This window comes from Perognathus longimembris, chromosome 12 (assembly GCF_023159225.1).
Source record: "Perognathus longimembris pacificus isolate PPM17 chromosome 12, ASM2315922v1, whole genome shotgun sequence".
Lineage (NCBI taxonomy): Eukaryota > Metazoa > Chordata > Mammalia > Rodentia > Heteromyidae > Perognathus > Perognathus longimembris.
Genome location: NC_063172.1, coordinates 39,958,902 through 40,103,080, shown reverse-complemented (window position 1 = coordinate 40,103,080; position 144,179 = coordinate 39,958,902). Strand labels below are relative to the sequence as shown.

The following is a 144,179-nucleotide window of genomic DNA, read 5'->3' as shown; positions in this document are numbered from 1 at the left end:
TCTTTCTTGCTGTGTATTTCAACATGAACACAAGGTGTAAGACAGGAATTTCCCAGGTTCTATCTGAAAGTTACCACAGTGGACAACTTTGGGACATCTTCTTTAAAGTATTTAACCACCATTTGAGAAATTAGAAAGCTAAAAAGGACTGTGGAGGAAGAGAACAAAAAATTTTCAAACCCAGACAAACTAAACACTTGAATTTTTTGTTCAAGTAGATGAGATATGTGTTAAGGATATGTGATGATATGAGATATGTGAGATATGTGTTAAGGATAACTCATCACTTTTGTAAAGTCCTTCTCCCGTGGTTTGCTCTTTCTGGTAGAATAGTACCTTGTAAGGTGTGACATCACAACACATCTGTCTTGGAGGCACCAGATATCACTCGTCTTCAATTTCCTAACAGATTTTTTTCTCCCAGTAATTTTTGTGACAAAAGATTGCTCTTTCATAGTGAAATGTGGATAGTGGGCCTAAGTGACCCCCATCTTGTCCTCATGGCCACATTATAATAAAGAATATTTTTAACAGAATCTTAGCAGAGAACTCTCCAAACATCCAAAAAGATAGGACCATTCAGATACAAGAAGCCTTTAGAACCCCGGACAGACCAAACCAAAACTGAACATCCCACTGACTCATTGTAATCCTCACAAGATCAACAGAGACCAAGGAAAGGATCCTTAAAGCTGTCAGGAAAAAAAGAAAATTACCTAGAAAGGAAAAACAATCAGGATTACTACAGACTTCCCAGAAGAGACCATGAAAGTCTGGAATGAGGGATGCCATGCCTTAAAGACAAATAACTGCAAACCAAAAACCAGCTAAGCTCTCCTTCATAACCAAGGGACAACTAAAACCTTCCACAAAAAGGGAAAGGGGAAACAATATATTTCCACCAAACTAGCATTACAGAAAATATTCAAAGACATTCTACACATAGAAAACCAACAAGAACACAATATTGGAAGACAAACAGCCCTAAACAGAGAACCAGATAACCATAGTAAGAACTGATAAGGCAGCCCCTAAGAAGGTAGATGATATAGAAAGAACTACCAAATGCCTTTCAATCCTGATGCTCAATATAGCAGGATATAAAATAAATCTTCAAAAACCAGTAGTTTTGGACTGGGATGTAGCTCAGTGGCAACACACTTGCCTAGCAAGTCAATGTCCTGGGATTGATCCCCAGTTCCAAAAAAAAAAAAAAAAAGAAAAAAGAAAAAAAAAACACAGTTAAAAAAATCAGTAGATTTGCTGTTACCAGCAATGAGAAGAGTGAGGCTGAAATCAGAGAAGCAACTCTTTTTGTAATAGCCTTAAATTAAATAAAATACCTAAGAATTAACTTAACCAAAGAAGAACCTCTATAATGAGAACTTTAAAAACCTGAAAAATGAAATTAAAGCAGATTTAAGGAAGCAAAAAAACCTCCCATGCTCCTGGATTGAAAGGACTAAAATCATGAAAATGGCAATACTGCCAAAAGCTATCTACAAATTTAATGCAATATTCTTCAATATCCCAACAACATTCTTTAACAAAAAAAGCAATCCAAGACTTCATAGGGAATAATAGAAGACCCCAAATAGCAAAATCAAGGAAGAACAGTGCTGGAGGAATATCAATACCAAACTTCACAAACTCTATTATGAAGCCATAATTACAAAAACACCTTGGTACTGGCACAAGAACGTCTAAAGGACCAATGGAATAGAATTGAAGATTCAGAAATGAACACATAGACCTATGGCCACCTAATCTTTGATAAGGGAGAAAAAAAACGGGATGGAAGAAAGACAACCTCTTCAACAAATGGTGCTATTGACTATATGTGTGTAGAGGGTTGGATCCTTACTTATCACCCTGCAACAGAATCAACTCTAAATGGACCAAAAACCTCTATATAAAGTCAGATACCCTGAAAATATTCCAGAAAAGAATAGGGGAAACACTGGGGCTTCTTGGCACAGGTTGAAACTTTCTCAATAAAGACCCAGAAACACAATAAATCAAAGCGAGATTGGACAAATGGGATTGCATTAAACTGCAGAGCCTCTACATGGCAAAGGACATAGATAGCAAGGTAAATAGAAAGCCCTCAGATTGGGGAAAATTTTAACTGGCCATAGAACAGACAAGGGCCTCGTATCTAAAATATACTTAGGGCTCAAATAATTAAACCCCTCCAAAAAAACAACAAATTCTCAAAGAAACAACCACCCTATTAATAAGTGGGCTAAAGACTTAAAGAGAGAATTCTCAGAAGATGAAATAAGAATGGCCAATAGACACATGAAGAAGTGCTCAACATCCCTGGCCATAAAAGATATGCAAATCAATCAAACTGCAGAGCTTCTGCAGGGCAAAGGACATAGCTTCCAAGATAAACAGAAAGCCCACAGATTGGGAGAAGATCTTTACTGGCCATACAAAGGACAAATGCCTCATATCTAAAATATATGCGGAACTAAAAAAATTAAATTCCTCCAAAACAAAACCTCAAAGAACCAACAGCCCCCTCAACAAGTGGGCTAAAGACCTAAAAAGAGACTTCTCTGAAGAGGAAATGAGAATGGCCAAGAGACACATGAAGAAGTGCTCTACATCACTGGCCATAAAAGAAATGCAAATCAAAACAACACTGAGATTCCACCTCACCCCAGTAAGAATGTCCATTATCAGGAAAACTAACAATAACAAATTCTGGAAGGGGATGTGGCCAAAAGGGAACCCTACTACATTGTTGGTGAGAATGTAAACTTGTTCAGCCACTCTGGAAAGCAGCATGGAAATTCCTTAGAAGGCTAGACCCAGCAGCCCCATTTTTAGGCATCTGCCCAAAAGATTACAAACAAAAACACACTAAAGCCACCAGCACAACAATGTTCATCACAGCACAATTTGTCATTGCTAGAATATGGAACCAACCCAGATGCCCCTCAGTAGATGAATGGATCAGGAAAATGTGGTACATATACACAATGGAATTTATTCCTCTGTCAGAAAGAATGGCATTGCCCCATTCATAAGGAAATGGAAGAACTTGGAAAAAGTTATACTAAGTGAAATGAGCCAGACCCAAAGAAACATGGACTCTATGGTTTCCCTCATAGGGAATAATTAGTACAGGTTTAGGCTAGCCACAGCAGAGGATCACAAGAGCCCAATAGCTATTCCCTTATGAACACATAAGATGATGCTAAATGAAATGAACTCTAGGTTATGGAAACAACTGTTTTATCACTGTTGTAATTATTTTCAACATGCCATGTGAAACCATAGCTTTTCTTGTTGATGATCCTCTTGTATCTCCTTCTTGTGGTTATCCCCGTGCTATCACTATATCTCATCTGAGTACCCTGGATACTGTATATACTGATATTAGAACTAGGGAAGGGAAAGGGAATATCAAAATCAAGAGACAAAGGATAAAAAGACAAACGACTCCAAAAGCAATACTTTCAAAACCATTTGGTGTACACCAACTGAACAACTCATGGGGGGAGAGGGGAAAGGGGAGGCAGAAGGGGGGAAATGAGGGAGGAGGTAACAAATTGTACAAGAAATGTACCCACTGCCTTACTATGAAACTGTAACCCCTCTGTACATCCCTTTGACAATAAATAAGTAATTTTTCAAAAAAAGATATGCAAATCAGAACATTGAAATTCCACCTCACCTCAGTAAAAATGGCTATTATCAAGTAAACTAATAACAGATGCTGATGGTGATGTCACCAAAAGGGAACACTACTACACTGTTAGTGGGAGTAATAAATGTGTTCAACCACTCTGGAAAGCAGTATGGAGATTCCTCAAAAGGCTAAACATAGATCTCCCCTCTGACCCAGCAGTCCCACTCCTGAGAATTTACCCAAATGACCACAAACAAGGCCATACTAAAGCTACCAGCACAACTATGTTCATTGAAGCATTATTTATGATAGACAAGACATAGAATCAACCCAGATGTACCTTAGTAGATCAAGAAAATTTGGTATAAATACGCAATGGAATTCAGTGCTTCCATCAGAAAGAATGACATCACCCCGTTGGTAAGGAAATAGAAAGACTTGGAAAACTCATAAGCCAGACCCAAAGAAACATAGATTGTCTGGGTTCCCTCATTTGGAATAATTAGTGTATGTATAGGATAGTCCTAGCAGAGGATCACATAGTTCAATAGCTATGTACATATGACCATATAAAATGATGCTAACCAAAATGAATTCCAAGATATGGAAACCAGAAGTCTTTTTTGTTTTTGCTTTTTTCTTAGTGTAATGCATGCAGTGTGTAATGCATACCTCACTTCACATCCACTGAAGCTAACACTTTTGCATCATCTCCACCCTTTGCCTTTGTAAGACTATTATTTGTTCCATGTTCTCTTCCTCTGGTCTGTAGCACTAATTCCTACAAACTGAGACCTGAATGGATATATAAGCTAAGAAATGGAATTTCAGGAAAAATTTATGCTAACCTCATTATTACCAGCCTAGGGCAGGCTGAGTCCCAACTTGACTCATGTAACCTTTTTGGAGAAATAATTCCTCTCAAGCAAAATCTTTAACATTCCCGTGAGAGAAGGGCTCGAGTTCAAGTGGCGTCTGGCCTCTGGCTCCGAGTCAGCTGAAAAGAGCCTTCAAATGACTAGTTATTACATGTGCCCAGAATCAGGAAGTCTTAATGTTAACTGTAAATTCAGGGGCATTTTTTTGTTCCCTGTGGGGTTGTGAAACTATCTCCACCATAGATGGGTACTAAGTGGACCTCTACCTCCAAGTCTGGCATTCTACCTACCCTTCATCATGCCAGACAGGAAAGTGCAACCCTTTAATAGTAAGGTTCAGAAACACCAGGATTTTTCTTGGCTGACAGGTTGAACCGGGGGATTAGAATATATGTAATGGGAAAGGGACCATGGTACCTTGCTCAAGCCCTGGTATAGGCACGGGTGCGTGCGCATACACACACACACACCAAAGTAAAATATATAAACTTTCTATACATTGCAAAGAAATATATCAAAATTCTTACTAGGTTCTGGTGTAAGGGTTAGTAAGAAAAAAAGAAGCCTTCATAGTATCAGTAGCATTGATTAGTATAGCTAAAAAATATATATATATATATTTATATATATACCTAGAAGGCTTGCCGCCAATGGCTCACACCAGTAATCTTAGTTACTCCAGAGGCTGGGATCATGGTTTGAAGCCAGCCCGGTCAAGAAAAAAAAAAAAGCCCCTGAGACTCAATCTCCAATTAACAACCAAAAAGACAGAAGTAGAGCTGTGATTCAAGTGGTAGAGTAGCCTTCAGCAAAACAGCGCACAGACCAGGTGCCATGGCCTTGAGCTCAAGCCCCAATAATGCGTGGGGGGGAGGGGGGGAAGGGGAGAGGAAGAGTTACACTCTTATCATATCCTAGATAATTTATTGAGTGATATTTAGTATTAAACTGATTTTGGGGTCATATTCAAGTACCTTAAATTTTTATTAAGAAATAGGCTGTGTCAAATTAAAGAGGCCATCATATCTTTTAAAATGAGCTTACTCCCCCTCTGGCTGCTCTGAAAAGTCATCTTTGCGCTGTTCCTGCCTCCAGCTCGCAGCAGCCTCCTCCAGAGTGGTCTCCACAGCCACCGCAGACCCCAGCAACTTTCTCACCTGAGCCCCGAACCCTAGCTTTCTTTTTATCCTGGCTGCACCGGATCACCGGCGTGCCCCACCATGTTGCACGAGGCTGTGGATACCAACTCCAAGATCACCACCAAGGACTTGAAGAAGAAGGAAGTGGTGGCGGAGGCAGAGAATGGAAGAGACGCCCCTGCCAATGTGAGTGCCAATGAGGAAAATGGGGAACAGGAGGCTGAGAATGAGGTAGATGATGTTGATGAAGAAGAAGGTGGGGAGGAAGAGGAGGAGAAGGAAGAAGATGATGGTGAGGAGGAGGATGGAGATGAAGATGAGAAGGCAGAGGCAGCTACAGGCAAAAGGGCAGCTGGAGATGGTTAGGATGAGGATGTCAATACCAAGAAGCAGACTACTGATAAGGATAGCTAGACAGCAGGAAGGAAGGAAGGAAGGAAGGAAGGAAGGAAGGAAGGAAGGGAGGGAGGGAGGGAGGGAGGGAGGGAGGGAGGGAGGGAGGGAGGGAGGGAGGGAGGGAGGGAGGGAGGGAGGGAGGGAGGGAGGGAGGGAGGGAGGGAGGGAGGGAGGGAGGGAGGGAGGGAGGGAGGGAGGGAGGGAGGAAGGAAGGGAAGGAAGGAGAAAAGAAAAGTTAACTGGCAAAAGGCCGAGGTGACCTGTTCACCCTCCACTTCCCGTCTCGTAATCTGAATGTTGTCACCCTCTAGTAGAGAGGCCCGCCGCCCTCTGTGGGCAGCATCACCAAGCCCTCCAGCACCGCACCAAAACCACAGGGAGAATTTGCAACAGGGAAGGAAAATATCAAACCTTCCAAGGTCTTGCTTTTTATTCTTAAAAATACTTTAAGAAGGAATTTGTTTTTATTTTTTATTTTTGTGCATATTGTTGGGGTCAGCCATTTTTAATAATCTCGGCTGACCAGACCAGCCTTCAGAGCATTCTATCTTACTTCTGACTACTTGTGGGGTGACCGTGTTCATTATCCTCCCAAAGGAGAAAAAAAACAAACCTTGTATTGGAAAAAAAAAAAAAGCAAATACAACAACAAAAAACAATCTTATTCAAGCATTCCAGTAACTCTTTTTGTGTATGTACTTAGCTGTACTATAAAGTAGTTGGTTTGTATGAGATAGTTAAAAAGTCCAGAGATAAAAACGTTTCTTTTTTTGTCTATGAAGTTGCTGTTCATTTTTTTTGCCCTTTTTGATGTATGTGTGAAACAATGTTGTCCAATAATAAACCAGAATTTTATTTTGCTGAGTTGTCCAAAAAAAGAAAGAGAGAGAGAGAAGAAAATGAGATTACTATTCAAAGAATCTTCAAACTACTTTTATATGTTAGCAATCTTAGGCCACATACAGCAAAAATTAATTACCTGACATTCTGAAAGAATTTCCTTATTCTTTTATGGTAATCAGAGACCTTAGCAACTAAAATCCTTTCTAAGTACTGCTATGAAAATGTATGTTAATCTTTTTTTTTTTTTTGGCCAGTCCTGGGGCTTGGACTCTGGACCTGAGCACTGTCCCCGGCTTCTTTTTGCTCAAGGCTAGCACTCTGCCACTTGAGCCACAGCGCCACTTCTAGCCATTTTCTGTATATGTGCTACTGGGGAATCGAACCCAGGGCCTCATGTATATGAGGCAGGCACTCTTGCCACTAGGCCATATCCCCAGCCCAATATTTTTAAACTACATTAACATTTCTTCTTATCTTCGTTTATTAGAGTGGTAAATTTAATAATTCCTATCCATGCTGATCATTCTGAGCATTCATTTTCATTACACAACTATACTTCTGTTAATAAAAAGAATGTACAAATTTGAATTGATTGAGGGCTATCTCAAGTTCACCTTAAAGTTGTTGGCTGCTAAAGCACATTCTCTATATGAGTTCCTTGTTGCACTACTTTCTCTGTAGGTAAAAATACAGAATAAAAAATGATCTTATGTATTCTTGCCAGTTAAAATTTAAAGTTGATCATTATTTGCTTTTTTAAAACATCTGCACCAAAAAAATGACATAAAGTAGATTTTATTATATGAAATAGATAAGTTTGTCATATAAAGTATCATCAATGCTCTCTGTGTTATTTTTTAATGAATAGAATAACCAATGTGCCCTCCCAGTTATGCTTCAGAGTCATGAAGCTGACTTACAGCTCAGTTAACTATTTAGGGATTGCAGAGGCAAGCAGCCAAAATATTAACAGGTGTAAAAAGACATATGAGGGACTGGGAATGTGCTTAGTGGTAGAGTGCTTGCCTATCATGGCATGAAGCCCTGGGTTCAATTCCTCAGCACCACATAAACAGAAAAAGCCTGAAGTGGCACTGTATCTAAAGTGGTAGAGCAAAAGGAAGTCAGGGACAATGCTCAGGCCCTGAGTTCAAGCCCTATGACTGGCAAAAAAAAAAAAAAAAAGACATATGAAATGTAGATCAATCGAGTTGATTTGGAAGTACTAAAGTCATTTGGTATGACCTAAGCAGGGCAAGGGAACCTACCACATAGTGAAGTAAAGAAGTCATCATTATTGTGAAAGGCCCAAAGATCCACACACAACATAAATATGTTCATCACATTTTGTATACAACTTTGGCAAACAATGTGCTGCAACCATCTGTTCTCCTGTCCCTGCTTACCCCTCCCCCCTAGACCCTTCCATTAGTCTAGAAATGTCTTTGCTTCTTTGCAAAGAGAAAGCCAGTCTGCAAGCAAGGGAGGCTTGAAGGGAAGAGACAGGTGCATGCAGTGTTTCCCTGCCATCAATGCCACATTGATCTCAGTGACTCCCCTTTCATGGTGTCAGGATACGTGTGCTTCTGTGTTCACAGTATAGTATGATTTCTCTGTAAAAGAAAAATTGCTGCAACCACTCTAGAAAATGGTTTGGAGTCCTCGGAAAACTAACCATAGGACCCTGTGACCCAGCAATACCACCCTTGGGCACCTACCTACCCAGAATATTCCAACTCAGGTACAATAAAGATACTTGTAAATGCGTGTTCATTGCTGCACTATTTACCATAGCCACATTATGGAAACACTCCACAAGCCCTAAAATAAGTGAGTGGATCAAGAAAATGTAGTACATATGTACAATGGAATTTTACTCATCTATCGGAAGGAATAGTATTATGTCATTTGAGGGAAATGGATGGACCTAAGAAAAAATATGTCAAGTGAAATAAGGCTCAGAGAGACAATGTATGTTTTCTCTCATATGTGTAAGTTAGATCTAAAGTACAAACAAACATGGTAATATATACATACAGGGTAATAGAATGATAGACACATTCATACATACATACATACATACATACATACATACATTGAGATAATAGATAGGGAGAGAGACAGTGAAAGAGATTGAGAAAGAGAGAGCTTTATACAAACAGGGTATACTTAGAGAAGGAATTCCAATTGTGTAACCCCTCTGAACAACTATATAGAATAACTATGAATGCCAGGAAAGGGAAACATTTTAGGAAGGGGAGAGCAATGAGGGGAGGCATACAAATAGAGGGAGGAAGGGTTACACACGCGCGCGCACACACACACACACCATACAAGGGTTTTTATGTAACAATATGAGGAGAGGCTAATTCAGTAGTGGAGAGACATGTAATTTGAAGCACAAAATACGATTATAAAATTGTATTAGGGAAATGACAGTGAAGACAAAGAAATTGTACTAACACAAGATCTAGTTTAACAACAATGAAATAAAACCAAGCTCTTATTTGGTCTAACTAAAAATGATTAATGAAGTCTCTTTTTAAAAAACAATGGATGGCTCCCTATGATTATAACCCTTTGATCACTAGTTTAAAGACATCACCAGCCCAACTTGTTAGTCACTTCAGGCTAGGGAAGTCGCTGTTATTGTGGGGAGAGTGTAAGACAGGGTACAGAGGAACACTTAGGGTGAAGTCATCAAGGTGGGCACTCTGGTTTATTGTAATGATTATTGAAAGGATCATTCTATATTTTATTTTAAAAAGATCTAATGGAAAAGTTCCAAGACTAATTCCTGAATTTGTGAATTCAAAATAAGAATTGACATTAATCTACCTATTATAAACATGAGAATATGGTAGTATTCAGGGGAGGGGAGGACTTAGAATCCTTACGCTTAAAATTATTACATAATTATGTAATGTGGTACACAATTGGTTTGCTGAATTAGGACCTCCTTTTATCCAGAAACCAACTTTATGCAACTTACTATTTGTAACTCCTACTTTGTTACCTAGAGCATGCTATCCAAAATATAGTTTGGGCTCGGAATCAAAATTTTCAAGTTTATTTCAAGTCAGTTTGCCTACTTAGTAATACAACTCTTAAACTATTTCTTGTTCATTCTAACCAAGTAAAATAATGATTAAACCTTGAACAGATGTTACTTAGTTTAAAATGACTGTTATTAAGAACAAATTGAATTTTTTTGTGTAAGGAAAGTTTAAGCTGACTTAGATGGGGCATCATGTAAAGTATACATGAGCCAGATCTTACTCCTCTTCACTGAATTCATGTGCCTAACTCAAAGATTTTCTGCTTCACTTTTGTGTTACTGGAATATCTTGCTCAGTTTTTCATTGTTTTGAACCCTCCCAATCTAGGTGTCTTTACTTGCCTCCTTCATCTTCCCATACCACCTACCTCACAGTCTCTCCACAGAAAACTTTTGCCAGCTCAGTCCTGAGACACATTCTGAGACTCTCCAAGATAGTCCTGCCTACTAAAGCTTTGAGCTCCTCTTGATGACACTAACCTCCTAAGAGAATCTTTTCTTATTAACATCTGTAATTTCTGGTATTCTTTTGTGGAAATATTTTCTTGCTGAGTGTCACAATAGGGGTAGGAGTTTTTGTGTCTCCTAAGTGGGTGTTGGAATACTGCTAACTCAACATACTCACCTCCCTATGTATTTGGGTGGCTTGTGCTGTGTTGCACATACTCTATGCTCTCTGTTGTGCAGAGCTGGGGACCACATTCCCTGTAACTTGTTTCATCTTACTATGTCCTCAAGAGGTCTCTAAATCTTTCCTTAATCTTTGGATCAACACGTTAACTTTTTCTGTAGGATTGGCTGCTCAAAGCTTGCTATCATTGGGCTGGGAATATGGCCTAGTGGCAAGAGTGCTTGCCTCCTACACATGAAGCTCTCCGTTCGGTTCCCCAGCACCACATATATGGAAAACGGCCAGAAGGGGCGCTGTGGCTCAGGTGGCAGAGTGCTAGCCTTGAGCAGGAAGAAGCCAGGGAGGGTGGCTCAGGCCCTGAGTCCAAGGCCCAAGACTGGCAAAAAAAAAAAAAAAAAAAAAAAAAAAAGCTTGCTATCAATCAGCTATATTGTTCAGCCTTTCTATGCTGGGTACCCAGCCCTAGCGCTACCAAAGCAATGTCTAGCTTTGGCTATTTTGCGGCCCATTGGAATTCTCAGTGCTCATAGGTTGACAACAGTGTCTTGATTTAAGACTGTCAGTAGTTTGATGAATATGGCTGTTCTTTGTTTTGTTTCCCTAATTGGGGTTGTGCTATTAGTGGTTGGGGGAAATGGAGAATGTAGCCATGTTTGAGAATGCCTTGGAGGTGGAACTTCCTGGTTGCCCACAACTTGCAGAAGATGTTCTACAAGGATTTTATGCATATATGAGAGCATCACTCCTTATCTCTGCAGCAAGCAAATAAATCCATTTCCACGAACCTTATTAGCATATATAAAGATATATCCATGATTTATGGGGAAAGATAAACCACATTGATTTGGATTTAAAATAGATTGTTAGTTTTGTAATCATGACTTATACTCCTCTTGAAATCACTCACAAGCACTATGGAGAATTTGGTTTTACTGTAGGTCATATGACTTATTTATATAAACTTTGGGAATTTTAGAAGTTTTCAAAAAAGAATTAAAATTTCTATATTTTCAATTTTCTTTCAGCTCATTTTCACATACTTACAATGCCAGTTACCCCAGAAATAGATTAATATGCTAATCTTAAAACTATCATAAATTTAAGACTCGCTCCATTCTACAACTACCTCTAAAACTCAGTCCCCTACCCAGAAGTAACCATCATCTGTTGGGCATATGTCTCATCTTTATCTATACATTTATGTTGAGAGAATGAATTGAATTTTTCTGTGTATTTACTATCAGTATTAATAAAATCTTCCCAAGTTAAAATTACATCATGTGTCTTAGAGATGTTTCTATATGTATAGTTATCTAGAATTTTCTTTTAACTGATGCATTTCTCTGCAAGGAGTGTTTAGAGTTTCTCTGATTTTTTTTTCACCAACAAAGAACATGCTCTGTTGTTTCCCCTGGAGCCATGTTTCGCTTCTGATGTAAATCTACAGTAAATAAAAGGCTAAATAGAGAAGTTCATTGTATTTCATTGACATTATGAAGTTATGAAAAATAATATAAAATATTAAGGAAGATATTAAATATTGAAAGTTTAAAATGGCACCTTTTGTTGTTGTTTGTTTTCTGTGTGTTGCTCCTGGGACTTGAACTCAGGCACAGGCATTATTCTCAAGGACAGTACTCTCCCATTTGAGCCACAGCTCCCCTTCCAACCTTTGGGTGATTAATTGGAGATAACAGTCTCACAGGCTTACCTGCCAAGGCTGGCTTTGAACCATGATCCCAGGACCTCAGCCTTTTGAGTAGCTAAGATTACAGTCATGAGCCATCAATGCCAAGCTCTTGTTAAACTGTTAAAAATAGATTGGGCATGCTCCATGAGAGGTAACACACTATACAGTATAGTCCTGAAATGTCTGTAAAAAGTTCTCAAATTTTTAGTTATGATTTCTTGAAATTCCTGCTTGGAAATTCCTAAAGTTTTTCTTGGCCCCAGGCTATGAAACACTTTGGTCACTCATACAGGTTATTAAGAATTTATAGGGCTGGGGATATAGCCTAGTGGCAAGAGTGCCTGCCTCGGATACACGAGGCCCTAGGTTCGATTCCCCAGCACCACATATACAGAAAAAGGCCAGAAGCGGCGCTGTGGCTCAAGTGGCAGAGTGCTAGCCTTGAGCGGGAAGAAGCCAGGGACAGTGCTCAGGCCCTGAGTCCAAGGCCCAGGACTGGCCAAAAAAAAAAAAAAAAAAGAATTTATAGGTGGGGCTGGAAATATGGCCTAGTGGCAAGAGTGCTTGCCTCTTACAAATGAAGCCCTGGGTTTGATTCCTCAGCACCACATACATAGAAAACGGCTAGAAGTGGCACTGTGGCTCAAGTGGCCGAGTGCTAGCCTTGAGCAAAAAGAAGCCGGGGACAGTGCACAGGCCCTGAGTTCAAGGCCCAGGACTGACAAAAAAAAAAAAAAAGAAATTTGTATGTGATTATTTTTATACTTCTTAACACATCTTAATTATACAAATTAGTGGGCTCTACTGTAATATATGCTGCAATATACTGTAATAGCATGTATATATGATGAATTGAGGCATATCCATCTACCATCTATTTTCTACTGCCCTCTGCTGGCTCATCCATATCCATACCCTTATAATACTATTCATATAATATCTCTCCCACTTGATCAGCTTCCTAGCTGAGCTGTCTGTCACTTGAAACATGCCTCCACTTTCCTGATTATTTGGGGGAGGGAGTTAGTGAACTTTTCTGCTTGAGCTGTCTTTGAACCTTAATCTTTCAGGTCTCAGGCTCCTGAGTAGTTGGGATTATAGGCATGAACCAACAGCATCCTGCTGATGATTGGTAGATTTTATCAAAGGCATTTTCTCTATAGCAATTGAGATGATCATAGGATTCTTGTCTTTTTTTTTTTTTTTTTTTTGGCCAGTCCTGGGCCTTGGACTCAGGGCCTGAGCACTGTCCCTGGCTTCTTCCCGCTCAAGGCTAGCACTCTGCCACTTGAGCCACAGCGCCGCTTCTGGCCGTTTTCTGTATATGTGGTGCTGGGGAATCGAACCTAGGGCCTCGTGTATCCGAGGCAGGCACTCTTGCCACTAGGTTATATCCCCATCCCGGATTCTTGTCTTTGATAGTTTATGTGATTTATTACCTGTGTCTCTAGAATAAAATCAACATAATCATGATGCATGGTGAGGGTCAGGTCTCTTGTTATTTCATGTGAATTTTTGCATTGCTTTCTCTGTTTCATTGAAGAATATTGTTGGGATTTTGATGAGAATTGCATTGAATTTGTAAGTTGCTTTGAGTAGTACTGCTATTTTCAAAATGCTAATTCTTCCAATCCAGGAGTATGGAAGGTTTTACCATTCACTTAGATATGCCTCAAGTTCCTTTAAAAAATTTCTAAGTTTTCACAATAGAGATCTTTCTTATCTTTGGTTCATTCCTAGGTATTTTTAGGCTATTATAAAAGAGTTGCCTTCCTGATTTCAGTCTCACTCTTCTCACTGTTGGCATATAGAAAAGCTACTAATATTTTTTTTGGCCAGTCCTGGCACTTGAACTCAGGACCTAGGCACTGTACCTGAGCCTCTTTATATTCAAGGCAAGTTCTCTACCACTTGAGGCACAGTGCCACTTCCAGGTTTTTTCATAGTTAACTGGAGTTAAGAGTCTCATGGACTCATCTGCCCTGGCTGGCTTCGAACCTTGATTCTCAGATCTCAGCCTGCTGAATTCTAAGATTACAGGCATGAGCCACCAGTGTCTGGCTAAATTATTGACTTTTGTGGATTGATTTTACTCTCTGCTACTTTTCCAAAGTTATTACATTCACTGAGTCATACCTTATCATAATGTAACAAAAGCCATGATGTTCCCTAGTCTATTTTGTTGTTTAGCTAAAAAATGTAATGGAGGTAGCATGCTAAAGATACTTTGTGGCATAGAGATGATATGGAAAGTGAAATGAAAATCCTATGTTTCATATCAGTGACTAGTAGCAAGGACTTGTATATGTTCCTTAAAAATCAACTTCCCATGGTTATTCCTGGAGATACCATTACAATTGGTCTCCATTAATTACTTTAGCAATTCTTAGGCAGAAAGCCACTTTTCATATTTTAAGATACACTATCTTATACCATTCTCTTCCTCTGAAAGTTTCCTCTTTAACTGTGACTCCTGATTAAAATGGCAAATAATGATAAACTCAGTTTGAGAAATCCATTTATTTAAAAAATGTTCACTGAATATCACTGTTTCAGGCACTTATCTAAATATTTCAGAAATATAAGGATCAGTCTTTCCATCTAAGATCTCATTAGATTTACAATGAAGTAAAAAATGTACCCCAAACCATTACAAGGTCAATTAAGAAATGTCATTTTATGGAACAAGCTTTTGGAAAGTAACAAATGTAATTATCACAAAGACTCTAAAGTATAAGCTTTATATCTGACATTTCACAAAAGAAAAAAATCTAAGAATCAGATCAATTACATAGCCCAATATCACCTATGTGAACAGTATATAAAGTAGTAGGCTTCCTAAAAAGGAACCTCTTTGGTATGTCCTAAATATTTAATGTAGTGCTGCTTAAGAGCAATTCAGTGAATATTCTTATAGGAATAAATGATTGATATGGTTATTCTCTTATTTGAAGCCATATCTTTCTGATTCTGATATGTCTGGTCTTTTTCATTTTATGATAATCCTGTTATAGGAGTAACTGAGAAACACTGCTTTAAGAAAGGAATTTTAAACATGTGTAATATTTATAAAAACTGAGTTTTGAAGCAAACATGTTTCATTAGCCAATACATATTTCTGCAAATGATGTCTAGTAATGTATCTATTTCTCCCATACTTCAAAATAAAGCATTGATTTCAGTAAATGAATGACACGAGCTGATGAATAAAGAACACATGAAAACCATAGATGGAATGAAAAGAATCAGTTTTACTCTTTACACTTGTCTAGACTGTAATGAATTTTCTATAATGTAATGCAGATGCTAGACCTAAATATATCTGCAAATATATTTGCAGTCTTTGCTCCTTAGCCTATAACATCTATAATCTTATTATATAATATAAAGATATTTGCCTATCTGAGGGCTTACCTTACTTTCTTAACACTTTCTTGCAGGTCAAAAATATAAATAAGTACATATGCATACATACACACATATACACACACACACAACCCATACTGTTTAAAAAGCATATAGTGCAATCACTTAATCATTTCCTACAACTATGTGTAATGGGAATCTGGGATGTATTTAAAGAATAAATTAATGAGTACAAATAAATTTATAATAGTTTAAAAGTTGCTTTCTCGGGCTGGGGATATAGCCTAGTGGCAAGAGTGCCTGCCTCGGATACACGAGGCCCTAGGTTCGATTCCCCCAGCACCACATATACAGAAAACGGCCAGAAGCGGCGCTGTGGCTCAAGTGGCAGAGTGCTAGCCTTGAGCGGGAAGAAGCCAGGGACAGTGCTCAGGCCCTGAGTCCAAGGCCCAAGACTGGCCAAAAAAAAAAAAAAAAAAAAAAGTTGCTTTCTCACAGGCACTGGTGACTCATGCTTGTAATCCTAGGTACTCAAGAAACTGAAATGAGGATCACAATTCGAAGCCAGCCCAAGCAGAAAAGTCTCTGACACTTTTATATTCAAATAATCACAGAAAAAGACCAAGGTGGACCTGTGGCTCAAGTGGTAGACCACTCACCTTTGGGGGGTAAGTGGGGAAGGGGTACTTGTATCATAAGAGTAGAGTATGTATGGGTAAAATTAGGGCCCTGATTGTTATGAACTGAATCACTAACACTCCCCTAAAGACATGTATTCATGGCTCAGCACACATCTGTAGCACTATAACACAGTTAGGGAGTGGTAGAACTTTAAGAGGTCAGGTCATATCTACTCAAAGGGAACCATTATTAAGTGTGGGCCCATGAGGACCTTCTTTGGATCCCAGCCCATCTGCTCTGACATTTTGCTCCCTAACTACTATGACATTTGCAGTTTTTCTCTAAAACATGTTGCCATCATGATGTTCTGCCTTACCCAAGTCACCAAAGCAAAAGAACCAGCTATTATACACTGAGATCAATGAAGCATGAGCCACAAAACCCAATATGTGTCTTTTCAAGTGTTTTTTCACAGCAATAGAATACACACTAACAAACACAGAGATATGGCACCATTCACGTCACTAAACCTAACAATTAGCTCAGAAATATTTAGAATGCAGGTTGGAGAAAACCTAGAATATTGGAAGTAGAGCTTAATGGAAAATTCTTCTGGACATTCCAAGGACTTGAAGTATAATAAGAACATACACAGTACTGACTGAGTTAATGAGGCTTCAAGTGGAAATATCCTCTATTGGGCATTAGATAAGAGGTGACTTATGTTTCACTGGGGAAAAAAATTGGCTACATCTCTCTCATCCTTGAGACTGTGTGGCAGTGGTTTAAATTAGACCAACTAAGGAATCTGATGGAGAAAATGTCACAGCAACCCAGGATTCATTTAGTGATGTGTATATTGCTGGCTGTTTTTTTTTTTTTTTGTTTCTGTTTTTCAATTTTGTAAAGGTGAGTACAGCGTAGTTACAGTTATAAGTCAGATATTGAGTATATTTATTTTTGAATAGTGTCATCCCTCATTTTCTCCCAGAGTTTTCTTTTTCAACCCCTCTCCCTCCCAAGTTGTATAGTTCATTTCCAATATATTGTCTAGTAAGTGTCACTGCTGAATTACTTCACCCTTTGTCCTGGGTACAGTGAATCATAGTGGCAAGACTGGGAGATCATGCAGTATCTCTAGACGAAGAGTATGTTAAAAGTAGCCAAACAGAGAGTCACTGCTAAAGAGACTAATTTCTATTAAAAAGAAGCCATGTTCTTTCCACAGGAGAAAAAATAAGAAAAATTATTTGAGCAGAACGATTCCATCAAAGACATGCTCACTACTTGTGTTTGAGAAAAGAGCCCCCAGAGAACAAGGGGGCCCCAGAGAACATCGCAGAGAGACACCTGGGGAATGGTTTACACTACAGTTGTTCTCCAGTTCAGCAACCAGTCCCTCAAAGCTGCTCCACCAATGGCTGAAAGAGAATGGGCTCTTGTTAAATAACATATAGAAAAAATATATATAGAACACTCAACCCAAAATATATTAAGATTTAAACATAAGAAATAAAGAAGTAAAACTCCCAGAGAAAAACTCCAAGATATTGATATTGGGAGTAACTTTTTTCCTAAATATGATTCCAGAAAGTCAAGCAACAAACAAGATCATATCAAACTAAATACCCAAGACCAAGAATCCCTTCACTTTCAGCCATGGTTGAAACAGCTTTGAGGGTCTGGCTGCTAAGCATTGGAAAACAACTAGAGTGTAAATAATCCCTTAGGTGTCTCTGAATGAGCTAGGTTCCCTGGAACACTCTTCTCAAACAAAAAGGAAATGATCAACAAAATGAAACATAACACACAAAATAAGAGAAAGTACTTTTAAACCATGTGTTTAATAAGAGAACAACATAAAAATGTATCAGGAACTCATAAATTCAACAAAGCAAAATATAATTTAAAGGCTTAAAAAAGTAGCTAATGGCACTGTCTCTAAGCCTCCTGTGCTCAAGGCTAGCACTTTACCACTTGAGCTACAGGTCAATTTCCAGCTTTTTTGAGTAGTTTATTGGAGATAAGAGTCTCACAGGGACTTTTCTGCTCAGGTTAGCTTCTAACCATGATCCTCACCCCTAAGCCTCCTGAGTAGCAAGGAATACAGGCGTGAGCCACCAGTGCCTGGCTGCTTCTGATTTCTTAACTGACATAGTGTGAAGTTTGCAAGTTTGTTTAACTTGATGATAAGTACAAGCCCACGAAAGAGCAAGCAATTAATCAAAATTGTATGGAACAAAAGCAGAATCTGCTAAAGAAGCAGAATGAAAATAACAAGAATAGTATTTCCTGCTCCCTTTTACTAAAAGAATTTTTTCAAAAGTCCACAATAATACCATTTCTGATGCATTTGTGTTTTCTCAAAGTAAAATCTCTGCTAAGACCATTCCCAGATCTGTTTTTTTGTCCTATCCATTGCATCTGTGACATATTTATTGACTAATATATCCTTCCTAGAAGCTTTGACACCCCAAGAAATCATCTCTTCAGGTATGCCTGTATAGTAACTATGGGGAAATTCTTATATATCACCCTGCACCAAAATCATTTTCAAATGGATCAAAGACCTCGAAATTAAAACAGATACCCTGAAAACATTACAAAAAGGAGTAGGAGAAACACTCAGGCTTTTGGGCACAGGATGGAACTTCCTTAACAAAGACCCAGAAATGCTACAAATCAAAGAAAGGATGGACAAATGGGACTGCATCAAACTGCAGAGCTTCTGCAGGGCAAAAGACATAGCTCGCAAGATAAACAGAAAGCCCAAAGATTGGGAATAGATCTTTACCGGCCATACAACGGACAAAGGCCTCATATCTAAAATATATGCAGAACTAAAAAAATTACATTCCTCCAAAACAAAACGGCAAAGAACCAACAGCCCCCTCATCAAGTGGACTAAAGACTTAAAAAGAGACTTCTCTGATGAGGAAATGGGAATGGCCAAGAGACATATGAAAAAGTACTCTACATCACTGGCTATAAAAGAAATGCAAATCAAAACAACATTGAGATTCCATCTCACTCCAGTAAGAATGTCCTATATCAAGAAAACTAACAATAACAAATGTTGGAGGGGATGTGGCCAAAAGGGAACCCTACTTCATTGTTGGTGGGAATGTAAACTGGTTCAGCCACTCTGGAAAGTGATATGGAGATTCCTCAGAAGGCTAAACATAGAGTTCCCGTATGACCCAGCAGCCCCACTTTTGGGCATCTACCCAAAAGGCCACAAACAAGAACACACTAAAGCCACCAGCACAACAGTGTTCATCGCAGCACAATTTGTCATAGCTAGAATATGGAACCAACCCAGATGCCCCTCAGTAGACAAATGGATCAGCAAAATGTGGTACATATACACAATGGAATTTTATGCCTCTATCAGAAAGAATGACATTGCCCCATTCATAAGGAAATGAAAGGACTTGGAAAAAATTATACTAAGTGAAGTGAGCCAGACCCAAAGAAACATGGACTCTATAGTCTCCCTCATCGGGAATAATTAGCACAGGTTTAGGCAAGTCACAGTAGCTATGCCCAATAGCTATGCCCTTATGAACACATAAGATGATGCTAAGTGAAATGAACTCCATGTTATGGAAACGATTGTTTTATCACTGTTGTAACTACTTTCAACATGCTATGTGTAACCGTAGCTTCTATTATTATCTTCTTGTATCCCCTTCCTGTGGTGTACCTGCACTATCTCTGTATCTTATCTGAGTGTGTTGGAAACCGTGTATACTGGTATTAGAACTAGGAAACTGAAAGGGAATACAAAAATTGAGAGACACAGGGTAAAAAAAAAAAAAGACAAATAACTGTTTGGTGTAAATGAACTGAACAACTCATGGGGGGGAATCGGAAAGGGGAGGGGGGAGGGGGGAATGAGGGAGGAGGTAACAAACAGTACAAGAAATGTAACCAATGCCTAATGTATGAAACTGTAACCTCCCTGTACATCAGTTTGACAATAAAAATTTTAAAAATAAATAAAGCTTCAGCGTATATATAAAAATATATACATATATGCATACATATGTCTACATATATTCATATGTGTGTATATATGTGTCTGTCTGTCAACACAGTAAGTATTTATGTCAATATAAGAAACTAACCCTGTTGTCAAATGTACAATAAATTGCTCCAAGTCCAGTTAGCAAACAATTTCTCCACTGATTATTTATGTCCAAGAAGCAATGAGTCCGTTCATGTCTTTCAACTAATCATTCATATCTTCAGTATTTATTCAGTGTTTCCCAAATGCAAGGTATTATTTTGGAAAATGGAAATACAGCAATTCAAAATTTATACTGTATGAACTATACATTCTAGTGAGAGAAGAGACTGAAAACACATAAGTAAACAAAATGCAACGAAATAAGAGAACTGCATTGTAGATGCCTAATAAATATTTATAAACTAACGGTGATAAGCATATGAGAAGAAACAAAAGGAAGGAACAGATTTAATTGAACAGGAAGTGGTAGGGGTCTGTAGTTTTATAAAGGATGAAAATCTTCCCTGTGATCTAGGGAAAAGACTCAGGCATAAGGGAGAGACTGGGGTATGTACTGGGGGAAGATTATTAGGATAGAGAGAGATGAAGTAAAACAATCAGATTTTGAGTAACATTAATATCTATTACAAAGAAAATATGCTGAGAAGAAAAGTTTTTTAATATACAATACCAACCACAAAATTTGACTATAGCTAAATAATTTTAAGATTCTGGAAGGCATAGTAAACCCAATTCTTCCACTTTGTATGTAAAAAACATAAATAAGATAGGTGACCTAATGTAGTACATAATACTATCTATGTACATAGCAGGTATTAATGAATACTCAAACAAAAATCTTACTTGGTTCCTATTGAGATATTACTGAAGGTTTTAATTCAGGATAGCGTCAGGATCAGATACCATTTTGCTATTAGTGTTAATATTACTATGGCTCACAAAACAATTTGGCCAGTGAGATCCGTGTGAAAGTATTTTGTTACCCACTTGGGATCATTCCCAGAATTCTGCTTAACCTAGTTAGGTCCAAATGGTGAGATGTCCTGTAAGGACCTGGGAACAAAAACCCAGAGGTGCAGTTAAAGGTGACACAGGAGTTTTATGAGTCGGTTTGCAACTGCCTCGTCCAGGGCTACCCTGGAACTAGGAGCAGTTGCAGTCTCCAAGGGGGACAGTGGTTTTCTTCCTTTCTTCCTCTCCACAGGCCTCTGTACTCCGCAGGCCCAGACTTGGGTCTCTCCACTCCTCCACAAGCAGGGCTTGGGCCTGTCCTGTGTACAGGCCCAGGATTCTCAGGACCCAGGAGACACCCTCACTGCCATCCTTTCTCGGCTTCCCTCCCATTCTTCCGGAACTTGGCCCTCTTATATCCCATCGCCCGCCCCCTAACCTGAGGGCGTGGTGGTGACCTCAGCTTGGGTGGACCCTTTGACGCCCCGCCCCACTGAGACGTGGCAGCATGGGCAGGAGTTCTGCCCTTCAGGTTCTCATATCCCTAACACTGCCTCCATTCATTAACACGCCTACCTTACCCTCTTTCCCAGACCTGATACACTGGTGCCTCAGCAACCAGATCAAAATATATTCCCTTAGCACCTTGAGCAAATATCCTGTGTCTGCTCCCTCTCTCCCTCCCTCGCTCCAGCTGTGCCTTGTTCCCCACTTTAGTTTTTATACCACCTCCATTGGCCTAGTTTAGCATTCTCTCTGACCCACTATAAATACTCAGATAGTAGGCAAGGTGTGAGTCTCTACCTTTGGCTCCTGGAGGTTCCACCCTTGCAGGATTTTCCTAGCAAACCTGTATTGAGCCATCTCTCTGTCTACTGTTTCTCTCACCTTTTCCCCTCTTTTTGAACCTAACAAATCAAACTAGACTACTCGATGACTTGGTAGGAAACTTCCCTACTACTCATATCACTCTAAATGATTGGTTTAGACGTCCTGAACTTTGTTCTTTCCGCTCGTTATGACGTAGAACCATTTTTTAAAAATCTGTTTTTCTTTTCTTTCCATTGAACTGTGATAGCTTCCAGGAACATGACTGAGCTTTCTCTTATTCCCTGTTGCATAATGGTTAATACAGACAACAAGGTATCTCATAAATACTTAGTGAATCAACGGGAGGGTACAGTGAGGAAACAATTTATGCATATGTAAGACAATGTAAAGGTATATAAAGCCAAACTGCTGTGAAGCCGCCTTCAGAGAGCAGTAGGCTACAACGGGAAGCTCACATAAAAGCACGTAGCAAAGTTCCATTCAATTTTTGCCTCAAACATGTCCAGAGAATGTCTTCGCTGGGTCGTAAGGCCCAAGTGTCGCATTCCAGATGTCGTAAAAGGCAAAGAAGGCATTCTTGGGAGACCAGGCTTCTTGCCTTACGGCACCCGCAGGGCGGGAAAGTGCTGGACTGTCGGTTGGAGGGACCTGGCCACGCCCCCGCCGCCGGTGGCCACGCCCCCGCCGCCGGTGGCCACGCCTCCTCCGTCGGTCCCACCGAGCTCCGTGGAGGCGGATTCCATTCAGACCCAGCGCTGGACGCCAGTTAAGACCTCCCTGCTCCCCGTCACCGGTACCATGCAGTCGGCGGTGGAGGCAGAAGTCGAAAATGAGGACGGCGACAGCAGCTGCGGGGATGTGTGCTTCATGGACAAAGGCTTGCAGAGGTACAGGCCGAGGGCCACGGCCATGGCGGACGGAGCGCGGTTAGCGGAGCTGCGGCTCTTCAACCAACGCCCGTGCTGCTTCCGGCCGCTCTACGCGGAGCTAAAGGCGGGAATTGCACCCCGCTCTCCTTTCTGCCCTTGACCGTTCTCACGACCCTGCTTAGCCTAGGAACCTGCCCCACCGCCTGGTCACACTGACCTCTGACCTCCCTTCGTGGCTCTGGGACAATTGCTTTTCTTACTCTTCTTGTGCTCTTGGCCTCTCTTTTATCCTAGGGAGAAAACAGTGGGAACTTAGTACCCCGCTGAACCAGACAGACCTCGTCGCTTCTTTATTGATTTTTGCCTCGATTTTCTGTATCACGTTTTAATTTCTTTGCCAACAGTAACTGCAAAACACGCATAAAATTTTCAGGGAAACTACATGTATCTTAATGGAATGCATTTTTATCCTCATGCTGCCCAAACTTACGCAGATCACTCTGGGCTCCGATTCTACACTACTTGCTCCTGCCTACCTTCTGAACTACTCTTACTATTTCCTCAGTGACATTCTCTGGGTTAGTCACACTGTCCTACTGGCAGTTCCACTATAGCCCTCGGCATTTGCAGTTCCTTTGTGCAGTGCTCATCCCAATGCAGATGCTGATAATTGAGCATCTTTTTCTCAGCCCTAATGTAAAATGCAGCAGGGGAACTGTTTTTCAGAGGGATATTTGCATTTGTTGCGGACATAAAATAATAGTTTCCCAAATGCCACGTATATGTGTGTGTATGTTGAAATACAATCACTAGTCCTCCCAGCAATTCTCTAAGGTAGTCATTTTCCCTATAAATGATAAAAGTGTGAAGTAGAGAATCTAAACAAATTGAAAAATAATTCATCTGACTTTATGTAGCTGGTAGGCAATTAAATTCAGATTCAAACCCATTTCTGATTTCACCGTGTGTGTTTTTTCCTACAGTCCTACACTATCTGCACAATGTCAGTTTCTAGTTACTTCAGTGTGTCAGAAAATAAATGGCTGTCTTAATAGCATAAGGTCTGGCACGAAATAAGAGTTCTGTAAATGACAATTGCTAGAAAATTACCAGATTCTTCCAACATACCTTTAGATGTTACTAGCTTGGTTTTCTTACTCTGAGACATCAAGGTTCTTGGACTAAACAGTTGCTAGGTTCCTCAGATCTCCAGCCTGTAGTCATTGTAGAACTATCCATCCACGGATGGTAGTCCAGTCTAATAAATCACTCATAATTTTTTTAAAGAAGTTGCCAGCTTAAGACTTTCAAATGCTTTCCTACTGCTAGTGAGGTGTTAGGATAATTGCAATATCCGAATACAGATGATTATAATATTACGAGTCCCTATTCCTGACTGATTTCTTATTCAGCACCTCTGAACTGTAGTTTATGTGATAGGAAGTGTTATTTTGGGTGCAGTTCAAGGCACAAATAGAAAAGTGTTCATTCTAGAGTGAATGAGGCACATTTAATATTTTCATACTGTTTACTCAATTTTGATTATTTCATAATGTTTTTAAGATCTAGTTTTTTACTTATTATACACTGTTTAGCATCAACTATTTACACTTTTAAGTTTCTGGAGCTACTACTATCTATAGGAGGAGTTCTAGTTTTATAGTAATTGAGGGACTAAAGAGTTGTGCTCTGTTTAAAGGAGGGGAGGTACATTCTAACTTGCACTAAGGGAAGACAAGGACTTTTTTTAAGTCAACCATATTCTTATCATAGACAGTGAAAGCAATATTAGAAAATTCTGGGTTTATATCTGGTCGCTGCTAACGTAAGTATACGAACATAGACTTCAGGGTTCTAGTGATACCTACTGCCTAAGAATTGTGAAGATTTAATCAAGAAAGGAAATAGGCTTAATTGCTGGGAGACACACACACACACACACACATACACATACGGAAAAATGGAGGTACAGATTTTGACTAAGATATTAGGATGCTACAGCCTTTATAATTCCTAACTGTTCCATACTGCCTTCCTTCGCTATATGATGATGAAACAGTATTCTATTTAGTGTCATTTTATGGCACTAAATTTAATATCCAGGACCACTCACCTTCCTCTAGTAGTTTCTTATTTGTGTAAATGGTCTAAAATCTTGATCTATGTGTTTGGAAGCATTTTGGTTTAAGAAACATTTCAAGGCACAATTAGAAAGATTTACATTCTAGAATAAATGGAGTACATACCTGTTTTCATGCTGTGTCCTTAATTTTAATTATTTGATTATGCCTTTGAAATCTTATTTTTACAGGTGTTGATTTTTTTTTTTTGTAGCATATCAGAGTTATCTTTAGTGTCAACCCTTCATGCCATCAATCTGCACTGCAATAACATCTCTAAGATAACAGCCATTGATCATATCTGGAATTTGCGACATTTGGATCTGTCATCTAATCAAATAAGTCAAATTGAAGGGCTAAACACACTGACAAAACTGTGTACTTTAAACTTGTCCTGCAATTTGATCACAAGAATAGAAGGTATGTAAGTGATTTTCATATAACACTTTGCATAAAGGATATGATTTCTTTTGTTCCCCAAATAATGGACTGGATATTATTACAGACTTAAAAACTAACCATAAAAATCACTATACAAGGAGATTTTTTACAGAACCAGGTGCTGGTGGTTCATGCTTGTAATCCTAGCTACTCAGAAAGCTAAGATCTTAGGATAGTGGTTCAAAGCCAGCCCAAGCAGAAAAATCCAACAGACACTTACCTCCAGGTAACTAGCAAAAAGCCTGAAGTGGAGATGTGGCTCAAGTGGTAGAGTACTAGTTTTGAGGAAAAAAAAAAAAAATCTAAGCAAGGATTCAAGACCCTGAGTTCATGTCCCAGTACCAGCACACAAAAAATAAGTTTTCTTTACAGAAAATGCCAATTAAAAAAATTAAGTATTGGGGCTAGGGATATGGCCTAGTGGAAAGAGTGCTTGCCTCGTATACATGAGGCCCTAGGTTCGATTCCCCAGCACCACATATACAGAAAATGGCCAGAAGTGGCGCTGTGGCTCAAGTGGCAGAGTGCTAGCCTTGAGCAAGAAGAAGCCAGGGACAGTGCTCAGGCCCTGAGTCCAAGCCACAGGACTGGCCAAAAAAAAAAAAAAAAAATTAAGTATTCAAAATTAATTTCATTGTTGCCAGACTAGAGTTACTCCCAAACAATCTGAAATAATATCATTATGCTCTATTATTTAAATCCTATAAAGGCTATATTTTACCTCATTTTGCCATGTTTTATTTTTAGGACTTGAAGCACTAATTAATCTCACTAGACTGAATTTGTCTTATAACCACATAAATGATCTTACTGGTAAGTATTTTCACCTAACATTTTCTATAATGCTGAATGTTTGCAACATGTGAATTAGCTCATCATGTTGCTACAGAGTTTACAGTTTACATGATGATAGGGAAGAAAAAAAAAGTCATGATAAGCACCACCCCCGTTCCCCAAGTAAGCAACAGATTTGAATGGACATTTTACCAAGAAGATATACCAAGTACACATGAAGAAAAAAGAGTACTTTTAATGTTTGGGAAATGCAGTTAAAAATCATAATGAGGGGCTGGGGATATGGCCTAGTGGCAAGAGTGCCTGCCTCGGATACACGAGGCCCTAGGTTCGATTCCCCAGCACCACATATACAGAAAACGGCCAGAAGCGGCGCTGTGGCTCAAGTGGCAGAGTGCTAGCCTTGAGCGGGAAGAAGCCAGGGACGGTGCTCAGGCCCTGAGTCCAAGGCCCAGGACTGGCAAAAAAAAAAAAAAAAAAAAAAATCATAATGAGATACCACTTCACAACTAGAATAGCTAATGTTTTAAAAAATGACAAAGTACTGATGAGATTATAGAACAGCTAAAACTTACTAGTATTAAGATTGTACAAACACTTTGGAAAACACTGGCAGTTTCTTATGATCTTATGTATACATTTACATATTTTATACAATCCCCCTTGAGTTGTTTATCCCAGAAAAATTAAAGTATGTGCTCATACAAAGACCTATATGTACTTATTCATATGAGTATATATATTTATTTGAGGGTTTGCAGAAGTAGGGAGAGGTTGTTTATTTGTTTGTGCCAGTCATGACCGTTGAACTCAGGGCTGGGGTGCTGTTCCCTGTGATTCTGAGATTATTTTGAGGCTCAGATTTTCTGACCTTTAGGTGGTTAATTATAAGTGTCTCGTGGACTTTCCTGCTTAGTCTAGCTTCGAACCTTGATCCTCAGACCACAGCCTTCTAAGTATCTAAAATTAACGTATGAACAACCAGCACCTGGCTTGTGGTTATTTATTTTCCTTGTGCTGTTCCTGAGGCTTGAACTCAGGGCCTGGGTGAGAGCACTGTACCATTTGAGCCACAACACTACTTCCAGCTTTTCATTGTTAATTGGAGATGAGAGTCTCACAGACTTTCCTTTTCAGGCAGGCTTCAAACCACAGTCTTCAGATCTCAGTCTCTGAATAGCTATGATTATAGGCATGAGTTACCAGTGCCCAGCTTTTCTGTGATTATTCGTAATAATCTGTAATTTGGAATCAGTATGTCTTGCAACCAGAGTTATAGTTTGGTTATTAAATGTCCCTTCAAGGGCTCATAAGCCAAAGACTTAATTTCAGCCTTTGTTGCCATTGGGAGGTCGTAGAACCTTTAGAAGTTGTGGCCTACTTGAAGCTAATCTAGTGAGAGCATGCCTTCAAAGATATAAGACCCTACCCCTTACCTCTCTGCTTTCTAGTAGCCTTGAAAACATAACCTCTCTACTGTGTACTGTGCAAAGGCCTATGATGGGACCAAGTGACTATGGCTGAATGTTCTAAATCCATGAGCCAGAATAAATCTTTCCTTCTTATAAGTTGATTATAGTAGATATTTTTGTGACAGTAACAGAAAGCCAACTGAAACAACTGGTAAATGAATAAAGAAATAGTGAAACATCCATATATTATCCTTACTTCTTGGAACTAAGAAGGAATGAGCATTCAGCAGCACAGTCTCAAAAGAATTAAGTTGAGTGAAAGTCAGTAACAAAAGATTGCATTATGTAATTCCATGTATATGGGTATTATGACAGAGGAAAAGCTATAGCTGAAATTATTGGTTGCTAGGGGCTTTACATGGGAAAAGCAAATTAGTTATACAGGAACACTGGGGAATCTTTGCAGTGATAGAAATGTTCTATATATCAGTTGTAGTGGTAGTTATACAACTATATATTTGTTTAAACACAACTGACTATACCTAAAAAAAGGTGAGTTTTAGTGACTAAATTTCAGATAGTGCACAGATTATAAAGCATTGTATGTTGAAACATTTAAATACAACTCAGAATATAAATCTGCTAAGGCAAGATCAAGCTTGCCATGTGAGAAACAAGGCAAATGTTAAAACATAGCAAATAAGTTACCACATTAAGAAAAGGAAGAGGGGGGCTGGGAATATGGCCTAGTGGCAAGAGTGCTTGCCTCGTATACATGAAGTCCTAGGTTCGATTCCTCAGCACCACATATAGAGAAAAGACCAGAAGTGGCGCTGTGGCTCAAGTTGGCAGAGTGCTAGCCTTGAGTTAAAAAAAAAAAAAGCCAGGGACAGTGCTCAGACCCTGAGTCCAAGCCCCAGGACTGGCAAAAAAAAAAAAAAAAAAAAAAAAAGGAAGAGGAACAGCAGAGACCAGTTCAGTACAGATTTGTAAGGTAAGGAGTTTGTATTTATTTTATTCTACCTACAATAGGAAGTCATTGACAGTATTACACCAGGGATAATATATTTATATTTTGTAAATAACAGTGACTACTTAGTGAAGAGTAGATTGTAGATGGACAGGAGAAGAAATGAAAAGAATGTAGATACAAAAGTAAGTACAAGTTTTCTCTAGGTTAACAGGTAAATGATAGTACTATTTATTGACAAAGAAAAGATTGAGAGCAGCATGTTTAGAGGTATCTGGTAAGAAATAAAGATCCTGTCTTAAATTTGAGAGCACTGTTGGCATGTATGCATATAGCCTGCAGATAGTGGTGGGAGGTCCAGGTAAAAATTAAATATTTTGCAGTAAAAAGCACTGGATGGTATTTGTAGCCATGAAACTATTAGATTGTGGAGAGTATTAAGACAGAGAATGGTGATCTAGGAAAACACTGTGAGGTACTCTAAAATTAAAGCAGGATTAAAAAGCAAAAAGGATTGCTAGTAATATGAAACAAGGACTCACAGTGGATGAGGAATGAATGCTGTGCAAATGTGTGAAAGAGAAATTAGACTTCAGGGAGGTGGTCAGAGACTTCTGCAGATAAAACAAAAGGATGAGTAGAAATGAGCCAAATCAATGCATTGAGGAAAAAGGATATTCTAGTCAAGTTGAAGAATGTAAAGTTGAATACAGAGAGTGCTAAACTAAAGAAAGTTAGGAAATAATACCTTCTAAAGAATAATAGAATTACATCTCAGAATAGTCCTTCCAAAAGAAAGGAAAATAGAGCATTCATCCACTAACACATTCCTTTTGATAGAGGGGAACCCCTGGGGCTGTTAACTTCCTCACACTTCTATGCTTTACTTTGCTCAACAGCCTTCCTCTATTTTAAAGAAAGTTTTGAGGTAGGAAAAGAGAGAAGCTGTTGGTGTTTACAGCGCACACTGGCAGTGTACCTAGCACTTTCCATGATAGCTACTGCTGAAATCATCAGCATCTGCTGCCACATGCTATAGACAAGCCCATGCAACAAATATCACCAGGGAACTAAGGTGAGGGTTGTTTGCCTTCTTTACTCAAACCAACAAAATTAAGTGTTCAATAGTATTTACTTGTAACTTCTACTCAAAATTGATGTGCCAAAGAGAGCCTAAAGCCATGACTTTATGTTGTTCTCATATAAGGTTATGCATTCACCTAGAGAAGTTGTGTTTTTATTTTGAACCAGAGCCCAAGAACCTAGGTTTTAAGCCTCAAAAAGATATTAAACCTGTATTTCTTTAAAATACCTAATTTTGCTGATGACCTATTCATTAGATTTGTGTCCGTTTATAGCATTATATTTGTGCTCCTTTGCCTCAAACACCTTTTCTCTATTGCAGGATTGATGCCCCTTCATGGACTAAAGTATAAACTTAGGTATATTGATCTGCACAGTAACTGCATAGATAGCATCCATCACTTACTTCAGTGTATGGTAGGATTGCACTTCTTGACTAATCTTATTTTAGAGAAGGATGGAGAAGGTAATCCTGTCTGTGACACACCAGGTATGAACAATTAATATAATACTTCTATAGCAGTTAAGAGTCAAAGTTCCTTAATTTACTGAAATTGGTGTTTATGACCTTTTATTTCTACTATTAAGCTTTGTGATATTTTACATTTGGAAAAACAATTATAAAGTTTAAGCAAAATTAAATTTCTTTTATAAAAGAACACAGAATGAACAGGTCAGTAATTCTACTTAGTTAGGTATTTCATAAGTGAATAACTCAAAATTATATTTTATCATTACAATGTATTCTCAGTAGTATAACATTGTATACACAAAAAGTGAGTAGAGAATTTTTTTATCCTATGGCCACATGATAATTAAAATAAAGAAAAGTACATTGAGAAATACTGATGATGATAACAAGTTACCACTTGTGTGAAAAGAACAGTTGGGCCCATTTATATACATGCATATATATATATATATATATATATTACATTGATGTCATTGTACATAGTATAGATAATAAAACACCTAAAAGAGTAAATGACTTTATTTAAAGAGCTTAGCTTTTTTTTTCTTAATTGTCAAAGTGAAGTACAGAGGTGTTACTAACAGTTTCATATGTAAGGATAGTAAGTACATTTCTTTTTTTTCTTTTATTTTTTGCCAGTCCTGCGCCTTAGACTTTGGGCCTGAGCACTGTCCCTGGCTTCTTTTTGCTCAAAGATAGCACTCTGGCACTTGAGCCACAGCACCACTTCTGGCTGTTTTCTATATATGTGGTGCTGGGGAATCAAACCCAGGGCTTCATGTATAGGAAGGAGACAAGTACTCTTGCCACTAGGCCATAGTCCCAGCCAGTTAATACATTTCTTATCCAACTTGTTACCTCCTCCCTCATTTTACCCCCCACCTTTCCCCTCCCCCTAGACTTAGCTTTTATATAGATTTATGAATGTACCTTCTAAAGATCTGCTTGAGTGTATGTTTGCTACACAGTTTACGTTTTGTATTGTTATGTGACTGTGAAAAGGCTTATGCAATGTGACAAACACTTGATAACTACCTTCCTTAGCCTGGTCGCTCATGCCTATGATTCTAGCTACTCAGGAAACTGAAATCTGAAGATCAGTGTTTAAAGCCAGCAGGAAAGGACAGCCCATGAGACTCTTACCTCCAGTTGACTAGCAAAGACAGGAAGTGGAGCTGTGGCTCAAGTGGTAGAGCACTATCCTGACCAGAAAAGCATAGAAACAGTTCAGATGTCCAGTTCAAACCCAGAACCAGCACCAAAAGAAAGAAGACTTTCTTGAGACCATGTAAGAATGATAAAGTGTCTAAAAATCAGGACAGATTTGAGAACAATTTTGGGGAAAACTTTTTTTTAAGAAATCCTAAAATTTTTCTGTTTTTCCTTCATCTTACTTAAGATCCTCAAATTCCAATTGTTTGAATCTTTATTTTTTGACTTCCTGTTTTAAGTTAGGTACTTACCTTCAAACTGAAGGGAAGCAATGAAAAAATTACTTTTCTCCCCTTGAAAGTACTAATATTGATTTGCTAGATTTCATTTTCCTTTTGAAGTTTCCCAGTCATTTGGCCACTTAATTAGTTTTGAAATCACTGTTTGATTTTAAAATACTTGAGCAAAATTGAAATGCTTCTAACTTAATTATGAATGCTAGTGTGTTGCCTTTTTCCATCTTTAGGGAAAATAAACTGAACATGTTATTATTGAATATAGATGCATATATCTTAATGCTTTTATGTATAAGGCCAAGGGGGTTGTTATATTAGGGAAATGCTGACACTTTGGTTTGTTACTATTCATATAAAAATAAATATATGTCTTGTTTAGCTTCCTTCACAGGATAAATTGTATCTGGGCCTCATGAATTCATAGCATTAAAGTAATTTTTCAGAAATGATGATTATGGCCTATAGCAGGAGGCTATGTGAAAGGTGAAGGACATATTTCTTTCATATGTAACAGCATGCTAGAAAAGCTTGAATAAATAGTGTTTCTTTGCAACCTTATTGCTTTCTGGAACTAATTTTACATTCAGCTGATATAGCAGCTCTATTTTAAAATAATTAACATATTTTAAAATGTTCAAATTTTTATTTTGAATTTGTTTCCAAGGGTACAGAGAAATTATTCTTCAAACATTGCCGCAGCTCAGAATATTAGATTGCAAAAATATATTCGGTGAACCAGTAAATTTGTCAGAAATGAATACATCACACCTACAGTGCTTAGAAGGTCTTTTGGATAACTTAGTTTCTTCTGACTCACCCCAAAATATAAGTGAAGATGAGGTATAGTATTGTTTTTTTTCCTAATACACCTTCAGACTTTAATGTATAAGTGAGTTTAAATTTATAAGCATTCTGATTTATGTCTGTATTATACATAGATCATTGATAGTATACCAGTTGTATCATCACCCCCTGCTGTGTTGCCTCCCATGGAGCAGTTTGGAAGTACACCAACAGAAACAGTTATGACATCATTTTTATCTGTGTGTCCATCTGAGCCAGAGAAAATTAACCAGGAAAATGATTTTCAGAATGAGATGAAACTTCAGAAATTAGATGACCAAATTTTACAGCTTCTCAATGAGGTAACTTTCCTGAAGCCCCATTATATACTTACTGAAGGAAAAGTAGTTAAGCAAATATAAAATAAAAACATACAAGCTAACCAACGAGAAACAATCTTTATTGAATTTTTCAGTGCATACATTTGTATTTTCCTTTACAGAAATAGGTTTGCTTATAGTAATCTTGGTAGAAAATTGTAATATGCATTCTCTTCATACTCTTCATTTTCTTCATACTTTCATATATAATCCCTTTGCCCTGTTCTGTAGTACTTCACATTGCTTCTGTTCACTCTGTATTTCAACTTTAAGTAAATTGAGGACTCTTTGATAATGCAAAATAAACCTAATCTCCTTTTGGTCTATCTTTTCCATTGCTTATTAGTAGAAACTACTTCTCCTTGGGTCCTGGTGGCTCTAAGGAGGCTGAGATCCGAGAACCAAGGTTCAGAGCCAGGCAGACAAATCCAAATGACTGTAATGTCCAATTAACTAGCAAAAAGCCAGAATTAGAGGCAGTGGCTCAAATGGTAGAAAGCCAGCCATGAGCAAAAAGCACAGGCCCTAAATTCAATCCCAAGTACTGGAATGGAGGGAGAGAGAGAGAGAGAGAGACCTTCTAGAATTCACTACTGAAAGGCAAATTCACTTACATAGTTCCTGCTTCAGTTTCAGTTTTCAGCAAAACTATAATCTCTTACTTTCCTGAATTGTTAATCATTCTATATCATTGCTACTGATTTAGGGTATTTTTGTTTTGGGGTTGGTTTGGTTTGGCTTTTTTGCTGGTCCTGGGCCTTGAACTCTGTGCCTAGACACTGTCCCTGAGTTTCTTTGTGCTGAAGGCCAGAGCTCTACCACTTGAGCCAGTGCCACTTCCAGCTTTTTCTGAGTAGTTTATTGGAGATAAGAGTCTCATGGACTTTCCTGCCTGGGCTGGCTTTGAACCATAATCAGATCTCAGCCTCCTGAGTAGCTACAATTACAGGCATGAGCCACCCGCATGAGCCACCCATGCCATGCTCAAGGGTTGTTTTTTTTGTTGTTGTTTTTCAAATCTATACACTAACAGAATGAATTTTAATTCATAGAATATCTGGATCTTTAGTCCTTGTTATTAATATTTTTATTCTAATGCATAATGATTGTCTACCAGCCTTGAGCACTACATTTCATTGAATGCAGTGGATTATTTCTTTGCCTTCTAGAAAGAAGGGTATAGTATGGATTACAGATCAGATCATTAATTCAGTATCAGTGTAGCCTAGGAATTTGTTAGTGAGTTTTGGGTTTGCTTTTCTGTTTGAGGCTGGTTATTTTTTTATTTTTTTTTTTTTTGAGACAGTCTCAACTTGTAGCTTAGACTGGCATTAAAACTCATGAACCGGGCTGGGGATATAGCCTAGTGGCAAGAGTGCCTGCCTCGGATACACGAGGCCCTAGGTTCGATTCCCCAGCACCACATATACAGAAAACGGCCAGAAGCGGCGCTGTGGCTCAAGTGGCAGAGTGCTAGCCTTGAGCTGGAAGAAGCCAGGGACAGTGCTCAGGCCCTGAGTCCAAGGCCCAGGACTGGCCAAAAAAAAAAAAACAACTCATGAACCTCCTCCTGCCTCAACCTACCAAATGCTATAACTGAATTTCAATTTTTTTATAAAAGATTAGGAAGAGGAGGGTTTAGAAAATGCTTTTGGTTATGTTTTACGCAGAACTTCAACCACTATATTCTCATCCACAGAACTTCATGTTCATTTTATCTCTACTGAACTTCATGTTCACTTTTTCTTTTCATATTGCTTCATTCTAATGTCAGTTTTTTTCTTCATATATATGTTTTAATTATAGAAAACTATAAAAATTGTTTCTGAACTTTGTTTTCATTAAGACAAATTTCATTTAATTGAATATGTCATTACTGTTTTAAAGTTTGAGTTATCTTAGGAATGTTCTCCAGTGATTCCGTTTTCTTTTGACAATCGGTTATTTTTATGCATATTTACACTGAATAATTTTGGAATACATCCTATTCATTTGCGAATGTTTAGTTATGAAGATTCTATTAACATCTTCCAAAGAGTGTTGATATTTGTTTTTAGCATTAAGTTGATTTGACTTAAACTAATTTTTCCTGGTAGGCAGCAGTTCATACTTCATTTCTTTTATACTTCACAGGGCTACTTGTAGTCTGCCCCTATGTCCCTCTCCTTTTCCAGGTCCAAAAATCTGTTTTGAGCTGGACACCAGTGGCTAACACCTGTAATCCAAACTACTCAGGCGGCTGAGATCTGAGGATCATGGTTTGATGCCAGCCCAGGCAGGAAACTCTGAGGCTTTTATCGCCACTAAACCACCAAAACAGCCATAAATGGCTCCAGTGGTAGATCACTAGCCTTGAGCAAAAAAAGCTCAGGGACAGAGCAGGACAGGCATCCCCAAAAATTCTATTTTGTCCTGTCTGAGACTTTGTTTCCATGGGTGGTTCTGATTACCATATAATCCCATTCAAGTCTATTTTCTAAGTGTCAACATTCTTCTAGAATAATATTGTTTTGTTCACTTTTCAAGGTCTTCATATAGTTTTCATTTACTTTTTGTTGTTGTCATGTTTTGGTTTTGTTTTCTGTTTTTATTTTCTAGAGTTTCTAATTGTTTCTAGGAGAACCAACCTGGTAGAAGCTTGCTTGTGTCCATGCCAGAAGCAGAATTTCTTGTCTTTAAATAAAGCATACCTAGTTTGTGAACCTTTAATCTTGTAAAATGTCTTAGAATTTACGAAAATTTTAAATTTTGACTTTTATACTAAATTGAGCTTTTAACAAATTTTGTTGTTTTCTTTTTTGTTACTCTAGACTTCTAATTGTTTAATAGATGGTGTTCCTGAAAAAGATCTTGAACCAAAAAGAGACACAGATATAACTTCTGAAAGTGATTATGGAAACAGAAAAGAATGTAATAAAAAAGTTGCTAGAAGATCAAGAAACCCATACTATGGGAGAACTATTCAAACTATTAAGCATCATGGTAGAAACAATAGCCCATTTATAAGGTACTGATTTTAGTTCCAAAGAAAATACACAACCAGAAGTCAGTATGGCTGGGTTCTTCCTTGGAGCTATCTCCTGGTGATATATTTATTACTTTACTGACATCAGAGATAATCCTTTTTATCTTTATTCTCTCAGATCTGATTACTATAGTCCATCTCCACATCTACCCCCACAGGTTCTGCATACAAGGAGTCTTAAGTTCTGGTGGGAAAAAAAATGTTACATTATTACTCCTATAACTGCTCCATGCTGAATATGAGAGTTTTTTCTTGTAACTGTTCTCTAAATAATGTAGCAAAGCTAGCATAGCATTTGTTGTTGTACCAGGTATTATAATTAATATAGGAATGATTAGCAGTGTACTTGATGTTATATGTATGTTATATACAAATATTACATCTTATAAGTAGCATGGTTTTATCAATTTTTTGTTAAAATTATCAGTTTTATTATATTTGTATTGAAGTAGTTGTAGAAAGGAATGCCATGCAACAACTTAGCTTATAATTACAACACATCTTGACTAATTCACCCCTCCAATCTGTCCCAACTCAATCCCTTCCCTCAATTTTCTTAGTGTCATAGGATATTCATTGAATATTATGACTGTACTTCCCATCCCCATATCTTCTTCTGTCCCCTCTCCTGTGACCTCCCCTACACACACATCTTAAGTACCAGTTTCCTGGTATTCATTTTGTTGGACTGTCAGTTCATTTATTTAAGGAGTTACACCATTTGGATTCTCCCCTGCATGTACCATACTTCTACAAATATATTTGTGTTGAGTACACTTGAATATAGCCCTGTATGTGTAAGTTAGATCTAGATTACAACATTTTGTGTGACTTGAATGTCTGCAGATTTTGATATCTAAAAGGGATCTTAGAACAAATCCCTATAGAAACTAACAACTGAAACCTTTCCTGCATTCATTTACAGTGGGAAATAAGATTGATAGACTTGAGATTACTGATGGACTTGATAGACTGTTATGACTAAGCTTTTCTCTCTCTTTAGGCAGATCTAGATAGGAAGTTTCTTTAGATAGTACCTACTAAACTTAGGATCAGGGTGAGTAAGATTGTGGTGTTTGATAACATCAGGATAAAGTAATTTCGTATCTATAGTTCATAATTGAGATCATTATGACACTTTGTTCAGAAAACCTTGTAGTCTGGAGCAGGTACAATAAACATTATATTTAAATAGTTTTACAAAGGGTTTTCAGTTCACCGTGTCAATTTATATATACAGTGTATCTTGATTAGTGTTACCCCTTCTACCATTCTCCCCTCTGGTAAAATGTACCTGCCTCCGTTTCTTTGTTTTTTGGTGCAGGGCCTGGACCCTGTCCCTGAGCTTGTTTTCTTTTTTTTTTTTTTTTCTCCCCCCTCTTTCTCTCAAAGCTAGCATTCTACTGCTTATACCACAGCTCCTCTTCTGGCTTTTTGTTAATTAAATGGAAATAATGGTCTTAGGAGAACTTCCTGCCAGGGCTGGCTTTGGACCACAACTCTCAGATCTCTGCCTCCTGAGTTACTAAGATTACAGGCATGAGCCACCAGGCACTCAACATGTCAGTTTCTTTGCTTTTTTTAATGTACTCTATTTGTATGGATTTCGTAGAGCATACCTACATTTCTGCTGCTCTGGAAGTGGAAATGGTAAGGATGACAGTTTGAGGTTTTTTTATCACCTGATAGAAACATTCTTGTGACCTCTAAAACTAATTACATTTTTATCTACAAGCACAATCATTCAGTATGACTAGTGATATTGTATGTTTACTCTATTGTGTAATGTGTTACCTGTATACTTTTTAATTTACCATTTTATTATGACCCCCAAGTACTGTCAATACTTTTTAAAATTACTCTATTGTATTTTAAGAATTTTCCATCTGAATATGTCAGACACCAAATTCTGAAAGATAATTTGTCAAATCAGTACCTTTCTTTAAAACCTTGAGGCTATTATTTACAAGTCACTAAAGCAGTCCAATTATAAAATTAATAAAGTTTTTCAAGGTTGCTCTTGTTTTTGCATTTAATGTTTGTACTCTACTTTTATATATGACTGGATAAATTTTAAAAGAACAGTATAAGCAATATACCTTGGTTTCTTATGTTTTATTCTCTGCAGTGGTAATCGTAAAATGAAACAACCTTACTTCAAAGACTTATATGTAAGATCATCTTTAGCAAAGTGTAATGAATTACAAGAATTAGAAGAACAGAAGACTGACATAATTAAAGTACAAAAGAGTTTCTCCGAGGACAACACATACCGGGTATGAATTAGGACTAACACAAAGTGCATGACTAATCATAATGATAGGTAGCATGTCAGAAAGTTACAGAATTTCCTTCACACATCTGTTGCTACTTGATTCCTCCCCTTATTCTCAACTCTAGAGACTTTAATGCTGAGAAAAAATAAAAATCACTATGCCAATAATATCTAACAACTATCATTTATTGAATAGTTATGTGCCAAAAACTGTGTTCTGCACTGTCCTGTATGTTTTACTTTCATTAATATAATTCTCATCATGGCTCTTTGAAATAGATGCTATTACTGGTACATAATTTAAAAAAATAAACTGACACCATGAGAAGCTAGGTAATTGTCCAAATTCATGTAACGCTGTTTTTTGCTTTCAGTCCCTTATTGAACAACTAGACGAAGAGAGAGAGATGAGATGGAAAGCTGAGCAAGCTGAAAAGCAGCTTATGGAGTATATTGATGAACTACACAAACAAGCAAGTGTAAAAACAGATGTTCATAGCCTGGCTCTGCTTACCACAGATAGGTAATGGAAAAGTATATAAATCTAATGGTGTCTCATAGCACAAAAAATACCTACAACTGGAATATCTTAGTTTAAACAGCCATTATTTTTACATGTATATGGTTTTCCTTTGATTTAAAATTTAGTGCTTTCAAATCTGTCTTATTTCGTTCTCTGAAAATACTAGTTTTCTAAATTATAATAACTTTTCCTCCTTTTTTCTATAATTACTTTAAAGTTATGCCTTTGCTTTAATGGTTGTAAGATTTTTTTTCCAGAGTGCCTATTGATTTTTGTCTCAACTTATCCTTCCATGAATACTAGGTTACTATACTAGATATTTGCAACAAGTCCAGTTTAGAAGTTGTTTTTGGTTCCATTTCATGTCTTAAAAGATCTCATTGGAATAGTAAATTGATGTGCGCACTTCCAGTCCAATTTTCATTTTACCAGTAAACTTGTTTGAAACCAATGTGCTATTTTTTCCCTTCCTGCCTGTTTGTCTTAGATGTTATATGTTTGTGTTATATAAAGAAAACTATTATACCTAGTACGTATTCTGTAAGAACTTCAACATAATTCTTCAAGCTATGACATACTGTGCTACAAACACTTACCATCCTACCGTTTTTTGTGTTTTGAGAATTGCTGTCTCTGAATTGATACTAGGCAAGGAGGAGAGAAGAGGACAGATAAATTAATGGTACTCTGACTATGTAAGGACAGAGGTACTCTTGCTTGCTTACAGATAAGTCAACATTATGCAATGACAAGTTTGTAGAGACCTGTCACTGAGTCATGAGATAATAGAAGGGAAATCATTTGTATTTTCATATTTTTTTATGAGCAAAGCTTGTTCTAGGCGTTTTTATTTCAGTGGATCTCAGAGCTATTAGAATGTGAGCCTGGAGATGTTTATGGCCTCATTGCATTATCCCATTGCCAAACATAGCCTATAAGGAATCCAGCCTGTAGGGGATCAGATATAAAGTATCCTAATAGAACTATGTTCTTCGTTTCATTGTTCCCTCAGAATAGTGCCATCCACTTTGGTTATATAAGTCAATAAATGTTCCCTTTTTTTTAAAACTAGTTAATAGTTTTCAACTCTTATCAATGGGTTCTATTACAAATCTAGGATCAATACTTGGTGTATGAGTGATACAAAGTTTTGTTGCAGGTAATCATACAATATTTTTTTCACATAGCTATATGTCCATCTGTGTTTGTGTTCCCTTTACCTGATTCTGAGTTTCTCGAAGGCAGAGACTATCTTATTCATTTGTGTACTATATTAAAAAATCTACATGCCACAAGACACCAGTGGCTCACACTGTAATCCTAGTAATTCAGAAGGCTGAGATCTTAAGATCATAGTTCAACTGAGTGGGAAGGTCTATCGGACACTTATCTCCCATTGACCACCAAAGAAACAGATGTGGACCTGTGGTAGAGTGCTAGAGTTGAGCAAAAAATAAGCTCAGGAACTGTGTCCAGGCTCTAAGTTCAAGCCCTACAACTAGTGTGCGCGCACGCGCACACACACACACACACACACACACACACACACAACTTACATACTTAGAGCACTGGTGGCTCATGCTTGCAATCCTACCCACTCAGGAGGCTGAGATCTGAGGATTGAGACTCGAAGCCAGCATTGCAATGAGACTCTTATCTCCAATAAACTACTCAGAAGAATCCAAAAGTGGTACTGTGGCTCTCATGTGGTAGAGTGCTAGCCTTGAGAAAAAGAATCTCAAGGACAGGCACCAAAAGGAAAAAGAAACCCTTGAATACCAGTGCCTGGTATACATTAAGTATTTTGTAAAGTTTATGTAAGACAACATTTCACTAATTTATGTTTGAGTGTTTTTCCTTTGGGCCCATTAGATTCAGAGACGGGAGAAAGGCATGTATTGCTTATTAGCCATACTTTTTATTTTATTTTGTCACTCATGGGGCTTGGACTCAGGGCTTGAGTGCTGTCCTTGAGCTCTTTGCTCAAAGCTAGCGCTCTCCTACCTTGTGCTACAGCACCATTTCTGGTTTCCTAGTGGTTAATTGGAGACAAGAATCTCAAGTGCTTTCCTGCCCTGGCTGGCTTGATAGTGTGATCCTCAGATCTCAGCCTCCTAAGTCGTTAGGATTATAGGCATGGACCACCACTACCCAGTTTATTAGCCATTTTTGCTGTAGAGTTTGAAACATACCTCAGATATTTCTACTGTAAACTTTAATATTGTCAATAACATATCATTTTGTTGTGCATAATGTACTTACTACCACATACAATTTCTGCTTTAGACTAAAGGACATTATTTTGAGAGAGAGACATTCCAAGTCGCAACTTGAAATTATGGTCCACAAACTTCAGAATGAAATTAAAAAACTAACTATTGAACTAATGAAAGCAAGAGACCAACAAGAGGATCACATTAAACACTTAAGAACTCTAGAAAGAGCATTAGAAAAAATGGAAAGGCAAAAAGGTCAACAGCAGACAGCACAGGTATTTCTTTTTTTTTAATCAATGATATAGAATAACAAATTCAGTTTCTAACTGAAAGAAACTTACATATAGTAAACCTAAATGACATTAAACTATATGCAAAAACTTAAACTATTATATAGCAGTCATGTTGCTTATTGAATAATGTCAAAACACTAAACAAAATGATATAAACATTCCAGTTGGTTTTCTGTTTTACCAGAGGTAGATTTTGAGTGTTTGGGTGCTTGAAAGAATGTTATTTTCATGCTTACAGATATTCTCATCAGACTCTGTTACATAGATGAACAGTATTTAATGCTAGTGTATAAGACCAAGGTTGTGTGAGCACAGTGTTAACCTAATAAAATTTTTAAATCACCTTAATCCATTTAAGTTCCACATATGGAAACTAGCATGAAAACAGAGATTGTTATCTAAAAATTATAATTGCTTTTTCATTTTACTTCTTTGTCAGTGAGGGGCTCGAGCTCTGGGCCTGGGTGCTGTCCCTGAGCTCTTTAGTTCAAGGCTAGTGCTTTATAAGTATTATAATTATATGTATTTCCTCAGATGAGACTTATCCAAGAGGTGGAACTCAAAGCTTCAGCTGCTGATAGAGAAATAAACTTACTTCGAACTTCACTTCACCAAGAAAAAGAACAAGTACAACAACTTCATCAACTTCTGGCATTGAAACAACAGGAACATAGGTAAGTGAAAAATATGTTGGAGGTGTGAAACTAGTACCTTTCTTTATCTATTTTTAAATATCAATAACTCGGGCTGGGGATATGGCCTAGTGGCAAGAGTGCTTGCCTCATATACGTGAGGCCCTGGGTTCAATTCCCAAGCACCACATATACAGAAAATGGCCAGAGTGGTGCTGTGGCTCAAGTGGCAGAGTGCTAGCCTTGAGCAAAAAGAAGCCAGGGACAGTGCTCTGGCCCTGAGTCCAAGCCCCAGGACTGGCCAAAAACAAAACAAAAATAGATAAATATCAATAGCTCCCTTACATATGTAAAGACTGTTAACTGTTGTGAAGTCTGATATAATGACCTCATGGAAAATACCAAATTCATGTGTGCATTAGAATCAACCTCATAGCAAGAACTAGTAGCTAGAAAATGAGGTGACTTTTGTCACTATTTGAGGTTTATAATTGAGACATCACAAGCTAATTTCTTATTGCTCTAAGCACAAATAAACACTCATCAGTGTGTATAGAGAAATTACTGTAATGGACACCCAAGTAACTATTAGTTAATTTAGTTTGTTTTCATTCCTTTAGGGCAAGGTTCAATGGACATTTTCTATAAAAGGCCATGTTAAAAAAACTATACAAAAACCCAAATTTTTCCTTAATGGACCTATACCCAATTTCTGTATTTCAAAATGAAGACCTGACCTCTAAAATAAAGTTGGATAATACAAAATATTAAGAAGTATTTTTAAAATTTTTAAGTTTTTTTACATAAATAATATCCTTTGATTTGTATTTGTTTTTCATTCCAGAAAGGAACTTGAAACAAGGGATTTTTTGAATGATACAGAATTCCAGGATGCTTTAGCTAAGGAGCTAGCAAAACAAGAAAGAAAGCATGAGAAAGAAAGAAAAGAATACCAAGAAAAAATTGATATATTAAACCAACAGTACTTGGATTTAGAAAATGAATTTCGTATTGCTTTAACTGTTGAAGCTCGAAGATTCAGAGATGTAAGAATTGGTATCTTTATTGGAAACAATTAGTAAAAATACATAATTTGATAAGGAGGCAATGAGACTATATTTCAGAAACATAACACTATGCTAGCTGTTTGACTTTAAAAAAATGACATAAAGTCCTAGAGCCTTAGTTTCCTCACATGTATAACAGGTAATCTTCATTGGTATTGCAAAAATCAATTATGATTATAAATGTTGAAATATAATGAACACTGGAATAAGACCTGGAAAACCTGAATTCTCTCCAATTTCTATATAGCAGACGTTGGCAAACCTGAAACCCATAAGGCTGAATATAGCCCACTGCATATTTACTTTAATAGTTTTATTGTAAAGGAGCCCTATTTGTTTACACATTATCTGTGGCTGCTTTGTAGCACAAAAGCTGAGTAGATACTTGCAGTGGAGACCAGATGACTTGGCCTGCTGGGCCTAACAGTTCAGTGTCTGGCTCCCTACAGAAGATCAGGCAAGCCCTGCTATAGAGGGGTTCGCTGCTAGAGTCCCTTGCTGCTAATACCCATCACACCAGCAATAAACTAGAACCCATTTTCTCTTGCCTACATGAGGATTTGGCTTTTCTTATAGCAGCACTTTTTCCTTTTTATTTGACCATTCCCTTCTGCTTGAGAAGATGCTTTGATTTTTCTCATTTTGAGAACACTGTCTTGATCCTGTTTGGCTACCACCTTGTTTCTCTGTTTTCATTTGGAATAGAACATCTCAAAGGCATAGATTTGCTCTCCCTAGTTTAGTTCCTTCATTGCTAACATGTTTTGATTAGGCTTTTGTTTGTACTGCTCTACTAGCATTGCTGTATTGAGAAGGCAACAACATCCACAGCGTTTAAAGTTATCAATGTATTATTTATCTGATTCGACCTAGGAGCAGCCCACGGACAGAGTTGCTCTGTCCCTTCCCTCCAGACACTTCTCTTGATTGTCAGCACACCATTCCTTGGCTTTCTAGGCTTCCTATTATTTTACTTCTTTGCAGTCTCTAGTTGGTTTCTCTCATTTCTCCAAACTTTTGTTATTGGGCTGCCCAATTTTCAATTATGTTCTTTTGAAGACACAATCAATCTCTTGGTAAATTGTTTATTATATCCACAGCACGGACCTTTCACCTAAATTCTAAACTTATTCTCTTAACTCCTTTCACCTATATTACTTTAAGAGCTTTTTTTCATTGACCTGCACCATTCCATCCTTGAACTTTCCTTGTTTATGCTGATCACAACATCCACAATGTAAAATGAGAATGTAACTTTCCAAAGATTTTTTAGTCTGTGTTGCTCACTGTCTTATTATAGTACATAGAACAATGGCTGGCATACAGCACACTTAAGTACTTGCCATAATGAATTCTGGTCTTAGGTGCACTTTCTCTGATAACTTTGGACCAGTGACTTAACCTCACTATGTGAGTTTCATCATTAACATTTGTAGATTAAAGCAAACTTACCCTTTTACTAAAATTGACTATGAAAATGAAAGACATAAACCTCTGTATGCAAGTATTTCCTAATTGTACATAGGATTGACATTTATAATGCAATTTTGAAATACAGGTTAAAGATGGTTTTCAGAATGTGGCAACAGAGTTAGCCAAGAGTAAACATGCCCTTATTTGGGCCCAACGAAAAGAAAATGAATCCTCTTCTTTAATAAAAGATCTGACCTGCATGGTGAAAGAACAAAAATCAAAACTTGCAGAAGTTTCCAAATTGAAGCAGGAAACAGCAGCAAATTTACAGGTAAGATGTTATAATATTGTATTTTCTTTTATTTTTTTTCGCATTGTCATGTATTATGATGGTCTTAGGAAGTACACAAAATGAACTTTTAGATTATCCTAATTATATAGTTTGATATATATCAGCAAATACAACTGAGGAGAGGTGGTTAAACTTAATATTTCACAAATCGTAGGGCTTACATTAAAACCATTTAAGTAAAACACAAGTAGATTTATTTCTTAAAACATGTTAAATAGGGGCTGGGGATATGGCCTAGTGGCAAGAGTGCTTGCCTCGTATACATGAGGCCCTGGGTTCAATTCCCCAGCACCACATATACAGAAAATGGCCAGAAGTGGCGCTGTGGCTCAAGTGGCAGAGTGCTAGCCTTGAGCAAAAAGAAGCCAGGGACGGTGCTCAGGCCCAGAGTCCAAGGCCCAGGACTGGCAAAAAAAAAAAAAACAAAAAAAAAACATGTTAAATAGGGGCTGGGAATATGGCCTAGTGGCAAGAGCGCCTGCCTTATATACATAAAGCCCTGGGTTCGATTCCCCAGCACCACATATATAGAAAACGGCCAGAAGTGGTGCTGCGGCTCAAGTGGCAGAGTGCTAGCCTTGAGCAAAAAGAAACCATGGACAGTGCTCAGGCCCTGAGTCCAAGGCCCAGGACTGGCAAAAAAAAAACACAAAAAACATGTTAAATAAATACCTGCTCTACAGTGATAAGATAACATTAGGAAAATGATACTCAAGTGGTATTGAAATGTATTTAGAAAGTGCCACTTGAATAGCTGACATTAATTTTGTAATGGTAATGTGATGATGGTGATTTTTAAATACCCTTAGCTACAATAGTTTTCTGATAAATGTCTTTATTACTGTTGTCTCAGTTTTAGATAAACACATGCTACTTTACCCAATATAACTCAACTTCTGGAAAGTTATGTTTATGCTTTTTATGTAAATGCATTATGAGAAAGTTTAAATATTAAAAGTATAGCTTCTTGGTTAGAATTTTAGAATAAAATTCAGAATTTCAAGAAGTGGCCTCTTAGTTTTATTTTTTTATTTTATATTTATCTTTAGTCCAAAACTTGTGGTATAAAATGTGTCTAAAATTTACTTTGTCCTTATTTATATGGCTTTTCTTTCTATTATAAGAGAACTAAACCATGCACCTTTGATTTTTTTTTTTTAATTTTGGGGGTATATACAGAATCAAATCAACACTCTTGGAATTTTGATTGAAGATGACAAGCAGAAGAGTATTCAAATAGAACTTCTCAAGCATGAGAAAGTCCAGCTTATTTCTGAGCTAGCAGCAAAGGAATCACTGATTTACGGTTTAAGAACAGAAAGAAAAGTATGGGGGCATGAATTGGCAAAACAGGGTAAAATTCTCAGATTTTTCAAATGCGTAATAACCATTGTTAAACACCAGTCTGGCTGTCAGAATAAAAAAGTATTTAACTGTCACTAGAGGCCAGGAAAAAGAATAACACTATCAAATAAGAGTAAAACCTCTGAGGAAATGGAAAATTAAGTTCTTAATTTGTCAATTAAGACGTTATAGCAGTCACACATAGTGACTGTGCAGGAGACTGAGACACAAAGAAGGAACACTTGAATCCAGGAGTTTGAGACCAGCTAAGGCAATATAACAATATTAACTTTTTAAGGTTTATTTAAATTTATTTATTTTTGAGTCTTGCTGTGTAGCACTGGCTGGCTTTGAAGTCTCAATCCTCCTATCTTAGCTCCTGAGTTCTAGAATTAATATACATGAGCTACTAGCCCCTGTTTAAAATGCCATAAAAAATTCACAATTTTTTTGAAAAGAAAATTTGAATATATTCCTAGGATACTACATGGTGTATATATGCATTTTGCAATGTTTAACTCAAGATTAAAAACACCTATCTCTTTAAATATTTATTTCTTTATGGGAAAACATCCCAATTCTATTAGCATTGCTATTTTTTTTTTATTGTTCTCATGGCTATATAATTTGGCCACTTTCCTGAACTATGTAAACCTTTACAATAGTTCAGCTAAATAAATCATTAAAACTAATTCTTATGCAATTATTTTAAATTATTTTGTAGTATACAGTATTCTATTTATACCACCAGGTATGCAGAAATATAAAGCAATATATGAAGAAAACTACATTGAGCCCCTAATCTGATTCCATTTCAAATCATTTACATCGCAAAAGACATCATACTAATCCATTGCATTTAAAATACCTTAAAGATTTTTTCTTTTCTGTGCTCATACTAGGACTTGAACTCAAGGCCTTGTGCTCTCACTCAGCTTTCTTGTTCATGGCTCACACTTTACCATTTGGCTATGCTTCTGGCGTAGCATTTTGCTGGTTATTTTGGAAATGGAGTTTCACTGGCTGTCCTGCCTGAGCTGGCTTCTAACCAGTATCCTGTTATTCATAGCTTCTGAGTAGCTAGGATTATAGGCATGAGCTACACGTGCTCAGAAGATACCTTAACGATTATGAATAACAAGATGTTAGTCATAACGGATTTAATATAATGATGATTGATTTTATTCATGATTTTTACATTTTTAATAGCCAAAATGCTGAGAATCCTTTTTGTTTGTTTCCCCTTTCCTCTTCATATTGTGTTATTGTTTGGGAGTTTTATTCAGTTTTTATTTACTGTCTTTTACACTGTTAGATTAGGCTTTTATAAAATGCAAAACCTTCAAGGTTCCATATGTTTCCAACTTGTTTTTTTTTGCTTTTTTGTTTTGTTTTATTTTCTAGGGTCATCTTTATCCCAAACTCGTGGACAGTTAGAGGCCCAAATTGAAAGTTTATGTAGAGAGAATGAATCTCTGAGAAAGACAAACGAAAATGATAGTGATGCATTAAAAATAAAAAATAAAATCATGGAAGACCAGACAGAGACAATTAGAAAATTAAAAGACGTAAGTTTGGCATTTGATTTCAAGAAAAGAGCCAATGGCAGGTTTGAACATCTGTCCAGATCAAAATATCCAAAAACTAATTTGTTTCTGTGATTTGCAACTATTAAAGAATTTAAAGCATAATATCATAGTTCATTCCTATTTATAATATTTTCCCCTAAAGTGCTGCCTGATTTTTTGCTTCATAATTAACTGTACAGAATTCATATAAAAAAATATAGTGAATCACAAGAAAAATCATTTTATGTGTTTAATATTCTTTTAGTAATAATTTAAACTATATCTGGTTAATCAAACTATGAAACACTTAACCCTAATAAAAAATAATGTACTTATTTTATCTTAAAGTGCTTACAAGAAAAAGATGAACAAATCAAACTTTTACAAGAAAAGATCACTGAAATAGAAAAATGTACTCAAGAACAACTTGAAGAAAAATCTTCAGAACTGGATAATGTAATTGAGAAATTGGAAAGACACAATGAAAGAAAAGACAAACTAAAACAGCAGTTGAAAGCAAAGGAAATAGAACTTGAAGAAATTAGAAAAGCTTACAGGTATTATACACTATTTTCCACTGAAAAAAGAATGTGTGGCTTGCCAGTGGGTTGGCATATGTTTATAATCCCAGCTACTCAGGAGGCAAAGAGATTGATTATAAAGTTGAGCCCTGGGGCTAGGAATATGGCTTAGTGGCAAGAGTGCTTGCCTCCTATACATGAAGCCCTAAGTTGGATTCCTTAGCACCTCATATATAGAAAACGGCCAGAAGTGGCGCTGTGGCTCAAGTGGCAGAGTACTATCCTTGAGCAAAAAGAAGCCAGGGACAGTGCTCAGAACCTGAGTCCAAGGCCCAGGCCCCCCCCCAAAAAAAAAAAAGTTGAGTCCTTCCTGAGCAATGTATGAGACCCTACCTCAATTAAAACAAAATAAAAAGGCTAGGGATAAAGTTCGGTATAGAACACTTACCTTGCATGTACAAGGCACGAAATTCAAGCCCATTACTGAAGGGGGTAAAATGTGACTTAATACTCATTTACTTTTAAATTACTTTTATTAGTACACTTAATCAGAAATGGCATGATAAAGGAGAACTTCTAGCTCATCTTGAAACACAAGTAAAAGAAGTGAAAGAAAATTTTGAAAACAAGGAAAGACAACTTAAAGCAGAAAGAGACAAAAGCATTGAACTACAAAAGTAAGTGTTAAATTCTAAAGGACATGCAATCTCTTGAAACACAAACACTGAAGTGAGATGGTTGAAAGTACTGAAAATATGTAGGGCATAGTTGTTTCCAAGAACTTCATTCTATTTGTAAAATGAAGTAAATATATAAATATACATACACACACACACATACATGGCTATATAAAGTTCATAGTTCTTAAAGCAGTGCCTAATACATAATAATTGCTATATGAGCATATTGTTATAAAACTGTTTGAGTGAAAGAATCTAGTGATATTGTCAACAGTGATCAATTTATACTTAAAATTTCTCTTTAGAGAAGAAAATTACCAGGCTGCAGATAAAGATAAGGCTGGAGAAGATTAGATAGCAATCTTCTTACAAGATGATTTTAAAATGTATACCTGGCTCTGCCTTCAGATGCATTCTACAGAACAGTCAATAGAAACAATGTTTTAGCTTGCTACATATAAATACTAGAGTTGTTTAAACAACTTATAAAGTTGAAGCTCCTAGAAAAATATGTTTAGTGATCAGTTTTCATGTCAACATACAGGACAGCATCAATAATACAGCATATGTGTAACAAAAATATACCTAGTTCACACATCCTTACATACTGGAGTATTTAGGGATTTTTTTTTAATTTTTATTCTTTTATTGATTTTTTTTTAAAGAAATGCAGTGGAAAAGCTTCATAGTATGGATGATGCCTTTAAAAAGCAAGTTGATGCAATTGTTGAAGCCCATCAGGCTGAAATATCACAACTATCATCTGAAAAGCAAAAATGTATTGATTCTGCAAATTTAAAGGTACTATAAATTATTATTAAATGTTTATGTCCAAATCTTTGGAAATTAAAAAACAGAATAATTTTATAGTCTAATAGGTACATCAAGAATGTTATCAAAGGGCTGGGGATATAGCCTAGTGGCAAGAGTGCCTGCCTCGGATACACGAGGCCTTAGGTTCAATTCCCCAGCACCACATATACAGAAAACGGCCAGAAGCGGCGCTGTGGCTCAAGTGGCAGAGTGCTAGCCTTGAGCGGGAAGAAGCCAGGGACAGTGCTCAGGCCCTGAGTCCAAGGCCCAGGACTGGCCAAAAAAAAAAAGAATGTTATCAAAGAGGGTAACAAATTTGACAGTAAATGTACTTACTACCTTATGCATGTAACTGTAACACCTCTGTACATCACCTCTCAAAATTAAATTTCAAGAAACAAAAGAATGTTATCAAAAGTATCATGAGTGGGCTGGGAATATGGCCTAGTGGTAAAGTGCTCACCGTATACATGAAGCCCTGGGTTCGATTCCTAAGCACCACATATATAGAAAAAAGCCATAAGTGGCGCTGTGGCTCGAGAGGTAGAGTGCTAGTCTTGAGTACAAAGCAGCCAGGGACAGTGCTCAGGCCCTGAGTCCACGCCCCAGGACTGGCAACAAAACAAAACAAAGTTTCATAAAACCTGACTTCATAAACTTAGATTCATTACAAAACATAATTCTGATAAAAAGCAAAATTATAATTTTCATCCCAGTACATACTTGCTTCATGACCTCTGGATGAACATTTGGTAATGTATGATACTGAGATCATAGACCAATGGAGTTTTAAGAATACAAGGTTTCTTTGAGGAAGAAGGTTGTTTAAGTTTTGAAAGTCTATAAGGAATTGGTGCTTCAATTGAACTTAGAACTCAGCATCTATAGGCAACAACGACAATAGTGAGAAGAAATATGAGAACTGGGTTTTTAGCCACACGGTCATAGATAGAAACTTGCACAACTTCAAACAAATTTTCTCTCAACTCCCAGGGTTTTTTTGTAGTTTTTTGTTTGTGTGTTTGTTTTTTGCCAGTCGTGGGTATTTTTGCCAGTGCCTCAGCACTGTCCCTAGCTTCTTTTTGCTCAAGGCTAGCACTCTACCTCTTGAGCCACAGTGCCACTTCTGGCTTTTTCTGTTTATGTGGTGCTGAGAAATTGAACCCAGGGCTTTGTGCATGCTAAGACAAGTACTCTACCACTAAGCCACATTCCCAGCCCTTCATACATTTTTCTAAGCCCTAAAATAGAATTACAATGCATTGTTTTGTCTTTTTCAGAATAGTCTAATGAGCAATAATAGGTTATATAAATGAAAGTACATTGATTACTCTATAAACATGTTTTTCCTGTTAGCATTTGGATGAGTTACATTTTACTAACCTTATTTTACATTGAATGAATCACAGTTAAAACATACATGAGAAAAAGTTATTGACATTTCTTCCAGAAAGTATTTTTTAAATGCCTTTACCTTAGAAAATTAAAATGTAACATTCATACATTGCCTTAGGTTTATCGAGTTGAAGAAGAAATGCGTGAACTTCTGGAAGAAACATGCAAGAACAAAAAAGCAATGGAAGAAAAAATAAAGCAACTTGCTTGTGCTCTAAAAGAAATTCAGCAAGAAATGTGATGGCTTTCATAACAAATATAATTGAAATGGACCGGCAGACCTATTGTAAAAATGATTAAATATTGTAAAAGTAGTACTGCTACGACTTTGAAATGTCTCTTTCTACACATTTCATCATGAATAATTTTAAGAGACTTTTGATCGATTATTAATTGTATATATAGGCTTTATAATAAATTTTTATAATTATGTGTACTAGAAAAACCTATCATAATAACTAGACTTAAAACACTTTTTCTTGTTTCTGTGCATACACTGTTTGGTAATTACAAATAAGATATAGCTATAAAGTTCACAAAGATAAATTATGTGACACTCTTTTTTGTTTTTTTCTGTTTTTCTGGCAGTGCTGGAGTTAAAGATATAGGATAGCCAGGCTGGGGATATGGCCTAGTGGCAAGAGAGCTTTCCTCATATACATGAGACCCTGGGTTCAATTCCCCAGCACCACATATACAGAAAATTGCGAGAAGTGGCGCTGTGGCTCAAGTGGCAGAATGCTAGCCTTGAGCAAAAGGAAGCCAGGGACAGTGCTCAGGCCCTGAGTTCAAGGCCCAGGACTGGCAAAAAAAAAAAAAAAGATATAGGATAGCATTCTTTAAGAAGCATATGTAGCCTTCTCCACATCTCTCATAACTACCCTTTTTTTTTTAGAATAAATATGACTTTGTCATTGAAGAGTACATTTAAGATTTTATAAATTCCTGAGAAGAGCAATGCTGTTCTGCTCTCACTCTCCCTCTTAGTCTAGGTATATGAAGAGAGTTCTTCATATAAGATCATTTATTAGTATTTCACTTTTATCACTTCCTATGCTATATATGAAAAATGGAAATATTAAATGCTATGCCCGTTATTTACGACTAGAAATAAAAATATAATACCACATAATAAGCCATATAATACTAATAGTAAGCTAAGATTTAAAAAAATAAGTAAATGGAAAGCTGAGTGCTTGTAACTCATGCCTATACTCCTAGGTGCTCAGGTAACTGATATCTGAGGATCGTGGTTCAAAGCCAGCCAAGCCAAAAACTGTGAGACTTTTATCTCCAGGTAACCATCAAAAAGCTGGGAAGTGGAGGTGTGCCTCAAATGTTAGAGCACCATCCTGCAGGGAGAAAGTGGGGTAATGAGATAACATTAGTTCATTCCCCAGTACTGGTATACCAAATAAAACAAAACAAAAGTAAATGGAGGTGTTGGGAATATGGCCTAGTGGGAAGAGTGCTTGCCTCATAAACATGAAGCCCTGGGTTCGATTCCTCAGCACTGCATATATAGAAAAGACCAAAAGTGGTGCTGTGGCTAAAGTGGCAGAGTGCTATCCTTGAGCAAAATGAAGCCAGGGACAGTGCTCAGGCCTTGAGTCCAAGCCCCAGGACTGGCCAAAAAACAAACCAATAAAAAAAAGTAAATGAACCAGGAGAAACTTCTTCTGAAGGGAAAGACCCATTTCATGATAGCCAAGCTGTGAAGGAGATCTAGGAACATCCCAAACAGCAGCACATGGGAGGAGATGGAAAGTTTTTGGAGGTAATAGCTGCAAGCTCTTAAATTTGATTTAAAATGATTAGCATACAGATAAAAGCAGTTCGCAGTGAAACAGGATAAAGAAAAAGACACACAAACCTCCTAGTCAGACACTTAGAGAAACCCTGAAAGAAGCAAGGAAATTATCGGAAACGTGGCAGGTCAGATGATTATGTATTTGATATGATGAGAGAAAATGAAATGCCAACCAAAAATTCTGCATCCAACAAAACTGTTGTTCAAAATAAATAGAAAATAAAGGTACTTGTAGATTAATGAAGATGAAGAAACTATTTCTAGGTAACCTGCTTGAATACAATTACTGAAGAAAACACTAAAAACTGAAAGATGACACATGGCAGTAATTCATTCTGAAAGATGAATATTATGAAAGGTCAAATATTTGAGTATTTAAAATTTTTTGTTTTAAAGTGTTTTATTATGTAAACATAGGTAACTGCTGTAAAGGTTCTTCTTAAGTACTTGTACAAAGGAATTTAGATTCCTCTATGGCGCACTCTCTCACTCTCTCACTCTCTCTCGCTCAAGGCTAGTGCTCTACTTTGATCCACAGCACCACTTCCATTTTTCTGGTGGTTAATTAATTGGAAATGAGTCTCTTGGACTTTCTTGGCAGGACTGACTTTGAACCTCAATCCTCAGATCTCAACCTCCAGAGTTTCTGGGATTACAGGCCTGTGAGCCACTGGCATCCAGCTCAGTGCCCTTTTTAAAGTGAAATCTAAAAGCGACTTTTCTTACAGCCCCAAGAAGAAGCAGTGCAACGTCACCATCTGTAAGCTAGGTTAAGGCACCTCACCAGAATTTAGTTATATGAGCCTCCTGGTATTACTATTCCCAAATCTCCATAACTGTGAGAAAAGAAATTTCTGTCACTTAAGCCATCCGGTCGGTGGTACTTATTTATCGCAGCTTAACCTGAGTTAAGATATCCCATAGAAGGGCTGGGGATATGGCCTAGTGGCAAGAGTGCTTGCCTTGGATACATGAGGCTGTGGGTTCAATTCCCCAGCACCATATATACAGAAAATGGCCAGAAGTGGCGCTGTGGCTCAAGCGGCAGAGGGCTAGCCTTGAGCAAAAGGAGGCCAGGGCAGTGCTCAGACCCTGAGTCCAAGCCCCAGGACTGGCCAAAAAAAAAAAAAAAAAAGATATCCCATAGATTGTTTCAGAAATAGCACTGTCAGTATTATTTTATTGATTTATGCCCTAGCATATACAACAAAATGTTATCTTCAGTTTATTAAAACCTCTGTAAGAACTAGATTGGATACTAACAAAATTAATTTGCAATATTTGTTTGTGATTTGGCTCATGTCAAATCACCTGGGAACAACTATAAAGGATTACATTAACTGTTTTTTTTTCACATTTTACTTAAGCTTCTTAGTTACAAGTGTTTTTTAAATAGTGTTCTTTGTTTAAAATGATAGCTACCTTTGGTTAATAAATTTCTAAGCTTGTGAATGGAAAACACATCATTTGTTAATGGTATCTAACTTTAGTTTTCTCATTTCAGTGATTCTCTGTTACTTTGTTTTAAAATTAAGCACTCTTTCTTTTATGAACTAGGTTCAGTAACCATCTAAAATTTTGTCGTGATTCTTAGGATTTCTCTTAGGGAGAAAAACAACTTAAAAAAAAAAACTTAGAGCTGTGTGCTCTCCTTTGTCATTAGGATATCACTGACTTCAAGACCCCAAGAATGCCTTATTATTTATTACTCCCGTTGCTCTTGTTAGGCATCAAGTTATAAACAATATAATTTAGTGAATAACGTGAGAATTTGGGCAGTTCACCACCTTTCCCTGTACAGGTCATTAACTCCTTTAGGAAGTACGTACAGACTTTGGAAAAGAGTTGATCAAGCGAGCGAAAAACAACCTGATTTTCCCGTGTTCGACATCTGGAAAGATGAGATTCGATTTAAAACCTTGAATTGGGTTCTGGTCACAAGGATTTTTGCAAACAATGCTAGCACTGGGAGAGACCGACGAGAGCAGAACCGTCCCAGCCCAAAGCCAGGGACCCCTAAGCCGGAGCAGCTTTACTGAGAAGCCAATCCAACTTCCCGAGCGTGGGCTGGGGCTTGGTGACTTTCCCTGCCAACCATAGCCTTTTGCCTTTCTCTTTTTTCCTTCTTCTTCCTGGGAATGTGGCAGGGTAAGATCACCGAGCCCGCGGCGCGCGCCCTCCCCGGGGCAAAAAAATGCGTCTCCAGGCAACGGCGGAGCGCGGCGTCACTTCCTGCCATTTAAACTCGGGTCCCCACCCCTGGCAGCCCGGGCTCCTCATTTCCAGTGGCCCTCCCTCGGCTGCTCGTGGGCAGCATTCACGCTTGCCCGGGCTTGGGGCGGGGGCGGAGGCCCTGCGCGCCCAGCGAGCGGCCCGGAGGCTCGAGGGCGCTCGGCGCACCTGTGGCTCGCGGGAGCCTGCCACCCTCTTGGCGAGTGCGGGGAACTGCGGCCGCGGAGCCCGGCAGGTGGCCGCGGGCGGCGGAGCGCGGGGGATCCCCGACCACCCTGGTGGAGCCCAGAACGCGATGGCGGCGGCCGAACCCGCCAACTCCGGCCAGCAGGCGCCGCAGGTCCAGGGCCAGAACCAGCGGCCGCAACCCGCGCAGCCTGCTCAGCCCTCGCAGCCGTCGCAGCCAGCGCAACCGCTGCTCGCGGGCCTCGGGGGCGGCAGCAGCCGGCACGAGAAGAGCCTGGGGCTGCTCACCACCAAGTTCGTTTCGCTGCTGCAGGAGGCCAAGGACGGCGTCCTGGATCTCAAAGCGGTGAGGCCGGGGTCGGGGATCGGGACGGAGTGGGGTGGGCGCCCAGCCCTTGGAGTCTGGGGTGAGGGGACCCAAGAGCCGACGCCATGTGGCCGTGGACGCTGGAGTGGGGGAGGGACGAGGGACTGCGATCGCCCCGACGGGCCCCGCCACCAATGGCGCTGCACTCTCCACAAAGAGCCCGAGACCTCGAGCGCGCTCGCGTGGCTCTGCCTCCGCGGGGACCCGGGGGCCACCGAATGTCGTTGCTGCCCTGCGGCCACCTGTGGCCGAGGCTCGAGGCAGGCGTCGGTGACACCCCGGGCATCCATTAGGTGTTCGCAGCTGGTCCATTTAGTGGGGTTCGATCGAGACTTTTAATTGTTTTAAGACTTCATTTCTTAATTGTTTGAGAACTGGGAATGCCACCTCTCCCGATAAAAGGGAGGAGTGGGTTGATTTGCACGCCCTCCCCATAACTGATTTTATTCTGACCAGGCCTCTTCTCCGTACACGTCTTTGGTCCTCCCGGAGGTTCGAAAGGGAGATGGGATTGGTGACTTAACTTGACATCTGATACTAATTTTTTTAAGTGAGGTTGGGCGTCGTGCGTGATGGGGGGGTGGGTCTAACTTTCCGTGGAGGGGCTTGGGAGCGCTCCGTAAACTTTCTCTCCTGCTTTATGAGAACGGGTACTGCGGTGTTTGCTACGGTTCAGATTTTGTTTTTTCCAAATAACAACTTGCATCAAAAATTGCTCGGTTGGACATAATGATTTAACCGTTCCAAGCAGGATTTGGAAGGATTCCACAAGGCCGGGGGGGGGGGGGGGGATGTGATCACTTGAATTAAGATTCATCTGGCGCTCTGAGTTTAAGAAGAATAACAAAAACTTTAGGCTGTTCAGTCATAACTGAGTATCGGTCCCCTTTGGCTTATTAAACACATCTTAACCTGGAGTATGATACCCGGGCGTTCCCAGACCATCTACCTGGTTTATGGGTGTCAGTGCCTAAAGCTCTGGAAATAGCAACTCTGCAGGAGTGTATCCCTGTCACTTCCGAGTTGAAGGATTGGAAATTGACTCCCCAACTCTGGCCATGCTCCTAGCTTATACTGTTCAATAAACTGACTACTGAATTGTATACAAATGAAGTAGGTGCAGATTTTACATTTTGAACGGAGTTTATACTACTTTATTTAAAATTTTTTATTCTTGAATTTTTCCACCTTTTGAAATCTTTTGGTTCAACTTTCCACACCTTCTTTTTTCTTTAAAAATGTTTTTTGTTTGTTTGCTTTTTCCCCCGTCAATTCACTGGTTCTTAGACTTGAACTCAGGGCCTGGGCTCTGTCTCTGAGTTTTTGTGCCCATAGCTAATGCTTCACCACTTGAGCCATACATAGCTGCACTTCCAGCTTTTCAGTGGTTATTGTAGGTAAGAGTCTCACAGTTTCCTGCCCTGGCTGGCCACCAACCACAGTCCTCCTGAGTAGCTAGGACTTATGGGGGTGAGCCATGGGCTCCTGGTCTTAAAAGTATTTTCATGGCATTTGTAGTATTTAAATTGTAGTGAATTCAAATGGGTTGTATTTAAAGAATTTCACCAGAAGTCAGGAGGTTACCAGAAAAAAAAATTGGGTTATTACAGTTATGCATATTCAGCTGTAGCTTGGGACTTTCAGTATAAGAAACCTAGGAAGTTTGGGTTTTTCCAAACAAAACTGAAGTTTAAGGGTGTTTCCCTTCACTTGCCTCCAAATGGGTTGGAACTTTACCCCTGCTGGACTCTAAGTTCCTTGGCTTCCTCCTTTTCCTCTGGGGCTGTATAACTGCTCTGCAGAAGTCACAGGCATCAGTGGCAAGTGGAGTGTGATATTTCTGGACATTGTTTTGGTTTTAGGGGGATTGTGCTTCATGTTCATATATTCCTGTAGTGGTATTAGGCCTTTATTATACTAGTGATTATACCTTTGAAGACCACTGTGAATATCATTCTGGATTGGGAATATGGCCTAGTCGTAGAGTGCTTGCCCCGCATACATGAAGCCCTGGGTTCAATTCCTCATCACCACATAAACAGAAAAAGCCAGAAGTGGCACTGTGACTCAAAAAGTAGAGTGCAAGTCTTGAACAAAAAAGCAGAAAGCCAGGGACAGTGCTCAGATCCGGAGTTCAAGTCCCAGGACAGGCAAAAAACAAAAATAACAAAAGACATATTTTAAGCCAGGCGCTGGTAACTCATGCCTGTAATACTAGCTACTCAGGAGGCTGAGATCTGAGGATTGTGGTTCAAAGCCAGTTTGGGCACAAAAATTCATGAAACTCTTATCTCCAGTTAATCAAAAACAAAACAAAAGAGAAGTGGAGGTATTGTTCAAGTGCCAGAGTACCCACCTTAAGCCAAAAATCTAAGTAAGAGCATTAGGCCCTGAATTCAAGCTTCAGAGAATAAATAATTTTTTTAAAAAATTAAAAACTTTTCATAATGCATGCTAAGCATGAACTGGTCGCTGTAAATTTCTTCTAATTTGAAATTATAAGGACACATTCTTTTTCTTATATTCTCACTTTGAAGGACATATTTATGCTGTTGAAGAATTAAGATCATAATGCTGTGTCTTAGTGATCTATTTCTTCTGAATAATGTAACTAACTGAAGACATAGCTCTAAAAAGCAAATTAATGCAAAACCATTTGGTGTAAACCAACTGAACAACTCATAGGGGGAGAGGGAAAGGAGGAGGAGGAAGGAGGTAACGAACAGTACGAGAAATGTACCCAAGGCCTAACGTATGAAACTGTAACCTCCCTGTACATGACTTTGACTATAAATAAGAAAAAAAAATTAATTCTCATAAAGTTAATTCTGGTATAGTGTGAACTTTAGAAAGGAATAGAAGTACATTTAAAATGATTTGAGAAACATTTTCTCACTTTTCCTATTTTTATTATAGTCTGGTAGAGGTGGGTAGTTAGAAAGAGAATTTAGACTGTAGTTCATTCAAACTATGTGGTTTGTTCTTATTGCTATTATATTTTATGTTATATATTGAAATCTTGACATATAGCCTCGGGTTTAGAGCACTTGCCTAGCATGTAAGAAGAAGTGGACTCAACCACGGAACTACAAAAATCAGGCTGGGATGTATGTAGTTCAGTGGCAAAGTGCTTGCCTAGCTAGTGCAATGTCCTGGGTTCGATCCCCAGTACCAAAAAAGAAAAGACAAAAAAAATACTTACTATATGCTAGATGTTTAGCTCTCCTAAATAATTTCATCCTCTTAACATCGGTGGGCTTGTGGGCCTGAATCTCTCATTTTAGCTGAGGAAACAGGTTAAGTAGGACAGGACAGGTTGAGTAACTTGACTGATGTCATACAGTCAGAATTAATATTTGTAGGTAGACCACTTGGTGTTATTCTGTTTGCTGTACTGCTTTTCATAGTCCTAAAGAATAGATTTATTTGTGGAAGAGCATGGAATTTTCCTTGTGAAGAAGAATGCCTGAATATCTTTACTCCTTTCCCTGTGCTAGGAAAGATATACGTACTGAGCTCTTGAATTGAGAATGAGTGTGTTGATGGCAGATTCCACGTTGTCTAACAAGCTAAACTAGGATGTTATTTTTTTCATGGCTAATAATTTGAAGATGCTCATGACTTGAGAGTTTAAATGTTCTGAAAATTCTAATAAATAGAATTTGTAACTGAGTTTCTGTATTTGCCATTTTGGTGCCATCCTGACCTCTTTAAAGCATGATCTAAGTTATTTATCTTTTATTATAAATGTGTAAGTTAGAAATTATTTTAATATCTAGGTTAATGTGATAAAGTATTTATGTTCTTTCTTATCTCATAGATCCGAAACTAATAGCAATAAGATAACTTAATTGGTCACACCTTAGATGAGATAGTCTCAGGTTTTTAGTTTTGTAACACCAAGTTAAGATATTGAGGTACAGTTAACTTAAGGAGAAATACTTGGGTAGGGTAACCCAAACTTTAGTGATTGCTTAAAAGTTCTCAGACAGTTCTACTCCTCGGTGTATACCCAAAGAATTGAAACCAGGGTCTTGAGCAGATATTTATCCATCTATGTTCACAGCTACATTATTGTCAATAGAGGTGGGATCAGCCCATGTATCCAACTATGGAGAAATGGATGAACAAAATGGGGTATACACATAAAGCAAAGGGTTCTGATTCTGCTTATTTGAAGTAGCTAGTCTATCAAATTCATAGAGCCAGGAGAAGAGTGGATGCCAAGTGCTAATGGAGGAGAGGATGGAAGTTGTTGAATGTGTTATAGGATGAAATGTGCCCCTCTCAAACTCAGGTTTGAGTCTTGACCTCAATTTAATAAAATGGAGCTGTGTTTGGACATAGGAACTTGAATTTTTCTTAAGTTAAATGAAGTTATTAGGAAGGGCCCTGATCAAATCTGACTGGTGTCCTTAGAAGGAGGAAGTCTGGCCATAGAGGAAAGTCCATGTGCAGACACAGAAAGTGACCATCTGTAACCTTGAAAAAGCCAAACCGATTAACAATTTGATCTTGGACTTCTGGCTTCCAAAATTGTGAGAAAATGAATTAATTTATCTTGTTTAATTACTTTGTCTGTGATGCAACTGACACCATGATTACAGAGTTTCAGTTTTTTTTTTTTTGCCAGTCCTGGGCCTTGGACTCAGGGCCTGAGCACTGTCCCTGGCTTCTTCTCGCTCAAGGCTAGCACTCTGCCGCTTGAGCCACAGCACCGCTTCTGGCGGTTTTCTGTATATGTGGTGCTGGGGAATCGAACCTAGGGCCTCGTGTATCCGAGGCAGGCACTCTTGCCACTAGGCCATATCCCCAGCCCGAGTTTCAGTTTTACATGTAAGGTAATTTAGGAATTGGCTACACCAATTCACAACTGTGTGAATATGCTTAAGATAAACTTATGTGAAAGGCAAGGCTGTGGAGAACAGTGAAAGGTCAGTAATTGCTAAGTCATCAGGGATCAGAGAAGAGGGTGAACAGAGGAGACCAGAGGAGTGTGAAGACAGTGAAACTATGCTACTGTAGGGGATACTTTGTCATTATCCACTTGTCCTCTGCAGAAGCCTTGGAATTTAAGTGACTGGCATGGCAGCATAGGTTCACTGACTAATAAACCCACTACTCTAGTGGGAAGTATGAGAGCAGGGAGGTTGTGCATAGGAAGCACAGGGTAGATGGGACCTTTTTTTTTTAAGGTGTACTTGGCTAAGTTTAAAACAGTCATATAAAAAAAATACACACACACACACACACACACGTGATCTGGATACATTTATTTCAGGGCCTAACTATTATTCAACTATTAAAAAGATAGTTGGCTCAAGGGGAAAATTTTTCTCTATCAACTAAAGTTCTACAACTCTGTGAATGAGTGATGGCTAACAGCTAAGTAACTGCTAATAATAGTAATAAGTGCTAAATAACTGGCACTATGCCAAGCACTTGGTTTATGTTAGGTCATTTACTGCTCATAATAAAACTATCAAGGGGGTATCACAGCTTCATTGTGCAGATAGGAAATTGAAGCACAATGTGACCTGCCTAATACCTGCAATAAATTGATTTCAGAATTGTTTCCCTGAACTGCCATACTAAGCAAAAGATAAGAAAATTTTAGTGTGATTTGGGGGGCGGGTGGCTTTAAAGGGTGGGTAGAAGAAGGAAGTCGTCACATCTTTCCTGTTCTGGACACGATAACTTGATATATTGCTTAAGACACTCATTTTGAGATTTTGGTTCTGATTCTGTCATTTCCCAAGGAACAAAGCCATAAAAATGTTGGAACCAGTGGCTCTGTATGCTTTCTTCATGCCATTTTTTTTCTTTTTAAAGAAAAATATATTTTATTATTGTAAAGGTGATGTACACAGGGGTTACAATTACATAAATCAGGTAATGAATAATTTCTTTTTAAACCATGTCTCTCTCTCCCCCAGGTTTCCCCTCCTGTCCCACCCCACACAGTGTACAGTTCACTTTCCACATAGTGTCTAGTGAGTACAACTACTGTATTCCTTCACCTTTTCCCCAATTCTATATGCACCCTTGCCCTCCAAAAGACAAACTAACACACAAGACAAAAGAAAATGTCAACTAAAATAACAGCAACTACAATCTCTTAAATTTCTTGGGAGTTCATTTTGTGCTTTTTTTTTTCCTCACAGCTAGAGCTCTATCACTTTGAGGCACAGGGCCACTTCTGGTTTCCTGGTAGTCAATTGGAGATAAGAATCTCATGGACTTTAGGGGCTGGGAATATGGCCTAGTGGTAAAATACTTGCCTCGTATACATGAAGCCCTGGGTTCGATTCCTCAGCACCACATATATAGAAAAAGCCGGAGGTGGCACTGTGGCTCAAGTGGTAGAGTGCTAGCCTTGAACAAAAAGAAGCCAGGAACAGTGCTTAGGCCCTGAGTTCAAGCCCCAGGACTGGCAAAAAATAAATAAATCTCATGGATTTTACTGTGCAGGCTGGTTTTGAACCTTGATACTCCTGAGATCTCAGGCTTCTAGTAACTACAATTACAGGCGTGAGCACCAGCATCCAGCTTGTAAAATATTATTTTATATGATCATGTGCACATAGCTACTGAGCCTTTGTGATCCACTCCTATGAATACCCTCTTTGGTCTCACCATGTGAATATCTAGAGACCTGTATGAGTGATCATGTCTCAGAGCATGTATGTGTGTGTGTTTTATTATTTTATTTTTTTACCGTCCGGTTTGATTTCTTGTAGATTTATATGCACATTCTAGTTACCACAATGAGGGAAACCATGCAACGTATGTTTCTTTGGGTCTGGCTTATTTCACTTAATATAATAAGATTTTTAATAATTTTTTTTCCATTTCCCTATGAATGGTACAATATCATCATCCACCCTGGGAATTAATCCAGTATGAACACAAACAACATCACCCTAAAGCTACCAGCACAACTATGTGCATTGCAGCATTGTTTACTATAGCCAAGCCATGGAATCAACCCAGATGCCCTCAGTGGATGAATGGACCAAGAAAATGTGGTATTTGTGCTATTTCTTTAGTGTGGAAAGTAGTAAGCATATTTCTTACAAATATATCCCTTCTTTAGCTTTTTTTTCCTAAATAATATTCTCTTCAGCTACACTATGAGTCTCTCTAACTTGTTTTTGCTGTTGTGTTGTTTTGGGGGGTGGGGGGGCAATCCTGGGGCTAAAACTTAGGGCCTGGGTGCTATTCCTAAGCTTTTGGGCTCAAGGCTAGTGCTCTACTACTTTGACAGTGTCACATCTGGTTTTCTGGTGATTGACTGGGGATAAGGAGTCTCATGAACTTTCCTGCCCAGGCTGACTTTGAACCACAGTGCTCAGATTTCAGCCTCCTGAGTAGCTAGGATTACTGGTATGAGCCACCTGGTGCCCAGCTTTTAATATCTTACTACACTTGTGAAAGGGAGATATTTTTTTCCTTTCCTGAATTTCCTGTAAGTTTCCTGAGTTTCCCTAGTAATCAAGTAACTTACAAATCATATAAAAGTTGGGAAAAGATTAATACAGTCTAGATAAAAATCTATCTAGTATGATATCACCCTGAGAAAACTGCTGTAACAATTTTCAGTACTACTCTTAAATTCCTATACTTTTCTGCATCTGAAAATTAATTATAATTACCCCAAGTTATAATTTTAATGGTTTTATCATTTATAACTATTATATTACCCATACTTAAGCATTTCGATAAGTGGGTATGTAAGTTGTTTCAAGGTGTGTGTGTATGTGTTTTTTCTCCAATCTTCAGTAAGTATGAATTAGCCATAGATATGCCCCGTACTTCTTTGAGTGGCTTCTAGCCCACAGTGTGAAAGAAATTGGGGATGGGCACTTCACATAATTTTCACATGGCCTGGAAGTTTTTCATGAGTTCTGGGGATTGGTGAAGTTCATAGAAGTTTTCCAGGGACCTGCTGGGAGATACTCTGAGAACTAAGAAACTTAAAAGTTAGATGGCACTGAGTTACATGTAAGAATTAGAGGATACCTTGTTCCTCTACTTTAATTAACAACATCCAGATGCTCATAAGGGCCCATAAGGCTCTGTCTACTCTGTCCCTCTCTCTTCAAGCGCTCCTTTCCCATAAGGACTCCATTCCCATAGAGCCTGTCTCACCACCTCACATGCGCTCCCCCCTTCACTTTGGGCCTACAGCCCAGGGATTTCCTTCCTTCTTCACAAGAGGAGAACACACACACACACACACACACACACACACACACACACACACATACCATTACTTTGAACCTTCTTGACTCAAATGTGTTCTATGCTTAGATGCCTTGGTAGGTGAAGTAATGACCCCTGATCTGTGTGAACACATCTATGGCACAGGGGAGTTAAGGTTAAAGTTTCTAATCAGCGGACTTCCATAGGGTGAGCTTTTCCTGGACACTTGGGTTCACTGTGGTCACAGTTCCTTAAATTGAAAAGAAGGAAGTAAAGAGCTGGAGGCAGTCAGATGGCAGGGTCAAAGCAATGCCTCTGTTTTACAAGATCCTTCTTTTCTAGAGGGATTTTCCTGAAGGTAGAAAAAAGGATTAAAAACAAAATATTTATTTATTAGCATACATTAGTTGTACAGCTGTCTTTTATTGTGACATTTCTATAAATGCATGCTGGTATTCCATCAACTTTCTCTCCTCTTTCTCTCCCTTCTCCCATCTCCCTCCCTCAACAGGAAATTACTATGAAAGGATTATAAAATACTAAGACCATATTCATCCTCCGCACACTCCACTCCAGAGACACTGCTTTACTTCCTGTCATTTTAGTGTATATTAACTGTACAAGGGGCTTTTACCGTGTATCTTGTACATGGCGTGTATTGTATTTTAATGAGAACAATCCTCTGTATCATCCTCTCTTTCCCTGTCTCATCTGCCCTTCTCCGTTAACAGCTTTATGCCATCTTCATACATGGATGCAATCTATTTCGGTATTATCGATTCTCCATCATTGTCCCTCCTAACAGACTCATGGTTGCATAGTGGTGTGTATACATGTTTGTATGTGTATGTATGTATGTCTTTGAAGTCTATAGACTCCACAAAAGAGTGAAAGTTCATTTTTTTAGCTTTGAGGTTGGCTTTGTGCTTAGCTCCACATGATCTCCAGATCTATCACAGTTTACTGAAAATGACATAATTTCTTTTTCTTGATGGCTGAGTACTATTCTGTGTTTTGTACATTTTCTCTATCCATTTCTTATTTGTTGGGAGCACAAATGAATTCTTCCAGAATGCATAAAATCCTTTCTAATACATTAAGTTTTAGCTTAGACCCATTTCAAACTTCTCATCTACAGGGTTATGAGACAATATATTTGTAGTGTTTTCAAGAACTAAATTTGTGGCAACAGTAATAGAAAACGAGTATAGATGCTTTTCTTGATCCTCCCCTTAATATAAAATGGCTAAAATATTTTTATTCCTTTTCTAAGCATACTCTTTTTCTTACCAATCCATACCCATAACTTATTTCTTCATTTGTTCACTGTGTATTCCTGTGAAGTACTCTGAGGCAAGGAACTGTCTTGTGTATTACCAGTGGAGACTCAGCCCATCCCTTGCAGCTTTCAGTAAATAGTTGAGTAAATGTGTCACAGTCCATTTGGTTTTGCAGTGGCAAAAATTTGAGGCTGGGTGCTTTATAAAATAAAATGGTGTACTTGGCTGTGGTTCTGGTGACTGGAAGATTGGAACAGCATTGTACGGGTATCGTGGTGAAGGCCCTGAAATGGCAGAGTGCAGAAGCAAAATGTGAAGTGCCCTTAATTTATGTCATCCTTCCCTCTAGAACTCCCATGACAACATAATCTATTTACAACAGGGGTGCCTCCATAGTCTAATTCCTTCCACTTAGAACTTTTTTTTTTTCTTTCCAGTCCTGGGCTTGGACTCAGGGCCTGAGCACTGAGCACTGTCCCCGACTTCTTTTTGCTCAAGGCTAGCACTCTGTCACTTGAGCCACAGTGCTACTTCTGGCCATTTTCTATATATGTGGTGCTGGGGAATCGAACCCAGGGCTTCATGTATAAAAGGCAAGCACTCTTGCCACTAGGCCATATTCCCAGCCCCCACTTGGAACTTTTAGAGGACACAGCCTGTGTCTAAGTCACAACAGACTGGGTTTTGATTAGTTTTGAGTGAAGTGAAAGGGGCACTGCCAGTCAGCAAGGCAGAATATGCCAAGACCAAAGGACCAAAGAAAGAAGTGGGTTCATTTCAGAAGTTGTCATCAGAAAACTATTAATTAGATCAAGAGGATGTTGTGCTGTTGGCAAGATAATATGCCTAAACTGAGGTAAAGGTGGTGGAAATTAGAAGTGAAGAGGTTCATACTGTAGAAGTGGAAGAGCTTAGGTGCTGAGTCTGTGCAAATAGGAAAAATCATAGGTGATGACTACCTACATACCGGTGTGGTCAGTAGTGTGGGTGGTGGTGATTTTCACCCTAGAAGTTATAGAAATGAAAAGATGTTCTAAGAAAGGTAAACCTACTCTATCCATTTATGTTAGTAGGACATCCTAGATTTGTCTGACAGCCTGTGGGACTTAGCAAATTAGAACATGAGATAAAGATGGGGGCTACAAAAGATTTGCTCATTTAATGAAACAGCTTACAGAGGAAGAATGTGAGGCACAGAGAGGTCACGAGAGCCATCCAGTTACTGGGTTCTGTCTCAGAGCCCCAAGTCCTCACCTTTGTGCTGTGCTGCCTGCAAAGTGGCAGTCTAAGGGGTAGAATAACAGGTGCACATTTAACCTTTCTCTTGATTTCAAAAGGTAAGACTGTAGGAGTGTTTTCCAAACATGCCATTGAGAATGTAGGCAAACAAGATTTTTAGATTTTACATTGAATGGATTTCAAAGTACAATTTCCAGTACAATTTTCTTAGTTAAATAGAAATGACCAAATACAGTAAAAACTCTAGTGATGAGTAGGAATAGAATGCAGTTCACTTTAAACGCATGCAAAGTTTGTTGAAAAGTGAGAATTTTTAAAAAGTTGAAAGCTCTTGCATATAAAACTGTGGATACTAGTACCACCGTACAAAACCACCAGAGTCTTTGTAAGAAGCCATTCCTCGGGGTAGGGCATTGAGGGGATTGAAACACTTATGTACTTAGTGCGGTTGCTGGAGGAAGCCCTTTGTGCCCAGCGTCAGTTATTTATTCTTTGGTATTTAGTTTCCGTGTTGATTTAATGCACCCAACAGACCCAATGAAAACACACAGTGGCCTCCTCCAGGAATTCTTTCTTTTTGCCTTCATTCACCTTAAGTACTCTTGTCTTGTTTCCACCTGTTCCAACCTTTTGTAGCGCGACTTCATGTGTTTCTTTTTCTTTTGGTGCTGGGGTGACCCGCTGCCTTGCCCATACGAGGCAATGCTCACCCCAAGCTACATCCCTAGCCCACTTGTTTCATTTCTTTGACTTCTTTCTGTAAGGTGTCCACTGGAGAGCTCAAGCCTTAGAAGTGATTTTTCTTATTATTAATTATTGTAGAAAAATTAAGTGCATGGAGATTAAGATCTCTGCTTTTTCAAACCATTCTAAATTCTAGTCTGTGAAACTCACTTTTACATACCAGTAGTTCTTGAATCACATGTTCAATGCACTTATGTAATTATATGCACCAAATTTATTTAAAGTTACATGAGCACAACTTGAAGGTATTCTGCTACAATTTGTTTTCATGAACAGATAATTCAGGGCAAATTGTGTATTAATTGTTCATTAACTTTTGTTTACTATAAAATGAGAACATCTAATTTGCCCAGCTGCTGTATTAAATTGGATAACAACGTCTGTGTAAAATCTTGTTACACAGTTATCCTATTACTGGTATAATTGTTGATTGAAATAAAATATTCTATGCATTAATTATCTGTAATAGTGGTTGAAATTAGGTAATAGTCTAAAGCTAATTAGGGATAAATCAGTGTACCATAATACCATATGGCACAGCTGTAAGAGAGTTTACTCTAGTTTTTAAAATTCTCATTAAAATATCAGTAATTTTGGTTTCTTGCTTGGGTACTTCTGCTTTAAATTCCAGTGGAATTAGTGGTTTTATATAGTGTTTCTTTTGCGTATCTTTTGAGTTTGTTTTCTGATCCTTGTAATTTGTAAAATATATAGTTTTTGGTTCTGCTTTTTTGTTTTGTTTTGTTTTTGTTTTTGTTTTTGATGGTGGTACTGAGAATTAAACTCAAGGCTTTGTGCTTGGTCAGCAAGTAGTATACTGTTTGTGCCATGCTTCCAGCCCTTTTTATTCTCTTTTGTTAGGTAGTGAATTTGCATTTTTCTCAGGGGGCAGCCTTGGATTCTGATCCTCCCACATAGAGGAGATTACAGATGTGCATCACCATGACTGGCTTATCAGTCAAGACCGAATCTTCCTAACTTTTTACCTAGGCTGGATTCACTTCCTGAGTAGCTGGGATTACAGGGGTAAGCCACCATACTTGTACAGGCAGCATACAAGTATTAACTGTTGCCCTCCTGAAAGTACTTGTTTTGCAGATGGAGAAGCTGAAGGATGGGGTATTTCCTACAATTAGTTTTTTGTGTTAGCTTTCTTCTCAATAAGCAGCATCTTGCATGTCGTGAACATCCCTGAGCAAAGGACTCTCACTAATTCTAAGTCAGATAAAGCTACCATGTAATCTCCCTCCCTGTGCAGAACCAGTATGGGGCTGGACTTAATTGTTTGAATGGACAGGTGCTGTCTCGCGATCCTCCAGACCCTTTGGCACTTGCGTACTGTTTCAACTCTCCTGGCTTTGGGCTTGCTCACTAATGGTGAGACACTGTATTTTTAGAAAAGCATTTATTATTTGGGGGTGAGGGTAGGAAGGGTATTTCTTTCAGAGGGTTATTTGTATTTTTTGCTTATTTTTTCCTATAATCTAAGTTATGGTGATAGTTAGATGCCTCCTTTTTGGCTGTGTGAGGCCAAATCTGTTAAAGATTACTTTTATAAGTAACTTGATGCCTGCACTCACACCCACCACTTCAGAAGCACAGGTGGGAAATGAGGAAAGTAACTCATCTTGTCCCAATCTTGCCCTTTGTCCAAGCAGTTCCCCTAGACTGGAGAAAATGCACTGTGATGTTGAAGGGTCTCCCTTTATCGATGACTACTAACTTTAAAAGGGTCAGTAATGACGCCGAGCTTTCTTCGGCCCCGCCTGTTCTTGTGCTCTCTTAAGTGAGTACTTGACTTAATCTTCCTCTGATTAATGATCCCTTTCCTCTTTCTCCCAAAAGCTGGTGATGTCCCTCAGCAGGTGTAATTTGCATTCATTCCTGCCTACCGATGGCCATTTCTTAAGTGACTTTCTCCCCTCTGTATTGCTCATTATCCTTCCTCTCTTTGTTGCCAGATCATTCTTATATGTATTTGAAATGGCACCTTTCCTCAAAATAAGAGAAAATAAGAAAAAAATTTCTTGGAGCCCACAATCACATGCATTCTCTATTCCTCACTGCAGGAGAACTCTTCAGAACAGTTGTCTAGTTTAGCTTTCCTTCTACTCTCCTAGAGTTTCTCCATTTAATTTTCTGGCCCACCACTGCCAAATAGCTTTAGTCAAGATCACCAGTGTTCTTTCCAAAGGCGAAGGCACTGACTGGTCCTTGGGGACTTCCCTCCTGGCAGCACCTGACAAGCAGCACATGACATGATCGTTCTTCCTTACACTTTCTTCTCTTGGATTCCAGCATCCACTTCTGCTTTCCATTTCGCTTCTGTGGCAGGTTGCCCCTCATACCCACATTTGCAACACTGGACTGCTTCCGAGTTCATTCTTAAGCTCCTTCTCTTCCCTCAACTGCCTAAAATGTCTCTTTCCTGATGTCTACCAAATTAAACCTCCTCATTCCCTAAGCTGCACAGTGTCATATCCATTGGTCGACTGGACTTCTCCTGTATATCACAATGTTCCTGATTTCTAGGATCTCAGACTTAACTCCTTTTGTTCCTTTTTTATATTTATGATTGCTTAACAGTTGTAAATAACAAGTCAAAGAAACATCTATGGAGTTATGCTGGCCTCTATGGCTCCATCTTGTCCTAAGGCACTGAACATATCTCACCTTCCAGAGCCCTTCCTTGTGTGTGTCTGTGCTGCATGCTGCTTGCTGTGCCCTGATAAGAGCACAGTGTGCCTCACCAGCTATTTGTAGGCCATTAGGCAAAATGCCATCACATTTAACTTCTGGTGCATCGTTTTTTTTAAAGTATCTTGTTTATATTTATTACTGCTTAACAGTCCCACTATGTACTTACTGATCTGTAAACCAGAACATTATTCCTTCAATACCTTTCTGTTTAAGCATCTTATCTAGAAATACTTTAATAGTAGCTTCCTCGGGCCTGCATTCCCTCCAGACATAATTATGTGTATATTATTCACTTCCCTTCCATCTTTGAGCCCCATAACATACTTTTATTTTTGCCAGTTCTGGGGCTTGAACTCAGGGCCTGAGCATTGTCCCTGGCTTCTTTTTGCTCAAGGCACTCTACCCACTTGAGCCTCAGTGCCACTTCTAGCCTTTTCTGTATATGTGGTGCTGAGGAATTGAACCCAGGGCTTCATGCCAGACAAGCACTCTACCACTAGGCCACATTTCCAGCCCCTAAAGAAGATTAAAAAAATAAAAAATAAATAAAAAACATTGAGCCAGAAGTTAAATCTGATGTCATTTTGCCTAATGGCTTAGGACAGCTCTTCTGGTCTGATGAATGCAGACATGCTATCACCAAGCCAAGTGAGCTGTTGTTGTGGTTGGGGATGCTTTCCTGTGTAAGTACATAGATACCAACAGCACTGGGCCAGAGCTGGGAGGGCGCTGGTCACATCTTGAGAGAGCTTCTTCAGAGGAGAGAAAGAGGTGAGATCTCCACTTCAGATTCTCATAGTTAACTTTTCAGTAGACTACTGCTCCTCAGAAATACAGTGAAGCACAAGGGAAAAACACATAATGAAAACTATGACTGGTCATAGACCTACTCTTAGTTTTCTGGGTCTCTTGAAGTAGATGCCAAGTCAGATCTGGAAACCCCACAAAGCCCCGCTTTTCACTTCCTCTGCTTCTCTGGTACATGTTCCTCTCCTGCCCATTGATGTGAATTCTCTTCTTGAGGGAATAATAGAGCCAGCTGAGAGCCAGTTGTGGATCATTAAGGGCTCCACATGACTGCTAAGTGGGCAGTAGCTCCTCCTTGTGCCTGGTAGGTCCACTTTGACAACCCTGTGCTCTTCTGGGTATTTGTAGGAGCCAATTTCATAGAATCCAGAAAGTAGAAATGCTTTGGGAGCACCAGGAACCAAGATTGTACTGCTAAATACTGATCATCTGTTTAGATGTGCTGAAACTGTCAATAGGTCCATAAATAGGGATTAGCATGATTCCTAAATCAAGGCTCACCATTCAAAACAGGACTGTAGACTAACATACTAAAGAACAGTAGGACAGCCTCTTTGTTGAACTTTTGTGTTACTAGAAAACCTACCAGGAATAAATACATTACCATTACTAATTAGAGGAACTATACAGTGCTTTCTGATTCATTCATAACATGGCAGCATGTAATATTTGTATTGATCTGATCTAATGTAAATGAGACTGCCAAGCTTTTAGATAATAGTTGCTTAGAACCACAACCATGTAATGCATTTTTCCTAGTGATTTTCTGCTTTCCTTTGGATGGCATTATTTATTTTCATTCTAAGTTTAGAAAGTTTAGAAAATGTAGATAGTTATTAAAGTGTATCACAATGTGTGTGTGTGAAAGAGAGAGAGAGAGAGAGAGAGAGAGAGAGAGCACCAGAGCCAGAGCCAGAATTTTCCCTCATTCTTTAAATGGCAGATATGTAAATATTGTATATAACATATAAGGATATAAGTAGGGCTCTAAAAAGAGCCCTTCTCTGCTTATGAGCAGAGAAGACAATAAGCAGTGACAGGAATACAATTAATGGCTCCTGGTTAGTTAAGTCCCTAAAAGGACATGAACTAAATCACATTGTGTTTTTTTCTTTTTATGGGCTTTGCATTATGGCCTTAATTTCCAGGTTTGAAATGGAATGACTTCCTTGGTATTTGTGAAGTCTGGCAGATGCTTTGAACAGTCTAGCTATTGTTCTCAAACAACGGAGTGGGTTATATTTGGGAAAGGACTCCCATGCTGTCTGAATAGGCAACCCTCCTGTAAAATATGCACTGTACTTTATTTCACTGTCTCGTGTTTTCCTGAACAGGCTGCAGATACTTTGGCTGTTAGGCAAAAAAGAAGAATTTATGATATCACCAATGTCTTAGAAGGAATCGACCTGATCGAAAAGAAATCAAAAAATAGTATCCAGTGGAAGTAAGTTGAAAGTCAGCACCCTATTCTAACATTTACTTTACTTTATAACTTTGGAATTTCTAACATTTCCATCTCCCAAATCTGCTATTTCAACCCTTTAATCACACCTCTCTCTCCCTGAACACACTTGTCAAGGCCTGTGTCAACCACTCTGTGTTGGGATGTTCCCTTACTCTTTGCTGTTTCATTTATTAACCACTGCTTGGTATGTGTTTGTAACAAACATTTTCTGCTATGTAGAATATCCCCTTTGGCTTCAGTTTGTTTTGTAATACATAATTTCACCAAAACACTGTTATATTACCAGCATCTAATCCACATCCTGAAACTTCCAGGCGTGCTATCTTGTGGCCCCTTAGCTGACAGATGACAGACACTCTACAATGTGCTGAGAATTTTTATAATTTGATTTTTCTTGTCAATAAAGTGTTTTGGAGGTACAGCATGTAAATATTGTCAGTGTTTCTTTGCTTTTTAGAAGGGGGGGTATGTGTTACAATATATTCAAAATTAAGTGACATTAACTGAGCTCTAACCCTAGGGATATTAATTCTCCTATTTTTAAGAGGTGTAGGTGCTGGCTGTAACACAAAAGAAGTTATAGATAGATTAAAATTTCTTAAAGCTGAAATTGAAGATCTAGAACTGAAGGAAAGAGAACTTGACCAGCAGAAGTTGTGGCTACAGCAAAGCATCAAAAATGTGATGGATGATTCCATTAATAACAGATATCCTTTGAAGGAAGTTGTAGATAGAGCTCTGTAATATATACATTTGTCTAGTATTTCTTCAACTCTTGAAGGTTAATTACTTTACTCTGGTGTTTTTAGAATTAAATTTTGTAAGCATACAGCATTTTATGATACTCTTCTAATAATTTACATGGTTATTTAAAAATGCCTTTTAATGTACATCTCTCAACATTACTTATGTGTTGCACTAATGGGGGGAAAAACACCATTAGCCAGACTTGGTGGCTCAAGCCTGTAATTCTTGCTGCTTGGGAGGCAGTGTTTGGAGGATTATGGTTTGAGACCAGCCATTTGGGGAAGTTCACAAGACTCCATCTTGACCAGTAACTAGATGGTGTGTGTCTGTCAAGTCAAGCTTCCGGGGGGAACACAATGGCTGGGAATGGTAGGATAGCTGTCATACCAGCAATTCAGGGAAGCACAGATAAAACGATGGTAGTTGAGACCAGGTGCACAACAGCAACAATAAAAAGACTGCTGCGAGTGGCTCCAGTGGAAAAGTACCTACCAGCAAGTGAGGACCTAAGTTCATAAGTCGCAGTACCACAAAAAAGGGAGGGAAAGATTCATTTACTTTAGGCTACCTGTTGATAAGATGTCATAAACTAACTCATCAAAGTATGCTTGGGAAGGGGGCACATCAGTGTGGGGGGGGGGCAATCAATAAATGCATAAGTAGTTTTAAATAGTTAGATTACATGCTCAGACTCAAAATATTGGAAAATTAATTTGGTTTGAAGACATATCATGGGCTCACAACCAATCTGTGATGCTTTATGCCTCATGTTAACCCAGAGGTACTTTCAGCTGAAAGACAGTGGTCCTAGGCCTGTGTATCTATAGTATATTTTATGTTATCTTACAATCTGGAGGACAAACCTGTGATTTTATTATTTCCATTCTGTGGGTTGGAGCTCCTTAACACTAAGAGAACAGAGGTTGTTCTCTTGCTATGGAGCCCCAAGATCTAAAATCATTGAAGCAGATCTTGGACTATGCTTCCCTGCTCTACAAGATTCTGACCATTCAGAGTCCTCCAAGGTGTGACATATTTTCTCTTTGTCAAATATTTTGACATGTTTATGAATCTTTCTGACCAGGGGCAGTTTGCCCCTCTTAGATCTGGCTAAGTCTTAGAGGAACAGTGAGGGTTCAGCCAGGACACAAATTACCAGTGCTGAGCCTTATCTCCTCTATGTGGCCCATACACCTAGAGACCATGCTGCTCTGTCTTCATCATCCTAGGACCAGGGAAACATCCCTATAGGGTTAGCACTATTCAAAACTAGCCAGCCTTGAAATGTTTGCACTTCCCTGCCTTGATTTTCCTATGGAAACCCCAACAAATCTGGTTGAATATTTTCTTCTTTCTCTTTCCTTCTGCCCCCTGGCCACCCTGGTCTCTTTCCTATAGGGCCTGTTATGCCTTCACTCTCTAGGATCTGTGATATTTTGTGGCCCCACTTGACTCACGAAAAGAATATCAAACATTGACCCAAGAAAATTCTCTATGTGGAAGGTTCAGTTTGGAAAGTTTCTTTTTCTGGCAGTAATATCTTTTCACCCCTCCCCCATCCACTGAAACACTTTCTATTCTGTGTCCTCAAATGACAGGGAAATCAGAATGGAAGTTGTTCAGAACAAAGGATGGGAACTCCTCATAGCCTTTATCTGGTTGTCTTTCTAGACCGAAGGCTTGTGTTCTTTTCTATCTGGCCGTGTGTAGCAGCACCTTTATGCATTTAGTGATTTAGTTTAGGCCTTCAGAGTTATTTTGTTTTTTGTTTTTGTTTTTGTTTTTGCCAGTCCTGGGTCTTGGACTCAGAGCCTCAGCACTGTCCCTGACTTCTCTTTGCTCACGGCTAGCACTCTGCCACTTGAGCCACGGCTCCACTTCTGGCCATTTTCTATATATGTGGTGCTTAGGAACTGAACCCAGGGCTTCATGTATATGAGTCAAGCACTCTTGCCACTAGGCCATATTCCCAGCCAGAGTTATTACTGTAAGTCAATGCACAGATTCTGATATAAATGCTCTTCCTTAACTCTTATGACAGTACATTTTCCTATGTGACTTATGAAGACATCTGTAATTGCTTTAATGGTAAGTACCATTAGCCTTTTCCTTCCACACTTCCTCTGAGGAGCCCTTTGACTATAGAAGGATTCAGAATTTCCTAGGCAATAAGTCAGCCTAAGTCCTGATTTTTAGGAGTTGATATTTTGTCTCTCTCTACAGTGGTGTGTGTTGACATGCTGCTTTTGTTTCTGTTTTCATGGCAATAACTGCTTTCACAGCCCACTTGCTAACTCCATTGCTAGGCATAAAGTGAGTGTGGAAGGGAAATGGGCAATGGAGCAGAGGAATTGAAAACAGAGCCAAAGTCAGAGTCAGTTACCAAGCCGGACTTTGTGCATGATTCCCATCAGTGCTGCTTATGAACCTACCCAGCAGACATGCTGACCACAAATGGAACCCAAAGAAAGAGTGAGCAAAAATTCAGATGTTAGTCCATTTCATAACCAGAAAAACTATTTCTCATCTATTCCATCTTCAGCCCCCATGAAAGGACAATATCATGTATTAATAACTAAAATGGTATGCTATATTCCTATAGCTGTAACATCTAATGAGATTTTATATGTACTTATGTTTAAGTACATTTCTATTTATTGTCCACATGCAAACAAAAATCTGCCAAAGGATCTTATGAGATGGAATCTGACATTCTGAAATCCTGAAATATGACATTGGACCTTTTTTCCATTTTGCCATATGAGCTCCTGTGTTCTCTGATCAAGTGTGGGGAAAGTTTTATTAACCTGCAATAAGAGATCAGCTATAGAATTTGGTTTTAAAAGTAAATTAAAGTCAACCTTAATCTCTAGTATCCTGTTAAATGTAGGCATTTCAAATACTTATTTGAGGCTAAAAGATTTGAAGAACCTCAGATATCTATTACAGAAAACCAAATGAAAGTTAATGAGCTGAATTTGCTCATGTAAATATTAGAGGTAATACTGAGTATTCTGAGCTCCATGTTAATCTCATTTAATCCTCAAAGTTTGCTGTATGTTGTATATGTCCCCTAATTTTTATCAAAATCCAGATCAAGCCTCATATTTAAACTCCCAACTTCATATTTCAGAGCTCCTATTTTTTCTTATACTTTTATTATGGTTAAGTAGTTACATAAAGGACTATAGTTACACAAAGGACTATATCTTCATCAATGCTGTCTCTTTCATCATTTTCCCCAGAGGCCTATTCTTGTCACTGTATTCCACGGTCAATAGTATTCTCTAAAATTTTTAAATATGTATTTATTTGACCAGGTGACACACTTTTGGCCATTCAGGCACCTTCTGGGACACAGCTGGAGGTTCCTATTCCAGAAATGGTATGTAGCATAAGTAGGAAACAGACCTACTGACTCCAAAATGTACAAATGTATTTTCTTGAGTTGAACATGATCTAAGTTTGAATATTTTGAATTATTACTTTCAAGTTTTATATCTGACATTTGGATGTCATTGTTACTTTGGTTAAACTGTTGAAGAAGTGGCTGGGCCATTTTGGTGTTTTGATGACACATTTTTTTAAAAAAAAGTTTGATGTTACTTTTTCCTAGGCTAAGGATATCATATAGCCAATAATCTTTTTTTAAATCCTTAAAATAATATTTAAATGAATGTAAGAATTATAACAGAAATAATTCAACAATCAAGTTTAGGACTGTAAACATTTTCTGGCTTAACTGACTCAAAGAAACTTAACTATGCTGTACACAATTTTATGACTTTTTCCCCCTCCACTACTGGGGCTTGAACTCAAGGCTTGGGTGTGCTGTCTTGTAGCTCTTTTGCTAAAGGCTGATGCTCTGCCACTTGAGTCACAGCTCCACTTCCAGTTTTTTTGCTGGCTAACTGGAGATAAGAGCCTCAGACTTTCCTGGCCTGGCTGACTCTGAACAGTGATCCTCAGATCTCAGCCTCCTGAATAGCTAGGTTAATAGACGTGAGCCACTGGTGCCCGGCTTGGTCTCTACTCTTGTACCTCAACTTCCTGAGTTTATTTCATTGTATGAATGTGCTGACTTCCAGGAGTTTGGTCTGTTCTTAGCTGTTGTGTTTCCAAAGAAATTGTTAATAATTCTTTATTTCCAATAACTTCATAGGGTCAGAATGGACAAAAGAAATACCAGATAAATTTAAAGAGTCACTCAGGACCTATCCATGTACTGCTTATAAATAAAGAGTCCAGTTCGTCCAAGCCTGTGGTGTTTCCTGTCCCTCCACCTGATGACCTCACGCAGCCTTCCTCACAGTCCTCCCCTCCAGTGATACCGCAGAAACCCAGCATGGTACCACAGAACCTGCCTGAGCAGCCTGTCTCTGAAAGAAGCCAGAACCTCCAGCAGATTCCCACAACAGAAATAGCCTCAGGTGAGGCAAATGTGAATATTGTATTAAATATTTTGAAAGGCTTTAATGAATTTGTCAGTACTAGCCTGTTAGCTCATATGAGGCCACATAATCACCTTAATTTAATCAGTAGGTATTAATTTAATATCTCCTGCATATATTCATCACTGGGATAGTTGTGAGGAAAATTTTTAAACAGATCCTATCTTCAATGTTATTGCTACAGACTCACATATACATACATACACTTTAGAAATAGCTAATATGGTAAACATTGTTAAGAGAGTATATAGAGCCGGTCACCAGTGGCTCGTGTCTGTAATCCTACTACTTAGGAGGCTGAGAGCTGAGGATCTTGGTTTGAAGCCAGCCCAAGCAGACAAATCAGAGATGATCTCCAGGTGCAAAAAAGCCAGAACTGAGGTGGGCTCAAATGATACAGTGAAATATCTGGTGACAGCATGAGTCCCCGAGTACTGACACATGCATGTATACACACCCAAGTGTGTACATAACTAATTGCAAGACAAAGTTATTTCTATACTTTTGTATTTAGGCAATAATGTGTTTAAACTGAGGGCCTCACAGTTGCTACACAGTGTTCTACTATGAGACATGAACCCAGCCCTCTGTGCTTGTAAGTTAGTTTGTGGTAGGGTCTTTCTTTTGCCCAAGGCTGACCTCAGACCAATTCTCCTATGCTTCTGACTTAGCAGGAATTCTAGGGAGCCTTGCCAACTTCTTGTCTGGTCTGATCTTGGCTGGGATCTTCAAGTAGCATACACTGTACCTAGCCTAGAGAAAGGTATTTATTTATGGGCCAAAGTTTGCTACTTTCTTTAGGACTCCATTTTTGGATTAAGCCAAATAATACACACACCTCTTATTTTTGAGATAGTCTTGCTCTACAGCTCTAGCTGACCTCCCTCTCAGGAGGCTCCTGAGTATTGCTATTATAGGCACGCCTGGCCTTTTAAACTATTTCTAGTTGAAGTAATTTTGTAAAATTGTAGTGACTTCTGCCTTTGTTTCTCTATATTCTGTTAATATTTTTTATTTGGGAGGCTTAGTTTTATAGTTTATATTATTTAGGAAATCTTTTGTAAATTTTCACTTATAAAATGATAACTAGAACAATAAAAATAGGCCTTAGGAGACGGGAACCTTAACTTGTAGATTTATTTATTTTTCTTTAAGTTTTCCTGGAGTCCCGTTCTATTAACTTTTTAGCTTTTTTTTTTTCCCCCTGTCAGTTCTGGGGCTCGAACTCTGCCTGGGTGCTGTCCCTGAGCTTTTTCACTCAAGGCTAGCACTCTGCCAGTTTGAATCACAGCACCACTTCTGGTTTTCTGATGGCTATTTGGAGATAAGAGTCTCATGGACTGTCCTGCCTGGGCCAGCTTTAAACCGTAATCCTCAGATCTCAGCGTCCTGAGTTGCTAGGATTACAGGCATAAGCTGCCAGTGTCTAGTTTTATCAACCTGTAAGAAAAACATTACTTCCAGATATATAAACCAGTTGTGCCAACACAACTGTCATTTTGAAGATGACTGAAAACTACATTTTACATAATCCATTTTCACCTCCAGGAGGTACTACAGTGCTCTCCTTCTGCGACTGCATGGTAGTTTAAGTAAAGCTGGAAGAGTTGAATGTGCAGTCTTGTTTAGGTTCTTGTCCATGTGTATTTTTCCTTTCCTTCCACAGTAAGAACTGCTATACTGTTGGCAAAAGGGAGGACTGACTATACAATAAGGAGGAATCCTTATAAGTGAAATGTGCAAATAAATACGTTTTTCTCCTGCTTTCATCTTTGAGTTCTTAAACTCACAGTCCTTGTTCCTAACAAATAGAGCAGACTTAGGAAGTGGTACCAGGTTAAAATGAATTATAACCTAATTGGGATGAATAAAGCAAGCACACTTTGTATGCTTTTAGCTCAGACACTCAGTTACTCTATGGACTTCCAGAGCATTTAAAAAAAATCATATACTAATCAAGCAGTCACTCTGAACCATTTTAGAGAAAGCCTTTAAATGAAATGAATGAGAAGCAAGGAACTGGCAAAATTAGAGCTGTACATCAAGCACAGGAAGTGTGACAAGGAAAGAAGACAGAAGCAAGAGAGATCATCAGAAGCCAAGGAGGTTGAAGATTACATGTTTGCAGTTGTGCAAACATGGAAGAGATGGGAATGTTAAGGCTAGATAGAAGAGGGTGATTCCAGTGGGATGGGAGGAATGAGGAGGGAATGTTGTTAATGCAAAGGAAGTAGTACCACATGCTGTGTGAGATCTGTTGAAAGAATGAACAGAAAGTGATGTTGAGGTTTTAAAGTTGAGTGGGTATGAGATGCTCCAGGCTTTGTAAAACTGAGAGTCAATTTTGGAGGAATAGTTTTGTTCTGCATCTTCAGTCTTCAAGTTTGAATGTAATGCCAGACACTAGACATTTGGGAAAGTGGCCTTTCCATAAAGTCCTAGTACTATTAAACTTTGCTAGTGAAGCTGGTAATGTGATTTACCAGGAACATCTAAATAGTAATTGTTTTTACTGTTAAAATATGGAGACAGAAATGTAACAAAACCTTATCACATCTCTATCTAGCAGGTTCTATTAGTGGAGATATCATTGACGAGTTAATGTCTTCCGATGGTAAGTAGTTTAACCTTTTCCTACTATTTGAGATGACTACCTAGAATTTATGAATGCCACTTAAGAGATGCAGAATCTGTATTTTGTAACTGCTTTTTTTGTGACCTATATTCTCCCTTAATAATTAATACATTATAGTAAATCAAAGGCTTTCTTCAGAATTCTTTTTTCTTTGCTTACATTTTGAGAATGAATGCAGAACTGGTAGCTCTTGGCACACTAAATATTAGCCTTTTGCACTTCTGAAGACTGATAAAGAGTGAAATAATGCACCAACATCAACTGGTGATCTGAAAATTCTTTAGATAACCACCGTCAGCCATTTTCAACCTGCCAGTGTGAAATCAATGAGCTAGTATTAAACATGTCATCAGATGCTAATACAAAATAATTTTAAAGATCAATTCTCTACAATGTACAAATGAATACACTTCTCTCCTGCCTTCATCTTTGAGTTATTCAACTCAAGAGTCCTTGTTCCTAACAAATAGAGCAGACTTAGGAAGTGGTACTGTTTATTAGCTAGTGGTACAACTGAGATTTATTCAACATTTATGTAGAACATCAATACATGAAACCTACTGAGTCGTTCTGTTTCCTAAGTGGCAAGGAAACAAAATACCTTTACCAGTGTTTTTAATCATGTACTTTACAACCAGTAAAAATGTTTGGGTAAAGCCAGGCTCATGCTTGTAATCTTCCTACTTACTCTGGAGGCAAAAATCTGAGGATCACAGTTCAAAGCCAGAGAATAGTACATGAGACTCTTATCTCCAAAATCTAGAAGTGGAGTGGTTGCTCAAGCAGCAGAGCATCAGCCTTGAGCAAAACATACAATCGTTACTGTGTTTTCTAAATTAATCCCAATTATGAGTGTATTGCCTGTGCTTAGAGAACATCTCAACATGATTCAACACTGAAAGTCAGTCCTGATCATTACTTTTATGTATTTCTAAGTCCATGTTTAACATAGGAAACCATTTGAATTCATGATTGTATCATATTTTATGATGAAACATAATTATCCAAATGCAGACACGATCATTAATACTGAATCTGTTTTTGTTTGCAGTGTTTCCTCTCTTACGGCTTTCTCCTACTCCGGCTGATGACTACAACTTTAATTTAGATGATAACGAAGGAGTTTGTGATCTGTTTGATGTCCAGATACTAAATTATTAGATTCCCTGGCCACTTGGGACTGTTATCTACCTCTAACTGTAACATTTTAGACTTCTCAATAACCTAAGTATTTAAAATAATGAATGTAACACCTTTTAGTTCACTGATTCTCAAATGTTCTTTTTAATACTTTTTTTTTTTAACTTCACAAAACTTCATACAACAAAGGGCTCTACTGCTTCAGGGGAAAAATAAATTTTATATTCACCTTCCCCATATAATAGGGATTTCAATTTTTCTTCCAGTTCTGAATCCTTGTGTGGATTCTTCAGAGAAGAAAGCTAAAGCAGACTTCAGGTCATCAAAAGCAAAAACGTTGGCCAAGGGCTAATCAATTTGTCTTGTATTTTGACTGCCACAAAGTTGTATTTTGATATGTCCTTCAGCCCAGATACTCACTGCCATTTATAGGTGAAGGATGTAACTGTTTCAGTGGACAGATTTTGTGAAGTGCCTTCTGTTTTAGCACTTTAAGTTGATCACATATTGTTGACTTCTGACATTCCACTTTCCTAGAGCCTAGGAAAGATCTGTTTATGTAGTTTGTTTGAAAAATGTGCCAATGCCTGTACATTAACAAGATTTTTTAAAAAAATAAAGTTGTATAAAACATTTATTTTATTGATCTTTGGGAGGGGATTATTACAACTGCGCCATTAGTCGTGTAGCTTCATCAACATTAACTGGCTCATTTTCAGGACGCTGCTGAGGAATCTAAAGGGAGGAAAGTTACATTTAGTAGTTTAACAGTAAACAAACATAATTTGTATGTAATCTATTGGCCAGTTAAATTCTTTCCATCACACTTTTGGAAAGAGAAGAGTCGATTCTTATATTAAGACTCAATGTCTTAAAAGTGAATATAAGTCAGAAAGCCAGGGATATTAGAGGCATAGAAACCCCGGAAAATCTGTAATTTATCATCCTTTGCTGTATTAGCCCTAACAAGAGGAAGTCATTTCTACTTACCAATTCTTTTTGCAGAGGTTCTAGAGAAAGGCCTTTTGAGAAGTGTGCAAGTTCTTTCTGAATGTTGACAAAAGCTTTATTCACTCTGTTAATTTTTTCTTCATTCACAATGTTTATCTGTTAACAAAAAGGCATAATATCAACTATCTCACAAAATCTAGACTATGATTTTTGTCCCTTCTCTGAATCCTTCCTTATTCACTTGCCTCAAGGAAGCTCCCCACAGTCGTCCTCTTCAGTGTCTAAAGGGTGGGAGTGATGTTCCCATACATTACCTGCATGAGAATATTCGGCGAGTCCTTAATGCTGTCACTAAGTTCACAAGTACTTCATGAAATATTTCACCCTTTGACTCAATTGCCCTCTCAGATCCATTATAGCTGTTAGTGACTTCCACAAAAAGCTAATCCTATGGCCTTTTAATCTCTGAAGGTTTTCTTCAGAGGTATTTCCTTCTCCCTATCTCAGCCATGTGCTCCTGCAGAATAACTTGGACTTGGTCATTACCAGCCCCGCAGTTTCTTCATCTGCCACCTTTTGTTTTTGCTTATGTAACACAGGTTGGCCTTGAACTCAAGACCTCCTGCTTTAGCTGCACCAAAGTCCTGGGTATATACCCAGGATGTGTACCATCCTGCCTAGCCTCCAAAGCCCCTTTTCTCAGCCCACAACTAAAGCTAAAGAAAATAATAAATGGCTGACTATCTTCACTTCAAATCCATCACCACCAACTTCAAACCATACTACCAATTACTGATTATTGGAGAGTGGACTCTTACTACAATGAGGGAACTACTTAACCTTAAAGAAAGCCCTCAAATGTTTTCAAATATAAAGAAAGTTTCTTTGCAATTGCATTTTAAGAAACAAAATACTTTATCTTCATTTTATCCCATTTTAATATGGATTCCAAGATATAATAGGAGGAGAAAAATAATGGGTAGTGGATGGCAGGCCATATCTTAGTTCCGAGAATAGATTCTTGAACATATTTGTGTTCAGAAATAAGAACAATTTTCCACAGCATTTTAGAACAATTCCTACAGTCTAATCTATTAAACTGTCACATGATACTTTACACAAATGCACTTAAAATGCTTTTTTTCCTCATATTTGGATTTAAAGGGTAGAGGTAAGTTTTCTTCAACTTTTTCTCTAAATGTGTGTCATCTTTATGTAGGAAAGGGTGGGAACTTTGAATTTAAATTGCAGAATTCAGATGTTCCACAGCTTTACAATTATTAGATGCTTGTAAACAGTAAGGTCTGAGTGCAAAACAAATGCCCACCTTCTTAAGATTAGTGGTAACTGGTTTTGCTTTGCATTTGGCCTTGAAGTTCTTTTGGCTGGCTATGTGAAATACATTCCTGGACTTCTGCCCCCTTAATTTGTTCTTGGCCATTGTCTAGAAAACAAAAAGAATTCAATTAGTGCCTATGTTTATGAACTATATGTTTTTAAAGTCAAAATCTCTTCTGCATCCCCAGCACCTAGTCCAATGCATGTGTGTCAATGGGATTCATTAATATCAACACAACTTTTTCTTTACAGCATCTGACAATATTATCACCAACATCTCTTAGCTATTCTGTATACCACTGTCATACTTTAGGAGTGGCTCCACTTCTTTATCATGCTTTTTTACTCCATTCCCTCTTGAACAATCAAAGTCAGTTCTTGAACATGCATTTCCTGTTTCCTTCACATTACTTTCACAAATCACATTGTATCTTTACAACATTTATTTGTTGCCCTGAAATCTGGTTTCCTTTGATCTGGAGCTAAACACACATTAAGCCTGTAATTTCTGTCTTAAAAATATCTCTCAAGTCTGTTCAGTCACAGAAGAACAATTTCTAAAATGGTAATAGTTAACACTTAGGGATTGTGTTGACATGTGCTACACCTCATTTATTCATACGAGCACTTTGTGGGCAGGGCTACTATGCCCATTTTACAGATTTAAAAACTGATGCAAAGGGAAGTTAGCTTGTCATGAGTCACACTTTTAAGAGCCAACACATGCCAAGATTTAAAGCCATGTAGACAAGGTCAGAGATCACACCTGGATGATACTGGTCTTTATAAGGATTTCCTAGAGCATTATGCTCATTCAGTCATGTGCTATCTGTGACCATTATGTACAAATCCTAAAACATTTACTTAACTGATTCTTTACTGAAACTCTGTCAAACTCTTGCTTAAGGCTGCTGCACAGTAGCTACCTTGCATAGTTAATAGATGAAAACATTCCACAAAGTTAAAATTTGTCAGTAGCTCTCCTGGTACACATAGGCCTAGTACATTTCTGGTCTTTTAACCCCATCTTAAATCTGTTTTAGGTCATCTACCTCTCCATGCTGGACTCTTCAAAGTGTTACCTGTACATTCTGACACATCCCTCCTCTTTTGCCTTTGCTTACATGGTATCTCTCCAGTGAATTTTACAACCACACTAAACATTAGAAAACTACCTAACAGCAAAACCTTTTAACTCTTAATAGTCCTGGTGTTTTTAGAAAAATTGAAGGCAGCAGGGTACACACTATTATTACACTGGAAGAAAATAATACCACTCGACAAAATCTAAAAGCTACCCAATAATAGCTGAAAGGCAACCATCTAGAATCCAGTCACTGAATTACATGATGTACAGAACAAAGGCAAGCACAGACGGAAAGACGGGTACTATATGAGTGGCAATATTATACAATTAACGTGTAACACACAATCAACGACGCCAGAGGGGCAGATCTGCCGAAGTCGGGGACACAAGAAAGGTTCGTGAAGAAACAGCCTGCTTGGACCGCGTCTTAGAAAAGTCAAGGCAACCTCGTGGGAACGGTGATCATAAACCAGCACTGGGAGCCTGCCTGGGAACGGCCCCGAGGATACCGGCCTGGTGGGGTAAACTGAAGCCGAGCTCGAGAGAAGCCAGGCCTCCGGACCACAGAGGTCTGCCCAGCCCTGCCATAGCCCACGAAACCTTCACGCCAGCCCGCCAAAACATTCCACTCACCTGTCCCGACCTTCAGTACCCTCGGGCCGCGATTTCATCCACTCCACACGGAAGTGGCCGGGATGAGCAAGACGTGTGCACGCCGTAGTTCCGCTCTCAAATTCGGACCACGCCCACCCTACAAGGCCCTCACGTAAAGACTTGCCTACCAGGAGGAAGTCCCGCCCAGGGGCGGATCCCCACCAATCCTGCGGCCAGTAAGCAGAGGGAAACCACGCCCATCCCACTGAACAGAGCCGCTCCCGAGCTCCCGCCCACACGTTGTAGTCAAAACTATGGTCATGGCCACGCCCATAGCCGTAGCCACGCTCACAGGGCAAAGCATCCCTAACCTTTTTGTTCTTGTCCCGACTGGTGGGCGTTTGCTGAGATCTAGCTCGGCTGGGGTGTTGCACCAGCGGCCAAGTCTCAAAGTTCCAATGAAAATACGAGTCCAGAAGCCAGCTGGGCTGTTTCTGAGTCATCTGAGCGGTGAAGATCTTCCCCCAGATCCCAAGTGGACCCTCAGCCACGCCGCCCTGTGGCTCTGCCAGCCGTCCAGGAGGGGGCGCTGGCGCGCTGGGCTGGCACTGCCTCTGGACCAGGTCTGCAAGAGCATTTGTAATCCATCAGCCCTTGGTTGAAACGTTTCCATCCATGCAAAAATGGAATTCCTGACAGCCCAACACAGGTATCGAAACCAGTCACAGCATCAAATACAAAAATTAAAGAAATTACAGGGAACTTAGGAAAATTTAGAAGAAACCATTTTGCTTTCTGTGTGTGTGTGTGTGTGTGTGTGTGTGTGTGTGTGTGTGTGTGTGTGTGTGTGTGTGTGTGTGTCTGTGTCTGTACTTTTCCCCGGTTAGGACCGCCTGGATTGGGAGTATTTTAGAAAACGGACTCAGTTCTCCCGAGAGGATATCGCCATTAAAGCTAACAGTTTCCCGTGTTTCTCTGTGTGTTGAGGCCAGAGGAAAACGAGATTTCAAACCAATGTAGACATGTTGATATTTATGTGCCATTTTATAACTTACAAAAGAATACTTTGTTCGAACTACTAAAATAAGGTATGAATGCCATCCCCTTTTTGCAAAAGAGTCTCAGAGTTTTAAGTTTGTTGATAGTTTCAAGACTAGTTGACAGAGCACAATTAGAATCCACCACAGCTGGTATTTGCTTAAGTCCTTTCTGCAAAATCATTTATCTGCTTATATAAAGATGAGCCTCTGTTAAAAAAAATTTCCATCACAAAGAATAATGAATATGTTAAGGTAATAAGCATAATTACTTGTGACTGTATGTTTATTTGTATTTGGTGTTCTTTCTAAAGAACAGAAACTTAAACATACCTTAAAATGCTGGTACAAAATGTTCCTAAGGCTCCCATCATGTATGACACACATAAACATGCAAATGTGTGTGCATACAGATGCTTATAACTTGTTGGCGCAAAACCAAAATGAAATCAAACCTACACAAAACCATTAGATTGTTTTACAAGAACACAGTTATAAATAAGACAAGTATTATTATAGTTCTTTGAGTGTGAAGTTATTGGTACATGTGAAGAAAGATAAAGAAATCGATGTAAAGGAATGACAGTAGAGTGTTAATACCTGAGGAGTCTGGCTTTTATTTTGTAATAGTGACATAGATGTGAAAGAAATAGCATTTTTTTTGCATGCTAGAGCAAAGGAATTTTGTAAGGTGTGGAGTCATGTTTTCTCTCTCACCAATCCACTGTATGACCATGGAAAGGTCTCCATTACTGTGGAACTCCTTTTACATATGTAGGTTATTATTATATCTACTTTGGATAACATCTGCTCAGCATCCCTTTCTGGGATTGTCCTTCCTTCATGTGGTCCTAGTTGGGTTAAGGATTTTCCTGCTAGAGCTGGTGGGATTGCTGTCACCTGTAAACAGTTGGTAATGCGAGCCACCATTTCTCCCAACCTGGAAGCTTTTCTATGATAAAAGAAGACTCCAATGATATCATTTAGTCCTTGGATTCAGGAAGATCTTCTTAAACTACTGTTTGGGGTTTTTTTGAATCCCGTACCCTGAGTCTTGATCCTATTCCTATTTTACTTCACAGAAAAGCACAAGATACTAATAAAACAAAAAATAATAGAGTATGTTAACTTTCTAAGGGCCATATTTTCCTATGAATCAAATGAACCCTACATGTAGAAAGAAAAAATTGCTTAAATATTTTTAAAGTACTTAAAAATACACTCGAAGATCAAAGATTCAAAGATGTTTTGTGAGACAGACAAGGTCATCCTCAGTAGCCCAGGCTGGTCTTGAACTTGAAATCATCCTTTCTCAGCATCCTGCATGACAGGTGTGTACACTTCGGTTATGTTCAATACCTATCACACATTCTATTCTCTCTCCCTCCTTCTGGCTGCTCCTCTAAAGAGCAAACAGTCCCTCTGTGTGTGGCACAGGGGGGTGGGGGGATGGGGGGAGGATATTGGGGGTTGAACTCAATCAAAACTTCACATTTGCTCAGCAGGTACATTATCAATTGATCCACACCTCCAGTCTCCTTTGGAATTGGTTGTTTTGAGGTAGGTTCTTCCTTTATTCTGGATCAGGTGAGTTACAATCCTCCTGCTTGTGCTCCTCCCCCCCCCCCTTTCTCTGTCCATGGGGATGACAGATGTGTGTCACTGTCCCTAGCCAAATGAAGTGCTGGCCTTGAACTAGGCGTTTCCTGATGTCTACCTGCCAAAAAAGTATTTACAAGCTTGGGTCATTGTGCCTCATGTTTAATCATGATGATGATGATAGTGTATAGATTCTTTATATTAGTGAAAATATGTGATTTTTTTATTTGGCTAAGGGCTTTCTATAAGTACTTGAGACTTCTATTGCCTGCCCCGTAATACTAAGGCCTTGGGAGCAGTAGAACAACACAGTAAACCTATCTTATTTGTGGATTTATTACAAATAGCTTTGACCAACCATGATTAAAAAGAACATGAATAATACATGTTTAAAGTTGGAAATAAATTCAAAAATTTAAACTCACATACCCACATTACAGTTGATACAGAACTCTCAGTCCTGTATTATTGCCATTTGTGTTTAAATTGTGTGTCATCTGCCTGCGTGTTTCTCTGTCCTTAATTTTATAAAAACAATGAATCCCAAAAGACAAATGGTGCAACCAAGATTGAGGTGATAACATTTTAGATTTGTTAAGAGGTTACATATCTTTAGTGGAAGTTAGGTGGTATTACGGGAAAAATGAATCAAGCATCTACAATACAGGGATGAAATCTGCATTCTGAGAATGTGTGGGTTTTCCTCAATGACAGAGTTTTTGGAACTGGGATACCAAGACTTTACCAATAAGTCATGGGAAGAGAGAGCTGTCTGCTTTCTAATGAATCTGGACTTGGCCTAAATTAATTATTACTGTGAATCAAGTGAGGACACTTTTATTTCCTTCATTCTTCTATAGTCATCACTTAATATTCCATAGCAAATAGAAGCTTCTCTATCTGTATTTTTACCTCCTTTTCTTATGTCAGTAGGGATTCACTGGTTGTTATTCAATAATTCAATAGATTAATTACAGCTGCTTCCTCCTCCTCCTCCTCCTCCTCCTCCTCCTCCTCCTCCTCCTCCTCCTCCTCCTCCTCCTCCTTTCTCTCTCTCTCTATCTCTATCTCTATCTCTCTCTATCTCTATCTCTTTTTGGTTCTGGGGCTTGAATCCAGGGTCTGGGCCCTAACCCTGAGCTCTTTCACTCAGGCTAGCACTCTACCACTTTGAGCCACACATCACTACTGGTTTTCTGGTGGTTAATTGGGGATGAAAGTCTCATGGATGTTCTTACCCTGGCTGGCCTTGAACCACAACCCTCAAATCTCAGCCTCCTGAGTAGCTAGGATTACAAACGTGAGCCACCAGTGCCTGACTTTTTGTTTTGATGTTCTGTTGCCAATTTTGAGCCATTGTGTACTGCTTCAGGCATTTTCTCCCTCCACTGTCTTGAAGTGTCCTGTCCTTCTTTGACCTCATCCTTGTTTTCTGCACAACAAGGCATTCATTTCAGGGTATGCTTTCTTGGACCTAAGCTTCCCCATTCCTACAATCAGTCATCTTCCTGTGGATCTCTGGTTTCCTTCTGTTAAGTATGATATTTAGAAACAAAGCAGAGGTCTTGATGCTTCCAGATATCAGTGGACCAAGCTAGACCACTCCAATGTCTGCATGTGTATAAATAATGTTTCTTATCTACCTGTTAACGAATATTCATATGCCTCACCTACTATACACCATGGTGAAATAGTAAGTTTATGCTAGTATTTCCAATTCTAACAAATAATTAGAATTTATTTTAGCTTTATATCTATCTATCTAACTATCATCTATCGATCTATCTATCTGGCAAGTGTAGGGCTTGAACTCAGGGCTTTTTACTTGAAAGGCATGTGCTTTATCACTGGACCCACACACCTAGCCCATTTCCTCTAGTTATTTTTCAGGAAAGGTCTTGTCTTTTTTGTCTGGGGAGACAGCTCAGATGATTATCCTCTTACTTGGTGCTTTTGTATAGCTGGAATACAGGCAGAAACCACCAAGATGCCTGGCATGTCATTTGAGATAGGGTCTGCTACCTTTCTTAAAAAATCAGCTGGTCTTGAACCATGATCCTCTTGTACCTCCCAAGTTTCTGGGATTACAGAAGTAAGCCACCCTGTCCAATTCTAGGTTTATACCTTCCTTACCTATGTATAATTTTCCTTTCCATCAATGAGAGACCTGGCTTTCATCATTTTAAATATATGTACTCATTTGGCTTTATTTCCTTCACTGTTAGCACCAAGGCCACCTATTTGCACCCCATGAAGATGCCCTCCTCACCTCCACTGAGCTCCCATCAACCACCTGGGCGATTGCCATGTGTACAGCTGCCACTTGCATAGATCTTTTCCTCAAGCTCAGGTTCTTTCTTTAGCTCTTGCCATCTTTCTTCCACTTCTAAGATCTAATATTTTTCAGATTGATTGAACAAGTCAGGAAGGAAGGGAGGAAGGAAGGGAAGGAAAAAAGGAAAGAAGGAAGGAAGAGTATATATATTTTTTTTAAGCAGTAAAAGATTTCTAATAGCCGGTTGCCAGTGGCTCATGCCTATAATCCTAGCCACATAAGAGGCTGAGATCTGAGGATGGCGGTTCGAAACCAGCCCAAGCAGGAAAGTATGTGAGACTCTTATCTCTAATATACTACTCAGAAAAAGTGGAAAGTGGTACCGTAGCTCAAGTGGCAGATTGCTAGCCTTGAAGAAAGAAGCTCAGGGACAGGGCCCAGGACAGGCAAAAAAAAAAAAAAAAAAGGAAGGAAGGAAGGAAGACAAACGAACAAAAAGAAAAATATTTCTATTTACTCTCTCTTTCCCCTCCCTGCCCCAGCCCACATGAAATAGCTTGGTGTGAGAAACTCTAATCTGAAGGGATGGATTCAGAGGGATTCAGTTTGGGTCTGAAAAGCCTCCTCTTGGCCTGCAATTTGAGTCATCAAAGCCAGTCAGTCACACTTTTGGGAACTGTAATTCTTCCTTGGAGGACTGACTTATGCAATGCTAATCTTAGGATAACTTTAGATATGGGAAGTCGAAACTGGATATAACATCAATGCCATAAAACCAACACTTTCCTCAAGGTAACGAATGATAAGACATTTCTGTCCTTAATAAGCCCCAGATACATACATCACAGGACTCAATAAATGAAGACAATGGGGCACACACTGAGAGCAACTCGGACTTGGGACTCTGCAGACTGGAGCTATGTTCCTGACAATGTTGCTTTTCTCTCGAGGCAACTGGGGAACTTTGCTCACCTCAGTTTCTGGGTAAAAGTCAGGTGGTAAGAGCCACTTCATTTCACGCTTAGAGTTTCTAAAAAAACACCTGGGAAAAATATACATCTTGGATCAAGAATCCTTATACATGCCCAAATAAAACAATCGTAGCTTACACTTTCATACTTTGATACTTCCTTAATATGTCACTGTGTTAGTCAAATACTTTAATGGCTACATTTGGAACTTGTAAGTGTCACTCATTGCAACACACAGTGTCTGATTCATAGAACAGAGTCACTTTGGCACATATTGTGTCAGAGGGAGTTTTAACTGGATCTCTGTGGTATAAGGTGAAGTACAGAGAACCATTTTCTGGGTCAGGCTTTGTGGCCAAGGCCCTCTGGCCAGCATCCATCTTCCTTTACTTGTTTCCACAAACCATTGTGAGCCAGAGGCTTTGTTAGGGAGAAAATGCACATGATTACGAAGGGTTATTCTGTAAGTTAATGGGTTTATGGATTTAAGGAAGTACAAGGTTTTCATTTTCTCCAAAGTTTGTTTTTGAAAAAAATTCATACCTATTAAAAACTTATAAGAGGGCTGGGGATATAGCCTAGTGGCAAGAGTGCCTGCCTCGGATACACGAGGCCCTAGGTTCGATTCCCCAGCACCACATATACAGAAAACGGCCAGAAGCGGCGCTGTGGCTCAAGTGGCAGAGTGCTAACCTTGAGCGGGAAGAAGCCAGGGACAGTGCTCAGGCCCTGAGTCCAAGGCCCAGGACTGGCCAAAAAAAAAAAAAAAAAAAAAACAACTTATAAGAATAGTATCTTCATTTCCAAAATATCCTGCTGGTAAACTCACCAGTTATTGATTAAGATATTTATCTGAAACTATCAGGTGCTGGTGGTCCATACCTGTCATCTAGCTACTTAAAAGGCTGTGATCTAACCATCATAATTCAAAAGCAGCTTCTCTGAACAAACAAATCTGAGAATCTTATTCCCACTTAACCAAAATAATGTGTGGCTCATAATGGTAGAGCACTAAGCAAGAGCACAAGGTCCTGAGTTTAAGTCCCAATACTGGTGCACTGGTGTACATGTCTGCACACACGCACATGTGCGCGCACACACACAATATGGCTTTACTATATTCTTAACATAATTGAAACTCAATTCTACCTATTCTATGGGAGGGGGTGGAAGAAAGCCAAACCTAAGGGCTTTCTCTTGGATTCAAGAGGAACATTAATTATTGGATTTAACACTGTGCTGCTTTCTAGCTTCACCAAGAACTACACAAGCTGGAGGGACAGGCAGGCTGCAGTACGGGAATCCTATCAAGTCTAAAGAGGAATAGTTCACATCGATCCTTACTCAAGGCTGCCTAAAAAAGAAGTGATTACCAAGAGTCTCTCCAGGGACTTGGATTAATACTCTATGCAGAAGCTGTGTGCATGTCAAGAAAAAATAGACGTGACACAAACAATCCCTGAATGGTTTATAATGGGAGGTTTGTAACTCATTAAGAAACGATTTGTATTAGCTTGCTCAACACTGCACAGTGTGATCTGAAATTTCCAGTGGACCACAACTCGCCTTTAGCAGCTAGAAGAGAATAATCCTTAGCAGGCCACAGAGTTCTTTCTATTGCTCCCTGGGAACCCAGCACATTCACCATGCCAGAACAGAAATTCAAGGCCCTGAAGATAGCTCTGCCTCTAGTCCTTGGGCAGTAGCAAGCACCCAGGAAAATGGCCTGGAAACCTTCCTTCTTGCAGGATGAGAAGGGCAGCTGAATTTGGGGCCAAGCATCCACAAGGAAGGCTGATTTTCCCTGATATCCAAAAGCCTGCGGGCACAGGAGTGAGTACAGGCCTGGAAGCCAGGAACCGGGTTCCCTACCCCGCACCAGTCCGCTCCCCCAAACCCAGGGCGGAGTCTGGTTCCATTTTGGGTCTCTAATAGCAGTGTGACCCGCCAGGGAGCCACTTAGCATCACTTAAGTTTCATTTCCGGGCCTTCTAATTAGAGGGAGACGTTGGGGTTCCCCGTCCCCGCAGTATTTTTTTTCTCATTGGAATGCTGGAAGGATCTCAAGGGGGGAAAAAAAAGTGGGAAACTGTCTTAGTTAAGACCCTGGCCCACTAGAAACTCTTCTAAGTACTGGTTACTACTCTAAGTGGTGGTTATTACCATTATCATTATTGTTTTGTATATGTGTTGTAATCACCACACCGCTGCCATCACGAATCAGGGAGCTCTGCCTGTCTCCAGCAGGGCTCGACAGCTGCGGGATGGAGAATTCATTCCCCAAATCTCCTTCCAGACTATTTAATTCTTCAGAGTCACTACTTCACATCCCTCTGTGCGTGTGCTTGCGTGTGTGTGTGTGTGTGTGTGTGTGTGTGTTTGTCTGTCTGTCTAACCCGATCTTCCATTCCCGATTGCAAGGTAGCGGCATCAAGGGCTGGCGCCCTGGGCCTCAGAACCCAGCACTCAGTCAAGCTCCCCACCGTCTCCCCAAGCGCACTTCGGTGCCGTCCCCACACGCCACTGCCCCCTGGAGGACTCAGTCGGGAGCGCCGGGCCTGGGGTTCCGGGGCTGCACCCAGTGTGCTCCCAGCTCTCAGTGGGCCCGCCCTCGGCTAGCTCCTGTCCGCGAGCCGGTGTAGCTCCCTCCCTCCCCGGCTGCCCCAGACACATCTTCCACGGCCTTCCACCGCGAGGGACATGGCGAGGCTCAGCTGGGGATACGGCGAGCACAACGGTGAGCGTCTTTCACGGATCGGATGGGAGGTCTCTGGGCAGGGGGTGGCCGAGGGCGGGCAGCATGCCTGGCGCCCAGCGCCCAGCGCCCGCAGACTGCGCGCAGCCGCTCTCACTCTGGCTAGGAAAACTTTTCGGTTCCTCTTGAAACTGAGTACCACTCCCAGCGGCCCCGTGCAGGAAGCAGCGGGCGGGCTCCGTCCCGTGCTGGCTCAGACCCCAAGGTGTGGGTAGTGGCAGGATCGACACTGGTTTTTTCGGGGAAGTAGGGGGGGGGGGTTCCCAGACCCCTAAACTTTTCTCGGTGCTGTCTCCTTTACTTGGAAGGCTGAGAACTTTACCAACAACCTCTCATCCAAAGGCTAGGAGATTAGAAGTCAGATGACATAGTTTAGCAAAACGAGGACAAGTTGATAGTCTGTCCTTCAGACTCGCTATTCACCAAGAAGACACACAATCTTAGGGACATCTTCGAAAGGACAATGAAACCTGAGCACCTGGCATACTGACATCGATGATTAAATTGTCTCCTTGGCAACCAAAATACTGAAAGAAAAAAAAAACTTCTTAATGAGTTGTTATTGTAAGATAGTCCCACAGCAGTTTGCCTATGAATTATTACTTTTGACATTTGTGGTAAAGTTTTCTGTCCTTTCTGAGCCAGGAAGGAACATGCACATTATGGGGAGCTTCTGCACGCTCATCCTTGTTTGAGGATTAGCAAAGGATTATTGAAGGTATAACAGTGTTATAACTGTATTTACTGGTGAGGGTGACAGTAAAAAAGCATGTACTTCTCTTTTGTTCATGTTAAAGTAAGGCAAGAAAACACTTTTCTTAAATGCAGATTAGGTTGAGCTGATTGCTTAAAGATTACTCAATACAGTTGCAAAGGCGCACACAGTTAAACTAAGAAATGGTACTGGGAACGGTGGATGCCCATGGTGTAACTTCATTTGACCAACGAACAGTTTAACAACATATATACCTGCTGAAACAGGTGTCATTTGAGAGTGGGTGACATTTAAGGGGAAGGATCAGTCGAATGGAACGAATACAGTCATAATAGTCAATGTACATATGTGAAAATGGAACTATGAAATTTGAAGGAGTGATTGGGGTTGGGAGAGATGGAAGGTGAATCATGGAAGAGGTGAAACTGATCAAGATGTATTGAATTGAAACCCTTTTCTACAACTATTTAAACATAATTAACATAAATTTAAAAGAAAAACTTTATCACAGGACAACACCAAGAAAACATTACCGTGGATGACTGTCAAATTGAGGTCATATACATTTACTGAAGAGATCTGGAGAGTAAAATTTTATAGAAAGTTAACTTACAGAAACAGCAATATTTCCTTCCTAGTCACAGCTTGTTATTCATATTACTGCACTAGTTTGAAACATGGCAACACATGAAATTTAGAATTTTTATAATGAAAGATGTAATTTAGGTGGATTTCTTTTTGACCAAGCCTTATTATCATAATATTATTGGATAATTAATAGTTTATGTTTTGGAAAAACAAACTTCATGAGACAGATTTCATTTTATGTCCCCTGTCTGATGGAATCATTTTCATTATTGGAATTTAGTAATTATTAGGTGCCAAGAGTATGTGAACTATAATTAGGAAGAAGGGTATTTCAATCAAGAAAAACTGATTATACTTTAATAGGTTAGAAAATATTGGAACCAATGAAGCTCATCTTCAGAAATTGTCTTTTTAAAAATTCATCTGAGAAGCCTGGTGCTGGTTGCTCACACCTGTAATCTTTGCTACTCAGGAGGCTGAGATCTGAGAATTGTGGTTTGAAGCCAGTCTCAGCAAGAAAGTCTATGAGATTCTTCTCTCTAATTAAACACCAAAAAGCTGGAAGTGGAGGTGGGGGTCAAGTGGTATAGCCCTGGTCTTGAGCACAAAAACTCAAGGACAGTGCCTAAATGCTGAGTTCAAGCCCCAGGGCCAACACACACACACACACACACACACACACACACACACACACACACACTCATTTTAGGTTCATCCCTGTCTTGTAGACTTTTTGGTTTTCTGAGGACCACACCTTGAAGTAAAAGTTGGCAAATTTCTGTTAGAAATATGTTGTTTCCTGACTAGGCAAGTTCCATAGCTTTTTATTTTACTTCTATTTAGATGTTGGTAAAACTAGCCGCTAAGATTAGGGAAATTTGGGAAACTTAAAATTCCCCTTAATCAGCATGATAAAAGCATGATCAAATGGAATATCAACAAAGTGAACCCTGAAGGAGTCTCAGCCTGACAAGCAATTTTCAATTTCTTCCACTAACCTTTGAGCACCTTTTGGGTTTGGATTAGGCAATATGATGTCTCAAAAAACTACATATCAAGTTTCTGAAAGTTTTGAGAAGCCACCCTATATCCATGCAGGCTTCACAATGCTTCGTTTGCATAGATTTGAAGCTGGGTATTCTGGACACTTTACAAAAGAGAGGCCAGTATAAGAGGCTGGAAAGTGAACCTATTATAGTGAACTAATTTATATGTTGTGAACCAATTATAGTGAATGAAGCAATTAAAAGCATTGGATATCTGGAAGCAAAGCAGCTTTATTTTTATTTTATTTTTGATTGGCTCTTCTAGAAACAGTTCTGGTTATTAAAGATTGAGAAGAGTAAAAGATAGGAATTAGGAGGAGAAAGAGGACTCTGCTGATTGTGGCAAAGCCAAGAGCATGTTGTGACACATGTACTGCATATTTGAAATCTGAGTCTCATTAAGTTAAGTCATACTCGATGACAGTGAAACAGAAGGACTTCGCACATTAAAAGAAGACAAGATTGGGGTGGGGGATGTGGCTTAGTGATAGAGTGCTTTCCAAGCATGCATGAAGCCCTGGGTTTGATTCCTCAGCACCACATAAAAACAGAAAAAGCCAAAAGTGGCGCTGTGACTCAAGAGGTAGAATCCTAGCCTTGTGCAAAAAGAACCAGAGACAGTGCTCAGTCCCTGAGTCCAAGCCCCAGGACTGGCAAAAAAAAAAAAAAAAAAAAAAGTGGACAAGATTGACAGGCTCTTACTCTGGTGGCTCATACCTTTAACCCTACTCAGGAGGCTGAGGTCTGAGCATCTCTGAAGGCAGACCAGGCACGAACGTCCATGAGATTCTCATCTTCAGTTAACCACCAAAAAGCCAAAAGTGATGCTGTGGCTCAAGTGGAGAGCACTAACCTTAAGCAAAAAAACTTAGGGACAGCACCCACGTCCTGATTCAAGCCCGGGTACTAGAGAAAGAGAGAAAGAGAGAGAGGAAGGAAAGAAGGAAGGAAAAAGGAGGGAAGGCAGGAAGAAAGAGAAAAGTACTCAGAAAGGGCAAATGCAATAATTTAATGAAAAAGGAAGTTCAATGCCTTTTCTATAATATTTCGAAGGACTTTTGGTGGCCAAATTTCTTCGAAGTCTAAACATTTTTAAATTGACTGTGCAGTCATGTATGCATGGTATAGCTTTTTGTATAGGAAGGAAGTGTATGTGAAAAGAATAATGTATTCTCTCCCTTCTTCATTCAATTTTCTCCTTTTAGAGACTGACACTGCTGACGAAATGTAAAGTATTGTATTTCCCTAAATCCCAGTCCAAATTTCATCATTTATGAAATACATGCTGTTGTTTAATGATTGCCATGCTATGCTTTTTAAATTAGAACCCCATTTTTTGGAGCAGAACTGGTTAGTGAAGTAACTATGTTCCTCACTTTCCTGCTCATAGCTATGTAAGTTGCAACATACTAGAGAGGAGAAAATAACAGCTTCCAACTCACTCATACAAGAGTGAGTCACTTGGTATGTAGAATGAACAGGAGCTTACATGGAGCTGCAGCCTTGCTGTCGATTTTGAGCCAGAACTTGAGTAGAGTGGTCCAGGGGAATGACAATGGTAGACTTGTTGGCATACTAACTTACTTCAATTTACTTAAAAAAAAAATTCTGGCTTGTGAATGTGATGCAGTTTTGATGTTTGTTCTGCATGGAGGATCACAAAGGAAAAGTCTTTGTGCTGGAATTCAATTATTATGTTGCAAAATAAACTCCTGAAAAGTACAAGAAGAGAAATAAATTGCAACCTGATTCTACTGCAGAAAATCTATAGTATTAAGTTTTCTGGCATGGAACCGCTATTTTATTTGGATTAATTGGTGTGAACAATGTGCATATGCTCTTGGTCTGCCAATTGCACTTTGTGGGAATAGAGTTGAGGCCTGTGTGACACAGATGATACCTGTGAGCCTAAAGAAAGGGAAGGGGGGAGGGAAGACAGAAGGGGAATGGCAATCCTTTGTGTCTAAGCTTCCTCAGCCTTTTTGACTCTCCTAGCCCTGTCAACATTGACCTCTAGAGCACTGAAAGCACATTCTTGGATTGGAAATGGAATCTTTTGTTTTCAATGATGAATTATACTGTTGTGTCTAGTTTGGTGGATGGGTATGCTCTTCTGTCTATGAGGATTATTTTAATTCTGAAAGTGACTTAAAACCATAAATAAATAAATAAGAATAAATAGTTTTGAAGAGGCTAAGGTCCTGAAAATTAAGATGTTATTTTATTAGTTTGTATTTTCACATAGTGAATTACATGTAGCAACTATTTCTTGAGTCAAGGAACTTACTCATCTTTTCCTTTGGGTCATACCCCTTTAAGGTCCTATTCATTGGAATAAATTTTTCCCCATTGCTGATGGTGATCAGCAATCTCCAATTGAGATTAAAACCAAAGAAGCGAAATATGATTCCTCACTTCGGCCTCTGAGTATCAAGTATGACCCCACTTCAGCTAAAATCATCAGCAACAGTGGCCATTCCTTCAGCGTTGACTTTGATGACACAGAGGACAAATCAGGTTGGAATGATTGATTTGTTAAGGTTAAGAGTGAGCATTTGACTGCTTTGATTTTACTCTCTTATCTTACCTTTCATATTTAGCTTATATTAAACCTGAAATGTGATGAATCAGAGCAATTTTTTTCTTCTTGTGAGTTGAAATGTCCTATCATATATAAACATATCATATACATTAACATAATGTTACTTTGAAGGATACAAAGGAGAGTTTAGAAAAGGCTGTGTTGAGTGAAATTTTAAATGTCTCAGCTAACTTCATTTAGCATTTATCACTGTGAAATTTTGTAGTATTTTATTTTTATTATTTATTTATTATTAATTATTATTGTTATTATTTTTGTAGTATATGTACCAATGTGCTTCAATTTAACATACCAGTTTGTGAATACAATGCATCTTGATTAACGAATAATTCGTAACCATTTGGGGGGATTTTGTAGTCAGACTTTTAATTATTTATTTGCAAATCTATAATATTGGTTAGTACATGTTTCAACAGAAAAAGTATTTTTAATATCATAGTATCTTATTTTAATTGCAAAATTAGTACATATACATAATCACCAAAACAGCACAGAAATGTGTAAAAAAATTGTCTCTACCTCTTCTGATTCCTCATGTACTGAAAGCTATGCTCTTCCATAATATTTCAATATATAACCATGCATACACACATGTATATTATATTACTTTACCTTTTATTAAAAAATTTGAACAAATGCTATATCACTCTGATTTTTTCCTCATTTGGCAGTATTTCATGGATATCTTTCTAGGTTAAAATGTATAGATCTATCACTTTTGCTTAAAAAGATGTATTTCTATTAGCTATTCTTCTGTCATAGTTTAAAACCTGTCCTAAGAATGACTTTTTAAAAAATCAATTATAGGGCTTGAACTCAGGGTTTGGGCACTGTCTGTTAGCTCTTTTTGTTCAAGGCTAGCACTTTACCATTTTGAGCTACAGCTCCACTGGGTTTTCTGGTGATTAATTGGAAATACGAGTCTCACAGCCTTTTCTTCCCCAGGCTAGAAACCGTGATCCTCCAATCTCAGCTTCCTGAGTAGCTAGGAGTACACGGTGGCATGACGCATCAGTGCCCAGCGGAGAGTACTTTTTAAAAATAAAAATATAATTATTGAAACACATTTGTTATCACTTTGCTAGAACCTGTAGTAACTGCTTTATTGGATTTTTTTTCTTTTACACTGTGCAAAAATAACAGATCTATCAAAGGAAACTTTAGTTTGTTAGTTTTTAAATATGTGAACAAGAAAAGGATATATCCTTAAAGTGAACATTTGACATTTTTCTCAATCATAACTATAATCCAAATATAGATTCCACCCAAGATGTCACTTAGAAATAAGGTGGGAAAAGTTTGAGAGAACCATATTTTAGAACACTTTTTAAAGGTTTCTTGAAAATTACTTTTATTTAAGCCTAATATTAAAATCATGAAGAAATATAGTTAACCTGAAATATATGAAAACTTTCTTCTAATTAAGGATTTAACATTTAATTATTTGGTTTACAAGCTAATATTTGTTATTGAGTTCACAATATCCTATTTGTGTAAAGTTTTATTATTAATTAAAAATGTAAGTCAGCATAAATTTCTTCCACATATTGGTCAAATGTTTCAGAGTGATACATTTCTCTAGAACATTACAAAATGCACTTAAAAATGAAGAAATAATAATATCTCCAACTTTTGAGGGAAATGAGAGAGGTATCTTTATATATGTTCGATTATATTTCTGCCATTATATGAATTTACATTAATGATACGGTTAATGTGATGGGTACTTTGTAAAAATAGTCCAGTGTTTCTAAATAACATATATACATCCCATATTTGTAGGTTGATACAGTTTATAATATATCAACAAAAAACCTAAAGCTACCCACTTTAGTTTTAGAATAAGAAAATTTGAGATTATGCTTCATCTAAAACTTTAAGTTCCTTCCTCCTTCACTCCTTCCCTCCTTATCTTCATTCCTCTTTTCCTCCCTCCGTCCTTCCCTCCTTCCCTCTCCTTTTCTCTTTTCTTTAGTAATAAGAATTGAACACTTATCTCCCTTGAAAGTTCTACCACTTTGAGGTACATTGCTAGTCTTTTTGCTTTTAGTTTGTATTGCAGATGGAGTCTGGTTAACTTGCCTCTCCTGAACTCAGACTGCTTCCCTCTTCCCTCTGCTTCCTGACTAGTAGCTGAGAGTACAGGCCAGTCATCACCAGCCCTTGTCTTTTCTATATGTTGGCATTCTTAATAAAAAAAAATTCTTAGTCTCTTTTCATCTGTGATGATTCAGTTTCTCTCTTTCGCTCTCTGTTCTCCTCCCTCCCTTTCTTCCTCTTTCTTTTCCTATCTCTTCCTCCTTCTCCCCCCCCCTCCCTTCTTCTTGAGGCAAGCACTCTTGCCACTAGGCCACATTCCCAGCTCATTTTTTTTTTTTTTTTGCCAGTCCTGGGCTTTGGACTCAGGGCCTGAGCACTGACTGTCCCTGGCTTCTTTTTGCTCAAGGCCAGCACTCTGCCATTTGAGCCACAGTGCCCCTTCTGACTGTTTTCTATATATGTGGTGCTGGGGAATCGAACCCAGGGCTTCATATACACAAGGTGAGCACTTTTGCCCCTAGGCCATATCCCCAGCACCCTTCCTACTTCTTTCCCTCCTTTCCATCCTCTTTCTCTCCCTACCATATACTCCTTCAACCTTGGGGTAATCAATGAAATAATTTCACTGTGTTTTCAGATTTGGCATATTTTTGTGATCAGTAGTATGAACTCTCTTCCTTACGTGGGAACCTCAGTCCTATGTATAGAATAATGAAATTTGCAGGGTTAGTTGAGAACATTCATAAAGGACTTTGAGGCAGAAACTATATAAATATGGATCTTGTTTCTTTTTCATCTTCTTCTTCTTTTATTTTTTTTTGTCAATCCTGGAGATTGGGACTCAGGGTCTGAGCACTGTCCCTGCCTTCTTTTTGCTCAAGGCTAGCACTCTACCTCTTGAATCACAGTGCTACTTCTGGCTTTTTTTGTTTATGTGGTGCTGAGGAATGGAACCCAGGGCTTCGTGCATGTTAGGTAAGCAATCTACCACTAAGCCACATTTCCAGCTGTTTGTGGTCTTTTTTTTTTTTTCAAGATAAAACAAAAGCGACTCTTGGAGCTGGGAATATAGCCTAGTGGCAAGAGTGCTTGACTCGTATATATGAAGCCCTGGGTTCGATTCCTCAGCACCACATATATAGAAAACGGCCAGAAGTGGTGCTGTGGCTCAAGTGGCAGAGTGCTAGCCTTGAGCAAAGAGAAGCCAGGCACAGTGCTCAGGCTCTGAGTCCAAGGCCCAGGACTGGCAAAAAAAAAAAAGATTATGTTTGGGCTGGGAATATGGCTTAGTGGCAAGAGTGCTTGCCTCATATACATGAAGCCCTGGGTTCAATTCCTCAGCACCACATATATAGAAAAGGCCAGAAGTGGCGCTGTGGCTCAAGTGGCAGAGTGCTAGCTTTGAGCAAAAAGAAGCCAGGGTCAGTGCTCAGGCCCCGAGTTCAAGCCCCAGGACTGGCAAAAAAAAAAAAAAAAAAAAAAAAGGAAAGACTCTCTTTCATGACTAAAAAAAATTTAGGGATTTGAGAGATGAAACCACAATAGTTGCAATCAGTTGTTAGTGACATTTCCTTTTTTGTAAACTAATAAAAAACCCAACTATGTTTACTGTACCAAACCATATTGATTTTAACTGAACATTGACCATTTTGTAAAGAAGCCATTTTGATCATCATTAATGCTGAATCTTATTGGTCAACTAGCAGCAGCCTGATTTCTTCCTCATAGTCCTTGGGGGATTGTCTGGGTGGGCAGATGTCTATCTCGTTGCTGACCTACAAACAGCCATCCCTCAGACTTCTGATAATCCTATAAATGGGGCACAGGTGGATATGAAACTCTTGAGGACAGATTCCTATTGGGTTTAGCAACTAGCCAACTGATGAAGGGACTGATAATGTAATGAAGAAAGACAAGGTTGTTCTTGCTCCAGCTACTTGTCTTTCTGGACTCAGGATCTCCCTTTTCTGGGAATCTTGCTTGACTGGCCCTATTACCCCTGCTTTGGCTCCTCTGGCATTCTAGGCTTGTTCTGTCTCAGAAATTTCATGTGCTGCAGCAACTGCTATGTTGGCCTCTCTGTCTTTCCACTGAACGATTTCCATGGGCAGTCACTATGTATGGATTTTTATGGTACTTCTTTGGTTTCTTAATTTCTGTAGACCTCTTTCATGAGTGTATTAGTTGGAGTGGATTAAGATATATATATATATATATATATATATATATATATATATGTGTGTGTGTGTGTATATATATGACAGAGAAATGGATTACATAGGCAAATTGTGACTTTGGAGAAATGATTACTTATTTTTAAGCATACAGTAAGGATAATAGTTTATTACTTATTCAGAACATAGAATAGGATATTTAGTTTTGTATTTGAAGTCATATATTCGGGGATTGAGGTATAACTCAAGTGGTAGATCACTTGCCTGACAAATATAGACTCTGGGTTCATTCTCTACTACTGGAAAAGTGAAACACACACACACACACACACACACACACACACACACAAATTCATTAACAAATAATTATGATTTCCAGTAGGGGTGGCATACACCTGTATTCTTAGAACTTAAGAAGCTGAGGTAGGACGATGCCTAGTTCTATTCTAGCCAGGCATTCTAGCAAACCTGGTCTCAAAGATATGGTTGCCTTCATTGATTATGATTTTATATCACAGTTTACTACTTCTTGTGGATAGTCTCAAGGACATTGTTAAATAACATCAAGTTTTGTATTCACTCTTTGCTTCCCTGTGGTTCTTTGGAAAAGCACAACACAGAGAGAACTTTCTTCTCTACAATGAGGCATTTACTAACCATAATCCCTGGCTGGAGAGTTTACTGCCTACCTAAGCAGAGCTGTGCAAATTTGACTTTAAACTTCAAGTTCAGGGAAGCTTTTCCAAAGATCAACCATTATCTTTGAATATTTCTCTAACAGTTTTTTTTTGTATCACTTTCTTTCTACAGAGCCAGCTTGCTTGCATCTTCTCTCAAAGTCAATTCCACAGTGATTACTGAAGCTCTGTAATCTGCTTTTTATCTCTGAAGGAATGACTTTATCTTGTAGCTCAGGTTCTATTATTTAAGAGCCAAGGAGAAAGGACAATTGAGCCATTGATTTCATTTGGAATGACATTTAGTCCTTCATCAATATAGGTTCTGCAATTTGTACAGGCTATGAGTGTCACTTAGAAGTGTCTCTCTAAGTGAATTTATTTCAAATAATGTTGAAAGTGTTCCAAGTTAAATCAATTCAACAAGTATTCATTGTTCATCTCCTCTGATAGTTCTTATGCCAGATCATGAGGAGAGCAGAAACGTAAAGTCTCATGAACCCTGCCAGTAAAACCTTTTTAAACAAAACAAAACAAAACAACACAGTAATAAAAGAGCAAATCCTAAGTCCACTATAAGTGGCTGTGTTTTATTTTTTCAGGGTGTTTGGAAAAACTTTAATGCATGGTAAAGAAATCTGGATCTAAATGTTCCTTATACAGGTGGATCATTTCTGAAATCTATCAGGAAATACAAATACAGCATCTCTGAAAAGGAGAGTAATTCATTTCTATTAGATGTTCCTGGCAGTTTAGTGATGCTTATGTGCTCACCACTGAATGCTTCCTTTCCTCCCCCAAGCTTTAAGCATGCCTAGTAATGGTTTATTAGAAGATAGCCTCAGAATAGATTCCTTCTCTTCCTCCCTTCTTCCCTCCCTCCCTCCCTCCCTTCCTTCTTTTTAATTCTTTCTTTCTTTTGTTCTTTGCCAGTACTGAAGTTAGAATTTAGTCTTACTCTTGCTTGGCTTGCTTGCTCAAGTGGTGTACTACCACTTGAGCTAAGTTCACAGGTTTTTTTGTTGGTTATATTGAATATGGAGTCTCACAGACTTTTCAGTCTGGGCCATGATCATTCAGGTCTCAGATATCCCAGTTGCTAGGATACAGGCTAGAACCACCTACATCTGGCTTTGTTGCTTGTGGAGACAGGTTTTCTCTATATAGCCCAAGTTGGCCATGTTCTCAAAATCCTCCTGTTTCAGCTTCCCGAGTGTTGGGATTACAGGCATGAGCCACGACATCTATTTAGGACTATATTTCTTATTTTAAAAAACCAAAAACAATTTTTATCTTACAATAGGATTCTGTTTTCATCATTTTAGGAATGATATTTGTGGAGGGAAAAATACTAAAATGTATCTTTCCAGGTGCCAGTGGCTCACGTCTGTAATCTTAGCTAGCCAGGAGGCTGAGATCTGAAGATCTCCATTCAAAGTCGGCCCAGCAGGAAAGTCCATGAGATTCTTATCTCTAATTATCCACCAGAAAACCACAAGTGATGCTGTGGCTCAAAGTGGTCGAGCTCTAGCCATGAGCTGAAAAACTCAAGGACAGAGTCCAGGCCCAGAGTTCAAGCCCCACAACCGACCAAAAAATAAAAGATAAAGTAAAAAATTAAATGTATCTTGCCAAAATGACAAAGACAGGATACATCCATCATGACGAGTTCATTTTGTCCTAAATTTTACATTTCCCAGGAATATAGAATCTCAGCATAGACGATAAGTCAGTTTTCATATATAACAATAATAAGATGATGCTAGGAGCATATGACATATCAACTGTGCTGCATGCTTTACATTCAGTTTTAATTCTCTTCTCATGACAGCATCAGAGAGGTCTCACCATGGTGGTCTCTTTCTAGAAGTGGAAGCTTATGCTTGGAAGTTAAAGCCTGTTCACAATCATACAGGCAGTGACAGAAGATGAGCTTCTGTCTTCATTGAATAAGACTATACTAAACCAGAGATCTGTGTTGTTCTACCAAGCTCAAGCTGCATTTCTTTGCATAATGTATTATTCAGAGAAACTTACCTTACCTTCACTTAAATAGGAAAATTATTGTTTTATTTTTGGTGGTACTGGTAGATTTTAACTTAGGGCCTTTGCTTGTTAGGCAAACTCTTTACCATTTGAGCCATATCTTCAGCCTTTTTGGCTTTTTTGGTTTAGATCAGGTTTACACATTTTTTCCCCAGAGAGATTGGATTGCTAGTCTCTGATAGTGATCATCCTTTTCTAAATCTCTCTTATAGCTGGGATTACAGGCATATACGACTCCATTCAGCCTAGAATACTTCCCTTCTTGATTTCAGAAATTCTAATATCTTCTACTTTCTGTGTCTGTTGTGATTTCCCAGGTGTTCTATAAAAACCTGTATTGTATACTATGTACACTTTAAAGAGTTTTTTTCCTCGCTGTCAGCAAACTGAGAGACACATTTACAAAAATCTCCTTGAAGGGCAAGGAGGTGTTGGGTCATTCCGGGAGAGGTGGATTATGATGGGATCTACAGGTAGTATTTTTCTCTAACTATTTAAAATGTATTGATGTTTAGTTCTGCGTGGGGGTCCTCTCAACGGCAAGTATAGGTTACGACAGTTCCATCTTCACTGGGGGTCCAACGATGATCATGGCTCAGAGCATGTGGTGGATGGAGTGAGGTATGCTGCAGAGGTAAGTCATCAGATTGAGTCCCTAAGTGGTGGGATTTAAGGAACACAGAGATGACTATCTGGACCTCTTTAGACCCTGAGACAGTTAGGGGTGTGTGTGTGTGTGTGTGTGTGTGTGTGTGTGTGTGTGTGTGTGTGTGTGTGTATGTGTGTGTGTTTGCAAGTTTGCTGTATTCATTCAGCTTTAAGAGGCTCTTCTAAGACTTAAGACCTTAAACCAACTTTGGGAGCTAAGGGTTGTGTGTTCTCCTTTTAGAAATGAACAAATTGAAGACTTGGGGAGATTAAGTTTTTTCTGCAGTTAGGATGTGTTGTGATGTGTTTAAAGCCAAGTCTTCTTGATGGTAAATTACTAATATCTGCTATATCTCTTGAAAGGCCAATGAGAAGAGAAAAAGAAAACTCTGAGCTGGGTGCTGGTGGCTCACACTGCAATCCTAGCTACTCAGGTGGCTAAGATCTGAGGATAATAGTTCAAAGCTGGTCAGGGCAGGAAAATCTGTGAGACTCTTGTTTCCAATGAACCACCAGAAAACCGGAAGTGGTGCTGTGGCTCAAGTGGTAGAGAACTAGTCTTGAGCTGATAGAGCACAGGGACAGCACCCAAGCCTGGAGTTCAAGCCCCAGGACCACCCCACCCCCCAAAAAAAAGAAAGAAAGAAGAAATCTTTGGTTCAACTGTTTATATATTTGACTCAGATACAAATATATTCAAATATGTACAACCTACATCAATTATGGTAAAGTTCTATTTATGAAAAAATATAAAGGCATATACTTTCCTAAACTTTATATTATCTCTACATTTGCAGATACAAGGTAGAACCTTTGTTAATTATTTAGGTCACTGAGAAAACACATTCAAACTAAAGCATTCATTGACTTGTTTTTCACTGGAAAGTTACTTCTTTTTTGTTCTAATTATATTCATTAATAACACTCTACTTTTTCTAATCCTGTGGTGAAAAGAGAAAGCATAATATGCCCAAACTTTTAAAATGATTAAAATAGTTAACACCCAGATTTAGCATGAGATGAAAGTAAATTCTTCCATGACTCAACTAAAATTACTCAAGGGAAAAATAATTTGGTTTCTATGTTGCATAGGCTCAGTACAGCAGAGCTACAGGGCAAGAACATTACAAAATCCCCTTTATTTTCTCATGGCTACTGAGCTGTGGAATTTAGACATCTCTAGGCAGCCTAAATGCACAGGAAAATCCAGAAAACAAGTTTTATTCCTTTAACATGCAATCTTCCCTTTGAAGCTATACCCAAAATGTTCATTTTGTCAACTAGATTGCTTTTGTGCAAAGCCAAGTGCTTCAAGTTCTGAGGTCTGTTTTGTCTTCAGTTTGGAGAATAATGTGTACATGTTGAGTGTTTGTGTTGGTAGAAGATGCCTAAAAAGTGTAATTCCTATATCTATGTGATCTCTCGTGTAGAATTCCTATATGGATGTGAAAGATTAAGTTATGTGGTATCTCGGTTTAGATCATCTACTGAGCACTTTACATGTTTGCTTTCTAAAGCTTTGCCTTCCCAATTTAAAACTTGTTCTAAATCTCAAAAGAATCTCAGAGATTAAAAACTGGCTGCTTTGGGTCACTTGTTTCTAAGTTTCCATAGAAATCAGAGCAGGTGAGTCCAGGGAGGAATGGGCTGCAAGGAACAATTAACTTCTGGTTTGGGCAGTGCTAAGTTTGAGATACCTGTTAGTCTAGACTCTTGCTGGAGTACATTATTAGATACAAACCTGGAGTTTAATGGAGAGACCAGGGCTAGAGATGGTAGCAAGAGGGTTTCAGGTTTATAAAAAAGAAATATCTATAGTAACTCTAGAAGTGATTCCAAGATATTTAGATTTTACTTTGTTACGGGGTTTGAGGGAGGGGATTTCCCTGTCCCTTCAAGAGTCCACCACTTAGAGACAGTCTCAAGCAAAAAGATGGGTTTATTGGGGAAGCAAAAAGCAAACTGACTGGCCATGGACACAGAACAGACTCGAGAGCTGAAACTGCAACAGTGAAAAGTGGGCTAACCAGCCAGAGACACAGTGCAGACTTGGGCACTGACACTGTGACAACGAACAGTCCTCGAGCTGGGTTTATAAAGGTAAAAGCATAGTATAGATGTAGGGGGTTGACACAGGGGGTAGTGCAAGCAGCAAACAAGTTAAGCAAGCCATTTACAGAAACAGAATTTGGGGTCAAGTTGACCTAATAATCAAGATGGAGTCAGCTCTACTCCCACCAACATTTCCTACCATGTTTCTCTAGTCAAGATGGAGTCAGCTCTGTTCCCTACAACTTATGTTCATGATATCAAGTTATGTTTTCTGATGAAATAGACCCCCCCCCCCCGAAGAAAAAGAAAAGCTATTTAAAGCGGCACACAAGGAGTTTTATTTAGAACTCAATATGTTGACTTTGGATACTAGAAAGAGAGCAATTAAAAAGATCTAATAAAAATATATCGCTGAAGTTATATGTTTACATAAACCAAACTAATAGTGTGCTCTATGTCTGGAACATTATCTGAATACAGATCATCTGTATTGAGGACATTAGATTTTGGGTGTGCTATAGGTGGTGGTGGTGGGAGTTGATGGAACTTTTATTAAACGGCTCCTCGTGGGAGGTCTTTAGGTCACTGACCATGTGACCTTACAGGGACAGTGGCACAATGGCTCTTCTTTTTGCTCATTATTGTTTCCTGGCTATAAGGAGAGCAGTTTTGTTCCACCCAGTAATCTAGCCATGACACTGCCTCACCAAAGATCACAAACAAATGAGCAATGATCATGGACTAGGACCTTCAAAACTGTACCAAGATAAATATTTTCTCTTTATATAACTTGGTTCCTTTGGATCAGATGGAAAGTTAACACACCATATATCATACACACATTAAATAAGTAGTTTATTGGGAAATTACTCCCACATTTATGGCAGTTTTTTTAAACTTAGTATTTGCCAGTGTGTTTGATATGCCACTAGTAAGTAATTTAAAACACTGACATTGGATAGTATAATTTTGAAATTATTTTCCTATATGGAAAAAAATCATATTTCCATTTTTTGTAGTTACTACAATACCTTGTCATTCAGTTCAAATTACTAATGCCAAGAAATTTGAGCTTGCTACTCTGTGTTTTAATTCAAGTACAGATATTAATAAAAGTACTATCAAGAGTATCAAATTATTTGGAGAAGACTGGAATGCTAGTCAAGCAAGCTGTGTGAGAGATAGGACTGACTTATTCTTTAACAACAACAAAACCCCAGTAATTCCTTCCTGTTGTCTCACATCTTATTTTAAGTTAAGTTGTTTTTCAGCCAGCAGAAAGGTGGTTGTATATAGAAGAAATATGCTTCTGTTTCATACTCATTTTTGAATCAGTGGTAGATGTGGCCCTTGATGGGATTTCTTCCTAAGAGTGAGTGAGTTGTTTTGATTGGCCTGGAGCCCTTGGATTTGACTTAAGCCTCTTATCAGCCCCTCCTAGGCAGTGGAACATCCTCTATCTTCTGTGAGCCATAAGCATCTTGTTTCATCATCCTGTTTATAGCTTCCTTCCTCCCCCAACTATCCCACAGCCACAGGGAACAGGATGGCAGGACAGGAATCCACCTTTGTATTTTCTGTCTGACTATTAAACAATCTCCTTGCTTGTGAGTGGATAGTGCACTATCTCACACCTGCATAGTTGACTCTTTATGACAGTCGTTATCTCTTGAGAAATCCCTTCATGTTAGTTACTTGTAAGACTTGGAGTTATATGTGAAGGAGGGAATAAAAATAGTTAAGATACTTTGTAAGAATCAGGAAGGAAATTGGGACATGAAGGCCACATAAGTGTCAAAAGGAGTCATGAATATCCCCTTTCTGTAGACCACTGCTTGTATCAGGCACTAGGACAGTGTGGCCTGCTCTTCAGAGTTTATGACCATAGCTAAATCTTTTTGGGTGTGGCATGTTGCCCTTTGACTTCTCAGTTTCTCCCTCTCTTAAGCAGGACTGAGAACTCTCCAAATATGGTTCCTCCACTGTGTGTGTGCTTTGGATACTGCATTTCCTTGGGGCCACTTGCCTGAAAACAGAGTTGTGAAGTAAGGGATTGGTTCTCTAGAGTTCCTTGTCCCTTGAAATGCTCTGCTCACCTGTCTGCCCATGTCTGGTAGCACCCTCTGCTTCTCCTTTTCACCTCTAGTTCCTAGACCCACAGCTCCATTTTCCCAGGAAAGGAAATGAACATGTTAATATACAGTAGTAAATATACAAAAAGTCAATGAGCCAGGTGTTGGTGGCTCATGCCTGTAATCCTAGTTACTCAGAAGGCTGAGATGTGAGGATTTTTGTTTGAAGCCAGCCTGGGCAGGAAAGGCCACGAGACTTTTGCCTCCAATTAACTACTCAAATGCTAGAAATGGCACTGTGGCTCCAAGTGGTAGAGCACTAGCTTTGAATACGAAAGGTCAGGGACAGTGCACAGGCCCTGAGTTCAAGCCCCAGGACTGGCGCACACACACATAAAATGCGTATTGATGAATATGTCAGTTAGCTTGATGTGATTGTTTCATATTGAATACTACATTATCTGTCTATGAAAGTAATCTAATAACAAAAAGGTATATACACTTCTTAAGTAGTTTTTCATAAGGGAAATTTTGCTTTTTCAAGCCATTAAGTATGAAACTGGGCCAAGCATGGTGGCACACACCTATAATCTCCATACTTAAGAGGCTGAAGTAGTAGGATCATGAGTTTGAGAAAAATATGGGTTGCGGTGAGTCTCAGGCCAGCCAGAGCCATATAATGAGATCTTGTATTATCAAACAAACAAACAGATAAACAAACATGTAATAAACATCTGACTGGAGAATTTCAATATCATCTCATTGTTCTTAGCAATAGGATGGTCCCTGAAACTGATTGTGTAAGAAATTGACTTCCGCAGCCTGTGCAGCCCAGCTTCCTCAAGCACTCTGTGAGCAGCTGAGATCTGATCTAGGACTGCTCCATTGCAATTTCCTCAGTGGAAGGTCCAGAGGTACCCCCAAATCAGTCGTTTGAGACCAGTGGTAAGAGTTGGATGTGGCTGAAGCTAGGCAGAATCACAGGGTATTGTAAATAGTCTTTGAAATAAAATACTATAAACTAGTTAATTGAACATGACCCTTCCTGTTTGACCTTTCATTCTGAATAAAATAGGATGGTGCCAAAGATTTTCATGAAGCTTACATGATGCATATGAGTGGACAGCATCAGACACCAATAGCCATGCTGTATTTGAACTTATGTTTTCCAGGAGGTTGAAACAAATATTTGAACAATATTATGTCCCTCTTTTTTTAGCTTCATGTTGTCCATTGGAATTCAGACAAATACCCCAGCTTTGTAGAGGCAGCTCATGAGCCAGATGGATTAGCTGTACTGGGAGTGTTTTTAAAGGTAAGAATCCTCTGAGTTCTTATTAAATAATCAACTATATTGGACAAAGGACTTCAGTCATGGAGTACATGTTCACTGAGTTCTTTAATAATAAACTAGCCCTAGGTTTAATATTTTCCTTTGAAGTGTTAAGAAAGTTACATATTAACTTAGTACATAGTCTTATGATTCCTCATGTTGTCCAGTGATAATTTTTATGTGAATTTCAACAGCAGCATCTATAACCAGATTAGCAGAAGAAAAATAAAACCGAGATCCATAAAACCGAGAAAACATTTACCCTATGCACTTTTTAGTTCCTGATATATATTCAGAGATACAGGGCAGCAAAGAATTTAAGCTCATGATTCTTTTTTATGTTTTGATTGTTGTTGTTTTGTGCCAGTACTGGGGCTGTCCCTTAGATGATTTTCTCAAGGCTGGCACGCTACCCCCTAAGCCATAGCTCCCCTTCTGGCTTCTCGTACTTAATTGGAGATAAGCATCTCAAGGACTTTCCTGCCCAGGCTAGTTTTGAACAGTGATCCTCAGATCTCAGCCTTCTAAGTATCAAGGATTATAGGCATGAGCCAGCAGCACCTGGCTTATGACTCTTGAAGCACTTGTTTGAACACAATGGCATGTTGTGTCAAGCATACCGACCAGTTCTTTAAAAACCCCATAGGTTGAGAGTGTCCCTCTGGTGATAAATCCCCTCTATACTGAAGCTGCGCATTTTTGTCAAGCAAGCTCTTGGTCACCTGGATGCTCAAATCATCACCAGAAAAACTCAGAGGCAAGAGAAATGCCTGACATAATTGTCAGCTGCTTCTTAATGCCACTAACTAGACCAGTAGTTACCTGCTTAGAACTAGCCATCTAGGAACTAGCCAGTATAAGAGATGGGGCTGAGAACTCACAGTGGTGTCCAATGCAGTACGAAAGAAAAGAAATTCAAGGCCCTGCTATTCTAAGTGATGCTATTCATTGAGACATGGATGTAATTTGGGAAATAAAGAATGTCGTATTTCCCTTTGTCTAATGTTCACAAGTGCAAAGAGAAGTTCTGTCATCACTGCTGGGGGCAGGTTGGGCCTCTTAACTCCCACTGCTACCACATTCTTGTAGGGTGTGCCCTTTTCTTGCCATGCTCCTGTGTGTGATGTAACTCACAGACCTGCAGCTGGGGGAGGGAGTTAGGGTGGAGGCAGGGTAGGCCAGGGATAAGTTGGCCACCACTTCTATGTAGTGGCAGCTTGATCAAGTAACTACACGTTAGTCCTTATGAGTTTAAAACCAGCAGTAGACTCAAACTACTCCTGATGCTGGAGACTCCATACTCCATGGAATATGAACTTTCCGTTTGTGATACTTTTGCTGAATTTGGGATCTCAGATAATTTCAGGCTGCAAGTGGAAGATGTTTTGGTCCAGTCAATTTGTATTTTGGGTCTGAATGTTGCATGTAGCTTCACAGTGAAGGAAATTTGATAGGATGTCCTAAGCAAGATTTGTCTCAAGTAAAACATGTACAAGACAAAACAAATGAGAAGCTGTCACTACCAGTTTTGAAATCAAATTGAAAGTTCAGTACAGAAATCCTGTCCTGTCAACTTGTTCCTATTACTTTGGCATGATCAGCCTCGCAGGTAGAAAAGAAGCTTTGTTCTAGGTCAACAAGTGTTTGTTTTGTGCTAGCTTCGGTTTTTAAGACAATAATGTCAAAACAGCGAGTGAAATGGAGTGATGCAGACTAAATTTTCTACCATAACCATTTCTTTTGAAATTTCATGTTTTTAGAACGGTGAACACAACACCCAGCTACAAAAGATTACTGACATTTTGGATTCCATTAAAGAAAAGGTAAAATGAACTTCTATTTGCTGGTGGCTAACATCTCCCTTTTTTTCTACAGTCTCTGGCCCTTGTTTAAAGAGTTATACTGTAGGTATAGCAAGTACTTCCTGTTTTGAAGAATGCTGGCAGCATATTTAAAAAAAAAGATGTCACTTAACCTTTTGAAAATTATGAAGGATTAGATAATACCTTGATAAATACTAATAAATGTATTCATATAGAATTGTTTTCTACTATATAGTTGTACAGAATAAGCCTTTAATCGCAATATATTTAAAGACTTGAAGACCACTTATTTATATTATAATAAATAAACTGTATGATTTTTAAAAATTCATCTAGGGTTTCACTATGTAACCTAGGCTAGCCTTAAACTCAAGATGTTTCTGCCTCCAACTACCAAGTGCTGGGATTACAGGGGACTACAACTAAACCTGGCCCTCTTGCACTTCTTAGGTAAATCTATGTGATGAACTATTTTACTTAATATTTTTTACATGAAGGCAAAGGTCACATAATTATTATTTTGTTGTTGTTGCAGTCCTGGAGCTTGAACTCAGGGTCTGAGCACTGTCCCTGAGCTTCTTTTGCACTCTCCTACTTGAGCTTCCGCACCACTTTTGACTTTTTGTTTATTTTTAAAATTTTGTTTAGTAGACATGGGAGTCTCACAGACTTTCCTGCCCAGGCTGGCTTTGAACCACCATCCTCACATGTCAGTTTCCTGAGTAACTAGGATTATAGGCTTGAGCCACTGGCACCTGGCTAAATAATTCTTTTTCTTTCTTTCTATTGGAGTTGGAACTCAGGACCTCACACTTCTTACATTGGTGTTCTATCAACCAAACTGCACCTCCAGCCCTGTTTCTGGTGGATTACTTTTGGGAATAGGGTCCTGTTCCTGCCCCATAACATGCCAGAGCTGCATTCCACCTACTTTAGATTGCTTGTCATTTCTGAGACCACAAGTGCATGTGACTGTGTCCAACTTCCCTCAGTGCTGATGGAGTCTTGCAGACACTTCTTCCTGGACTGTCCCAGTGCTCCTATCCTTGCAGTTCCCACAGAGTTTGAGATGACAGATGCTGTGCCCTGAACTCGCGTACAATGATCTTTCTGTTCTTAGCCTCCCAAGTAGTGAGGATTACACACCTGAACCACTGTTCCACAGCTCAGATAATACTTTTTAAGATACTAAAGGAATATAGTAAATAATTCCACAGCATTTCATTAGATTTTTGTCATTATAAGATTTCATTGTAATCTGTGGAATTCTCTTTGTTTTTCCAGGGTAAGCAAACTCGATTCACAAATTTTGACCCATTGTCTCTACTTCCATCCTCCTGGGACTACTGGACATATGCTGGTTCTCTGACAGTTCCACCTCTTCTTGAAAGTGTCACGTGGATTGTTTTAAAACAACCAATAAACATCAGCTCTCAACAGGTACGTCACCACTCCTAGGTCCTTCCAACTCAATTCCCTATAGTTATTTTGGAAATGAAATCTAGCAAACCTTTTTGCCCTGGCTAGTCTTACGCTGGGATTCTGCAGGTCTCAGCTTCCTTAGTAGTGAGGATTATAGATATGAGACACCAGTGCCCAGTTCACTATTCTATTTTCATATGCTATCTATGAATAAATTACTCTGACCATAGTCATCCTCCTTCATCCTTTCTGTTCACCCTCCCCACTCTTGCTAAGACTAATCCCCCACAGAGCCTGTTTTACTTTCCTGTCATTTTTCTTTTCTGATGTGCATTAAAATGTCCATTCATGATTGTTCTTTCCCTCTCCAATGCTTGCCCCCTCTATACTCATCAGGTCCTCCAGAGCTGACCTCATGCCTGAGTTCTAGTTGGGTATTTCCAGCTGCATACATGACACGACTGTTTCTGCAACCAAAGACACAACTGCCCTGTGTGAAAAAAAAAAAAAAGCAAAAAATAGAATCAAATAAAATTCTGTCTCCTTTACTAAAATAAATAAATAGGTAATACATTTTAGGTACTGAAATGAAGCATAGTGTAGTTATTTTTGCTGCTAATAAAGTACTCTTTCTTGACCCAGGCTTGTCCAATTGCCTGGCTTCTTATTTTCTACCTACTCCCGTCACAATACAATGGGATCACCTTTCCCAAGGTCATTTCAGGCGACAGTTGCCCTTGGGGTGAACACATCCAATTTTCTGTTGGGCATTTCTTCTCACTGACCTTGTCTTTAGCTTACAGGCAAATAATACCTTGCTTCATAGTCATTAAAACATTTAATGAAAGCCTGGCACTCCGAACTTCACCGATAAGAGGACACAATTTTTTTCCATCATATTGTGAGAAAAATGATCTGCTATTCATCCACTGGCCTTATTAATGGGGTTTATTTCTGCTAAAATGTTTACTCTTATATTCTTTCATTAAGTTTCCAAGCTTAATATATAATGTGTGAATTATAACAACAAAGTTGTAATGGTAAGGAGATCTTATTTTCCTTCAAATTTCAAGGATATCTTTATTCATTAAATCCACTTAGAAAATATTTTTTTTCTGAACAATTACTTATTTATTGTCAAAGTGATGTACAGAGAGGTTACAGTTTTATACATAAGGCAGTGGGTACATTTCTTGTACAATTTGTTACCTCCTCCCTCACTTCTCCCCCCCTCCCCCACATGAGTTGTTCAGTTGGTTTACACCAAATGGTTTTGTAAGTATTGCTTTTAGAATCCTTTGTCTTTTTATCCTTTGTCTCTCGATTTTGATATTCCCTTTCCCTTCCCTAGTTCTAATACCAGTATATACAGTATCCAGGGTAGCACAACCACAGGAAGGGGATACAAGAGGATCATCAACAAAAGAAAGCTACGATGGAAAATAAATTTTGAGTTTTTTTGATGCATGTTTTCTTTAATCCACCAGTGATTTGGAAAAAAGTGTATCAAAATATATGATTTAATTAATTTAAAAGAATAAGATTAGCTGGACACCAGTAGCTCCTGCTTATAATCCTAGCTACTCAGGAGGCTGAGACCTGAGGATGGTGGTTTGAAGCCAGCTGGGGCAGGAAAGCTTGTGAGGCTCCCATCAGCAATTAACACCTCCCCCTCCAAAAAAAGCCAAAAGTGGAGCTGTGACTGAAGTTCTAAAGCTCTAGCCTTGAGAACAAAAGTTCAGGGACAGCAGCATCTAAGCCCCAAGTTCAAGCCCCACAACCTGCACACACATGCACATACACACAAAACAATAAAGTTACTCTTATTAAAATAACTCCCTGCAAGTTTAGAAATTACTACTGTCTAGCTGTGGACTCACTATTGTATATTACTTGAGGTTCATTGAAGTAATATTATTAGTGTACTTTTTTTTTAATGCAAGAGTATGTGTAAAAGAATAGCTTCACTTTGGAGCTGTTTGATAACTCACTTGGAAGCATTAACTTAAATGGATTGCATCAGGAACCCCCTTAAACATTTTAATATTTAGTGAGATTGAAAAGGTTATTTGATAATAAATACAATTATTAAATTAGTATTATAATATAATGGATCTGAGAGCTAAATAGTGAAACAAAAGCATTTTATTATTTTTTAAATTTTTATTGTCAAACTAAGGTATAGAGAGGTTACAGTTTCATATGTTAGGCATTGGATACATTTCTTGTACTGTTTGTTACCTCCTCCCTCATTCCCCCCAACAAAAGCATTTTAATCAATTTATTCCATGAGAAATATTTTATAACATGCTTAAGCAGAACTCCTCAGCATTAAGGTAATCAAAGCAAGGTAAGTCTGAGAAAAATCACAACAAAAAATGCTTATGTAAAGGCTGGGTGCAGAAGTTCACTCCTGTGATCATGGATACTTGGAGGGAGAGACAGGAGGACTGTATTAGAGATTATACCCAGTTTTCATCTGGAAAACAAACTGAAAACGTGGCTTAAGAGGTGGAGTCTTGTCTAGCAAGTATGAGATCCTGACTTCAATTGCCAGTCCTGCCCTCCCCCCCAACCAACACCTTTTAAACAGATGTGACTACCAAGTATAATGCTATTCCCTATGTAGGGTTCTGTAATTGAAAAAGACATTAGGAAAAACCACAGAATACCCAAGTAAAGGAAGAACTTCAGATAATGACAGCATACCAATATTGGTTTGTTAATTACTGAAAGTGTAGAGTAGGAATGTATGATGTGAATAATAGCAGAGACTGAGTGTGACCTTTTGGAAAATATTTGAGATATCATTGCAGTAATTCTTCAATATGAAAAAGTCCAGATTGGTAAAATTATTCCATGATATAGTTCTTTCATATAAACTAAAATGAAAATAACTTATATCACAGATTCAAAGGGTTACTTTCCCCCAAGACAATTTTTAATCTCAATTTTGGCAGCTCCTTGATATTCTAAAGTCACCAAGCAGTGCTGTCTATTCATTTTTCGGTCTTATCACATGATTTCTCCTCAAGTTGATGCTGGATTTTCATTTAGGTTTTTCTGTTGCTAGTCCTTGCCAAGTTATTGTTTGACCTAAAAGGAAAATCAGATGGTTTTATTTTATTTTCCTTAATTAATTCACATTAACTTTTCGCCCTCAGAGTTACTCAGTGAGGGCTCAAAATTCTTGATTTATTGAGCACATAAAGCTACTTTTCCAATGCATTTAATAATAGATCTATCTGTCAATTTCTTTGAGATTTCCTTGGGTTACTCTAAATTATCTAAATGGATTTACTTAGTAAGCAAAATAATTAGTTTTGATTTTACTCTATTTAAAAATATTCCCTTTGTGCATTTGTTATAGGAATATTTACATACTATTCAACTTTAGGTGTGTGCTTACTGATTTTGGTGACTGTCTACAACCATGCAGAACTACTATAGCTAAAGTATAGAATAGCTCTCCTGGCCAAAATGTTTTCTGTACACCTTTTGATTTCACTCTTTTCTCTCATAGCCCTGAGCAACCACTGACACAGTCATTAGAATTTTGCCTTTTGTAGAGTATTAATTAAATGAATCATACAGTTAATAGGTTTTTGCTTTTAACTTCTTTCATGTAGCATAATGCTTCTAAACCACCCATTTCATTAATTTTCCTGCCTGACTTAGATTCTAAACTTTGGATACACATGTTAGGAAATCTATTCAGCAATGATGGCTATTTGGGTGGTTTAAAGGTTGGGGCTATTATGAATGGTAGCGATTCATACTTGGATATTAGGAATAATTCACATACACAGCAGTGTGGACACACTTGTTTCAGACTGATACCTAGGACTGGAATTACCAGATTACACAGGTTTAATTTTAGAAGGAATTGACATGTTACTTTCTAAAGTGGCTTACATTCCATCTGAAAGATTTCCAGTGGCTCTATATCCCTGTTAGCCCTTACTATTGTCACCTTTTCTAGTTTAGCTATTGTAGTATGACAATATGCATTTGTATGACAGATAAGTAGAATTGCTGAACATTTCTTTATAATGCATATTGACTCTATATGTGTGTGTATTTGTATATAGATATATATCTATATGTTCTGCAAAGTGTCTGTTGATATGTTTGCGCATCTTGAAATTGACTTCTCCATGTTGACTTTCAAATACTCTTTTGTAGGTTAGATAAGAATTTTCTTAAAAATATTGTTTAGTAAAAGTTATTTTCCAATGTATAATTTGCTTTTATTTTTGTTACTATGTCTATTGAAGAGCAAAAATCTTAGATTTTTAAAATTAACCCATCAGTAGGATTAAAACCAGGGCCAGTAGATGTTAGGTAACTAGTGCTTTACCACTTGAGCTATACTCTTAATCTTGTGACATTGTGTTAGATTTCTGTCTCTGTGACAAAATTCTTGTTTGTCTCATAGTCTCATCATGATAGAAAGGTTGTTGTGGAACAGAACTAGTTGTCTTGCAGAGGTTGGGATTTAGAAAGAGTAAAAGAAGGAGCTGGGGGCAAAATAGAGACCCAAGTGTATACTTTCAGGGCCCTATTCTCTTTAACTAGCTCCCACCTCCTAACTTTTATCACTTCCCAATAGTTCATAGAATTATGAATTCATTAGTGGATCAATCCATTGATAAGGTCAGAGCCCTAATAATTTGGTCACTTCTTCAAAGTCCCACCTGTGAATATTGCAGCGTTGATGGCTAGGCCTTTAACATTTGAGCTTTGGGATTTAGATACTCTGGATTTTGTTATTTTTCTCTAATGAGTATAGTTCTTTTTGTTTTAGCAGATAATTTTCCTGAGTGGGCTAGAATGAAAATCCTGTCATATGTCATAGCTCTGGTCTCACTTCAGCTGCTCTGCTTGGGGTCTGCTCTCTGTGTATGTGATCACTGGGTGGTCAGTCAGAGATATGGGTAGAGTTTGAGGAGTCTCTCTTTAGCTCTTTTCCTGCAGTGGGAGGGTGTCCTTTGCAGCTGGGCCACCTTACATGGCACTATACCCACTACCAGCCTAAAAGCTGGAGAAACAAGAATGCACTTCTTGTTTTTTTTTATTTTAATTGTTATTCTAAAGGTGATGTACACAGAAATTATAAGAATTTGCTTCTAACACTCTCACTTTTCTTCTTTTAAGCAAGCATGAACTTTCCACCAGAGTCCTTCTAATTCTGCTTGCTCTGCAGTTCCTGAATGAGTTGCTTTTTGTGTGTAATGTCTGAGTTTACAGTTGTTTTTTACAAAGAGATTGTCTACAGGATCTCATAGCACTATACCTAGGAGCAAAACCTGAAGGTCTTTTCTAATAGTAAAACTTGTGTGTTGTAATTCACATTAACTGATCTAAGGATATTTTTCTTTGCCTCTGTTGTGGGAATTTACTCACTTCAATATTATTTTTGATTTTTATAAAAGTCTACATCATTACTTTGAAATTACAGTTCTAAATTGTAGGCTATGTATGCTATTGTATACAAGTCAATAGAGACATTGTTTACTAATAACTTGTAAGTGCAATAGATATACCGTAAACAAATGGCCTCACCCTAGAGAGTGTAAAATAAAGGAGATAAAATAAATGCATGAAAGTAACACTGTAGACTGTTTGGTGCCATAAGGAGAAACAGGTAGGGTAGTGGAACTGCAGGTGATTAAAGACTAATTTTCAATGGAAAAATCTGGAAAGAGTTTATGAAAGATTTGGATTGGGGTTTAAAAGATGAAAAGGGTTGGAGATGTAGCTCTTTGGTAGAGTGCTTGCCTAGCACACACAAACTATTGGTTCAATCCCCAACACTGCAGGGGGAAAAAAGATAAAAAGGGGAAATTGGTTGCATATAGTAAGTAAAGGTAAAAATTTCAAGAAGAAATAGCAAAAATAAGAATGAGAAAGAAAAAATGAAATGACTAGCAGCACTATACCTGTGAATTTCACAGTTTAGTGTGTCCAAATTCCAAATATGGGAAGCAAGAAGTTTATCAAAATGTGGATTGTTGGGCATCATTAGAATACTCATTCAGATGTCAGGGGTGAGATCCAGTACTTTGGATTTTAAGGATCATCCCATTTTTTCCATTCAGATGTTCTGAGATTACCTTTCACAACACAGGCTCATCTGAGATTAACTTTCACAACACAGGCTCACTGTGGGACTTCATGTGAAAGCGACAGGTAGATGTAGGAATGTGAGAAGGAACAGGTTTGTGTCCATGATGACAAGTTTGTTTAGGGTACCTATTAAGAGATACATTCTGAAATGCTTACATTGCAGTGGCATGGTGTTCAGAATGTGTTTCAAAGTAATCCTGTCTAGGCAGGATAGAAGGGAGGAGAGAATGGGTGGGAGATCTGGGCGTTTGTTGAGATTGGAGCTGGGTGGAGCCTTCATGATGGCTTATTATGCTGCTTTTTCAAATTTTGTGTGTGGTTGAATGTTTCCATAATAACAAGTGAATAAAACAATAGGGGAAAGTGGAACAAAAGAAAGCTAGGAAAGGACAAGTACAAATATGCTTCTGTAGTTAGTTCATGGCCTATTTGCCAGACAACTTATTCATTAAAACTTTCCTGCTATCCTTCATCTGTAAAGTGGGAAAATAGCATATGACTGATAAGATTCTTTGGAGAATTAAATGATATGCAACACTTAGCACAATGCCTGAACCCCCCCCATGTACTGGAAGAGAGCTTATATTTATCATTCTTCAACTTGGGTAGATAATAGAATGCTGCTAAAGATGGCTGAGCACAATTGTGACATAAAATTGTTCATAAAACCTCTTGAGAAGAATATTTCCTTTCAAAATTTTTTTTGTCCGTCATAGGACTTGAACTCTGGGCCTGGGTGCTGTCTCTGAGCTCTTTCACTCATGGCTAGCACTCTATCACGTTGAGCCACAGCTCCACTTCCAGTTTTCTGGTGGTAAATTGGAGATATGAGTGGACTTTTCTGCCTGGGCTGGCTTTGAACCATGATTCTCAGATCTTAGCCTCCTGAGTAGCTAGGATTGCAGGTGTGTGAGCCACTGGTACCTGGCTTTACTTTTTTTTATTGTCATTATAAAGGTGGTATACAGAGAGTTTACAGTTATATAAGTCAGGTAATAAATACATTTCTTTTTGGACAATGTCACCCATTCCCTAACTCTCTCCCAGTTTCCCCTCCCATCCTTCCCACAAGTTGTATCACTCTTTTTCTACTTAGTGTCTAGTGAGTACCACTGTTGCATTTGATTCACCTTTCTTCCAGCCATTCCCTCACATTCCCAAAGACATATACATGAACATACAGAATGAAAAGGAAAGAAAACAAAAACTGCAGAGGGGGGAGAGGAACGTCTTGTTTTCATTTCCTGGAGTTCATTTCAATAAATATTATTTTGTATGATCAGGTGCACATAGGCATTGTGCCTTTCTGTTCCTTGCCTAAGGAATCTTTCACATTTACTGGAGTTGCCACACAAGGAAGACAGCATTTCAGTATTAGAGCCAAGGAAACCAGCCCTGCAGATCACACCTCTCTCAGCCTCCAGGCTGCCAGGAATTGAAGAGGCTGAGTCAGCAATGATGACAGAGGGGGTAGCTTTCTGCCAGAAGGAGCCCATGTCTACAGGAAGAGTAAGATGGGCCACAGCCAGCCAATCCAGGACAAGGAACCAAAAGAAAGAAATCTAAGCCTTGGTCGAATTTCTGAGCTGGTATAGATAGGGGTTACCTATGAGAGTCAAGTGAGGGGAAGGTCATAGAGGGAGAAAGGTTTGATCGGATAGATTTAAGAAGTCTTACTCAAACAAACAGGCTGTTCAGAGAAAGACCCAAAGTCAGATCCAGTTATAAACGGGTACAGTGACGGGGAGCCACGTTCAATTTTCAGAATAGTTGACTGGGACATATGTGTGTATTGGAAACCATTCTCTGATTTGTAGACCACATTCCAAATGTTGTTCACTATTTAAAACTTTGATCTTCAAACCAAGGCTTTGATTTAAAATTTGGAGCCATAGAAACTTGCATACTGAAAAGAATTTAACAGGCTTTTAACCCTTTATGACACATGAGCCATAGCTGAGGAAAATTTACCCTGCACTGTTTCGGATTCCTGGTTGAACAGTTCGATCAGTTTCTATGCAATCCATTAGCATTGATGTGACTTTCTTTGCTGAAATGAACTCTGCTCTTTTCTTTGGCAGCTTGCCAAATTCCGCAGCCTTCAGTGCAGCAGGGAGAACGAACCAGCCGCCTTCCTGTTGAGCAATCACCGTCCACCGCAGCCCCTGAAGGGTCGCAAAGTGAGAGCGTCTTTCCATTAACGATGGGTGCCAGCGAATCAATGCAGAAATGATGGTGGAAAGATGGCGAACAAAACACCACACAAAAAAGCCCTACTTTCCTAGACTTGTAATCGACGGGTGCCACTTTGCTCTCTGCATCACAAAGCAACCCAGATGTCTTTTAATTAAACCAAACTAGTTCATCTGTCCCAGATTTGCCCTCATGGACATTCAGGCATTCAACATCATTTCAGGTTTATTAAAACCCCTGAAATACATAGCCCTTCACCTTCGTCAACATGTAGCTGACTTCAGGAACCCCAAGGTGAACTAAAATGTCTACTTTGACAGACTTACTCCACCACACCTTTCTACAGAGTTCGGTTAAATTAATTTCCAGAATGATTTGATATAATTTCCAAATTGGGATACCTTTCGCTAAAGAATGGATTTCTTCTTCATGTTTTGAGACTTGCTTAGATTGATCAGAAATAGGCATTTCACTTTAAAGTGTACTTTTGCTACAATTACACAGCTTGGTGCTGTTGTGTGATAGTTTAGATGTGATTCGGGATCTTACAGAGATGTGGGGTGGAGTGACTTTGCATGTGTGTTCTGCATTGACAAGCAAATCCATACAATTTTGGTGAGGAATTTCTCAGGATATAAGCTGCTCTTTGTGTATTCATGATTTGTACCATACATCACACTCATTGTTGATGATGAACTCTAATAATGTACTAGATAACACCAAATTATGGCAGTAACTAACAGACTACACATTATGAACTAGAAAGAGCTGCTCATGAATGTGATGAATGGGTGCCTTCTTTTGCCCTGTGTTTTGACAACAAATCAGGGAACAATCCTGTATGGGTCAACTTTTCATCCACTGGTGAAAATAAAAAATTACTTGAGTTTCCTATAAATACACTCTCGGTACATAAATCCTTCTTCCTCACCGACTGGATGGCTTATGCCACTAGTCATCTCAGCTTCTCAGGAGACCTCTGTCTGGAGGATCACAGTTCTAAGCAAACCCAGGCAAAACATTATTAAAGATCCTGTCCTAACCATAAGCTGCGAGTTGTGGTTCCGGTCACACAAGTGTCTATAGGTAGGAGAATTATAGTCTGAGGGCTGGCCCTGGGCAAATGCATAAGACAGTACCTGAAAAATAACTAAAGTGGGAAAAGGATTTGGGAGTATGGCCTAAGGGTTAGAATGCTTACCTAGCAAGTGAAAGGACATGTGTTCAAAACCCTGCTTCTACCTAAATATTGATCCATTACCATAACAAATTTCATATTTCTTCAATACATGTTTCTTGGTCTCTTAAGATATTTTGTTTTTTTTTTTTTTTGGCCAGTCCTGGGCCTTGGACTCAGGGCCTGAGCGCTGTCCCTGGCTTCTTCCCGCTCAAGGCTAGCACTCTGCCACTTGAGCCACAGCGCCGCTTCTGGCCATTTTCTGTATATGTGGTGCTGGGGAATCGAACCTAGGGCCTCGTGTATCCGAGGCAGGCACTCTTGCCGCTAGGCTATATCCCCAGCCCCATCTTAAGAGATTTTGAAGGATGGAATGTGATACTAGTTTTAACTTATTCCCTGTCTGTTTTGGGGTACGTTTATGTTTGTGAGGATGGGGGCACTGTTTCTTTTGTCCTTTCTGTTATGGAGTGACTTGAACCATCAACTTAATAGCTACATTTAGGAGCTGGACATGTGATATATAGTTCTGTCATCTTTTGAGAGAAATTTTCCCTAATTTTTTTGATTTCTTGGAAGACCAATGTCCTCCTCTAAATGTAACTTTGATAATTAAAAATATTCTGTAATATTCTTCCTGCTAGAATAGCTGCGTTCTAATGAATTACGTGACAGTGGTGTTACTGCCATCTAAGAGGAGCTCCGGAGACGAGAGTGGCTCTTGAACCTACTTGTGGGTCCTCCCAGGTCCAGCTTGAGGCTTGGCAGAAAACATATATAATTGATATTTAATGAGTGGAATATTAGAACAATTATTTGCTATTATTGGTAATAATCACTCTGCTTGAGACAAATGCATTCTAAGCTAATCTAACTAGTACAATTTTTTTTTAAAAAAACTCTTTTTTCTTAAAGGAATAGGTATGAAATCTAATTTGTATCTAATGGTTTGGTAGTAATCTAACAAATAAAATAAGATACATTATCTTATTTTTTTTTTCTTAAAGGAATATGCCTGAAACCCAATTTGTATCTAAAGGCTTGGTGGAAATCTAGCAAGTAAAACACATTCTCTCTCTCTCTCTCTCTCTCTTTTTTTAGAAGTTCTTTTGTTTCACCGACCTGGTCTCTACTGTCTCCCCCCCTTCCCCCATCTGCCTTAACAGTCGTATATCAAGGAGATCATGCCCCTTTGTTTTCTGTGTTCTAGGCTTGTCTTGCTCAACATTATTTGTCCAAGTTCTCTCTTAAACATTTTTTTCTCTCTCTCTCTTTCTTTCTTTCTTTCTTTCTTTCTTTCTTTCTTTCTTTCTTTCTTTCTTTCTTTTCTTTCTTTCTCTCTTTCTCTTTCTCTCTCTCTTTCTCTCTTTCTCTCTCTCTTTCTCTCTCTCTTTCTCTCTTTCTCACTACCTAGTTCAGGCTGGTCTTGAACTGACAATCCTCTTAGAACTGTAATTACAGGTGTTTACCACCTAGCTGCTTCATTTTAAACTGATCTTTAGAAATTAGCAAATATTTGTGTGTAGGTGGGTTTTTTAAAGATGATTCAAATATCCTTTTCCTTATGCAATCCAATTTAATCATTTATTTTCCACCATGGATTTGGAGATTCCTAAATTTACCTAATCTTAACTAATGAGCTATAATCTATCATCAGAATAGTTACTTATTCTGATGCTTATTCCTTTTTCCTGATGTGGCTAACAGAAGTACCTTCACACTCAGCCTGAAGGCTCTTTAGACATGGCTTTCCTCCTTTACTTTCTCAGTTATATGGTGTGTGTGTGTGTGTGTGTGTGTGTGTGTGTGTGTGTGTGTGTATAAAAACAACCCTCTCTTCTTTCAACAGCAGGTTTCCAGGATCTGGTGTTTGGTGTGATGGTACATGGTACATGCCTGGAATCCCAGCTATGTAGGCAGCAGAGACAAGACTGAGGCTCCAGGCCAGCTCAGGCAGGTAGCACCAGATCCTATTTAAAGAACTAAAAGCAAAAGACCTGAGACATGGCCCAAATGGTAGAGCACTTGCAAATTTGACTTCAGTTCCCACACACAAACACATACACTTGTCTGCTTGGAGAAGAAATTTAACAACCAGGAGCCTACCACCTTTGACATAGGCTCTGAAAATTTTTTTCCAATGGAAGATCCTCAGTGTTTCCTTATTTCTCCATTCCTATAAGACCAAATCACTCAGTAGAAAACAGTGGGTCTAAGAAACTTCTTTGTGTTGGTGAATTTGTTTGTAGTACAGTGTCCTCTGAGTGAAGAGTCAGTTTATGTTTGCTGTGCTTATAGACCAAGAGGTGCATAAACTTTGCGAGTCTGTACCTTAATGAGCTCTAGTGAGATCAGATAAACCCCACCCTATATTCCTTATGAAAGATATGACCTGTGCAAATAACTACCTTCATGGAGGTAATTCGAGTTATCTGTCATCAACTGATTTTGGAAGGAGTTGAAGTTATACATCACTTTTAAGGGACCCAAACAAAATGCTTAGTTAAATGCTCTTGACATTAAAAAAAAAAAACAACCCTGACACACTATCAGGTTCTTCAGGAAGGCAAGAAGTACTCAGCATTTTAAACAAAGAATGTAAATGTTTGGAGTTTATTACAGATGTGATGGAAGATGCTGAGAAAATAAGAAGGTAGGGAGTCAACAAAAAAGATGAGCAAGAACATGGAGGTTTGCATCTTTCTTCTCCAGGTAGTGTTTCTGGAGCCTAGGAGCCATGGCCACATACCACAAGTTGGGAGCAGGCCCGGCGAAAAGAATCTGGTTGTTAGATATGAAAATGACACCATATAAGATGATCACCTTTGTTAAATGGAATAGCTTGACAGAAATGTCCAGGAGTGAATCTGGGGCCAAATGGGCTGAAGACCAGCTAGGACTGAGAACTTCTGCTAGGTAGGCAGTGGAAGCTGGCCAGGAAGCTTCTATATATGGAAGGCCATTGTTACACTCTTCTACTGTGGAAATTTAATGTAACTATTATTTATTAGACATTGTATATGTTGAACATTGTGTTAGGTATGGTAGTGGGAAAATGATTGATACTATTCCTGCTCTTAGGCAGCTCCAACCTTCCAAGGCAATTATAAAAACAAGTTCCAACAACATAAGACATGAAAGTATCTTAGTTATCTATAGGATTAGGAGGGAGCGGGAGGGGAGGGGTGAGGAGGAGAGGAAAATGAGGAGGAGGGAAGAGGAGAGGAGAGAGGGAGGAAGCATTTAATTATTGATTAAAGTTTTTGTTATATATGTGAAAAAATAGATTTTTTCCCCCTCAAATCTCACAGAAAACTAAAATTTACATGTTAATTTAATCTTTTTTTTTTTTTGAGAGTTGAGGCCTGGTCTCTGTCCCACAGCATTTTTGCTCAAGGCTAGCACTTCCCACCTGCTTTGATATAAACAAGCTAGAGAAAATAATTCAGGAGAAATTAATGAAGACAGGAAGATGTTCACACATGACATATTTGGAAATTGGGTTCTTTTGTTCCCTATATGGTTTTGCATTTGGTGCTAATAGTAAGAAAATAAGTTGGGGACATCTCTTGTTTGGGAATGATAGAAACTCCATTTTGAAATAGCTAAGGCAAACTGGAATTTATTGATTCATACAATTGAAAAATCCAGAGGTAAAGCTGTCTTTATTATTGTGATGTCAGGGGCTAAGATCAGGCTTCAAGTTTCAGGCTGCCTCCACCTGCATGGACTGCATTACCTTTTGTGTTGGCAGGATGGATATGCGAAATAAACTTATATGAGCAAGTCCAGTCCTGGAAAATCTATGTGCCCATAGATTTAACAAAGTGTTTGGCTTGAATTATTAGATCAAGTCACTTGCTCTTCCTTAACCAAGTCATCACGACCATGCAGAGAGGCAGGTAGAGTCAGCTCTTATCTAAAGTGACCATACAAAGGGAAGGAATACAGAAGGCTTGGGAAGAGAAAAAGATTCTAGGTAGCAGAAGCAACAAATATCTGTTCAGAAATGGTAGAGTTTGAAAGTTGGCCTGAAGAGAATAAAACTCCTGCAATGATTTAGATTTGGCAGGAAATAACTCTACCATACTTCAGAAGATGAAGCATCTCAAGCCAAAGGTTGAGCCAGAAGATTAAAAAGAAAAGTGTTTTGCTCATGTTTTGGGAAACTGAGATGAGGAAGGTCAGGAAGTGTTACACTAGCTACCCGACTTGGAATTGGTGAACATGCATTTTTGGCATGCTGCTTGTTGAACTACCCAATCCAGTTGGTGCTCCCCACAGAGCTTGATGTGTACATTGCATCTTGATTCCTCTGATTTGTCTTCTGGTAGCCTCTCTCACATTCCCAGGACTGTCTGTTAGAGCTCATCTTCAAATCCCTTAGCCTTCTTTGAACTTGTCCAATAGCCAGCCTAATTTGATCATGCTATTCTCAAGTCCATATATATATATATATATATATATATATTTATTTATTTATTTATTTTTACAGATCACTCAACAAGTACTTGTTGATAGCACTAATAAGTGAAGACAAAGATGAATGATGTTCTGGTTACTTGTAAAATTAGCACGGTTCGCAATGCATTATTCCTCAATGAAATAGCAAGGGCTCATAGATTACTCACCTACAGTTTCAAGCAATTTGTTCTCTAAAGGAATGCAAGCTAAATGGGAGTGGAGTTTTGAAGACTGGATTGTGACAAAATAAGCACACCCTCTCCCTAGGATGCTGTCCAAACAGGTGTTGACCTTCCTAGGTATGGCGTAGGTCAACCAATCTCTCCTCTGGGGAAAACCTTCTACCACCACCATCTGGACTGCTAGAAAAATATTCATGGCCTGTGAGAGGCACCAGCAGTTCTTAAGGGTCATGTGACTTCTAGGGGAGCCCTCAGACACTTTGGGAAGAGTGGTGTCCCAGTGAGGTCAATACTAGTTTATAATAGTAATAGGTGTTTAGTTGCCTTTTGCTTCTTTTGATATTCTTCTGGGATAAAAGTAATGTTGGCAAAAACTGCTGGTTTCCTAGCAACAATCAAGGTTGCATCAGGAAACAAGACAGTACCATTGCATTTTGTTTCCATCACTGCTGGACAGTTTCAAGACATCAGTTACTCTTGAGAATTTCCTTAATCTGGGGAGGCGATTTATCTTATTCTGAAAAAAGATTATGAATTTTATAAAGCTTAAACTCCTGGGTTCACGTTCATTTAATATTCGGTAAAGCCCAATAGGAACTTTTTGCTTCAAGAAGACATTTCTGCTATGTACAATGGTTATATTTTTAGTGAAGGCCCTTATGAAATTGAAATTGAGTAGCAAGCTACTTCACATTTTTGTGAAGTATTTTTTCCTGCTGTGTGGTATTTTTTTAAATTGGCTTATATTAGTTAGATGGTGGTGGAGGGATTTCTTTCTTTCTTTTTTTTTTTTTTTTTTGCCAGTCCTGGGCCTTGGACTCAGGGCCTGAGCACTGTCCCTGGCTTCTTTTTGCTCAAGGGTAGCACTGTGCCACTTGAGCCACAGCGCCACCCCTGGCCGTTTTCTATATATGTGGTGCTGACAAATTGAACCCAGGGCTTCTTGCCAATAGGCCATATTCCCAGCCCCTGGTGGAGGGATTTCATTGCTACATTTCCACAAATGTTAAAGATATATTTCAATCATTTTCACCCCCTCAATCACACTCATTGCATCCTTCTTCTAAGAAATAATGTCCTCAACATATTTCGTAGTGGTAAATAATGTGTTTCAACAGCATTTAATCTTCTTTATTCTCTCCCCACTCATCTATCTTCTGCTAGTCCCATTCTCCCATAGAGTCTGTTTCTCTTTCCTCTCAACCCCCTGTTGATCATTAGTCTTTGTTGAGTTTCTTGATGAAGCACCACTTTTTTTAACAAAGCAAACTGATAAATGATGTTTAATGATATTTAAATGATATTTAAATTTTGGTGACTGGCAAGTATTTTTCTTGGGCTTGAACAAAGTGAGATTGTCACTTCAAGAAAACCAACTAACAGTGTGTCATATTCATAAACAAACAAGCAATATTTTCAAAATGAACAGTGTATGAAGCTGTAAAATTATGCATAAATTAACTATGCAAACTTCAAGATAAATTAATATATTTCAATGAAACAGGTTATAATTTTTTTCTTATGATTCATTGATATGAAACTCACTTTCCAATTTTTCTACAGTCTGACAAAAATTCTTGAGAAAACAAGTTAACAGGAAGCCAGATTTATTTGGGCTTATGGTTTCAGAGGTCTTCGTCTATGGCCAGCTAGCTCCATTGCTTTGAAGTCTGTACAGAGGCAGAAACAACATGGCAGAAAATCATGGCAGAACCTGCTCACCTCACGGCACTCCAGAAACACAGAGAGACAGGAAGGCAATGAGGACCAGTTATGTCCTTCAAAAATCACATTCCCCTACAAGTAGGCCCACCTTTTAATAGTCCATCCAGATATGAATTCATTGATTGACTAGCCCATTGATGAAGTTAGTTTCTCTGTGACACAATATTGACCTCTCAATACTACCTTGAACTCACAGATTTGTTGGGAGTGGGGGTGGGGAATACATCATGTCTGAACTGTAACTACTACCACATGTTGATGCAGTGCTAAAGAACAACCACAATATCTGAGAAGGGCATTCATTTACTCCTCTGTGTTTCTAGCAACGAATCAGTATGAGGCTGGACTTCTTTCAAACACTTGTAACGAAGCAGCCAATAACCACACATTGAATATAGGCGCAGCTACAAGAATATAAGCAGCTTTTAAGCCAGACATTTAAAGATAAAGAAAATTGTAAATGTCAATATTTTGTTTTTACATTTTTGGATTTATAAAAGAAAGAATACTCTTCTCATAAAACTGTATAATTTATGTTAATTTATCATATGCTTTATTATTACCTTTAATTAATTAATAAGTACCTTGAAATTTCTGTTTTAATTCTAATACAAGAGGTGATTAATAAAAACTCATAAACAAAAGCTCTCTGGTACCCTTAGTAACTTTCAAGTGTGTATGGAGTACTCAGAAAAAAGGACTATGAACTCTTCTCATTGACCAGTCAGTCCATAACTCAATGTTTTCCCTTCTTTTTCTCAGCATTCTATTTCTCTAAAGTTTGTGGTCGCTTCTAACAAACAGCTTGGATGATGCTATAATAAGATCAATTGTGATGGGTATGTTATCTGGGTATGAGAAGGTAAATTGTATTCACATAGTCTCACACTATTGACACAGATAAATTACTCTATTCAAGACACTTCTAGGTTTATTCTTTCCTTAATTTTTTTTTGATGATACTGGGGTTTGAACTCAGGGCCTTGTACTTGCTGGGCCAGAGCTTTACCACTTGAGTCATGCCTCAGACCCTGCTTTTTGTTGTTGCCTTTTTTTCTTGCTTGTTTTCTGAATTATTTTGGAGATGAAGTCTCACAGATTTTTCTGGCCTCTGATTATTATCCTCTGGATTTCAGCTTCCTGGGTAGTGAGGATTAGAGGTCACCAATGCCTGGCTAGCTCACACTTCCTTATGGCCTTTCCTGATTTTTGCTGTTTCCTTTTTTTTTTTTTCAGGCTTGATTTACTTTATTGTTCTTGTATAAAAATCCTATGTTGTAGCCACAGCTAGAGCCTGGGTCCTCTGCATGGAGACCCTGGTGTGGGTTTTCACAAGATGGTCAGTGAATTCCTGATAAGGAGATTTGGTGAACATCATCTCTTTCCAGAGATCAGGGGTCAGGTAACTGTAGGTCTTGAAGATGGCATCAAAAGTGGCCTTGGCAAAGTTGCCCAATGGAGCAGTACAGCCTCTGGCTGAGGTGTAGCAGTCATCAATACTAGCCATCATCAACAGCTTCTTGGGGACAGGAGCTGAAACAATCCCAGTGCTTCTGGGTGCCGGGATGAGGCGCAGCAGCACAGATCCACAGCGGCCTGTCACCTTGCACTGTACGGTGTGAGGCTCGCCAATCTTGTTCCCCAGTAGCCTCTCCGCACAGTGACAATGGATAACTTCGCCAGGATGATGAGTCCTCGGATGGCAGTGAAAACCTCCTTGGAGCACTTGACACCCAAACCCACATGGCCATTGTAGTCACCAATGGCTACAAATGCCTTGAACTTGATGCGTTGGCCAGGTAGGGTCTGCATCTGCATGGGCATGATCTTCAACACCTCGTCCTTGAGTGATGCCCCCAGGAAAAAGTCAATAATCTCAGACTCCTTGATGGGCAGGGAGAAAAGATAGATTTCCTCCAATTCTTGATCTTCAAGTCCTTAACCAGGCGGCCTAGTTTGGTGATGGGGATCCATTCCTGGTCTTCGGCCTCCCACTGCACCAGCGTCATCCACCATTTGGTGTTTTCCCGAGAAGAAGAAGCTCCTGTTTCCTTTTTTATCTTTAAGTCTATGGACAACTAATTAGCAGTATTTCCTATTGAAATGATGAAAGAACAATACAACGTCCTATGTGCTTGGATTCCAATTCTCTATGCTTAGGTTAATTCCTTGAGGTCACATCCAGACTACTTATTGTATTTATAGTCATTTGAGGCCCTGTCTTCACAATTCACTCAGTTCTGACAAAAAGAAATTCCTCATAAAGTTCTCCTCTTGTTCTAGCCATTTTGCCTTTTAAAAACTTCTTTTCAGAAAAGAATTTAGGTGACTATACCTCCCAACATAAGCTCCAAAATGTGTATTGTTCCCAGAGAAGTGAAATACTTAGCTTTTTAGCTCATAATTTCTTAACTCTGGGTCATGTTTGGACAACCTGTATCAGCATGCGCTTGGGTGTTTTTCATTTTTCTAGTCTGTAATGACTTGGCCTTTTCTCCTAGTGGGTGTGTCCTTCCTTTGGACATGTCAGCACATCCACTAAGGTTAGGTTTTCCAATTTGAAGGCAATGCTACCATGTAAGAAGAGTTTAAAAAAAATCTGTTCTTACTGATTTTGTATTCATACTCAGAGCTCATTTGGCTCATACTTAGAATTTTATTAGCATATATTAGTTGTACAAGTAAGACATTTATACAATGCATATTGCTCATCTTCAACATATGACTCATTCTTCTTTCTCTTCTTACTTTTTTCTGTCTTTAAATTTTAATGTCCTTATGATGCTCTTTTTACACACACATACAATGTACTTCAACCCTATTCACCCCTCCATTACCATCTCCTTGTCCTCACTTTCCTTCCAGTAATTGCCCTCCAAAACAATCTATTACATCACATACACACACACACACACACACACACACACACACACACACACACACACACACACAAAACAGCATATACACATGCTTGTCTAGGGCTAGATTCCTCACTGAGAAAAAAATGTAATATTTGTCTTTCTGAATCTGGCTTATTTTGCTTAACATAATAATCTCCAGTTCCAACTATTTCCCTGAAAACAACTAATTTTATTATTCTTTAAGGCTCCATATGCACACATGTACCATATTTTTTTTGGCTATTCACATGTTGATAGGTATCTAGGCTGATTCCATTGTGTGGCTATTGTAAACTATACTTCAATAAACATGGCTTTGCCAGTGTCTCTGTTGAAAGATCTATGAAGTTTATACTGCTTTACCTTATTCTCAGACTGTGGTGCCAGATCTTAGTATGGTATTCAAGGACGCATTTACTTATTGGATAAGTAAAACAGAAAACAAGCTAGATGCCATCACTCACACCTGTAATTCTAGCTACTCAGATCTCAGGGTGAGATCTGAGGATCATGGTTCAAAGCCAGCCTGAGAAGCCAAATGTGTGAGACTCTATCGCCAATTGACCAGCAAAACACCAGGAGTAGATGTGTGGCTCAAGCAGTAGAAACTAGCCTTGAGTGAAATAGTGAAAGGGCAGAGCCCAGGGTCTCAGCTCAAATCCTGTTACTGGAAAGATCCCTCCCACACCCCACCCTGAAACAAGCAAACAAACAAAACAAAAGCAAACAACAGGAAAAAAAAAAAACAAGAAAAGAAAATGATTTATAACTCAAGAAAATGAGAGAGCACAGGTAAAAGGTCTCAGTTTCATATTTCAAGTTGTTTTATTTCCGTGAGAATTTTCTTTAGGGAAACTTGACTTCTGATACAGACATTAGGTGTGGTTCCTCCCTCCTCCACCCCCCCCCCCAACCCGGCAAGGGAGTCAGACTAATCACATTCTGTGACCAAACAAAAGTTTATAAGGACATTTGAAGAAAAATTCCAAGTCTATTACTAATCAAAATCTTTGAGAGCCACGAGACTTCTGCTGCCCTGGTCCCAAGAGGCCTCCAATTCTTTGTACTTAACAGTGTCTTTTTCTCCGGACACAGGGGCCCTGCTGTATATGGCTCCTCCACTTGTCACTCAGACATCCTCAGAGTCAGCCTTGAAACAATTTCTAGTCATTGCCCCTTTATTTGTTGCACAGTGGATATACTGTCCTTTGGAAATCAGAGCTTGGGCAAACACAAAATTGCTCTGCTTTCGTCCTCAAACAATGAAAGTTCTTCTGTGCTTTGTAGCAATTCAGAAGCATGTTTTCAAGGAAGTTTGCTCATTCATCACAAGAGCTGGAAATGTGAGCCCTTATTATTCTGCAACTTAAAAGTCTTCTCTACCAATGGTAAGGAACAGAAGCAGCAGAAGGGGCCATTTGTTTTCTTTATTTGAAGGATACTGCTGTTTGGATTCAAACTCCTTGTCCTACGTTATGAGATCATCTTTGTTAAAAACTAGTGAGACTTAGCTTGGTGCCAGTGGCTCATGCCTGTAATCCTAGCTACTCTGGAGGCTGATATCTGAAGATCATGGTTCAAAGCCAGCCTGGGTAGGAACATTCGTGAAATTCTTATCTCCATTGGCTCTGTGGCTCAATGTGGTAGAGTGCTAGCTAGCCTTGAGCAGATGAGCTCAGGGACACCAATCAGGCCCCCCAGTTCAAGCCCCACAACTGACCAAAACCAACCAACCAACCAACAAAAAACCCTAGTATACTGAAAAGTTAGGAGAACACATTCCATTTCAGTCTTGTAACAAAAGATCTCACAGATACCTCTTTTAATATGCTGAAGTGCAATAACACATTAATTCTTGAATTCATCTCTAGAGCTGGTTACTACTTATTGTAAATGTGTCAGTTTGTTACCAAGTTATTCACATCTCTTGGTAAAAGGGAACTACTACATACTCTTGTTCTGTAGTGATTGTGCTGGGTAAGCTGATGTTGGAAACACTGCAGCGAAGTCATCAGTCAAAACCCCTAACATGGTTCATACTTCTTTGCCTGTGCCTCCTAGCATCCCCTTTGCTGCTTGGCATAGAATCAGAGATAAAGCACACAAGTATCCATGAATTTGAATTGCTTACTAGGCATGGGTATATTTGCTTGTCTTCTTGTTTTCTCAAACAAGTTTCTTGGTTTCCTTTCTTCTTCCTCAGAAGTGATTCCTTTCCAGTCTGTTTCTGGGCGATAGTTTTTCTAGCTCTGTGACTTCAAATAACAATCAAATCCATTGCTTCTGCCCTATCTTCTCCTAGATCTCAGAATTTATTTAGTCACCTGCCTATAAGGAATCCTTTGTGGATCAGATATCCAAACATTTCCCAATTATACTCAGCAAACCCTCTTGTGTGTCTCAGGAAATTACATTTCAGTCATGGTTCCCAGCAGTTGATTGAATCAGTCCTCTCTTGCTCCCAAACCAGATTGAATCCATTATCAAGCCTTTTATATGCTATTCTTAAAATCTGGCTGACTATAGTCTCCTTACTCTAGTTCTCCAAAGTCTTCTCCACCCTCAGCCAGGGTGCTTCTTACACAGTAGGGCAGGGCCTTCATTCCATCCAGTTCCACCCTGTATGAATTCCTACAACAGAAATACAGCCAACATTCTTACACGGGCTGAAAAGAGCCCCATATGATGTGTGCACCTGAAATGCCTGCCTCATTTTCTAGCACCATCACCCCCGCCTATGTCTTGCTGCTCCTTGAACAGGAGCCTCAAAAGCCTTCACATACAGTATCCTTTCCTGGATCACTTTCTTACTCAGTTAACTGTGTTCTGAAGGGGGCTTTCCTGGGCACTCTCCAAAGCCAGATCTTGCCACTGTTATTCTCTTCATACTTGACAACAGTATTTTACTAGTTCTACTGGTGGCTTCCTTGTGACAGTTCCATAGATATGTACATTTCACTATGAACAAGTTCATCACTCTATTATATTCCTGTGGTCTTCCTACCTATCCTATTGCAAATAATGTCTGGTGGGTTTCATTATGCTACCTTTACACATTTACACAACATGCTTGAATCCTTCCCTCTTATCACCTTCTGCTTTCTCCTTCATTCTCTCACCCTTTTGTATTCATCTTTCATCATTCATCATCATCATCATGATCATCATCGTTGTCATTGTCTTCGTCATCGTTGTCATCATTGTCATCATCATCATCATTTAAGATCACAAATGCACAACAGCTATGTGAACATGCTCATTTAAATGATCGCTGAAATGAATTCCAAGAAATGGAAACAAGAGGGTTTTTTTTTTTACTTTTTCTTTTTTGCTGTGTTTTTTTTTTAATTTCTGTACCTCTTGTCTTATATGCAAGTTTATCTGTTTGGGGGAGGAAAAGGGGAGCATAGAAATGGTGAGACCAAGGGTGAATAAATGCAGCAGTGATACTCAATACACACTATGTTGAAAATGAACTCTACAACTTGTGGAGGAGGGGGACTGGGAGGGAAAAATTTGGAGAAAATGAAGGAAGAGGTGGTATTGTTCAAAAACAAATGTACTAATTATCTGACTTTTAGGTAATTGTAACCCCTCTGTTCATCATCTTTACAATAACAATAAAATACATATTAAAAAAGAATTGAAACAGGCAATATTTGACTTTTTGAGCTTGATACTATCTCAATCAACAGAACGATTTCTAGTTCTGTGGTGCTTCTTTGCAAATAACATATTTCAGTTTTCTTTATGGTCGAATAATACTCCATGTATATGTATGTATGTATGTATGTACATATTATATGTATAAATATTATATATACATAAGAATATACTTGTTTTTTTTTAATGCTGAATCTGTCTTGCCTACTAAATGCAACTTGTAACCCTTAGTAAAGTTTGGCACATGATAGATGCCAATGAATATTAAATAAATGTTTTTTAATACTCATTTGAAGTAACATATAGATTCCCAATGTAACATGTAGATTCATGTTTCTGGATTATTTTGGCTATTTTGCAGACTAGATGTAAAATTAAAGTATCAGCTTTGATACTATATTGAAAACACAGCATTGCTTAAGAAAACTCAAAATTAGCTAGGCCTTGGGGCTAATACCTATAATACTAGCTGCTTGGAAGGCTGAGATCATGAGGATTGTGACTCAAGGCCATCAAAGAATTGAGAGCCTTCATCTCAATTAGTCTAAAGCTGGGCTTGGTTAAGAGCACCTGTCATCCCAGGAAGATCACAGTCTAAGCTGGCCTGGGCAGAGTGACACTATTTTTTTTTAAAGGATAAAAGAAAAAAAGGACTGGAAACATGTTTCAAGTGTTAGCATATCCATCTGGCAAGCACAATGACCTGAGTTCAGACCTCAGTACTATCATGAAAGCAAAACAAAACACATCTTAAATACTATTTTAGTTTTTCCAATGTTAGGGTAACACCATATGCACCTTTGTTTACTATTTTCTTTTTTTTTCTTATTTATTGTCAAAGTGATGTACAGAGAGGTTACAGTTTCATACGTTAGGCATTGGATACATTTCTTGTACTGTTTGTTACCTCCTGTTTACTATTTTCAATAGTGCTTTAGTGCTTAGAGATGTTCTGAAATGCTTATGCAGTATTTACCATTGCAAATACAGTTCTCTTGTATCACCTTCCTGTGGTCGTACCTACACTATCTCTGTAATCTTATCTGAGTATATTGAAACTGTGTATACTGGTATTGGAACTAGAAAATTGAAAGGGAATACAAAAATTGAGAGACACAGGGTAAAAAAAGACAAACAACTACAAAAGCAATACTTGAAAAATTGTTTGGTATAAGTGAACTGAACACCTCAGGGGGGAAAGGGAAAGGGGAGGAGGGAGGGGGGTATGAGGGACAAGGTAACAAACAGTACAAGAAATGTATCCAATGCCTAACGTATGAAACTGTAACCTCTCTGTACATCAGTTTGATAATAAAAATGTGAAAAAAAATACAGTTCTCAAGGAAAACCTCACTCACTAAATCAAGTAACACATAGTGGTCTAAGTGGTCACCTAACAACACTGCTAGAGTGAGAAAGGGAACACAGGAGAGGGTGAGAAAAGGATGACTAAGATTCTCTTGCAGTATGTATAGAATATTCAGTGGAGGTAAAAGACTAGTTTAGCCAGAATTAAGGATGTTTAGTAGGGAAAAAAACAAACAACTAGTACACAATTAGCATAGAGGACAGAAGTGGTTTGAGCGCAAGGATTTGTTCCTTACATTAACCACATGGTGGCAGTGTCGGACTACAAAAGCAATGAGGGGTGGCCTGGCTAATGGAGGGGATGAGTCATTAGTTGACTGCCAATTACTGGCTGGTACAGGATTTCACCCCTTCCCGCTCATTATTTCTAAATATTCCCAGGATTGTCTCATTTGTGTTTATTAGTAACCCGAGTCTGTTCACACTTGGTGTCATTCAATTTCTTCCTTTTCTCTCTCCCTCCTCCCACCCCAGGTGCAACTCCTGGCCACTATTCCCTCAGGGGACATCCCTGCCACCTGCTCTGGGTAGCACCGACTCTTCTGAGTACCATACGGAGTCCACCGGGCCCTGTTTGTGTTGCTACCATGAAGAGACATCTGAGGGACTATTCATTAACAGTAAACATTTCGAGTCAGCCTCTATAGTCTACCTCTACAAGGAGGACAAATTGCCTCAGGTGAAAGCAATTTATAATTTAAATTTCTGGTATAAGGGCATCCTTCTGCACCTGAATTTGTTTGACTGTGGACCCCTTTCCTACGTGTTCTACAACCAGAGCAGAAGCTCATTTGTGAATGTTATGATATGGGCTCTGTCTTCATGCAGTATTGATCTGTCAGTGGACTTCAGAGATCCATTTTAGGGAAAGCTTTCTTATCTTATAGAAGGCTTACTTACAAAGCATGTCTGTGAAATTCTTACCACTGTAGCCTGCTCTTGGTAGTGCCTCATTGAGAGCCACAGTGTGAAGTCCAGCTGGTGGTCTTTCTTCAGTCCTTAGCTCCAGGTTTACTCCTGGGTCAAGACAAAAATCCCAGCCAGCAAGGTTCAGGGCGTTTACTAAAGCAGTCCCTTACCTTACTCAGTCTAGCTATTCAACTCTCCATCCAAACACATGAGTCTACCCCTTAAAGGCCATTTTTAGAACGAGGGAGCAGAAAGCACATACTTTGTTCAAGATCTGGGAAGTGGTTAAAATTTTCTAATGCTGGGATTCTAGGTAACTCAGATTTCTCCTCTAAACTGCTTTCTTAGATAAGAGAACATGATGGTGTCATCAGGGGGAGACTAATTCTTAATTGTTCTAAAATTTAGGGGTGATGGAGGACATGCTGATTCCCTCTGCAGGATGGGGGGGGTGGTATAATGGCATGTGAGTTGGGCAAGTTCCTTAACATCTCCAGGTCTCACTTCATAATTCTGAAAGGGAAAATGCTGATGGTTATCATTAAAGAAACCTTGTTGTGCATCTTACATATGGTAAAGAACTTAGAAGTATCACAAATCACACAGAATAATCATTAGTGTTTGCTGTCCAAATATGTTCCATCTATTAGCAAGAGGACATAATCGACCACTAGATTTATCCTTCTCTCTTGCTCCCTTCCTTCCCTTTCTTCTTTCCTTCCTTCCTTCCTTCCTTCCTTCCTTCCTTCCTTCCTTCCTTCCTTCCTTCCTTCCTTCCTTCCTTCCTTCCTTCCTCCTTCCTCCCTTCCTCCCTTCCTCCTTCCTCCCTTCCTGCCTTCCTCCCCTTCCTCCCCTTCCTCCCCTTCCTCCCTTCCTTCCTTCCTTCCTTCCTTCCTTCCTTCCTTCCTTCCTTCCTTCCTTCCTTCCTTCCTTCCTTCCTTCCTTCCTTCCTTCCTTCCTTCCTTCCTCCCACCCTCCCTTCCTCCCTCCCTCCCTTCCTTCTTGTCCCTCTGTCTCCCCCTCTCTATCTTTGTCTCTGTCTCTTCCCCCACTCCATACTAGGGATTGAACCCGGAGCCCCATACCAATTGAACCATGCTCCTAGCCCTTCTAGGTTTCTCTTTAATTGCCAACATTAGATGTCTCTGCTGCTTAGTGTCTTTAAGACAGAGCAAAGCAAATCTAAGATGAAAGCAACAGAGCATTAACCTCTATGGAAGCATCCTCTATATGGCTTATTAAAGGCCAGTCAGCCTTAAAAGAAATTGTAAGGCTTTAATAAACACAGATAGCAGAGAAGCCAAAATAGCTTACTTATTTAACTGAAGTGGATAGACAAGTAAATAATGGAATCATATTTAAGAGGCCACGGCTTTGGGTGTAGAAGTAAAAGTAGGGAATCAGCCTTAAAGGCATGAGGGAGAATAGGGGAGTTGGGGAGCTGGAAAGGGATTTCTTTTCTCCCCCAGGCTGATGTTGAACCTACATGTTCAAGTCTCAGCCTCTTGAGTAGCTAGGGTTATAGGCCTGCGGCAATCAGCCCTTTGCTTTCTTATTTTTACAAAGTTTTGATTACCTGTTTTGCTTTCTGGAAGTTGGATAGGGGATTTGATAACTTGGGTATAACTATGATTATGACCCCAAATGCAAGTAATTTACCACTTAATTTATAACATGAAAAGCAGAGCACTGCATTACTTCTCTACATCAAAGGCATAACACTCCAATGGCTACTTCTGTCTGCAAGCTCAGTGGAGGACAAGGAGCAGTTGTACTATTTTCTCACCTCCAGGCGACATCACCCAGGGCAGGCTGGTGACAAATGTTTGAGGAATGTCCCACACTACCCCACAGGTGCTAATCTCCCTTCTCATGGAGCAGAGACATTCAGTCTGTGGTGTCACATAGATGCCAACCTGAAGGTTGGAGCAAGGAGGACTGATGAAATATGTTCCAGAAGACACTGAGATTTAATTGCCAAAAGTCACATGCTTGCCTTTCTTGAATAGAAAAGTTGGCTTTGCCTTGAGTCTTCCCGAACTACAGTAGAAACTGGATTAATTGGCTATCAGATACTCTGACTTCTTGCATGTATTCACAGAACTGATGGAAATGGATGTGCAAACGGTGTAAGCAACAACAAGTATGGGGTGGGTGGCAGGTCTCCGGAGGGAAGATTGTCACGTGCTTGGAGCCCCAGGTCTGGCACAGTACCAGGCACATAGTAGATGCTCCCAAATGAAGGCTTCAGTATATGAAAAGCTTATAGGAATGGGTAAGTTAGTAAAGAGTAAAAACTAGCTTTTCTACTGTAGTTGCTTATTTAATTGCCCCTCTTTTATTTAGTCCCTGCTATATGTCAGGATGGGCAGGGGTACCAAAGAGGAATGAATAAGACATCCTACCTGACATGAGCCACTCAGAATCCTAGATATACAGCATGAGCTCTATTTGTGTATTTATTTTATAAATTAGAAAAATATTTTAAAATTCCGATTTGGTTTCCTGCTTAAAACTAGGGTGGATAATGGGCTAGGTAACTGCAACCACGCTATATGTCAATTTTACAGTAACATTTAAAAAAAAGAATATAAATAGTAAATATATAAAGTATGTCAAATGCCTTTTATATCTAATATATATCTTATATATTAATATGTACATAATATGCATATATCATTATATATGTATATATATACATATGATCAAATGCCTTATTTGTGCTACTCAAAGATGTAATTAAGGGTCGCTTTTCTTGCTTCTATCAGCAAGGGCACAAATCCTAGATGTCTTGCTGGACATCCTGGAGATTTTGATTCTCCTTTTCCTACCCTAGGCAGCCACTCCCACATGGACTAGTGGGCAGGGAGGAAAGCAATGATGCCGGGAATACACAGAGTTGCTTCCTTGTCTGCTGGAGCCCCAGAGAGATGCTCCAATGCCCCAGGGCTCTGAGGCATCAGGTGAAAAGCAGTGGCGTCTCCATAGACATCCGTGGCTCCCTTCTGGTAAAGTATGAACAAGAAAACCACAAGGGAGTACTGGAACAGCCTTTGACTTGAGTCAAAGGAGCCTCTCTCCTGGATTTGTAGCTGTGTTTTCTAGAGCCTTCCTCTAGTTTCTCCAAGTGGTACAAGGCATTCCAGTTATTAATGAACCATGACATGCAAAGGAACAGCCTGAGATAGTCAGCTGGCATTTTATAAAAGTCAGAGGTTACTGGCCTGTGCAGGGACACAATGACTCTACTTTAAAAGGAGAAAAATACAGATGCACAGGGTCATATGACTGGAAGTGATGTAAAAAGAACAGGTGATTTGGCCATTGCTTCCAGGCCAAACGCTCAATCACCCAAAACAAACAAACAAACAAACAATCAAACACCCCCAAAAAAACAAGGGAAAATAGATTGGATTAAGTAAACCAGTCCTTATTTCAGAAGACAAATATTTCCCCAAGAAATGGCATCAGTTACCACCTGTAATACATCTGAGTTGGTATTATGTAATGGAATGGAACCCTTGAGACATTTAAAAGAAATTTCACAGCTGTATTATAAGGTTATCAGATTTTTTTGCACATGTCTTTGCAGAGAGTACATGTAAGATTTTGTTTGAAGGAAATCACAGCATTGGGTCTGGTGTTCTGCAATGTACTCTGCAAGGCTGGTGGCCTTGAATGTCGATAGAAACAAAAGTCAGACTACCATGGAGAAGGTGTGTTGCAGTTTTCATTTCCAGACCTGGGAAGAAACATGGGTTTCAGTTGTGGAAACAGGACTATCATATGATTTTAAAGCTGGATCTCTTCTATCCTTCCATTTCCCTCAGTTCCTGTAAATTAAACCACACTGAGATGTTTGCTACTCCTCCCCAAGTTACCCCAGGTCTAGAGTTTTCCTTGCATAGGGAAATCCAGTTATGAAGAAGACTCAGGAACGGGGAAGAAACTATAGACAAAGGCATCTTATGCAATAGGGAAAAGTGTGTGTTATATAAAACAGGGCAAGTAGCCGGGCGCCAGTGGCTCATGTCTCTTATTCTACCTACTCAGAAGACTAAGAGCTGAGGATTGTGGTTCAAAGCCAGCCTGGGCAGGAAAGTCCATGAGACTCTTACATCCAGTTAATCACAGAAAATGCCAAAAGTGGCACTACAGTAGTGTGCCAGTCTTGAGCAAAAGAAGCTCAGGGACAGTGCCAAGGCCCAGATTTCAAGCCCCAGGGATGGCAAAATAAGCAAATGAACAAATAAAGCAAGAATGAAGTATAAAAAGCTCTATGGTTAAAAAAACAGAAAAAAGAGAAGTGTATAGTTTATAAATGATTATAAATGTTATGCAAAGTACAGGAAATATGAATATTCATGGAAAGGTAATGGAGGAAATAGGATGACAATGTGCCACCACTGAGATTGCCTCAAAGTCTATGTCACAGGCCACCTTCAGCCCCCAGTGGATCAGGTGTAAGTACATAGTAGAAAGCTAAAGTTTTTCACAGAAAAAGAAATATATATATATATGTATGTATGTATATATAATTTTTATTAGCAGATGATCTTTATTGAACTACTGGCTCCATGTTTAGTAGACTGTCCCTGTGACTATGACGTGCTTGCATTGTAGAAGAGATTCACTCAGTCCCTAGG

At 38.9% G+C, this 144,179-nt stretch overlaps 5 protein-coding genes and 1 pseudogene across 21 annotated transcripts; 4 read left to right on the top strand and 2 right to left on the bottom strand.

The window, feature by feature from the left end:
- The first annotated feature begins 5,655 nt into the window (after window positions 1–5,655).
- LOC125360899 (prothymosin alpha-like) lies at window positions 5,656–6,026 on the top strand. The gene has a single exon (XM_048359060.1). It carries the CDS (start codon window positions 5,742–5,744, stop codon window positions 6,024–6,026), a length of 285 nt encoding a protein of 94 aa, XP_048215017.1. The 5' UTR covers window positions 5,656–5,741.
- Window positions 6,027–22,780: 16,754 nt separating this feature from the next.
- Window positions 22,781–51,529, top strand: Lrrcc1 (leucine rich repeat and coiled-coil centrosomal protein 1). Of its 8 annotated transcripts, XM_048359012.1 has the most exons (20): window positions 22,781–22,967; window positions 25,284–25,489; window positions 26,258–26,323; window positions 30,093–30,260; window positions 32,355–32,530; window positions 32,629–32,835; window positions 35,664–35,860; window positions 38,007–38,154; window positions 38,528–38,676; window positions 39,794–39,835; window positions 40,963–41,167; window positions 41,720–41,859; window positions 42,662–42,863; window positions 44,443–44,628; window positions 45,829–46,003; window positions 47,398–47,561; window positions 47,910–48,118; window positions 48,622–48,759; window positions 49,428–49,563; window positions 51,089–51,529. In XM_048359012.1, exons 1-20 carry the CDS (start codon window positions 22,879–22,881, stop codon window positions 51,209–51,211), a joined length of 3,126 nt encoding a protein of 1,041 aa, XP_048214969.1. In that variant the 5' UTR covers window positions 22,781–22,878; the 3' UTR covers window positions 51,212–51,529. The 8 variants fall into 8 exon arrangements, with proteins under 8 accessions (XP_048214969.1, XP_048214971.1, XP_048214972.1 ...); XM_048359014.1 differs by lacking the exon at window positions 30,093–30,260; XM_048359015.1 differs by lacking the exon at window positions 32,629–32,835.
- A 3,441-nt stretch (window positions 51,530–54,970) lies between these two features.
- E2f5 (E2F transcription factor 5) lies at window positions 54,971–81,613 on the top strand. Of its 7 annotated transcripts, none has more exons than XM_048359024.1 (8): window positions 54,971–55,544; window positions 71,875–71,984; window positions 72,551–72,712; window positions 74,794–74,840; window positions 76,073–76,137; window positions 76,915–77,235; window positions 79,770–79,817; window positions 80,890–81,613. In XM_048359024.1, exons 1-7 carry the CDS (start codon window positions 54,975–54,977, stop codon window positions 79,803–79,805), a joined length of 1,311 nt encoding a protein of 436 aa, XP_048214981.1. In that variant the 5' UTR covers window positions 54,971–54,974; the 3' UTR covers window positions 79,806–79,817; window positions 80,890–81,613. The 7 variants fall into 7 exon arrangements, with proteins under 7 accessions (XP_048214981.1, XP_048214979.1, XP_048214980.1 ...); XM_048359022.1 differs by having other exon boundaries at window positions 54,974–55,544; window positions 76,915–77,182; window positions 79,773–79,817; XM_048359023.1 differs by having other exon boundaries at window positions 54,977–55,544; window positions 74,797–74,840; window positions 76,915–77,182; window positions 79,773–79,817.
- On the bottom strand, window positions 64,753–85,114 carry Rbis (ribosomal biogenesis factor). Of its 2 annotated transcripts, none has more exons than XM_048359030.1 (4): window positions 84,988–85,114; window positions 83,257–83,373; window positions 81,969–82,085; window positions 64,753–65,334 (listed from the first exon to the last, which is right to left on the bottom strand). In XM_048359030.1, the coding sequence occupies exons 2-4, from the start codon at window positions 83,368–83,370 to the stop codon at window positions 65,251–65,253; spliced, it is 315 nt and encodes a 104-aa protein (XP_048214987.1). In that variant the 5' UTR covers window positions 83,371–83,373; window positions 84,988–85,114; the 3' UTR covers window positions 64,753–65,250. The 2 variants fall into 2 exon arrangements, with proteins under 2 accessions (XP_048214987.1, XP_048214988.1); XM_048359031.1 differs by lacking the exon at window positions 64,753–65,334 and adding an exon at window positions 81,595–81,713.
- An 8,309-nt stretch (window positions 85,115–93,423) lies between these two features.
- On the top strand, window positions 93,424–123,364 carry Ca13 (carbonic anhydrase 13). 3 transcript variants are annotated; one of them, XM_048359028.1, is made up of 7 exons: window positions 93,424–93,567; window positions 98,254–98,451; window positions 105,989–106,107; window positions 111,465–111,560; window positions 113,339–113,401; window positions 114,686–114,841; window positions 123,034–123,364. In XM_048359028.1, exons 1-7 carry the CDS (start codon window positions 93,531–93,533, stop codon window positions 123,151–123,153), a joined length of 789 nt encoding a protein of 262 aa, XP_048214985.1. In that variant the 5' UTR covers window positions 93,424–93,530; the 3' UTR covers window positions 123,154–123,364. The 3 variants fall into 3 exon arrangements, with proteins under 3 accessions (XP_048214985.1, XP_048214984.1, XP_048214986.1); XM_048359027.1 differs by lacking the exon at window positions 123,034–123,364 and adding an exon at window positions 115,466–115,859; XM_048359029.1 differs by lacking the exons at window positions 105,989–106,107; window positions 123,034–123,364 and adding an exon at window positions 115,466–115,901.
- An 8,599-nt stretch (window positions 123,365–131,963) lies between these two features.
- On the bottom strand, window positions 131,964–132,709 carry LOC125360871 (annotated as a pseudogene).
- Between the last annotated feature and the right edge of the window lie 11,470 nt (window positions 132,710–144,179).

What these genes read in the sequence shown, in the direction of transcription:
- Ca13 (XM_048359027.1), top strand. Translation starts at nt 93,531, where the DNA reads ATGGCGAGGCTCAGCTGGGGATACGGCGAGCACAACG. An exon ending in TACTGGGAGTGTTTTTAAAG is followed by an intron (nt 111,561 to 113,338) that starts GTAAGAATCCTC and finishes TCATGTTTTTAG; the next exon opens with AACGGTGAACACAACACCCA. An exon ending in TAAACATCAGCTCTCAACAG is followed by an intron (nt 114,842 to 115,465) that starts GTACGTCACCAC and finishes TTCTTGACCCAG; the next exon opens with GCTTGTCCAATTGCCTGGCT.
- LOC125360899 (XM_048359060.1), top strand. Translation starts at nt 5,742, where the DNA reads ATGTTGCACGAGGCTGTGGATACCAACTCCAAGATCACCACCAAGGAC.
- Rbis (XM_048359030.1), bottom strand. Translation starts at nt 83,370, where the DNA reads ATGGCCAAGAACAAATTAAGGGGGCAGAAGTCCAGGAATGTATTTCAC. An exon ending in TTACCACTAATCTTAAGAAG is followed by an intron (nt 82,086 to 83,256) that starts GTGGGCATTTGT and finishes TTTTGTTAACAG; the next exon opens with ATAAACATTGTGAATGAAGA. An exon ending in AACCTCTGCAAAAAGAATTG is followed by an intron (nt 65,335 to 81,968) that starts GTAAGTAGAAAT and finishes CTGCCATTTCAG; the next exon opens with GGCCTTCACCACGATACCCG.
- E2f5 (XM_048359022.1), top strand. Translation starts at nt 54,975, where the DNA reads ATGCGTCTCCAGGCAACGGCGGAGCGCGGCGTCACTTCCTGCCATTTA. An exon ending in GCGTCCTGGATCTCAAAGCG is followed by an intron (nt 55,545 to 71,874) that starts GTGAGGCCGGGG and finishes TTTCCTGAACAG; the next exon opens with GCTGCAGATACTTTGGCTGT. An exon ending in CGAGTTAATGTCTTCCGATG is followed by an intron (nt 79,818 to 80,889) that starts GTAAGTAGTTTA and finishes TTTTGTTTGCAG; the next exon opens with TGTTTCCTCTCTTACGGCTT.
- Lrrcc1 (XM_048359012.1), top strand. Translation starts at nt 22,879, where the DNA reads ATGCAGTCGGCGGTGGAGGCAGAAGTCGAAAATGAGGACGGCGACAGC. An exon ending in AAAATATAAGTGAAGATGAG is followed by an intron (nt 32,531 to 32,628) that starts GTATAGTATTGT and finishes TATTATACATAG; the next exon opens with ATCATTGATAGTATACCAGT. An exon ending in AAGCTCGAAGATTCAGAGAT is followed by an intron (nt 42,864 to 44,442) that starts GTAAGAATTGGT and finishes TTTGAAATACAG; the next exon opens with GTTAAAGATGGTTTTCAGAA.